Here is a 121,896-nt window from a genome sequence, read left to right as displayed (position 1 = left end):
GCGAAAAACTATAATAATACTGAAATTAAATACAGGATCAATATTAATATGGGTTCTTTCTGTTTGTCCTTTATATCAGGGATCCAAAAGGATAAGACAATGGTCGATAAATTGATGTATATTGCTAATGATAATACACAAAATTATCCCTTTCGTTGGTTAAGATTTATGGTTGAAATGTGCCATCTATATGCCTAAAGTTTTTAAGTCAACGAATAAGAAAATGTAAAAACAGTTAAATGTTCCCTCCCTTCTTGCCTTCATATAGTCAAAATTGGCTTCTCATGAGAAATATTTTTTACACAGTTGAGAAAAAGCTTTTATATTGTTAGCATAAATTGAAAATAAAAAGGTAAAATCTATTTCCAATAAAGCTTTGAAACTGATAAATCCGCTGGATTAGAACCGGGTCTAGCATCGTATTGCAAACAATTTTCTACAAATATTAAAATAAAACCATTAACTAATACCTGTTTTGTTAGCCCTGCCCTTCGGCCTCCCGAAGCTAATGAAACTGGTTTTAAACTTATACATATTTTTTAATTTTAATATCCACAGAAAGCTGACGTGGCGATATTGATCTGTTCATTAAGATCTCGCTCAATAGACGTTAAATCCACATTACTGATTAACAAAATTAACCCTTCTGTATAATTAAAGTATTAGTTGAAAAGTTTTTACACTACACTGTTAAAAATAAAAAAAAATTTAGCATCAGGTAATACTATATATTCATTTCATAACTGTATAGCATCATCCCATACGTTCTAGCAAAAAAACCTCATTACGATATAAGGAAGATTCCAATACTGTATTGAGTATTACTTAGTGTTCTATGGAGTAATATGTATTACTAAATAAAGAATGTGCATTTTATAGTATCATCTAATACTCTCTATGGAATAAAATTCAATACGCTAGAAGGAAGTTTTAATACTCTGATTTGTAACTTTTGTTACTCTGTAGGGTAAGAATTGATACTAAAAACCTAATATCTCTGTATAGTAATAGTTATTACGGTATATAGTACTACATGGTGTTATATATTCATTTTGTTAATACAGCACACTTACGGGTACAGGTCTAATACAGCCCCAGCGTATCAATTGATACTAAATGAAAAAATTATTTTTTACAGTGTACTATTTGAAACCAACTTATCAATATTTAATTAAAGTAGAAATAATTTCTATGCCAACGAATAATAAAAAAAAACTTTGTGTACCAGTGTGATTTTCAGTCCACCTTTTTTTGTATAAGTCATGGCCAAGATGATTGAAATGTTGGAGGAGTGGCAAGAAAACTTGAGTAGACGTCAGACTCAAATACAGGCAAGACATCAAGTTATAGTATAGCTATGCTACTTTATTTAAAATACTAGCCGCTGCGCTCTAGCATCTAGGGGCTCTATATTCGGAGGGCACAAAAATAGCCTAAAACCATACCCAGACTTATTTGAAACAAATTAAATAGCCTAAAACCCTCGCAGAGCCTATAAGAGGCTTCACTGTAAAGAAGAACCATATCGGTTCAGTGGTTAGCGAGATAATTCGCTAAAGACAAAAAAAAAACCTATTACTTTATATTATAGGATATAGATTATAGTTGACTAGTAGCCTCTAGGGTCACTTAAGGGTTTGGGAGTAGGGTTTTAGTTTTAGAAGTAAAAGGTAAAACAAAATCTTTGTAGGGGACGATTTTTTTTCTTCATTTTTTTATCAGGGGGTGGTTGTCTTTGATTGGTTGAGATATCCTTTATATAAATATAAAACTTTCCTTTATCTAAGAAGCTTTACTGTAAAAGATCCATTTCTGATCACGTGATCAGAGTTAAGAAATTTTGTTGTTGTAGACAGACAGACACACATATCCTGTAACTTTTATATTAGAAAGTATTAATACTAAAATCATTGCAAAAACTACCAACTTTTATTTTCAATTTATTTTATATATAATGGGATGGGGATTTAGTGCTTTATAGCCACTTGGAGAGAAAGAATTTAATAGTTATTTCTCGCATTGTATTATAAACGGCTTTCCGCGGATATAGAATGTACAAATAAAAGATTAAAACTAGTTTTTTAGCCCCGAGGTGCCGAAAACACTGGCTAAAAAACTTGTTTTAATCTTTTGATTGTACATTTTTATATTCGTAGAAAGCTGGATATAATACGTTTCTAGACATAGTTTTTTCGTATGGATGAGAACCGGTTCCTATCCACCGGATTTGAATGAATACGAGAAAGAATGTTATCTTGTCTTTTTAGGCGTATAACCAGATGAGCAACTTGAGTGGACAGCAACTACAAGGGCCTCAGAATGGCCAACAACTTCAGCAGCCTCCAGTTCCTTTCAACTGGACTCATAGGTCAGATATATCACAGGGATCTAAAGGGATAAGACAACGGCTGATAATTTGATGTTCATCCCAAATGATGCTACACAAAATTACCCCTTGTGTAGATTACAATTAGTGTTTGAAACGTTTGAACACTAAAATTGATAAAGCAACTAATCAAAATTTTTAAAAAGTCCTTAAAGCTGTTAAGCCAACGAATAAGAAAACCTTATGATAAAACTTTAGGGACAAGTGTAATAAACAGCCCCCTCTTTTGATTTACCATTAGAGTAGAGGAGCAGAGGGTCCATTCGCCCGTTGGGTATTTGGTTACGCGACAGAAAACCAGTCCTTTGATTTCACGACCTTTGTGTGGACGTCCTAACTGTGAATGGTTGGGATTGTCTATAAACAAACTGTGAAGGATTAGGAGAACCATATTGGTTTAGCGTTTATTAAACAGACAAACACTAACACAAAACACATAGTCATTCTGTTACTTTTATGTAAAGATTTATATGGAAAAATCTTGAATAGTACAAAAAAAACCTATGATTTAAAACTAAGAGTATATTGAAATACCTTTTCATAAACAAAGCTTTTCTACAATCTGGGTCGATCCGCACGTCTGCAACAGATAGTTCTTATCGTTAATTTTAGGCATACTAGAAATATCCTTTTAATTTTAAACTAGACATTAAGGTTCTTGTAACAGTATGATAGAATCATGAAGGCGTAGCAATTCCCTAATCAATAGCACATGATATATGGCCTTTTAAAGAACAATATTTCTTATGATACAATTCATAAACGCGTTGTTTATTTATATTGTAGATTTTTATAGATGTTGTCATTCTTGTTATCGTTTCTACCTATTCTTACAGAACAGTCATAAAGTATCTTTATCTCCTAGTATATGAATATAAAATATACGTGGATATTATGACAGGGGAAATTTTTTTTCTTTCAATTTTGGTTACTAACATGTACATAATTTATTGGTCAGTTCTTTCATCCAGTAAGAGGGGAGGGGATGAATGATGCTTTATTTTAGTCAGCTATGAGTTTCACTTTATTAGAGAAAATGAAAATCTGTAGTAAAATCCAAGTAATAATATATCCATTCTCCTAGTGCATTTTTAATGTCAGAAAATACTCTTACCATATAAATCTCGCAGAAATAGATATGATATATCTAGAAGGCCCAACTGCTTTTTTTGCCTTTCAATTAATACAAGCGACGAATTATTTTAAAGATATAATTTCTAGAAAATTATTTTTATCCTAAGGAATACAACTTATTATAGGTTTTTTTCATGTGCTTCACACTATACTAGGAAACAAATCTTTGCACGATATAATTTACCAAAGAAAAGCGTTATCTTATTTTAAAGCCAAGTTGTTCTTCAAATGTTATGCTATTGGCTGATTATGTCTCTATATTATCTATATGTGAATGGCATACCTATAAAGACGTACTATGTCACTTTTTGTGCTATTTCACCAAACACTTTTAATCTCTTTCCGTTAAAGTAAGACACTAGAGTGAAAAGAGGTTAAATAACTGTATGTTTCCAACCCGGGTCTTTGAATATCAGCCAGTATCAGGAATATTAACACAGCAAAATAAACAGCTAAAAAAGCAGACAGATAGTCAGACAGACAGACAGGAAAATCTTGCATATATTCAGACCAACATACATACTTATAAACAAGAAAAAACATATTTTGTTAACTAATCTAAGAATAAATCAGCTATCTATCTTAAATAGCAACCAAGATATATTAGATTTATAATTTATAAACAGTAAAACATACATATAGACGGACAAGAATAATATATAAGAGTTAATTGAACAGAATCAAACTTTAAAAATGAGGGAAAAGTTTAAAAAGGAGATTTTGCTTATTTTAAACATTTTCATTAGTTTTCCATGAAATCACGAATCTAATTAATTGGACTTTTAAAGAACTGTTTTAGTATCTAGTTTTAGGTCGAAAAAAGTCTGTTTTAAAAGCATTTTTGACAGAATTATGGCCAAATATATAATTAAACAAGTAAAAAACTAACAGACTTTACAGTATTGGATTTCTTTGAGTTTTTCATGTTCTGTTTTACGACAATTGAATACCCGCTTTATATCTCACTTTGTCAATTAGTTCATTTTATGATTTTTTGGTGCTTCGCTTCTTATGATGTGTTCTTCCTTTTTCGCCCAATATATAATTACGTCTGTTTCTTTGTAAACAATAATGAGGTGATGACGAGTTTCATTGGTTCAAAAGGTTCATTGCATTATGATGCCACTTTTGAAATTATTTTCCCAAGATTATGATTTATGTTTCTTTTCCTCTTTGTCCCACATCCTTTTATGAAGAATTTTGTGTCAAAAGTATGTTGTGTTATCTTTGAACCGAGACTAGCGCTAGCGATGTCTTTTTTGCCACAATTTTCACCATTTTTTTAGAAAACCGACTGGCGCTAGTTGTTGAGTAAACTTTGACATAAGATGATTTGAATATCATATCTTTGGCCTTTTATGTTTAATTTAAAATATGCAGAAGAGCTAAAGACCTGCACATTGATGAGAAATTGTTGAAACCGCCGTGCTACCGTTATCGTTTTTTTTTAGAATCCTGGCGCTAGTTGGCCAGTAGAGATGAGGATAAAATTGTGTACATATATTTCTAGGCCACTGAAGTAACTTTTTAGGTCAGCAGAAGATTTAAATTTGAAAAAGTGTATTTTTAGTTACACGTCTAGTGGTGGTAACCTTGCTCAAAATACATAGTTATAAATCTTCCAAGGACCTATGAGAAGCTACCCTGTATAGGATAGCCATATAGACAAACATCCTTTTACTTTATTATTAGGATGTGCCTAGCGCAATATTGATTCTCTATATAGAGTTCAATGCAATTCTTTTGCAACCAAGCTTAATTTATTATTTAATGTTTGTATTTTATTGTCGAAGGAATCACCAACATTAGTATTGCGTAATAAATTATTTTATAGTCTTAAATATAATGTAACAGGGATAATATTATGTACAACAGGTGCTAAGCTGTTTAAAATGATTGGCAAAATATAAACTAACCTATGTTAGCCTCAGAACACTTCATCAACTGATAATAAATAGGTGGTTAAGAATTTCGTGGATTTTGCAAAAAGTGTTGAAATATTTTTACAAATTTTTATATTGTTTTTAAAGTTTTAATAACATTTTTATAATTTTTTGGTTAGGTTAGGTTAGGTTATAGGCTAGGGGGTCGAGCGCCCACGGCTAGGCAGGCCAGGGGGCCGAGCGCTGCGGCCATGACCTTTATTAACAGTGAAGGCTACTTTCCTTAGGAGACTACTTTGTTCTGAAGCTACTTTGTCCTAAAGCTACTTTGTCCTGAAGCTACTTTGTTCGAAGCTACTTTGTCTGAAGCTACTTTGTCCGAAGCTACTTTGTCCAAGATCCCTTTTTTGTAGAGGGTTAAAAAAAAGAAAAATCAATTGACTATATTTAATTTAGGGGTCTAAAGGGTTAAGACAATGGACACTTAATGGACAATCAATTTGATGTACATCAACAATGATGATACACAAAATTATCTCTTATGTAGATTAAAGTTAGTGATTAAAATGTTTGAACATTCAACTCAATTAACCAACAAATCAAAAGCCCCTAATGTTGTTAAGCCAACGAATAAGAAAGCGTTAATATAAAACTTTGGGTATTAGTGTAAAAAGCAGCCCATTTTCCCCCCTCTCCATCTGTTACCTTCGAGAGAGTTATATGTATAAAAATCAACTATAAAATTATTAGCCTTACAAAAAAAACAAAATTTATAAATTTTTTGGGTATATTTTGATAGAAAATAGTTTTGTACAGTTTATTTAAGAATACAAGTGATCTTTGACTTTGATTTGTCTAGAGGATTGAACATTTAAACATTTATATAAAACGTTGACAGGTTATCCTTGTTGAAAATTTGGGTACTAGTATAATAAACAGCCCATTTTCCCACCTCTCTCTGTTACCTTCAGAGAGTATTACATGCACGGTATCTCAAAAATTTTTTTTTTCCAGTTTTGGGAATCAGCAAGAAGTAGCATGAAAAAAATAATCAAAGGTCAATATGCCCTGTAAAAATGTACATAACTTTTACTTAAGGTGTTTTTCGATACCTTTAAAAATGTGGCTGTAAAATGCATGATCTGTGATAAAAATTAGATTCAGTTAACTTATTTATGATGCAACATATTGTTCGAAATGTACAATATTGAAGTAACAAAAGTTTGAATCAATGTCCCTATTTGAGATTTTTTACATATTTTCTTTTTTTTGGATTCATGGAGTTTGTTTTTGTTCTTTAGAATTTTGTTTTTTTTCTATTTCTCTATGGCAAAGTGATTTTATTTAAAAATCTCTTTTAATACTGTGCACATTGATAAATCAAACAAGATACTTTTTATTTCATTCCAATATCTTAAAAAATAAGCAAGTTATGTTATTTTTAAAAAGTCATTAAAAGTGCTTTAACTTATGTTATATGAGGTTAATTTGTCACAGCTGTCAATCAAAAGAGATTACGAGAATAAAAGGGGAGGGGGGAGGAGTAGCGAATATGAGAACCATTAATACTATCATCTTTGAATCATAAATCATAATTAAAGCAAAAATAAAATTAGCTATTTATTCTTTTAAAAAAGCATTATTAAATAATGTGTTAAATGTAATTATTAGAATATTTCATTGTGCATGCTACAATTTTGTTTTTCAAGTAAAATAAGATTTTAGTTGAATGTTATAGCCCTAAATTCAAGAAGAATAAAGCAACACATATGTACATTTTAAATTCTTTAAGCTCTTAAAAGAGCTGTTGTTTTAAGAAACATTGAAAAGCACCTTTTATAATATTCGTCCATATTATATAGAATAAGAATACATAATTATTTTTTTCATAATAATACTGGTTGTTTCCCAAAACCTAAAAGCTCAGTTTTTTTGAGACAACTTGTATATGAAAATCAACTATACAATTATTAGGGTTACAAAAGAACAAAATTGTGCAATTGTTTTTGCATTTTTTGGTGGGAAATAGCTTTGTACAGTTTTATAAGAATACAAACAAGTGATCTTTGACTCTAATTTGTCTGGGGGGTTGAACATTTGAACATTTATATAAGACGTTGACATTTTACCTGGTTGAAATGTTTGAGCACTCAACTTAATGAAGCAACCAAATCAAAATTCACCAAGATTCTCAATGTTGCTAAGAAAACGTTGTTATAAAACATTGAGGACTGGTGTAATAAACAGCCCATTTTCCCCTCTCTCTTTATCTCTGTTACCTTCGAAAGAGTTATATTTAAAAATCAACTATAAAATTATTAGGATTGCAAAAGAACAAAATTGTACAATTTTCAAGCATGTTTTGGTGAGAAATATCTTTGTACAGTTTTTAGGAATACAAGTGATCTTTTACTCAGGATACGGGCGTGCAAAATATTTTGTCTAGAGGCATTTGAACATTTATAAAAGACGTTTGCATGTTTTCCTGGTTGAAACGTTTGAACACTCAACTTAATAAAGCAACCAAATCAAAATTCACCAAGGTCCCCATAGTTGCTAAGCTAACGAATAAGAAAACATTGTTATAAAACATTGGGGACTGGTGAAATAAACAGCCCATTTTCCCCTCTCTCTCTCTCTGTTACCTTCGATTATTATTAGGATTGCAAAAGAACAAATTGTACAATTTCTTTTAGTTTTTTTGGTGAGAATAGCTTTGTACAGTTTGTAAGAAAACAAGTGATCTTTTACTCAGGATACGGGCGTGCAAAATATTTTGTCTAGAGGCATTTGAACATTTATATAAGACGTTGACAGGTTTTCTTGGTTGAAATGTTTGAACTCTCAACTTAAGGAAGCAAGCAAATCAAAACTCACTAAAGTCCCCAAAGTTTGTAAGCCAACGAATAAGACAGCGTTAATATAAAACATTGGGAACTGGTGTAATAAACAGCCCATTTTCCCCCTCTCTCTCTGTTACCTTCGAAAAAGTTATATAAAATTCAACAATAAAATTATTAGGATTGCAAATGAACAAATTGTACAATTTCTTTTAGCTTTTTTGGTGAGAAATAGCTTTGTACAGTTTATAAGATTACAAGTGATAAAAGACGTTGACAGGTTTTCCTGGTTGAAACGATGTTATAAAACATTGGGGACTAGTGTAATAAACAGACCATTGTCCACTCTCTATCTGATCTTCAACAGAAACTCCCAAATGATGGCTACATACATAGAACAAAATGAATTACAGAGTAGCCTCGCTGCAAATAATTAACCCTTTCTTCTTAATTGGCAATTTTAGGCAATTTGTATATTTTTCCTGGCAAAAGTAATTGTGGTTGTAACCCATTTCCAAATTACTATAGAAACATCAATAAGTAGCCCCCTCAGCATCTATACAATTTCTTGAAGTAGTATTGCTTGTCAGGGAGGGAGGAGACATTGGGCTGTGTAATGCATTAGTTCCCAAAGTTTTGAATAACGTTTTCTTATTTGTTGGTTCAACAACTTTGAATTTTGATTGCTTGAGTGTCAAAACATTTCAACCAATAATTGTAATCTAATTCTACAGAAGAGGGAATATTGTTTATCATTGTTTGGGATTTGCATCAATTTATTGGCCATTGTCTTATCCCTTTAGATCCCTGATTAAATGTAATAGTAATATCAGGGATAAAGGTACACGACAATGAACTTGGAATACACAATTATCTCTTTCTCTCTGAGTACTATGTGTAGTAGGCCAATATCAATATGGTTTCATATATTGCTTTGTTGTGTATGCCCATTCAAAATAGTAAATACAATTTTTAAGAATTGCAAATTTTCATAAAATAGGAGAAATTAGAAATATATCAAAAAGGTTATTTAGGTTTTTCACATCATTGGCATTCTTTAATCAATTGGCTGATTTTAAAACATTTATTGTTTGTTAAAAAATTGGTCATATTATGTGGACACTGAATAGTGTATTCAATAATATATTCTCGTAAATACTCTCACGTGAATACGCATGGCTTGGAATTAAGGTGTTGCCTTCGGTCTGTCAATGTTTGAAGCTACAAAAATAGCTAATATTATTATACTTCAAGTTTTAAGTTTACTATATTAATAAACTAGTTAGTGTTACCTAGCTCCTAGGGGCCTAATATTCAAAGGGGGTATAAAAGGCAGAAAAATGGCCCTAAACCATCCTAAGATAAAAAGATAAAGATAAAATAACCAAAAAACATTCTGGGACCTATGTTGGGCTTACCTAAAATGGAGAACTCAATCGGTTTGGTAGCTACAGACAAAACCAACCTTACTAATTTACATCTACTAATACTAGGATATTTATAAATAGAAAAACAACTTTTCTAATCTTATTCATAGTTTAACCAGTCTAATAGATAATTAGTTTCAGCTATCTATAATACAAAGTAGCTTGATGTCTGTCTGTATGTCTGTCCGCTATTTATGTCAGCTATTTAAAAAAATGAAAATTTCCCCTCTCCTCAAAAAAAAATTTTCTGGGGAAACTACTTTACAAAAAATTAGCAGCACCAGAATTTTTTTCTTTTATTTCTTTTTGAATTACCTCTTGGGGCAAAGCCCCTAGAGGCTAGGGGCGAAGCCGTTAGTGATAATAAAAATAACAATTGAAAAATATATATCTTACCATTTTGAATATTTTATAGAGACTAAGTAGAAAGTAAAAAAAATAATACAAATTCTTTCCACCCCTAAGGATTTTTACAAGTTATTTCCTAAAAGGCCGGGGGATTTGCATATTGTTAGAACAAGGATGACAACATCCATAAAAACGAAGCACTGAAACGGTAGGACAAACGGACATTAACACTTGTATAGTGTTAGAACTGAATAATCAGAATATAGATGTATAAGAGTCGAAGCTAAATTAAAAATTTGTTGAAAAACAGCTTGATACAGTATAATGTTTATGGACATACTTACATTTTAGAACTTGATTATAGAGTTGTTTCGCTTATAACATTGAGTTTTGTTGTTCCAGGAATCAGTATATCAAAAATCAGATCAATCGGATAATTAGATTACATAAAATTTGTTGTTGAAATAGTAAAAAAAATCAACATGTTTAAAATGGACGTATAGCAGTTTTCAATAGCATTACTTTAATTTTTTTTATAAAATTAATAATAATATGCTATTTTTAAACTCTAAAAAATTTGGGAAACGTTATTAAGTAGAGCACCACTAACTAATACACATGATGATCTTGCGATTATTTGGGGGGGGGGGGAGATGGAGGGGGTCAGTTTGCGTAGTAATTTAACGCATTCGCCAGCGATTAGTAGCGAATTATTGAATCAAGCTCCTTGACTGAGACGTCTTAGACGGTGCAATTGAACTACAAATTACAGTAGCCTTTATAGAAAAAAACCATGACTACAGTAAAGTGACACTTTAAAAGGGCAAAAGTAAAATTCCCTAAAAATTGAGGTCGTATTGGACATTCGTACAATTAAACATTTATAATAGCTGATGGGTAAAGGGGTTGAAGGGAGAAACCATTCTGTGAGTGCTCTGCAAGTTTCATTTTATTAGAGAACATGAAAATCTGGTGTAATATCCATTAGTAGAATATACATAGCAATATTTTTTTTTCTGGCGAACTTTGTCCAAATCAAATGTATACTTCTTATACATTGGAATAGCAGAGGCGAGATGTTGACGTTTTTTTCAGGGATTTATAGGGATATAAGAATAATCTATTTTATTCCAGATTGAGATACGAGATGTATGAATAGGTGTAGATAAATTGATTAAAATTATTCCTCATTATTCCGTCTAATCCTTGGGACATTACAAACCTATTAAACAAAACTAAGCTTGAAATTTTCGGGGGAGGTACAGGGATCTAAAGAATAAGACAAAGGCCGATAAATTGATGTACATCCCAAATGATGATACACTAAATTACCCCTTATGTAGTTTAGTGGTTGAAACGTTTAAACAACTCAACTAAATGAACCAACCAATTAAAATAAAAAAGTCAAAAAGTCCCCAAGATTATTAAGCCAACAAATAAAAAAACCTGTTATTATAAGACTTTGGGGATTAGTGTAATAAACAGACCAATGTCCCCTCCCCCCCTGTGGGAAGCAGGTTAAAGATAACAATGTACACATTAACTTTTTTTCATGGAAACTTATAAAAGTTGTTTCTTTGGCTTTTTTCTTGTTCACCATATAGGTGGTAGCATTCTAATTTTACTGTGATACCTTAATATAAAATAACCCTAGGAATGCAATGTAAGAAAGGCCTATATAGAATATACTATGAAAGATGTTTTTATGGCAAAGTAAATTCTCGTCACTTGTTAGTCTTACGCGAGCCTTGATACGCGATATCAAGTTTTCAAAAATCATTTTTGTAATTCTTAATTTTTTTAGTGACAGATAAAATATAGACAATAATAGACATGTTCCGAGAGTACGCAATGGTTAGCTCTTTCCGTTAATTTAAGCATGTTAGAATTGTCCAATCGATTTCAAACTCTGCAGTATTATTCCTGAAATAGTTATGTACAATTTAGGAAGCGTTGCAACTCTATAATCGTTACCAGAAAGTCCGCACCTCCATTTATAACATGATGATTTTTAACTTCTTTGACAGCAACCTTTTGTATGATATGATTATTCTATTCATTTGTTTTTTTTATGATTTATAATTCCCAGGACAACAGGGTCTAATATTATAAACAAACATCACTATAATCTAAACCTAAAAAGGAAAGTATATCCTTATACAGTATCCTGTATTTAAGCAATTTTGCAACAAATTTATGTCTAATCTTGTTTAGTCTAACAAATTAAAGTTATGTTTATTAAGATATGACACTCTACAAGTGTTATTATTCGTTATTAATTTCTTTTAATTTAAAGCTTCGCTTATTTGGATGTTGTTATCCTTGTTTAATACAGCAAATAGCTCTATTCGTTGATTCATGCATCATAGAAGCGTCCCATTAGTTTCAAACTTGAAAGATTTATTTGTAATTTCAGACACAATTTATATAGGTTAACAACTCTATAATCATTACCGATATACTTCACTTGATTGTTTGAAAAATAATTTTTTAAAATGATTTGTCTCAAAGGAATTAGCGAAACAACTATATACTTTATTAAAATGAAATAAGATGATGATTAAAGTCCCTCAACAGATTATGACGTCATACGATAAAATAACCAATGAGAGGCCAGCATAAGTTTTACCCATGGTCAATTACAGTGTGTACTGGCCTCTCATTAGCTATTCTATTGTATTACGTAATAATCTGTGGAGGGACTTCAATCATCTTTATGAAATAACATACTTGCGTTGCCACTCCATATTTGTTATTGTTCGATTGTCTGAGATTGTCATAATAGCAAATTGTCTCCATGAAATATTTATAACATGCAAAGCGTATTATATAAAGTTTTGCTTTCCTTACACTTTGTAAATATCCAAAGAAACAATTATCCGTCTATATTCTTCCAGGGATCTAAAGGGATAAGACAATGGTAAAAAAAATTGTTGTACATCCCCAATTTGTAGATTTTAATTAAGGGTTAAAAAAACGCCTTGACACTTAAAGTAAATGAACCAACCAATCAAAAATAAATAAAAGTTCTCAAAGTTAACAAGCCAACGAATAAAAAAACCTAATTTTAAATTTTTTGGGACTAGTTTAATAAACAGCCCAGTGGCCTCTCTCTGATTTTCTTCTCTAAACTTAAGTTTACATTACGTATTGCATCCAGGCCTTTTAAAAAAACATATTTCAATGCTTATATTACGTTAGGTTATCTTAAGTAAAGGTTAGGAGAGGTTTAGGGCCCTGAAGGATAAGAACCCCCGTATAGATTAGAAAAGAGTTCTAAAAAAACATAAAATAAGGGTTATGGGTGCTACTGTTCAGTGTTCAAGAAAAGAAATCACATTTAAAAATCTATCATTTATTTTGTGTTAGAACATTGCAGCATCATTACATTACAGTATCATTGTAAAGATAGAACAAAATTAATTTTATTTCGTCATACAATACAAATTACCAATGATAGGCCAATACACAGACTAAATTACTAATGGTAGGACAGTATACATTTTTAATTGACCAATGGTAGGCCAGTATGACGTCATTTTTTTATAGGCAATAAAAAAAGATTAATTGCATTGATGAATAAATATAAAACATTACCATGTCTGATTGATGTCTATATTTTATACTCTAGCGGCTACGCCCCTAGAGGCCTCTAGGGGCACTTGAGGAGGGGAGAGTCGAATTTGATCACCCAATTTCTTATTTTATATTTTAAAAGAAAAATTTAAAAAAGAATTTTTTTGGGGGGGGGATGCCCCCACCCCCAATTTTTAACTTTAGATAAAAAAAATTTTAAAATTTTTTTTTTGGGGGGGAAGGGTTTTCATTTTGGGGGGGGGGGGTTGGGGGTGTCCCACCCTCCAAGAAAATAGTTATAAACCTTCCCGGGACCTATGAGAAGCTACCCTGTTAAGGAGAACCCGATCGGTTCAGCGGTTAGCGAGATCCTTCGGTACAAACAAACACAGAGGCACACAAACATCCTGTTTCTTTATTATGAGGATTTAAATATATACTTGTATAAGAATCTGTAGAAAAACAATAATGACAAATCATACAAACGAACATTAACAAATTTAGAATAACAATAAAGCTTATGCCTAATATTCCTAGGAATTAATATAAAAAAGTCAAGTGGATATAATAATTATATCTTATTTTGGCTCAATACCAGCTGAGAGTATCCACGTGGATATTCAGCTACTATTGGGGTCATTTTTGAATACTCAGCTACCATTGGGAAAATGTGTGGATATTCAACTACCATTGGGGGAAAAAAATTAAAACAATTATTTTGGTTAGCTTTTTTTTGTTAATTTATACATGTTGATGTTAATATTGTCCTATCGATCTAATACAAAAGGTACAGTTTAGGAAGCGTAGCAACTCTATAATAGAAAGTTTGATTTTCAAAATCAATTAGACGTTTTGGCAATGATTATAAAGTTTTAAATCTATAGTACAATTTAAACATAACTTATTTTAAAAAATTATGTTTTTCCTAACCAGATAATTAACTTAATTTTGCAATACCTCAATTTCATCTGTCTAGCCCCTACTGCGGGCCTAACCCTGCAGGGCTATCCAATACTAAATACAACAGAACCTAATTAAATCATGTTTAACTAAAATAGTCATAATTAAGGAACGAAAGACAACCCCTCCCGACCCACACTAGAGGTTTTATTTTTAAATGTGTAAAATATGCCACAACCACTTATTAAATGTATTTTAGTAATCTAAAATAAGGACTTAAAGGAATTTTAGATATACTTAATATACTTAGCTTAAAATGACCTGTTTCTTATCTGATTTTTCACATGTCATTGGTTTTTAGTTTTTAAAAATATACGATATTAGAAAATCAACAAAAAGATTTATTTTAGAAGCACAATACATATAAAGGGGAAATGTCCATAATCCATAAAAAAAAACTATTACAGATTGGGGATTTTTATTGAATTTTTATTTGTTGGCTCATTAAGTTGAGTGTTCAAATATTTCAACAACTAATTGTAATTTACAAAAGAGGTAATTTTGTGTATCTTTATTGTGGATATATATCAATTTATCGGTCATTGTCTTATCCCTTTAATCCCTGCAAAAAACACAAAACAAAAATTAGTTTTTTTCTTTAAATTGTGGTGTTTTCCCCTTAGATCGCACTTGGACCACAAATGCTTTCGATGCTTTTATGAATGTTAGGTTAGGTTTAATCTGTACACACTTTTAACCAATGTCATAGCCCGGATTTTCTTCCATTGTTAACCTGCTGATTTAGAGAATATGTATCTAGATTATTTATAATCTCAATTAATCGTTGAAAGTTAATTTGTCCGTAAATTATAAACATGAAGATATTTTTTTGCCAAATTGCCAGTTTATAAACTTTAATTTTAAAAATTTTAGAAGGACAAGGCAAAAAGATTATAGTTATCACTTGATTTTTTTATGCTCCAATTCCCTAAAGTTTAAAAATTATATTTTTCATAATAAATATGTAAATTGTTAATCATGTGTTTCTTTTAAATTAAAATGTCAATTTTTTTTTTATTGCATTATTTTTTTGTTTCAGTTTAAACACAAATCAACCTCAGTTTGATTTTGGATTTATAATGGACAGTATCACTGAGTCATTTCAGGTAGGATGTTTTCAGTATGGCTTCGAAACCGATTAATATCCGTCGAATTAGAAGCGGTTCTCTGCCATACTGAATAATCATGTATAGCATTATAATGCAGATATTTTTTTCAGAAATATTAAAATATAAATCAGATTTGTTAGCCTGGGCCTTCTGAACCTCGGGTATAACAAAACTGGACTAATCTTATAATTTAGTGATGTGCAAAACACATCATACCCATTTAATAAGTAAAGCTTAATCAATATTTAAATGTAAATAAATTAGCCTAAAACGATCTCCCCCCCCCCCCCAATGTGTAGAATTTTTAAAACTGAGATCTCAATTGGTTCAGTAGTTATGGAAATCTTAAGCTTCAGACAGATAAAACTTACCACTTTATAAAATGGGACTAGTGGCTTCGCCCTTAGCCTCTAGGGGCTTTGCCCAAAGAGGCAATATAAAAAAGTACTACTGAAGCTGCCAACACTAATTTCAAATAATTAAAAAAAAATGGGGGGGGGGCATTTTTTTTTTGAGATTAGGGGTGTCCCACCCCCCAAGAAAATATCTTAAAACCACCACAGGACCAGTAGATATATTCCCTGAAGAGTAGAATCCAATCGGTTCAGTGGTTACCGAGATCTTAAGCTTCAGGCGGACGGACGGACAGGCATCAAGGTACTTTTGTATTATAGATTAAATAATTGATCACAATGAAAGAAATGACAACATTAGCTTTAATATGAGGAGATCTTACTAAAAGAATATAAAAGAACTATTCTAATATGACGTCATTTTTCAAAGAAACTATAAAGAGCTTCTCAAAACAGTATTTCTCGTAAAATCCCTATTATTTAGATCGGTGTGAAGCTGGGAGTAGAGACCTTGAAAGAGGTGATACAGAATGTGCGGGCGACACCACCCCTCCCCGCTACCAGGTTGGACGGTCAAGTGTGTGTGGTGACAGGAGCCACCAGTGGCATTGGCTACGAGACAGCTAAAGAATTCGCACGCCGTGGAGCCAAGGTATTTTCTGATATAAAAGCGAAGTTTTTCATTAATTAGACATGTTAAAGTTGTCCTATAGATTTCAACCTTTGCATGATTATTCCTATAACATTTTGTTATGATTTAGAAAGTGTAGCTACTCTATAATAGAAACCAGAAGGTCAGTACGTCCATGCAAAATATACTAAATTTTTGGCAACCACCCACTCATTTCTAATTTTAGTTTTCAAAAAAATTCTATTTATTTAGGTTATCCTTGGATGTCGAGATAAACTTCGTGGAGATAAGATTGCCAAAGAATTAGGAAAGGAAGGAGGAGAAGTAAGTTTATTTTTAGTAGCGAAGCATCAGGGATCTAAAGGGATAAGACAATGGACGAAAAATTGATGAAAAATCTCCTGTAATGATACACAAAATTAACCTTGTGGATAACAATTATTGGCTGTAATAGTTGGTCACTCAGCATAATGAATTAACCAATCGAAAGTTGTTATGCCAACGAATAAGAAAACGATATTAAAAACTTTGAGGAATAGTGTAATAAACAGCATTTTGTCCACTTCCTTCCTGAGCGGAGCTACTCCACAACTTATATGAGCTTAATTTCATACATTGCACCTATGCAAATCCAAGAGATTTGACATTACTAGATGGAGACTTCAACGTTGCATAAAAAGAGCTCGTAGAAAAAATGCTTTTCGATCTTGTGTCTATTTAAAGATATAGCTAGGATTTATTTATCTTTTCTTATAGCATAAATGGGTCATGGAAAGAAAACGAAGTTGCGGGTTTCGTCGCATTTTCATAGTAGCTTTTGAAAGATTATTTTATGTTAGGTTAGATAAGTTTTAATGATTGCTTTCGTCCAATATTTAAAAAAAATGTTAGTATTGCTTTTGTGCTTTTTTTCTCAACTAGTGGCTACGCCCCTAGAGGCCTCTAGGGACACTTAAGGAGGGGAGAGTCAAATTTGACAACCCAATGTATTATTTTCGATTTTAAAAGAAAAAATGAAGGAAAAAAATTTGGGGGGGTGCCCCCCCACCCCAATTTTAATTCAAGTTAAAAATAATTGTAAAAAAAAATTGGGGGCGGGGATTTTTTTTTAGGGGCCATTTCTCATGGGAGGGTGGTGGTATCCTCCCCCAAAAATAGTTATAAACCTTCCCGGGACCTATGATAAGCTACCCTGTTAAGGAGAACCCGATCGGTTCAGCGGTTTGCGAGATCCTTCGATACACACAGACACACAGACAAACATCCTGTTACTTTAGTATAAGGACTAGTGTTTCTTTTTTCGACGTGAAAGGTATTAAGGAAAAGTAATCATCTCAAACATTTGATCAAAAAATAAAATAGCCTAAAACTATAACGGGATCTATATGAACCGTTACAAAAGAACTCAATCAATTCAGAAGTTATTGAAATCGTAAGCTTCAGACAAAAAAAACTTCATACTTCATAGTTAGTATTTTTAATAGGATAATGGCATCGCCCCCAACTTATTTAGGTGTTTCGACCTTTGACTTTAAAAACATCCACCATATTCAATATTTGTTAAAATACTTTCCTCAAAGCTTATAGCCATCACAGAACCGTTAACTATTTTTCCTGAAAAGCCCAACATTACAAGTTTTGCTGCTTAGTTTTTTTTTAACAAAGCAACATCTTTATCAGTTTCAGAAAAACATATAAAAGCATGAACAGACATGTGTTTATTCACGTGTCTATAGAACACTCTTCTATATTCTGATTAGAAATATGTAAAAAAAAAATATTTATGGACTTTTTTTCTTTATTTGCTTAAAAAAACAATTAGGCATTTGAGTAATTTTCAAGGTGGGGTGTATACCCCCCCCCAAAAAAAAAAAAAAATCTCATTGTTTTGGGACGTATATTTATTTTGCTTCGCTCACGCATGATATCCAGATTGCTTGAAACCCCTCTCTCTCACTGGAAAATATAGAAAAAGGGGGGACGGGGGGTAAAGGTTTGGACGCCTCTTATTCACCCTACCCCCCTCAGTAAAACTCATGTGCATTAAAACCAAAGACTCTCCCTTTCACACATGTAACTTCACATGACTACTGGTGAGCAGGGATCTAAAGGGATAAGACAATGGCAGACTAATTAATGTACAACCCCAATGATATTGCACAAAATTACCCCTTCTGTAGATTAAAATAGGTTGTTGAAACGTTTGAACACTGAACTTAATGAATCAAACAGCCCAATGTCCCCTTCCTCCTTGAGTTTCTACAGAATCTAAAGCAGTCTAAACAGTATAAATTGCAAAATTATCTTTTTTCTAAGAACTGTGTCAGTTTACTGATTCGATTACTGAGGGACATTGGGCTATTTGTTACACTAGTACCCAAGGTTTAAAAATAATGTTGTCTCATTTGTTGGCTTAACAACGTTTGGACTTTTATTTTATTTTAAGTCCCCAAAGTTGTTAAGTGAACGAATAAGGACTCTCCCTTTCACACATGTAACTTCACATGACTGTTGGTCAGCAGGGATCTAAAGGGATAAGACAACGGCTGACAGATTTATGTACATTCCCAAGTATGATACACAAAATTACTCCTTCTGAAGATTACAATTAAAGGTTGAAACGTTTGGACACTCAACTTTATGAACCAACCAATCAGTAAATAAAGTCCCCAAAGTTGTTAAGCCAACGAATAAGAAAACATTATCATAAAACTTTAGGGACTAGTGTAATAAACAGCCCATTGTCCATAAAATTAAAACCCTTGACTTTCCCTTTCACACATGTAACTTCACATGACTATTGGTCAGACACACTGAGTATATGTCTTGAATAATGTATGAATGATATACGTGGATATATTGGCAGGGGAATATTTGTCCGATTGTCGTTAATTTGAATTGGTAACTTTTTGTTAAATTCGTTCATCAAGTAGGCGGAGAGGGGATATGGTAAAGGGGATGGAGGTAGTAAAGCCAGCTGCGAGCATCCCTTCATCAATGTACATGAAAATCTGGTGTAACATCCAAGTAATAATATATCGATTACTTGAACATACATACAAAATTCAGGTTTCAATTCTTAGAAAACATTTAAGCAACACATACTATATCTTTATCTACGATTTTTGGCGACCTGTATAAAGGAAAAAAAATATAGGTGTACGTTTTTGTTCTTTTATAATTTAACTTAATTCATAGCTTGAATTTTATTATTGCTTTTACTTTAAAATTATTTCAAAATTTCTAGTTTTCAGTGGCTTTATAATACAAAAAATATTTTATGTCAATTCCACTTAAATTAATGTATTAACAATTAACAAACGTCTATTAAAATTAACTATTCTTTGAATAGTTGCAAACAACCCTGTCCGGGTAATAATGTTCTTTTTGATTTTAAAGGCGCAAAGCTTTGTGACATGTGTCTTATTATTATTTGCTACGTACTATATGATTTTGCTTTATAAATATTTCATTAAAAATGATGAAAAATAATTTTGGTGGTATCATTTCAATGATATCTCCAAATACGTCATGTCACGTGTTTTTACATAGGCAGAGTGGTAAAAATGAAATAGGCAAGCATCTCTCTTTTTGTACAGTACATAACATAAAGTAGCACCAGGATATTTTTGACAATTTATAAGTCTATTTTAAAACCTCCAGGTGTTTTTAAAGGGTGGAAATCTCTACGCCCTCTCTACCTATAATTGGTTTATGAAACGAGTGGCTTTGTAGCTTCTAAGGGAGTCCTTCTAAGGTTTGTGGGTGTAAACCTCCATTGTCAATGGAAACACAGACAAATTCTGTTACTTTCATATAAGGATAAAAGAATAAATGGCTTTTTTTACTCTGAATTAATTCTAGTTTATTTTAAGATATTATTGAGCATTGAGAAATATATTTTCAGCTTAGTTAAATTTTGTAAAGAAAAGCTGTCCAATGTAACAAGCAAATCAACAATGGTTGTATCCAGGGAGTAAGGGAGGGGACATTGGATCGAATATTCAATTTTTAGGGGTCTCAGACTTTGGGGACTGGCTTAAAGGGAATTTGCAAGAATTTAGCAGTTTCTGACTGAGTTTGGGGACTTGCGCATAGAATGCCGCTACTTGTTATGTATGTTTTGAATATTGCAGACGGGGAGAAGGGATAAGGGAAGTGGGGGGAAGGGAAATAAACACTCGTTGTGTTAGTTTGGAATGTAGCAGACGGGGAGAAGGGAGAAGGGAGGTTGGGGCAAGGGAAAAGGGAAAAGGGAAATAAACAGAATAAAAAGGGGCAGTCATATTCTTGCTAGCAGCTGGCCGGGTCCAATAATCTTTTAATATAAAAATCACACCAAAAAACCTCAATATATTTCATCAAAAACAAGTTGTGATTTCACTTTACATGATGCTATGGAAATCTATTATTCAATTAACAATCCCTTTATAATTTCCTACAAATTTATTGGATTAAACTGGATTTTATGCCCTTTCTTTGATAACTCTTATATTGAATTAATTGCCCATTGTCCCCTCCCTTTCTCCCTGGTTGTATCTAAAAATGTATAACTTTATTGATGCATCAAATTTGAAACACCAATGATGATAAATGAAAATGATTTACTTTTCATACTAGTTTTTTTATTGCATCGTATTACAGTAAGTTTTCAACAGATAGAAAAATAATATACGATTAGTTACAGTGTTAGTGGCCCCAAGATACATTTTTCGTTGACATTTTCTTTGACATACCTGATTTTTCAGTATGGCTTAGAAGAACCTAGTAAAAGTGTCTGACTCAGATTATGACGTCAAAAAAAATAACCAATGAGATACCAGTATACACTGTAATTGACCAATGGTAAAATTTATAGTGGCCTCTCATTGGTTAATTTTTTTGAAGTCATAATCTGAGTCAGAAACTTTTACTAGGTTTGGCTTAGAACCTGTTTTAATTCAGCAGTTATTGATCGGTTTCAAAGACATAGCTTATTTTTATTTAGATTGTATGCATGAAGCTCGACTTGGCCTCATTCAAATCCGTGGAAGATTTTTGCAGAAAGATCCTGCAAGAAGAAAGTAGTATTGATATTCTGGTTAATAATGCAGGTATCTACACTAAATTTCCAGGGATATAAAGGGATAGGACAATGACGATAAATTCAAATCCGTGGAGGATTTCTGCAGAAAGATCCTGCAAGAAGAAAGTAGTATTGATATTCTGGTTAATAATGCAGGTATTAACACTTAATCTACCAGTGATGTACAGGAATAAGACAATGACAATCAATTGATTTAAATCCTCAAATCAGTGGAGGATTTCTGCAGAAAAATCCTGCAAGAAGAAAGTAGTATTGATATTCTGGTTAATAATGCAGGTATCTATATTAATTTTTTTTTTTAGGGGCTTCGCCCTAAGTTGTGTAGAGGTTTTCCCATCCCCATTATTAGTTTTTGATGATATACCCAGGATAACCATTTTGTAATTCGAAATTTTAAAAAAAATTGGAGGAGGTCACTTTTTTCACAGGGTATTTGTCAAGGTTTTTTCTTTTGTTGATGGGTTTGGGGATGACCCCCAGGAAAATAGCTTAAAACCACCACAGGACCAATAGCTATATTATGTGAAGAGAATTTATTCAGCAATTACTTTTTGCTCACAAAAAAAGAAAAAAATGTTACAAGGCTTAAAGTTAAAAACAAATGAGCCCAAGCAGTCCTTATTCAAAGGGAAAGCTTCTTAAAATTGAAAATCTTTATGTCTGTCGGTTGCTGACTGTTTGTTCGTCTGTCAGTCTGTAAGAAGCTTAAGATCTCAGTAACCAATGAACCGATTCGGTTCTACTCTACAAGAAATATACCTACTGGCCCTGTAGAGGTTTTAAGCTATACTCTTAAGTAATTCTACTAACCCAGTAACCAAATTTGAAATAGCCTTTATGAAGGGGGGATATCACAAAAAGCTCTTGGCGAATTTACATCCATGTTTAGTTTTTCGCAATACGATTTCAAATTATGAAAATGCTTATTTTTGCATAACTATAGAGGTTGTGTAACTTTTCTACTACAACAAGTTAAGAAATACAACAGCTTTTAACGTTAACAAGAACTATTTTTCCCCTATACGCAGCACGGCAATGAGAATTTGAATCCAGGTATCTAAAGGGATATGAAAATGGCCGATTAATTAATGTACATTCCCAATGATGCTACACTAAATTTTTTTTTCTTCTGTAGATTACAATTAGTGGTTGAAACGTGTAGATACTTGACTCAATATACCAACCAATTATAATAAATAAAAGTCTATTTTATTGGTTGACTTATCAACTCTGTGGATTTTCATCGAATTTTGATTGGTTGAAGAAGTTGAGAGTTCATACTTTTCAACCAACAATTTTAATCTACATTTAATGCTGCGTTAATCAGATTGTTTTTAACATGTGACATGTGAGGTTATGCCTTTAGTATATTCCCATTAATTTTGTGTACAAAAATAATGATAATTTATTTCAAAACTTGTTGATTTCAGGAATAAGGTATAACCAACAAGCAAAATAAATCTAAAATAATATTTTGGGGGCAAATGGAGAGGTCGTCAATTTTACGATGTGTTGCCCCCCAACGACAGCTGAAAAACACGTATAGGTTTCGTGATTTTCTTCCGAATTAATTTCGTTATTGGTATGAGCTGTGTTGATTTATTAAAATAAAAAGGTACAAGCCAGGTATCTAAAGAGATAAGACAATGAACAGTAAATATATGTACATCTACAATGATGATACACAAAATTATCGCTTTTTAAAATTAAAATTAGTGGTTGAAGTGTTTGAATTATCCAGTCGGAACTTGATAAAACTCCTTAAAGTTGTTAAACTAACGAATAAGAAAACGTTATTATAAAACTTTGGGGACTAGTCAAATGTCCCTTCCCTCCCTTGGTACAAGCTAATTCATAAAAATTTATTTATGCAAACTTACTTATATTATAAAATGCTATGCTTAATATGAGAAATGTTAGTTCATTAAATTTATATATAATATTTTTTCCTGAAATATACTATCTACAATGGCATAATTTAACTCTAATTTAGCTTTATTAAACTAGTATTCAAAATGTTAACGTAATGTAATTGTCCCATTTTCCCTACCTTTGAAATGTTGATTCTTATGATGATTACTGATTAGGCATAATGTAATAAGCAAAGCACCTCTAATGGTCAAATGGTATATTTCTTTTGAAGACAGACTTACAAACAAATATCCCACCAATTTTAATCTCAATAATTTATACTTTGTTTTTCTTAATAATATTTTTAATAGGCTTTTCTCTTAAAGGAATCATGCTTTTAAAGCATGTTCAATTTATCAATGTATGATATTTTTAAAAAGCAAAGCTTTTCTATAATTAGGGTCGGTCCGTCCGTACGTCCGTCCGTCCGTAACGAATAGCTTTTTTCGCTAATTTAGGCATGTTAGAATTGTCCTATTAATTTCAAACTTTGCATGGTGATTCCTGTAGAAGTTAGGTACGATTATGAAAGCGTAGCAACTCTATAATCATTACCAGAATGTCCGTACGTCCATTTTAAACATGTTGATTTTTTTACAACAAATTTTTATGTGATCTAATAATCCGATTGATCTGATTTTTGGTATACTGATTCCTGGGACAACAAAGTACAATATTATGAGCGAAGCAACTCTATAAACAAGTCATAAAAATGTAAGTATGTTCATAAACATTATTCTGTATCAAGCAGTTTTTTAACAATTTTACTTACAATTTTTTTTCGACATTTAAACATTTATATTCTGATTATTCAGTTCTGACACTATACAAGTGTTAGTGTCCGTTTGTCCTACCGTTTCAGTGCTTCGCTTTTATGGATGTTGTCATCCTTGTTATCTTACAGCAATGATTAAGTCTAAATTTAGACTTTAGAATTTAGAGTTATCAATAATTAACTAAATTATCAACTAATTCATTTCTATAGAATTTATACTTTCAAAAATTAGGTCAAACGAACTTTAGACATAAACATTGCTCGTCAAGTGCCAATTTAATATAGATGGTTTAGATATTATGGATTTTTAAAAGCGAAGCTTTTCTATAATTAGGGTCGGTCCGTCAGTACGTCCGTCTGTACGTCTGAGATAGATAGCTTTTATCGTTATTTTAGGCAGGTTAGAATTGTCCTATCGATTTCAAACTTTGCATGGTGATTCCTGTTGTAGTTAGGTATGTTTTAGAAAGCGTAGCAACTCTATAATCATTACCAGAATGTCCGTATGTCCATTTGAAACATGTAAATTTTTTAGTTTTTTAACAACAAATTTTTATGTGATCTAATTATCCGAATGTTTTGATTTTTGGAATACTGATTCATGAAACAACAAAGTACAATATCATAAGCAAAGCAACTCTATAATCAAGTCCTAAAAATGTAAGTATGTCCATAAACATTATCCTTATCAAGCAGTTTTTCAACAAATTTACTCACTTGCTTTGACTCTTATTCATTTATATTCTGATTATTCAGTAATGACACTATACAAGTGTTAATGTCCGTTTGTCAGAGCTTTTATGGATGTTGTCATCCTTGTTTTCAATGGCTACAGTTGAAGTAATTTCTGGCTGTAAAAGTCGACAGCACTAGAATGTTTGTCCTAAATTATTCATCAGCCTCAATATTTTGCGTCTAAATTATAAAATTAGCAAACTATAAGCAATTGTCTTTCTAGGTGCTCTCCCGAAAAGTATGTGTTGAGTATTGAGCCCCCCCCCCCTTTTATTTAAAAATATAGTTAATTGGAGGGGGGTGGGGAGCAGTATTTCTTACTAACCCCTGTGGGAGCTCAAACCTTGCAAAGTTCAAGGGGTGCGTAAGTGCTCAACTAGGCACGTTAATTAATAGCTGTTGGTTGGTTGGTTAGCCTCCAGAGGACGGTCACATGTATCTGCTAACGCACATGTATTAGCTTCATATATTTCATTGCAAATTTAATCAGGCCATGTAGAACCCTCGTCAAGTTTAAGAAAATCTGCTGCCAATCTTGGCTTTCTCCAAAGTGATAAAACATCTAAATTAGTCGGGTTGTCTGGGCAGTTAAACAGGTGTTTTGTGTCATGTGGTGAAATTTTACAGCTAGGGCATTTGTCATCAATATTTTCGTCAATTTTGTGTAAATAACTGTTTAGTCTGCGGCTGAAGCCAGATCTTAATTGAGAGAGTTGAGATCTGACATGTTTTGAAAGAGTTTGTTCTTCTTTATTAATGTCCGGTGGTTTAATTCCAAGGACTCTGTTAGGAGGAAGATTTTCAAGAGCACTTTTTACTTCAGATGTGTGTATGGCCTTGATTTTAGTCTTCCTGTTTTCTGCATTAATGGGAAGGTATTTTTTAATGCATTTTCTGTATTTCTGTATTGTTGGTTTCAGGTGATTTCTAGCTGGCAGTGGTCTGTGAATGTTTTTGAAACCTGGATGGTCAGGTTGATGGCAGGTCAGTAGATATTGTTTACATTTCATCAGGCAGTGTTCTTTAACTGGTAGAATCTTAGTTTCTTGATGAATGTGTTGTTCAGACGCCATTTTAAGATTGCCAGTGATGAGTTTCAGAGCTTGATTCTGGGATCTAGGTAGCTTTTTCCAGCTGTTTTCTGATATAACAGGACTCCATATAGGACAAGCATACTCTAACACGCTTCTGACAATGGCCTTGTAGGTCATTGTCATGGTCTCCTTGTCCTGGCCCCAGTCGGAGCCACAGAGTGACTTCATGATGTTTATTTTTGTGTTGGCAGAGTTAGTGGAGTTTTGTATATGGGTGGAAAAAGTGTACATAGTATCATGTGTGACACCTAAGAGTTTGGGGTGATGTTCCAGAGGGACAAGTATGTCGTTAATCATGACTTGTGGATGGATTTTGAACTCTTTGGTATCAGGAGTGAAAAGTGTCACTCTAGATTTTTCAGGTGATACTAATAGCTCTCGCTCATTAAGAAATTCAGTGACTCTGGGAACATAGTTGTTGATTGATTTGGTAAGAGCACCTATGTCCAAGCCAGTAGCATAGATAGAGATATCATCGGCATACTGTATTATTTGAACATCATTTGGAGGTTTAGGCAGGTTCCGGAGATAGAAATTAAATAAAATAGGTGATGTTACAGCACCTTGGGGTACTCCAGCGGAACTTTTTCTCTGCTTTATGGACATGTTCAGGTTCTGGAAGTCTGTTAAACCTGTTTTCAGTGATGTTAAGAAACTTGTCCCAATCAGCCTTTTTAAAGTTGATATATTTTCTGAAATCACTTTTTGTTGTCTGGATGTTGGTATTTACAGTGATGATGATTGGTAAGTGATCAGAGCTGAGAGCAGTTTTGGTTTCCCATTCAATGTGAGGTAGTAAAGATGTTGAGGCAAGTGATATATCTGGAGAAGTAGGTTGACCATTAGTAGGAATTCGAGTTGGTAGATCTTCATTAAGAACTCCAAAATTAGAGTCTCCAATATCATCAGCAATTTTATCTCCATTGATTGTAAAGTTAGGTATGTCTGGGGGTGTTGAGTTGTTGTTCAGTTTTGTTTCTTGCAATGCTATAACCTTTATTTGATGTTGATTTACGAATGAGATTAGTTCCTGTGTTTTAGTTTTGATTCCATTGCAGTTCCATTGTAGTATTTTAAGTTTGTAGTCTATGTTGTAGTGTTGATTGGATGATGATGTTTGTTGAGGTTGTTGAGGTTGTTGGGGTTGGTGAGGTTGATGGGGTTGATGAGGTTGAGAGGATGAAGTTGGAGGTGGTGGGTAAGATAAAGGATCATTAAAGCAGGATCTACAAACATAGGTCAATTTGTCATAGTCTTTGGTTGATTTTAAATTGCTGCAGTTGTTCAGTTTGCGAAAATGTACCCATTCAGTACATCTGCTACATTCTACAGCTTTAGCATTAGTCTTTAGCTTGACGTGGCACACAGGACAGATGTAGATTTTTCCAGGGCCAGGGTTGGGTTCTATTCCGGCCTTGAGTAGAAGGATTTGGACCAGTCCTGCCGGCATTGGCTGGTCAGCTAAGATAAAAATTCATAAGCTGATACATGTGTCCTCTGTGAGGAGTAGGTTGGAAGACTTTGCTGAAGATCTGATGGTGTTGACCTCCAGGTAGTTGCACTTCTGACAAGCTCTTCCGCGACAACCCTTAATTAATGGCTCAAATTAATTGGTGTTTTTTTTAAGTTTTTGTTAAATTACATATCAATTTAATCCTCAATTTTGAAATATTGTAATTTATGAAATATAGAAAGTACACAGATTTATGTTTCTCTTATCGGATAAACCTTTAAAAGGATCATTAAGTTTTATAATCTTAAAATGGATATCAACTAAACCATTTTTAAATGGATTAGCTATCAAAATATCATCAATTTTAATTTACAGATTGCCTTATATATAAGGATATGATTTCTTTCTGTAACGAGTACGACGTCTGTTTGACAGTAGAACAAGGATGATAACATCCATAAAAAAGAAGCTATACAATGGTAGGACAAACGTACATTAACATAGGCAGAATATAAATGTATAAGTCGAAACAAAACAGTAAGTAATTTTATTGCAAAACTGTATAAATACAGGATAATTTAATTTTTACGACTTGGTTTTCAAGATGCTTCGAATATAACATTGTACCTTGTTGTATTAGGAATCATAATTCCAAAAATCAGATGAATAGGATTAATTATGTCACATAAAAATTGTTGTCAAAAAGGTTCAAAAACAATATGGACTATACAGATATTCTTGTAATGATTATAGAGTACCTGACCATTTTAAGAATTTTCATGCAAAGTTTGAAATCGATAGGAAAATTCGAACATGTCTAACTCAACGAAAAGAGACGTACAGAAGGACCGACCCTAATAAAAAAAACCTTCACTTTTTAAAAGGAAAGATATTTATAACCAAATATTGATCGAACTTTAGAAGCAGTATTTTTGTACTTTTCAAACTCATTATCGGTCTTGAAGGTACCGGTCACCATAAATATTATATTTTTATCAGAGATAATTTACTTTCTTCATATGGCGGATTTAGACTATTCTTCTAAGAGTTATAGCACCCTATTTGACTCGCCACAAAAGTACAGGGTTTTGATATTTTACTTAGAGAGAATGTTATTAAAATTTATAAAAAACGACTTTTTTTATTTCCATCCTATCTGATATGGATGAAAAACTAAATTTTACAAAAAAAAAATTTTTGTTCATGCTTATTCAAAGTTAATAAGGTTAAGTGAGTTTCATTATTACCAGGCTTCTAAAGGGATAAGACAATGGCCTATAAATCTATATACATCCCCAATGATGACCAACAAAATTATCACTTTTGTAGAATTTAATCTGTGGTTGATTCGTTTGGACACTCATATTAATGAACCAACCAATTAAAATACAAGAAGTGTCCCCAAAGTAGTTAAGCCAACTAATAAGATAACTTTATTATAGAACTTTAGGGACTAGTGTAATAAACAGCCCAATGTCCCCTCCCTCCCTTACAGAATAGACAAATTAACCCCTGAACCCCTCCCCCCTCATTCCAATTATAAGTTTGAGGCTAGAGGCAAAGGTAATATCCATTTAAACTCATAATTGTGTATTTAAAGACTATTTATATAAGTATATGTATGATAGAACTGTACTCAAAAATTGTAAAAATTGTTTAACATGGCCCAAGTTTCATAAAAGTCATAAAATGTGTACAGTATAAAAGACGAAAAAGGATGAAAACATCCATGTAATGAAAGTTTAAGAAAGCATAAGACATATGAACGCTTTAACATTTATAGAGTAAGAATAGTTATTTCTCGCATCGTATTATAAACGGCTTTCCGCGGATATAGAATGTACTATTATAAGATTAAAGTTTTTTTAGCCCCGAGGTGCCGAAGGCACCGGCTAAAAAAAAATGGTTTTAATCTTATGATTGTACATTTATATTCGTAGAAAGCTGGATATAATACGATGCTAGACATGGTTTTTTCGTATGGATGAGAACCGGTTCCTATCCGCCGGATTCGAATGAATACGAGAATAATTTTTATGAAACATAATATAGCAAATAATTCTTAAAAGTATCATTACTGTGCGTCTGTCTGTACCAAAGAATCTCGTTAACCACTTAACTGATATGGTTCTCCTTTACAATGTAGTTTCTCAAAACTCCAAGGAAGGTGTGTAACTTTTTTGGGGGAGGGTAGACACACCCTTCTAAGATAAAAATTCCTAAAAATGTTACAATTCCCATTATTTTCTTCACTTTTTCCTTTTTTTAAATTGAAATTAAAGTGATTATTACGCTTTCATATTACACCCAACTAGTTTAGGAAGTATTAAATTGATAGAACAATTTTAACATACTTTAATTAACTACAAGACCTTCCCATTACGTAAATTGGAACAAAAAGTCGGACTGATTGACTCTAAGTGTAATAAAGTCTCGATTGTAAAAAAGAAACTTTTTGTTTGTTTTAATTGCCGTAAAAGTGAATAACCTTGGTATTTAGAATAGAAGTCAGGGATCTAAAGCGATAAGACAATGGGCGATAAATTGATGTATATCTTCAATGATGACATATAAACTTACCCCTTCTGTAGATTGAAATTAGTGGTTGAAACGTTTGAACACTCAACTTAGTAAATAACAAATAAAAATTCACCAAATGTCTCCAAAGTTGTTAAGCCAACGAATAAGAAAACGTTATTAAAACTTTGGGGACTCGTGTAATAAAAAGCCCAATCCTCTTACTTTATTTTTAAGTGCTTAACCTTAGTCATAACATTAATATTTTGTTGGAAAATACATATTTTTTATATTTATTTGTGTATCCTTAACACAGACTAAATTATCTATGGTAGGCCAGTATACAATTGACCAATGGTAGCCCCGTATGATCGACGACATTTTTATAGGCAATATAAAAACTTGTGTTTGTATTCAGGTGTTTTCTGTGTTGATAAAGAAATGACAGAGGATGGATATGAGAGACAAATGCAGGTAAAATTATCCAGGGATCTAAAGTGATAACACAATAGCCGATAAAGTAATGTACACCCCCAATAATAATGTAAAATAATTCCTTCTGTATACTAAAATTAGTAGTTGAAACTTCTTGCACTCAAACTAAATAAACCAACCAATCAAAATTCAATAAAATTCCCAAAAAAACTAATAAGAAAACGTAATTTTAAGACTTTGCGGACTTGTATAACAAACAGCCCATTGTCCTTTCTCTCTCTCTGGTTAAAAAAATCGTAAGCCAGATGATATGACAATAGAATAATCCATAATTAATTGCGATACTTTTCTTTGGGCTCGTTTAAGTCTTACTAATAGTACACCCATTAAGATATTAAATAGCTAGTGAAAGAAACAAATATGAAAGAAGTACATATAGAACTTACAAAACATTCATGGTACATTTGAAATACCAAAATGATAATTTTTTTTCTTCTCTAGATTAATGGTAAATTGATTATAAACCATTTTAAAGTTTGAATGTTTTCGTATAATGCTGATTTTTTAATATTGTTAACATTGTTTGAGGGGATAAATCAACCCCCCCCCCCCCCCCAACCGGAACCCCTACCCGGTAGTAAAAGATAAGAACCTTTATAGACTCAGTTTGAACCTTTCCTAAAGTGAGAATTTCAGTCTAACTTCTTTATAATAACTCAATTTCGCATTTTTAAATTTATGATAGATTTTAGATATATTCAGACTTATTTCAATGTGTTTTATAGATTTTATTTTTTTTTTTAATTTTAGGTTAACCATTTGAGTCATTTTCTGTTAACAAGATTATTACTTGAAAGAATAAAGGTAAAAATCATATATTAATTTCTTTTGAAAAGTAACATGATATGTGACTGTCTGTAACGAAGGATTTCGCCAACCGATGACCCGATATGTTTTTTTTTTCTACAGTGTAGCTTCTCATAGATCCTTTGAAGGTTTATAACTATTTGGGCAAGGGTACCGCCAATTTTATAATTTTTTATTCAGAAGTCGTCTTTAAATTCATTTAATAAGTATCTATTCACTACACCAAAAAAAAAAGATGACTGATTTGAGCATCCCTCCCCACTTGATTTTGAAATATATTGAAAATATAGTTATAGTTTTTATGCTTAACTTTTCGGTACCATAGCCTTGCCGGGCTACACAGTACTCAATATATCCCAACTTAACTTGATACAATATACAAACTAACAAACCCCCCCCCCCTTTACTTTCAATTTCCAATAAAGCACCATAAAATGTTTAATGATTGTTTCTTGTTTTAGAGCCAAGATGGTGGTAGAATAATCAACATTTCTAGCGTCGCTCATTGGTAAGTTTTTTATTTCTTTATTTTATGTATTTGATTATTGAAATAATTTCAATTCTTATATAAGAGTAATTGAACGTCTATAGGGTCTATATGTCTTTTATAAAGGATCTCGCTAACCGCTAGTTCTCCTTTACAATTTTGCTGTGGTTCAAACTAGGAGTGTCTTTTATATTCCATCAATAATTTTAATCTATAAAAGAGACAATTTTGTTCGTCATAAACTAGTTATACATGAAATTATTCCCCATTGTCTTATCCCTTAATTAGAATTAATAAAATTATTTTATCGTAGGATGTCTATAGGAGTACCGAGAGATGTAAATTGGGAAATGGTCAGGTAAATAAATTTATAATTATAGTCACGCAACCTTAAAAATATATTTCAAATTCCAATATAATCACGCAACCTTGTAAATAAAAAAAATTCTTATGCAAAAACAATGCAAAACAATTAAGGGAAGGAGGGGACAGAAAGGATAATTTTGTTATCATCATTGGGTATTTGTATCAATTTATCGTCCATTGTTTAATCCATGAAGATTCCTGTATTATCTTTTTCCGTCAACTTAATTAAAATCGTTCTATTCATATGAATATAAAACTATACTTTTTTTCTCTGACAAATCTATATTAAATTCTTTATTTAAACCAAAATTAATAAATAATATTTTTAGATATAATGGTTTCTTGGCCTATTGTAACAGCAAACTGGCAAATGTTCTTTTCTCCAATGAACTAGAAAGAAGATTAAGAGGTAAAATTAATTTTTAGTACGAAGCTTTTCTATAATTGGGGTCTAATAGATCTTATTGTCGTTAATTTAAGCATGTTAGATTTGTCCTATCTTTTTCAAACTTGGAATGGTAATTCCTGTAGTAGGTGAGTATGATTTAGAAAACATACAAACCCCATAATCGTTATCAGAATATCCTTAAGTCTATTTAAAACATGTTGATTTTAACACTTTTTATGTGATATATTCATCCTATTAATATGGCTTTTGGCAAAGCATCTCTATAATCAAGTCCTAAAATGTAATATACAATAACCTTTATTTAAGCAGTTTTGTAACAAATTTACTTACAATTTTGTTGAGACTTTTACATTTTACTTCTGAGACCCTACAAGTGTTAATGTTCGATGGTCTTACCGTTTCAGGTCTACGCTTTTAAGGATGTAATTATTCTTGTTTATTTGAATCTAGTCTCTACATACAGGTTGATCTAAGTAAACTAGTTCAGAATTGTAGATTTTATATTTATTCTCAGGATGTGATTTAATATTATTTAGGTACCGGAGTATCAGTATATAGTGTGCACCCTGGAGCAGTTAGTACAAATCTATCTATATATCTATCTATATAATTATCTATCTATATATCTAGGTACCGGAGTATCAGTGTATAGTGTGCACCCAGAAGCAGTGAGTACAAATCTATCTATCTATCTATCTATCTAATTATCTATCTATATATCTAGGTACCGGAGTATCAGTGTATAGTGTGCACCCTGGAGCAGTGAGTATGAATGTATCTATCTATCTAATTATCTATCTATATATCTAGGTACCGGAGTATCAGTGTATAGTGTGCACCCTGGAGCAGTGAGTACAAATCTATCTATCTATCTATCTATCTATATATCTAGGTACCGGAGTATCAGTATATAGTGTGCACCCTGGAGCAGTGAGTACAAATCTATCTATCTAATTATCTATCTATATATCTAGGTACCGGAGTATCAGTATATAGTGTGCACCCTGGAGCAGTGAGTACGAATATATCTATCTATCTATCTAGGTACCGGAGTACCAGTGTATAGTGTGCACCCCGGAGCAGTGAGTATGAATCTATCTATCTTTCTAGGTACCGGAGTATCAGTGTATCGTGTGCACCCTGGAGAAGTGAGTACAAATCTATCTATCTATATATCTATCTATCTATCTAGGTACCGGAGTATCAGTGTATAGTGTGCACCCTGGAGCAGTGAGTATGAATCTATCTATCTATCTAGGTACCGGAGTATCAGTATATAGTGTGCACCCTGGAGCAGTGAGTACGAATCTCGGCAAGGATATAGAGAAGTATGTGCCAGAACAAGTGCACGGGGCTCTGTCGGTTGCTTTCAATTGGGTGGCTAAGGTAAATCATTAATTGTTTGAAATTTAAATTTTTCAATAAAAAGTAATTTAGTCTGTTATCATATAATTCTTGTGATGTAATTCAGGGAGGGTGGGGACATTGGGCTATTTATTACACAAAGTACCCAAAGTATTATAATAACATTTTCTTGTTCGTTAGCTTAATTTTATTAAATTTTGATTGGTTGGTGTATAAAGGCAAGTTTCCAAATGTTTAAACCACTAATTGTAACTCATAGTAGTGCTAATTTTGTGTTATATCATTGGGGATAGGGATGTACATTAATTTATCAGTCATTGTCTTATCCTCTTTGATCCCTGGATGTAATTTAAAATCCACATTCAAATGTTGAAATTTAATGCTAACAATCTAAGTTCCTCTCCTTAAAGTTTATTTAGATAGTCCTTTTTTATGCTTTTATATAAAACTAAAATTAATACAATTTAAATCATCTTAGGTTATGTTAAGTAGGGTAAGACAATGTATATTTTAGTTTCCGAAGGTTTAAGTCTTCTTGCAAAATAGCATTTTTAATCAATTTTACTAATAATATATAATTTCCTAATATAAAGACGACATTCCAAATGTTTAGACACAAGACGAAGAAGCAAAGACGACCTTGTTCTAAATTCCTAATAAAAAGACGACATTTTAAATGTTTAGACACCAGACGAAGGAGCGAAGACGACCTTGTTCTGTGCTCTTGCACCAAACCTCCCTTCTGGTTACTATGATGTAAGTATATTTAGAAGTGTTGTGTAGCTATTCTATTGAGTTATTTTTCATTGATTTTGTCTGTCAGTTGGTATATAAGATTAATTTTATGTTTATCATTTTGATCATTATTAATAAAGAAAAATTATATAAGGTGAAATTAGATGTTAGGTTAGCCAAATGACTAACGTTTATGATGAAGTTGTTTATCAATAATTTGATTATTAGTAAATGCTCAGTTTTCTTAGAATTTTGCACTGAAATATTCAGAGATCTGTCTTTAAAAGCAGATGAGAAAATAAAAAAAATCGTAAACAAAGTCTATCTTAACCAAAGTGTAATGAATAGACGATCAGACAAAGTTAGTTATATCCTAGATTTTAATTGACCGAGGAAATCTTCAAACGAAATCTAAGACCACTGTCTTAAATAGAAGCCGAGAAAATCTCAGTTTTTATTAATATTTTTGTTTAGGAAATGCGGGAGGGATGGATGAGCCCGCTGGGAAATATTAAAGATTTAACCATCAACTATCTATCCATCTATCTATCTATCTATTGTTTAGGAAATGCGGGAGGGATGGATAAGCCCACTGGGAAATACATCAACTATCTATCCATCTATCTATCTATCTATTGTTTAGGAAATGCGGGAAGGATGGATAAGCCCACTGGGAAATACATCAACTATCTATCCATCTATCTATCTATTGTTTAGGAAATGTGGGAAGGATGGATAAGCCCACTGGGAAATACATCAACTATCTATCCATCTATCTATCTATTGTTTAGGAAATGTGGGAAGGATGGATAAGCCCACTGGGAAATACATCAACTATCTATCCATCTATCTATCTATTGTTTAGGAAATGCGGGAGGGATGGATGAGCCCGCTAGGAAATAACAAAGATTTAACCATCAACCTCTGGCAACTTTCTGAAGAACTTACTGGAGTCAGATTCAATCAAACTTATTAAATATCTACCAGTTTAAAACATTAAAGCAAATATCCTATCATATAAAGTAGAAAGGTTTTATTATCTACTGAACCGATTGGGGTTTCCATTTAATCACTAGGTGGTTTTAGGCTATTCCTACTTTCTTACTCCTATGAATACAGATATCCTAGATGCTAGGAGCACAGCCGTTAGTATGATACAAAGTATTTGGAGGTATCTATCTTTCTACAGCAAATAATCTATGCAAAATAAGAAAAGTTCTTTCAGAAATGTCTTGTTCTAGTTAATTGGTTTAAGACAAAAAAAATTGTAAAAAGTGTAAAGTCAAACCTTTAATTATTTATTTCCGTATCTGCGGTCAACTGTCTCTAATAAAAGCTAGAAATAAAAATAATTTCTTAAACAATATATTGGACTTTTTTTATTATTTTCATTTCAATGTTTTGTAAAATATAGTTTTCATATTCAATAGATCAATTGAAAGCTTTAAAACAATTTCTACTTCATCTTTATGAACAGTGTATTTTTATTTCATATATTATTTTATTTTTACCATTATATTTGTATAATTGTATTATAAATTTGTTACTTTTATATAATAATGTATATTTTATCTAAATATTTTATTGTATTTCTAATTTTTAATATATTTTATTATAAAGTTTTTGTATAAGTTAGGTTTTTGATTAGGAATTAGATTTACCAAAACCAAAATTTGAACCAAAACTTTAGGATTTATAATGAAAATTGTGGGCGATTTTTAAAAATAAACCAGCTATTTAAGGAAAGTTAATGTTAAAACAGCAAATTTCAATACATTTATTTGGCACTATAAATTAAGAAAATAAACTAATACATAAATAGAAATTTTAAATTTACTTACATTGTTATAACATTATGATTATGGCAGAAGCAGCTCATAGTGCCTACAAAAAATGACGCCATACAATACAAATGACCAATGATAGGCAAGTATACATTGCAATTGACCAATATGGTAAAATGTATACTGGCCTATCATTAGTCATTTGCATTGTATGACGTCATTTTTTTATAGGCACTATAAGCTGCTTCTTATGGCATACTATTCCAATATGGCCATAACAAGGACAATTATATCCGTAAATAGCGCAGTAATAAGAAATTTTGATAAAATATTATTTGTAGAATTTGTGAAACTTTTAGTAGAAATACAGCATAATTCATAAAAAAGTATGTATTAAGGTTTATAGCCCATATTTCTTGACATTTCTCCAAAAGCAGAATATGCCCTTGTTCTCTATAAATTTCCACACAAGAAAATATAAAATTTATACTTTTCATACATTAACAACAAAGATTTTTAGAGCTAAAGTTTTGAAAAATGAACTGGGCAAAAAGTTAACAATACAAATTGAAGATATATTAAGAACACAGTAATAGTGTCTGACTGATTATGACGTAACAAAAAAAATTAGCCAATGAGAGGCCACTATAAATTTTACATTTGGTCAATAACGGCCTCTCGTTGGCTAATTTTTTTGGTTACGTCATAATCAGTCAGACACTATTACTGTGTTCATATATTAATATCATATGGTTTAAGATTTTAAAAATGGCTTTACAAATATGAAAGTCAAAATCAGAGCTCGGCAGCCGCGACTAAGCCTTAATTTTTAAACTATTTCAATTGGTCAATTTACAAAATAAATAGATTACAAATTGACGAATGAATGCATAAACTGTTACAGAAAAGCTGCGCTACTTAAAAATAATATTAGAGAAATAATTTTACATAGCTTTAATGCCATTTAGCTCAAATAATAAAAAAAGGTTTCTGGAATATAAAATAAACGTTTATATCAAATTTAATGAATATCTCATTCCAATGGTGTTTTCAAAAACCATGGATGAAAAATCTAGATCATGACAAATTAAAAGATAAAAGAGGCAAAAAAAAATAGGATTCGGAGCCATACATGAATTGAATAGTTATTAATTGTATCGTATTACAGACAGATTTCTGTGGTTAGTAAAAAAATGTTTATAATATTACACGATACATGGTTTTTCAGGATGGCTTAGATTCCAGAATTTATTCAAAACTAGCGGATACTAATCGAAAATAATAAAACTTCAATAATTGATTTTTTTACACGAAACTTGAAAACCAACAATTTAATTTATTTTTTTTAAATTTACTTTTTGAATAAATAATAAGTCAAACTACAATTGAAAGATCGACGGTTTTAACTTAAAAAAAAATATATGATATTTGATTTTAGTTTAAGTTAAAAGTTTTTTTAATAAGCTAAAGATTCCCAAAACCTCAATTTTTAAAATGTTAATTTTTTCAATTCTCTATAATAATATACATTATTTGCAAATCAATTAAAAATGTATCTTATACATAAAATTTCCAATGCATAGCATCAATATAAATCATCTTTCTTCACAGTGCACATACGGGCAACCAGGGGATTTTATTCACCACCCCCAAATCAAGTTTTAATCATTCTATGAGTATTATTATATCCATATTACATCAGATTTCAAAGGAATCGTAAAATTAAGCTTTTTAAGTAAGCTTTCTAATGCCTGGAAGTTAAGAAATGCAAAAAATGTCTTACAGAAAAAGGCATACTTTTTGTGTTTCACCAACAATTTTAAAAGTATTATAAAATCTCTTAGAATTAACGTAATTAGACAAAATAACTTTTGTTGAGTCATGCATTACATGTATATTGAGAATATAAAAGAAAAAAGCACAAATTGAAGATATTAGTCCTAAATAATTCTAGTTGAAGTCAAGATTTTAGTTTATTTTTGTTTGTTTTAAAATCAACATTTAAGTAGACAGTATCAGGAAACATGTTTTCACCGGGTGCCACCGGCTAAAAAAGCGATATTTGATTACCAAAAGACATATTATAATCGCCAGTACTGGTTTCATTTACCCCCCCGCGCCCCCGTAGGGGTTTTTAGCCTATTTTCTGAAGGTGGGTGCACAAAAACTTTGTAAGAAAATGCTTTTAAAGGCGCTTTTAAAGTCAAAATTTAAGAACATAGTTGTTTTATTTCATTAAATCCCTGCTTTATTTTACCTCTAAAGTATATGGGTTTTTTCAAGTTTGATATTGCTGCGCTAATTTCTTAGATAATTCTTCCTGTCAATATTGTAAGAACCCGAAATTAGAATCTTAAAAAGGGATATATAATTACTTGCATGTTGCACCATATTTTCTCCAACTAAAATGAAATGGTCTTTCCAGCATGCTAATATAACAATATCCCCTCCCCTCATACTGGACGTAAGAACTGACCAATAAATGAGGACTAAATTAGCAACCTAAATTGACAACAAAATCTACCCAGTTATAATATCCACGTATATTATGTCTATTATTTTAGAGTGTTTAGATAAATTGGAAACACTATAAAAGCTATTCAGTATGTAATTTACTATTAAATTTAAGCATTTGCTCTTTAATTGTCCATATTCGCAATTTATCACAGTAGATTTTTTGTGCTTCGTTACTTATGAATTGTATCATCCTTATTGTTTTCCTTAGAGGTTGAGATAGATAGATAGTTGGATGATGGATAGATGGATAGATAGATAGATAGATAGATAGATAGATAGATAGATAGATAGATGGATTGATAGATGGATAAATAGGTGGATAGATAGATTGATATATAAATGAATAGATAGATGGATAGATAGATAGATGGATTTTGCAATTTACCACACTAGATAGATGGATAGATATCTGATTGTGACAGACTTTATTTATTCAGACTTTGAACTAATGATAATAATGAATATTTGTAAGTTCTATTGCACTAATTGGTGGGGAGGGGCTTAGCCTAAATCAACACCTCTTTATGTTCGAAGTTTTAATGTAACTAAATAATTGTTTCTAAGGATTATTAACATTATCAATGATCTAAAGGGATAAGACAAAGGTCAATATAATTGATGTACATTCCCAATTATAAAACACAAAATTACTGCTTGTGTAGATAAAAATTAGTAGTCAAAACATTTTAACACACAACTGTAAATCTTTGGCGACTAGTGTTATAAACAGCCAAATGTCCCAAAGGTTAAGTTAATATCCAAATAACTTGGTGTTCTTATAATTAATAGAAATTGGAATTAGCAAGTAGTGTTATGTGTCTGTCTATTGGTAATGCTTTGTTTTTAAATTATGTAATTACTTGGTCTTCATTTTAAAATCTGCAGTTTTATTTAGAAAGGGAGGGGACATTGGGCTGTTTATTACACTAGCCCCCAAAGTTTTAAAATAAAATTTTTATATTTTTTGGACTAAAAACTTTAGGAAGTTTTATTGATTTTTTATTGCTTGGTTCATTAAGTAGAGTGTTGAAATATTTTAATCACAATTGTCATCTACAGAAATCAATTTCGTAATATAATTTGATGTATCAATATTATGTAGGTATATACAATATACAATGATACATATATTAATCGGTCATTGTTTTGTTCCTTAGATCCCTGTTTGTTAATTAACCCTTAACAGTTGGGCCCCTTGTCGCACATTTATCGGTCGGGGGGAGGGGGTTCTTTTTGCAAGTCCCCTGATTGATAATGAATTTCCGACTATAAGTGGTTCAAAGTCAATTTTTGCTTACTTCGCTCTTTTATTCAACAACCTTTGTTTTTAGGTCCTTTTTTACTTAAAAATTTCAAATAGCTGTTATTTTCTTTTTTTGAAGCTACAAATACATTTTTTTCAGAAAATGTTTATCTTTATGTAAATTTTATATTATAAATTTCAAAACATAAATTTTGGCGGCCGCAGCTGTACTTGGCAGCTGCCAGCCGCCGCAGTCAGCGGGTGGCAGGAAAACGGCGGCGGATCTTTAGGAAATTTTAATACGTTATGTAGACATACAAGAAAAGCTTAAATTTAAAATTTGAAGTCTCTAAGTCAAAAATTGCGGTCACAGGAGGCTTTTAAAGATTTCTAGATACCTGGAGGATCAGGACCTTCTAGATCATACCTGGAACCTAAAATTGACTTGAATACCTATATTTTACATAAGGGTTTACTACTAGATGATATTTTAGTAAGATAAAAGGCTTTGTTTAAGTCAGAAAAAATGTTTTGCTTTTTATCTGGATGAACCTGTCAGGTTTGCTGGCATGCAGTGCCCGCCAGGCTGGAGATATTCAAAAAATTCCAACTCTCAGTTATGTGGCATAGCCATAGTTAAGAAGTCACTCATTTATAGCCCTCTATCTTTCACACACAGAAAATATGATAGAAAAAACGGAGGGGAGGAGGGGGGGGGTGAAATGACCCCCTCCCCCTAACCGTTAAGGTTTAATATACACAAACAGTAAACAAGAATCATAATTTCATTATAAATATAGATATTAGTTTATAAAAATTGATGTCAATCATGCCTACATTTATAATGGATTTTTCATCACTGAACAAACTTGTAGCTGACTAAAATAAGGATTTCCAATCCACCCCCTTTACACCATCCCCTCCCCTTCTACCGAAATGAATTCCCAGGCCCCAACATTGTAACAACCCCTAATTTGACACTTTGAACACTAAAATCGGACTACAATTGACATAGATACACTTTAAAGGGCCCAAAAAGCTAATGATACGTAGCTGCGCTGCTGAAAAATTTTCGTATTGCTCTGATAAGTTGAGAAATGCATTCCCTGACCTCAAACTTTCTAATTTGACATTTTGAACACGAAATTCAGGCTCTAAATAATTAAATCCCCTTTTTGGCTGATATGCCCCAATGTGCAGTGTATCACTTAAAAATATTATAATTTATTTTTATTCACTAAATTTGTTAGAAACAAAACCCGTTGTTGTGTTTCTTTTTTGTTGGATCAACTTGGTCAAACAAAAATGTTTGAACCAGCTGTTAGTTATTATTTCTTTATCACGGCTAGGAATCTACAAGGATAATACAATGGCCAATAAATTGATGTACATCCTAATGATGATACACAATATTAACACTTCTTTAGATTAAAGTTAGTGGTTGGAACGTTTGAACACTCAACTTAATTAACCACCAATCAAAATTCACAAAAGTCCTCAAAGTTGTTAAGCTAACGAATAAGATATATCCCTACTATAAAACTTTGGGGAACAGTGTAATAAACTGCCCATTGTTTTTTCTCTATCTCTGATCACGGGACTGCAGAGTTGCTATACCGTAACTTAGATATCAATCCGCTTGAGTGAGGTTGATAGGATTTCTGTGCCTCCAGTTTTGCCAGTTTTCTTCTGTAGTTAGATTTGCGGTCGTAGGTTCCGTAATTCCGTATGGGTCTGAAATAGAAAGTTATCATAACAGCTTTTTGTATATTTATATACTGGCGGCCTAGAGGCCTCTAGGAGAACTTTTAAAAAAGTTGGAGGGGGTTCAACAACCCACCATTTTCAATTTTTTTTTTGGGGGGGGGAGTTTATAACTCTTAGAAGGGTGGCGTTACCCTCACCAAAAATAGTTAAATGCTAAATTGTAATGCAGAACCACATCGGTTCAGCGGTTAGCGTGATCCTTCATTACAGATAGACAAACACTCAGACTGAGATCCTGTTACTTTTATATAAGAAGTTATCTGCATTTTGAAGAACTATTGACTTCGCCCCTAAGGTTATAGGATTTTTCCGTAAAACTTATTTTAACGTACAGACGGACGGTGCTAGCATACCTTAGCTATAGAGTAGCCGTGCTACGAACAAGAACTTTGTAGCAAATTGTCTTGCGTAGTTAATTCCCGGAAACCTTAGTCACCAGACAAAGGAGATAAATGTTTAGCAAATCATTTTAACCCTTACAGATTGGGCCCCAATTCCCACCTTAATAGATCGGGGGGGGGGGGTCATATTGACCCCCCCCCCTCTATCTCGGCTTCTGTTACAGATAAAGACGTAAAAATTTTTTCTGGTGGTTCATGTGTATTTTTAGAGAAAATTACTTTTTCTAGTCATAGCGGTCAGGCCGCTCCTTAGCCGCTTTTTAGCGGCCAGCTGCTAAATTTTAAAACAGCTGTAGAGCGGCCAATTTTGCAGCTAGGATGACCAAATTTTAGGACGAACTTTTATTTTTCATAACAAAAATATTACTTTTTCTGATCATCGCCGAAAAACGGCAAATAACGGAAACCGCTATTTTCGGCGGTTACGGCGGTAAAACGGCGGTTGGCAACGCCAATTAGTATTTTTATCTGTTTATTGTTGCTCAAGGATTTACCAAAAAAAATTTTAGATCTCTAGCTGTAATAGAAGCCACGATATTCATGATATATGTCTGTAGTAAAAGCCGGACAAAAATCGGTCATAAAGTCGGTCAGGAAGCGGTCAAACGGTCATAACACCACTTTTCTTATAAGGTCATTGATATCTAAGTATTCACCAAAAAAATTTTAGGTTTCTACCTTATACACAAAAGTCATAATGTAGAAATTAAGATTTATTTAGAATTTTTTAAAAATTTTGGTGCTACCCAACCGACTTTGACCGGACACCACGGCCGACACAGACCAGATATCCTAATAAAATCAACTCTTGCCGACGTATAATTACTAAACTTAAAAAGTCATGAAGTCACAGCTCTATATCTTACCTAAAAAAAAAATGACATTGAAAAAACTAGAGGGGGGGGTCAATATGACCCCCCCCCCCCCGATCTGTAAGGGTTAATCACAATCTAAAGAGTTAATACAATGAATAATAGGACACTCATGTTAATCAGGGTTCTAAAGGGATTATACAATGAACGATAAATTGATGTACCTCCCAAATGATGATACACAAAATTATTCCTTATGTAGATTAAAATTAGCGGTTAAAAAATGTTCGACCATTAATGAACCAGCCAATCGAAAAAAATAAAAGTCCCCAAAGTTATTGAGACAACAAATAAAGAAACGTCATCTTAAAACTTTGGGGACTTGTGTAATAAACAGTCCAATGTTCCCTCCCTACTTGGTGAATAAAAGGACACTCATGTTTAATAGTTTAATGTTAAACTATGAGGTCTTCCTTTATATTTATCTTCATATAAAATAGGAAGGATGATTGTTTGTCTGTGATAATGATCATTGTTTTTTTTTATAGAATACACAAATTCTCGTTTAAAACCTTTAAAACATTCTAAAATGTATATATGAAGAATCAGAGTTATTCATTAATGACGGATTTTCAATTATATGTTTACTAGTTGCTATGCCCCAAAAGGACCTTAGGGGTACTTGAAAAAGGTAGAGTTGAATAAGCTAACCTAATTTTTTTTATCTCAGTTTTTAAAAGAAAAAGTAAAAAAAATTTGTTGGTGGTAATATTTTTTCTGTGGGGTCGATTTCTCTTGTGAGGGTGGTGGTACCATCCCCGAAAAGAGTTATATACCTTCCCATGACCTATTAGAAGCTACCCTGTAAAGGAGAACCTTTTATGTGCAGCGTTTAGCGATCCTTCAGTACAGACAGGCATCCTATTGCTTTATTATAAGGATTAAGGAGCATAGTTTCTTTACAAAAATTCAGCCAAATCACGACGAATTAAAATGCAGAAAATGCATGATAAACGTTTAATAGAAATACATTACAAAATGAAATAATCCAGTTGTGACGTTGAAATGGCTAAGAATATAATAGAGCTGAAATTTTACTGCTCTTCTTAACTATTTTTAGAAAAGAAGCTTGTTGGTGAAAAAATACTTCTAAAAAATCCCATCTACCAGGGAGTGAATGACTTTGAGAAGTTTATTACAATAATTTTTAAAGTTTTTAATTTTAATATGTACATTTCTTATTGGATTAACTACTTTGGGAACTTTAATTTAATTTCGATTGGTTGGTTCATTAGGTGGAATGTCTAAATGTTTCAACCATTTAATGTAATCTACAAAGGTGACCATTTTGTGTATCATCTTTGAAGATGTACAAATATCAATCAGCCATTGTCTTATCCCTTAAGTTCCCTTATTATGTACACAACTGACACCATTTCTACAGAATAATTACAAGATGTCCAAATGCGTTACGGACGTACGAATGGACAGACAGACTTACGTTTCTTGTTAAAAAAATAAGAATTGTTATTTATCGCATCGTATTATAGACAGCTTTCTGCGGACAGTACAATGAAAATGATAAGATTAATTCCAGTAGTGTTTAACCCGAGGAGGTATTGAATTTTTTATTATTCATGTTACCATCCACGGAAAATTGTTTATAATTCGATACGATACATGCTTTTTCAGGTTCTAATCTAGCGGATATTGATCAGTTTGGAAGCCTTACGGGAAAATTAGATATCCTCTTTATTTTATCCTTATCATTTTAATGGCCCTACTGTACTACGTAAATGACAATACATAATAATCTAAAAGATTATGACCAACATAATAACATATAAACAGTTGTGTAGGAATAACATTTGAATTTAAATAGGCAGTCATTTGATTATTACAAACATAGATAACTTTTAGTTTATAGTACCGTAACTTCTTTGTAATTAGTCCTAACGTCAAACTGTTAATAAACGAGCATCAAGTTTGTTTTAATACTCATATGGGATGTATTAATATATATATATATTAGTTTTTCCATTTCATTTTTAGGTGGTTTTATTCCATTACTTATGAATAAACATATTTTACATAATTCCTTATAAAGCTCAGCTGCCTGATTTGCTGTCGCAGCTGCTGAATTACATTTAATTATTTATTTTTCAAGCAGCTTTTGTCTCTGGTATCACGATGTGCCCCCTTTTGATGTAGACCCAGCCGCTTGAACAGCCAAGTTATAAAGAAGACATTTTGTGACAAACTATAGACGCACGGCTCAGGGCACGGCTATCAAGCCCCGGCTCAAAGTGTACAAATACAATTATTAACTCTATTTCAGGGGGCCCCAAATAAACACTATTGTGTGGAGGGGGGTGATTTAGTATTTTTGAAACACAGTAAAAGTGTCGGACTGATTATGACGTAAAAAACAATTTGCCAATGAGAGGCCATTATTGACCAATGGTAAAATTTATAGTGGCCTCTCATTGGCTAATTTTTTTTTATGTCATAATCAGTCCGTCACTTTTACTGTTTTCGTGTTTTTGTGAGCCTTTACACATATACTTGCAAGTCTATTTTTCACATGATTAATATGAGAGCCAAACAAATTTACGCACCCCCCCCCCCCTTCCACACCTAGTATAGGGTTAAGTAAGTATGAAATTTCAAATTGGTAACTTATTATATTTTCTTTTGGTGACAACAGAATCAAAGAAAGAAGATCCAGGGAGAGAGAGGACATTGTGTTGCTTATTACACTGGTCCCCAAAGTTTTATAGTAACGTTTTCTTATTCGTTGGCTCAACAACTTGGGGGACTACATATTATTTTGATTGGTTAGTTCATAAAGTTGAGTGTCCAAGTAATTGTAATCTACAGGAGTGGTCCTTTTTTAATTTTCATTGGGGATGTACATCAATTAGTCGGCCATTGCCTTATCCCTTTAGATCCCTGAAGAAGATCACTATTTTTCAAATGAACAAAAAGATTCGGATTTATAAAGACAGCATGATACAAAGAATTACAGGGATAAGTCAAGTGACAAAAAATAAGATTGATTCTGTAAAGAGGTCTATACAAATAATACATAACTCGTCATATATGTATTGGATTGAGTTGAGCAAAATCTTTTCCATGGCGATTTCTTTGAGAGGGGTGAGGTACCCTCCCTCAAAATAGTGATAGACCTTCTCAACTAGCAAGAAGTTTCAATATAAAGTAAAATTAAACCCTTTATTTGAGGTTTTTTTGGTGCCTATAAAAATGACATTATACTGGCCTACCATTGGTCAATTTTAATGAATACTGGTTTGCCATTAATAATTTAGTTTATTTTTATCATCGAACATTTTTATTGTATGACGTCATCTTTTTCTAGGCACTTTATCTATCTTTTTATTCCTGAGTGTACCAAAAACAAAAAAAGACACATCTTCTTTATGTTGACAACAAAATTAGGCAATAGGTTACGACATTTATACAATTACAAGGGCGTGCAGTAGTTATTGTATTACCTCCCGGGCAATATTAGGGCTTTTTTATCCTTTTGACAAATATTTAGGGGGCATATACACTCCGTTTCGTCTTACATCCCATTAAATGATTCTTTCTCTTATCACCCTTCATTTCCCACTTCTACATTACAATTAAGGTCGGTGTAACTATTTTTTTGCGCTTTGCCCCCACTCGTCCCCCCCCCCCCCCATCCAGGATTAACACTGTGCACGTGCTTTAGCTTTTGTTACGTTTTTCACTTGCCATAATTGATATGTTAGTCCAGATTTTATGTTTTCTAATAAAGTGATAAGCGCGGCTGGCTAAAAAAATGATACCTATATAACCCCTCTTTATCCCATCCCCACTCTTTCTACTGGATGAACGAAATTGAGGTTCATATTAGCAAACTTGGGGACAAATTTTTTCCTGTTAAATTGTCCACTTGCATATATCCTATAGACAGTATTTCAATGTTCTTGATAATCAAATAAGGAAAACAGTAAAAGTGTCGAGCTATGACGTCAGAAAATTAACCAATGAAAGGCCGCTATATATTTTACCACAGTGAATACTGGCTTCTTATTGGTTAATTGTTAATTTTTTCTGACGTCATAGTTCGACACTTTTACTGTTTTCCAAATAAGGCTAACAGCATCACTGTAATACAATTATTTGAAAGAATTAATAGATTCCTAAGTCAAAAGAATGCAAGATAGTTACAGATAAGATACCCATTAAGGTCAAAAAAATCTTGACTAAAAGGGAAAGAAACTGTCGAGTAGATGAATAATCTTATTTTCCGTTTCAATTGTTTATGTTGACGCTATGATATAAATTTGACTAGATGGTTGACATAAGACATTAGACCAAACCCTACAAATCCTAGTTTATAATTTAGGGTTACCAAATATATATGTAAAACTAAGGAAATTTTAGGTTAGCCTAGGTAATTTGTCAATCTGACTACATAGATTGGCATAATGACTTCACAGTTGTAATTGACAAGGACATTTTGAATGAAATGTCAAATTAATTGTAGAGTAGGTGCTTTTTTAATATAGAAGAAAAGCTCATGAAATTTAAATAGTTTAAGAGAAGCCATGCTTCTAGAATGACATGAAATAATTACATGATCGAAGCGCATCTTTTTAGACAAATAGTTTAATCATTTTTGGTTAAGAATGTGGTTTTGTAGTGCAGGAAAGTTAAAGAAATAAAGGAATCAGTGAAATGATAATACAAATTTTAAAAAAAATTGATTTACAAATAAGCAACAATAAATTTAAAATGCTCAATCTTAAGATATATTCGAATTAGCTGTGAAGGATTTAAATTGAGCAAAGTTCAACGTCCATTAAAAACTTTGTTATATTTTTGATTTATGACAAAAAAATGTCTTTTTCCCTGGAGTAAGGGTTTAAACAAAGCAGATTTATTTTTTTTTATTGGAAGAAAATCATTGAATGAAAAAGTTAAGTTTATATTTTAATAATGAACATCATAGAAATATATCAAAGTCACTACAGACCAATTTATTATGTTATTTTTGCTATTTCGAATCCATTTTTTGCATTACAAGAACACCTATGTATTTGGGAATATTTTTTATTGGAGTAAAGCAACTCATATATATTCGATATTTTATATGCTAAGAAATACTTTTAGTACGTTATTATTTGGACTTAAAGATAATTGTTAGCTTTTCCATCAGAATAATTAGCTAGCAAAAAAGGTTAGGTTAGATTACTTACAGGATAGCCTTGTTGTGTAAGGGCATTGCAGGTATAGGCCCCGTTAGGGTTAGGCATTAAGAAAATATGTTCTTCTTATATTTAATTAAATTATCAAGTTTAATTATTATAATTTGTATTATAATCCTGCGCTCCGGTTTTAAACTAATTTCTCATCCTTGTTTTCAAAGAAATGCGCTTTAGTGAAGGACAAAAGATTTTTGAGTAAAATGTTTTGTTTAGAAAAATTGTATTGTTCCAATAGTGCATTTTTGTCCATTATCACAAATCAAGGATAAAATTGTCCTTGACAATAGAAGCAGCTTATTATGTCTATCCTGCGCTGCGCTTTCAAACTATATGTTCATCCTAGTTTTCAAAGAAATGCGCTTTCATGAAGCACAACAGATTTTTGAGTAAAATGTTTTGTTTAGGAAAAATTGTTTTATATTTTATTGTTCCGAATCCAATATGATGCATTTTTGTACATTATCACAATTCAAGGACAAAATTGTTTATGGCAAAATTTCTCAACTAATTAAAAACATTTTCTCGTATTCATTCGAATCCGGTGGATAGTAACCGGTTTTCATCCATACGAAAAAACTATGTCTAGCATCGTATTATATCCAGTTTTCTACGAATATAGGAATGTACAATCATAAGATTAAAAACAGTTATTTTAGCCGGTGCCTTCGGCACCACGGGGCCAAAAAAACTAGTTTTAATCTTATAATTGTACATTCTTTATTCGCGGAAAGCCGTTTATAATACGATACGAGAAATAACTATTCCAGTATGGCTTATTAACTGATTAATACCTGCTTGATTAGAACCGGTTCTAAGCCATATTGTGAAATTATATATAGCAACGTATTACACACAATTTTCCACGAATATGAAATTAAAGATCATAAAATTTTTAGCCCTAGGCCTATTAAAATTATAAAAACATATGGAAGTCATAATTGTACATGGTGCTGAGTTGCGCTTTTTTTAAACCGAGGCATTTCCCTTACTCTAACTAATAATAGCATGCATCTAGCATTCAGGAATAGGAACCATTTTTACCTTATTTGAACAGTAATACGAACCTATTACCTTCTTGACGACAAGCGGACACATGATTAAGAAGCGTTAAAAAGTGTCATGTGTAACGTCGTAAAAATACGTCTACATTAAGATTATAAGTTTTCCAGAATTTTAAAGTTAGGGGGAGATTTGAAATCTGCATCAAATTTTGAGGATTTTTTATAAAATTCGTTTTTTCTATAATTCTTTATCTAAAAGCGGAAATGCAATTTAAGTTAATTAATTTTGGCATCTGTGATTGGTGGATTTAAAAAATCTGCGCTCTGATTGGATGGCGTACAGTATTCAACCAATTAGAGCGCAGGTAGTTTAAAATCCACCTATCCTATTGGTCAAAATTAATTAACTTGAAATGCATTTCTGCTTTTAGATAAAGAATTATACAAAAAACGAATTTTATAAAAAAAATCTTTAAAATTTGATGCAGATTTCAAATCTCCCCCTAACATTAAAATTCCGGAAAACTTACATATCTTAGTCTACATCCTTCTCTTTTCGGGGGTGTCCTCTTCCACTTCTCCTCTTATCCCTCCTTTTTAGACGTATTTTTATTACGTCACACATGACACTTTCCGTCGGTTAATAAATATTTACCTTCTATATGGATATTTCCAGTATGGTATTGTGTCAGGAATAGGTTTTACTCGGTTATAATAATCGTCTTAGTAGAAATATTTACTTTCTCTATATCTTATTTTATCAAAGGGAAGCTTTTCTACAAATAGGGTAGGTCCGTCGATCCGTAACGATTAGATCTTTTTGTTATTTTGTCCTATTGTCCTATCGATTTCAAACATGCATGTTCATTCCTTTAACAATTAGGAACAATTTAGGAAGCGTAGCATCTCTATAATCTTTAAAAGAAAGTCCTTCTATCTATTTAAAACAGGATTTATTTTGACAAAAAATAATATTCTGCTTATTCAGCTCTGACACTCTGCACTGTTCATGTTCTTTTGTCCTATTGGTTCAGAGCTTCGCTTTCATAGATGTTTTCATCCTTGTTTATCTATTTAGTAGGAAATATGCAAATGGACTTTGTGTTAAAGTTTATGTAAGATTGCAAGGAGGATGTGAAAACCACCTTGCAAAATTACAATGTGTAAAATTTTAGTTATTTGATAAATAAAAACATTGGAAGTAGTTTAAGCACGTATATTTTTTATTTGTTGTGAAAGAAATTCTTTTAAAGTATTCCTTTTCTTTCACCCCCGATAAAAACTAAAAAAAATTAGCTAATAAAAGTTTGTAGGCAATTGATTTTTCTTCGAATGTTCTATCACTCCTAATATATATAGTGCGAACGCATTCGTCCCTAGCACCTAGGGACTATGTATTCAAAAGGGTAGTGATTGAAAATAATTATAATAGCTCAAAACATTCCCAAGTCTTACATGTAAAAACAATAAAAGCCTAAAAAAACAACCCGGGCATATGTGAAACTTTCCTAATTGGAGAACTTCATCGGATCAGTAGTTATAGAAATCTTAAGTTACAGAAATAAAAAACCTTACTACTTTATATGATTATCGGCTTTGCCCCGAGAGGTAATGTACTACGCTTGATCAACCCATTTTTTGTAATCTAGATTTAATATAAAAAGTTTTTAAAATGGGTGGAGGGTTAGTCGACCCCATTTTTAAAATTTTTGTTTCAAATAGAAAAAGAATTTTTTTGGGGGGGAGGGGGGTATTTTTCATATTTTGGGCGGGTTCGGGTGTCCCACCCTTTAAGAAAATAGCTTTGACCATCACAGGACCAGTAGGTATATTCTCTGAAGAGTAGAGCCCAATCGGTTCAGTGGTTACTGAGATCTTAAGTTTCAGACAGACAGACAGACATCGCTCTACTTTGTATTAAAGTTTATAGTATAGAGAGAGGCATTCCTGGTATTTCTCTGGAGGGAATATCAATCTTGGCACATATTGGGATCTCTATACAGAAGGGTTTGGGCAGCCCCACAGGACATACTGAAATATAAATCGATAGTTAGATAGATAGATAGATAGATAGATAGATAGATAGATAGATAGATAGATAGATAGATAGATAGATAGATAGATAGATATATAGATAGATAGATAGATAGATAGATAGATAGATAGATAGATAGATAGATAGATAGATAGATAGATAGATAGATAGATAGATAGATAGATAGATAGATAGATAGATAGACAGATATATAGATAGTTAGATAGATAGATAGATAGATAGATAGATAGATAGATAGATAGATAGATAGATAGATAGATAGATAGATAGATAGATAGATAGATAGATAGATAGATAGATAGATAGATAGATAGATAGATAGATAGATAGATAGATAGATAGATAGATAGATAGATAGATAGATAAATAGATAGATTAATAGATTCAAAAGCAAAAATTTATAAGAACATGGAATGGTCAGAATTGAATAAAAAAACTCCATACAACATTTCCGTGGCTTTTTTGTTATAATGTAAATCAATAACTATTGCAAACGCTTCAAATAAAGTTATAAACCAATACTCCTTTCTTCCCGCCACATATAGCTTTAAAAACAAGGATGACAACATCCATAAGTAGCAAAACAAAATAATAAACATGATGATATATGTACATAGTCGTTCAAGGTTGGGGTAACGGGATGTTTACCCCCCTCAAACATTAAAGCCGCTCATTTTTAACCCACTCAAAGTTTTCAGAAATAAATTAAATTACCCCCTCCGATCTTTAAAATCTCTTGTTTTACCCCCGATCAAATTAGAATGCTTGAACGTCCCTGATTATATGCGTAGAAATTGAAATATCTAATATTGCTATGATGTTTGGTAACAAAATCATCCTTGTTTTGAAGTGAATTGGAAAGCTGTAAAAAGTGTATTCATATATCATATAAACAAAAAAGTCTATGCTAAAGTTGTTTCAAAAGTCATTAGTCACAGTATAGTAACAGCACTATAAGAAAAATAAATAGTGATGTGATTGAATGATTTGAAGCCACTCTAGAAACGACTTTTTATTTCCTTATTTGCCTGCAATGTTATGCCTCGTAATTATGAATAAAAATCCGTTACAAGGGCATTCACAATAGTATAATTAGATATAGAGGACAAATTTTATAATTCTTTAAAAGATTTTTATTTAAAAATTGCATTTTCTATCCATCCTCACATTTTTTCACCTTAGCAACAGCACAAATATGTTATTTATATCCACAAAAACTAGAGCTCAGAGCAGTTATAACAGTATGCGTGTTATTTTTCTACCATCAACACAAGCCGCGCACTTCGTGTTAATATTAAAAAGGTTGCATTATTTGTACAACCTTTATAAGATGTCTTGTACGATAAGATACAATGTTATGTTGTTAGTGTGTAAATATGTTTTACAGTATATTTTAAAGATAAATTTTCTCTTTTATTCTCTAGTTTAAATTTGTTAATGTTCGTTTGTCTGACTGTCTTATTTATGAATACTTTAACAGTTATAAATCTATCTCAACCATAACATTTATAAATTAGTAACTACTGCTGCTTCATAACGAAATATATTTCAAAGAAAAAATCTTCATTATCAATCGCATCTGTAATAGAAAACAACAACATAAATAAATGAAAAAAAAGCATTAAGAATTATACAAAAATAGTCAAAATGTTAAAATATATCATAAAAAATAAAATTTTAAATTCACAGCTACTGTTTAGATCTTTACTATAACACAACCAAATAACAAATAAAGGAGAAGCGGTCAAACTGGCTGTGTAATAAGAGAGAGAAAGGGAAGGGTATATAGTTTGAAAAAAGTATTTTTTTTAAAAACAATTGCAACTGCATTTTGAATCAAGTTCTACGATTTAACAATGGTTCAAATTTTCTAATATAAAATTTTTCACGGGCTAATCTTATCCAAGGATTATTACTTTTAAGTTGCTCAAAAGGAACAAATTGTAAATGGCAAGGGTTGAGGCCATTTTGTGAAAAATGTTGTCCTACAGTTTTTACAGAATTTGGTTCAATTGAATTTTTGTGTTCTCTGAATCTATCCACTGCTTTACGTCCTGTTTGTCCAATATATTGTGGATGAGATTTACAAGTTCCATTATCTTTAGTACAAGTTATACAATATATAATATTTTCCGAATTACAAGTCAAATTAGATAAAATGGGAATAGTTTCTTTTGTTACAGAAGATACAATGTTGTTAACAAATTTAGGTGAAAATTTACATAACATACAATCATTACCACAATGTTTAAAACCTATCTTATTTCTGGAAGGTCTTTTGGGAACTAAACTTTTTGGCAACTTTGCTCTTATGAGAAATTCTCTCAAATTTTTTGGTTTTGTCCAGCACACCATCGGTGGATCTGGAAAAATCTTTTTTAATAAAGGATTTTGTGTCATGACCTTCCAGAATTTAAACAAAATATTTGAAATATGTGGCAACTGTGGATCATATTGTAAACTAAGAATTGGGCGGTTTACAATTTTTTTCTCTACTTTTTTCAAAGCAGTTGACCTATCAATTACAGAAACACGTTCAAAAGCTTTTAAAATGTAATTTGGTTTGTATCCACGGATCAAAAGTAATTCTTTTAAAGTATCTAATTGTTTTACAAAATCTAAATTATCACTGCAAATGCGTTTTAATCTAAAAGCTAATGAATAATGAATATTTTCAGTTATATGACTAGGGTGACAAGAAGATGTAAGCAAATAAGAACATTTTTTGCCAGGTTTAACAAATAAATCAGTTTTAATATAACCATTTTTATCAATTGATAACACAGTGTCTAAAAATTCTACAGATTTGGTCTCGAAATTGTAAGAAGCTTTAAATTTAAGATAAGGATGAAAATTGTTCAAATGTTCAATAAACTTTAAAAGTTGTTGCTCAGTGCCAGTCCAAAAGAAAAAAATATCATCAATATATCATTTGTAAAGGTGTGGTTTGATGCCTTTCCATGATGTTAGCATCAAACATTCTATGGCACCCATGAATAAACAGGCAAAAGTGGGTGCAACATGCGTGCCCATGGCTGTCCCAATACGTTGTAAGTAATACTTATTATTAAAAACAAGAACATTACATGTTAGCACTAGGGTTAAAAGAGTAATTAAGAAAGTGGTTGGGACACTTTTATCACTTCTTGTTTCTAAAAATTTACCAAATATATTGATTCCCTCGTCTAAGGGAATATTCGTGTACAGACTTGACACATCCAAAGTCACAGGAATAGAACCTGGAGGCTGCGGCCCTTTTAGATTCTCCTGCTCAAAGTTCCTTAGCATATCTGGTGTATCCTCCCAATATGATGGCAAGGATTTAACCAGATGGTTAGAATGAATATCCACGAAATGGCTTGCATTCTCGAAAGTAGTACCACTTGCTGACTCTACTGGCCTGAGGGGAGGTACAGTGGTACCTGGCGGCCATTTCTCAGGAGCCACATGATCTTTAATCAAGCCATACAATCTACCTGGCTGTGTCGGTATGTATTTCTTGTATTCCCCGGCAAGTTCGAACCCATTAATCCCTTTTTTCCTTACACCAGAATTCCCCAGAGAATGAGTGTGTTACGTGGCATTCCTAACTATCTCCGCGCGTGGCTTGTAAACAAACAAAAGAGACGCGCACTTTTCCTTTGATATTTCCCATGTGAGGAGCTACGTGAATGAAAATAATGTATTGCTTGAATATACATGCGCTCTGATATGTGGAAGATCTCAAATAAGCCTTCCTGCTTAGTTTGACATCATATGTGGTAAGAATTTATCTTTTAATTCTTGAAAATAAGCATAGAATGGTACAAATTTATGAAGAAATTTAAATCATTAATTTTTCAACAAATAGACCATTTAACTGCTAAGTTTTGATATACGAATATTTACTTTTATAATGTTGATTATTTTATTCTAAAATTATCAATTTCTGATGCGATTTAATATGATTCGTGCCAATTTTAAGTTTTTTCGAAAATTCATATTTTTTATTAAATTAAAATCACGCAACCTCGATGCTAAAAAATAATAACAATTAATTTTATGTAATTAATTCTTATATTTTTGTTTTAGACTTACTGTTTTCACGGTAATAAATACACATTCGTAAACTTCACTATGTTGGTCATTCGGGAGGCTTCGAGATAAGATTTCGAGAACGGCTAGGCATTGCGTTCCGAAACACTGGCTTTGGCTCCTCTGTTACAAGCCATGAAGCTATATCGTTGTCTATCCAACCCTCCTTTTTAGCTTTATTTACTTCCGATTTAAGCTTCTCATGGTCATTAAACTGGATTTGATCCGCCTGATATGCATCCAGCTCTAGAAAATACGGGTGCTCTTGACCATCAGCATCTAAGTGTTTAGCCTTAAGTAAAATCTCCATAGAATCAATATAATCCGAAGTGTTAAGAACGGAGCAGCCACCTGTCTTATCGTTCGGTTTAATTGTGATTTGGCGGGATTTCTGAAGTTGAATCAAGTCATTCATAGCACGCCTCTCTGATTCAGGCAAATTTGTATGAATTTTGTTTAAATCCGTACCTAGGACGCAAGCCAATGAACCATTTAAAAATGTGTTTAAATCTGCAGAAGGAGCGCTTTTTGGAAAACTAGTCTTAACCTTATGCCACGGCTTTTTACCTTGTGTAGGTTCTATCAAGGTTTTTTCCATGTCGTCCTCCTTGTGAAGATTTTCACGCCATCTCATAGATCTGCCTAGCTTCTGAAAACCAGCTTGAATATCTGTAGTGTTAACAGATTTCGGTGTCACTGCAAAATTGAGGCCACGGTTTAAAAGGTCAGACATTTCTTTAGTTAATTCTATATCACTGTAATTAGTAACCAAAGAGTTCAAGCTTTTATTCTGACGTTTTAACTTTTTATGAATGTTATTATCCTTGTTTTACATTTCTAAATTAAAACGGCAGTTCTTTTATATTAATAATAGACACTGGATATGTAAAAAAGAATAAACATATCCAAATTAAATAAATGGCTCTTATTTACAACATTAGCGAAATATTTTAAAGACAAAATATTTTTTTTAGGCATTTTGGCCCAGTTACGTTCTAATGGTGAGTATTGGGATTTGAAAAATTGATGGGTACAAAATCCTCTTATTATCACACACCATTACACCACTTGCACATTTCATGTTCGGAAAGTATATACTTTCAAGAAGCCAATCTTTATGAGGAAGGTATTTTTAGAAAGGGGAAACTGTGTAGAAAACTCCCATGTAAATTAGAAAATCCGCAGAAATCATTTTTAAAAGTTATTGGCAAACATGTGCAATGTTAATTTGCAAAATTAATTTTATGCCTTAAATGACATATTCTGAAATAAATCTTTTATGAAAGTTTATTATCGATGAGTTTAGGACATGCTTAAGACATAAAAAATATTTTCAGTGTTACTTTTTTTGCCCTTCATGTGAAAAAAGGCATTTCTCACATTTTATTATAGAAAATTGCATATAAACAAAATAATTTTTTTTTTCTACAGTCAACATAATAATTGGGATAAAATCTTTCATTTTAAATGTGAAAGTCAGATAAAGAATCCTTTTTAGAGCAAATATAGTGCAAAAAGTAACCAAGACGTTTTAGCAAAGTATGAATATCTAATGAAATAGATACTTTTAAATTTTGATATACATATCAGATAAAAAAATATATAAAAAAAGAGATCAAAAACTATAAAACAAGGTATATATTTTTTCACTCTGTCACTGAATAAAGAGCACTTTTAGGTTTGATTTTAACCAATGCAGCACTTAAAGTGATCGCGAAGCTAATTTTTCAAATTGCATTTTTATTTACCTTTTTTTATTTTTTAAGTAATTTTCATTGAATAATGCCTTAAAAATTCCACTAAGTTAGAAATAAATTAATTAAGGATGCCGAGATCCACTTCTCACGAAAATACCACAACAATCTGTGCACTTATAAGACTAAGGAAAAATCACCCTTTTCTTTGCTTACACATAAAAACAACGAAATTTATATTACAAAAATTTTGTTGTACTACATCTCTTTTGAAATAAATTTTCAAACTTGGTTTACAATTAAATATAAAACCTGCATTAATATCGTAAAATCAGTTACCAAATATTGATATATCTATGCAGGTACACTAACATATGAAAAATTGTTGAAATCTTCAGAAATTACATGATTTAAGATTAAAATTGGGCAAAAAGAATAAACAAATATTATTTGCTATACATATCTAGCAAAAAAATTAGCAGTCTTACTAAAGGTTTTCCACAAACAAAAGCAATCTTTTTTTTCTCCCAATTATCGGAAAAGAGTAAATTTTTTCTAAATACCTGCCTATATTTAAACCCTAGATATTCCAAATTTTGTTTTTTATTTAATTTTTTTTAAAGCCTTAAATTCATATTCCTACAATCAATATACATAAGTTTCAACTAAACATTATTTAAATGAAAAATCCATATAAAATAAACATTCAGGGCCCATTATTTTAAGTAGTTGTCTGTTTCATTCAACAGAGTTGGGGATTTAAAACGAAAACGTCGTCAATTAAATAAAATCTGGATAATATATAAGTTGATTTTAATTAATTTTTATCCAGTAATATGACTGTTTCATTCAAACAGAGTTGGGTCTTTGAAACAAAAAGGTTGTTAATCATTGAAAATCTTGATCATAGATCATGCTTTTCAAGGACGTCCAATCATTTTTAATGGGGGGGGGGGGGGGTGGGGGGGGGGGAAGAATTAAAAACTACAATTTCTGGGATGCCTACAGCACCACCAAGTTCATTTTGGGGGGAGAAATCTTTATGTCATAGAGTTAGTGACGTCTAAGCTTTTTTATTTTAACGGGGGTAAAAATTAAAAATTTTGGGGATGCCTACCCCTTTATATTCCACCCCCTAGGACGTCCCTGGTGATATTATGTAAAATCTCGACAAATTGGTTAAACAAGTTTATTAATTTATTGATTTATAATCATACAGATTTTGTTTATAAACCCAACTTATATTAGCCGTTTGCGTTGCCCTCTTTCTTTCTTCGTCCCCTCACTTACCTGTCATAGTACAAATGGTACCAACGGATTTTGTTAAGTTGAAATATAGAAACCAAACATTTTTTAATATTGTAAAAGTTGCAGTCCCTTCAGTGTATTTTAAGTTATAAGTTTGGACCAATATAGGACAATTTCAATAACTATAATAAGTAAATAATTGTATTCCCATAACTGAAAAGACATGTTATTTTATTCCCTTTTTTGTATATATTAATTGACTTGATTTCAGGATCTCAGGAACCATCTTTACGTAATTTTGTTTAACAGTATTAAAATAAAAGCCTTACATTAATTATTGTACATCCATATATAACAGATTTATTAAAAGAATAGAATTTGTATGCTCTTTATCCTATTCCATGTTTTGAAGAATAAACTTTAATACAATCAAGTTCTGTGGTGTCCGTACTCTGTCTGTGTGTATGTGTGTGTGGATAGCCTGATATCTAGTTGCCGAATGTGTACGCAGTTTCCTGAGTGTTTCCTCATCCTAGCTCAATATTTACTACTAGCTAAAAAAGCTTCAAACTTCAAAAAAAAAAATCAAAATTTTAAAAATTCAAATTTATAATGTATATTGTATAAATCGTTTACACATTCAAATTTTGATTTTTTTAAGGGAAGTTTGAAGATTTGTAGCTAGTAGTAAATATTGAGCGAGGATGAGGAAACACCCAGGAAACTGCGTACACATTCGGCAACTAGATATCAGGCTATCTGTGTGTGTGTTTAATTCAACCTGCTGTACTCAAAAAACGCCTATCTTAGAAAACACTTATAGCAAAACCTTTAATTAATTCACATTTTAAAGTTTGTTTCTTTTAAATATCTTCTATAAATTTTAATTAATTAATTAAATATAATCCAAGCAAGCATTTTACCCCAAAATAAAATAAAACCTCGATATCTGTAAAAACTTTCTCAATTGATAATAAAACTTTAAAATCCCCCAATTATGTGGGGGCCTATTCGTATTTTTAGCTCTGCAGTATGATTCCAAAAGAGAGTACAAACCCACAGACAAACATCCTGTTACTTTATTAGTAACAGGATGTTTGTGTGTCTGTATATTTGTACCAAAGGATCTCGCTAACTGCTGAACCGATCAGGTTCTCCTTAACATGGTAGATTCTTATAGGTCCTGGGAAGATTTATAACTATTTTGGGGGAGGGTACCACCACCTTCCTAAGAGAAATCACAAGAAATCAAAAAAAATTATGTTTCTTGATTTAACAAAGAGCATTCAATGAAACATAAATGTCAAACACAACATAGACATATTTTAAATATAAAAAAAAAAACATTTAAAGTGCCACCAGAGGCCTCTAGGGGCGTACCCACTAGTTAGAGATAAAAAGCTTGGACTTTATCTTAACAATTTTTAATAAATGAATGTGTCTTTATACAAAATGAATATAATTCAGTCATATTAATGATATCAAAATATATTCTTATTAATATATTGATTGCTAGATATAAAACAATGCTTTGCTTTTTAAAATGTTTTTTTAGAAAAGCATTTTCTGAGATATGCATTTTTTGAGATAGACGTTAAATAAGATGATACATTATTGATGGTCCCGAGAATAGCTTAATTTTATAGTTTCAATTATAATATTATCAATTGCCTGTATGTATCCTGTTATATTACATTTTATCATACATATACAAAGCAATTAACTGATTTCAAATGATTTTTAACGTCACATATCTAAAGCCATGTAGATATGTAGATATTCATATAAATTTTTTAATAAAGGGAAAAATGAAAATCCAGGTACCATATTCTTTACCATATATGGCTTTGTTTCTGTGACCATCGGAAGAAAATTTTTAATCTATCCGTAGATTACAATTTCAACATTTTTTGGTTAGTTTAATAGGGTATGTAACAAAAGCATTTATTTTACTATAAATTTGCAAGTAAACTTCAACTAAAAGATTGTTATTTGTCGATTTTGATAGGTTTTTAGATATGTATAATAAAACACAAAATACAACGATGTTTTCAAGGGAATAAATTCGTTTTTTTAAAGTTTGATTTATTTTTAAATGGGAAGTATTTAAGACTTAATTCTCAAAATAGTACTCTTAAAAAACATTAATCAGTGACATATATCTACTTTTTTCCAGCTTCGTGAACACTTTAAACACTCATTTTTCAAGGTAAATAAACAAAATGAATGCAATTATACAATTAAGTCAGTTTAATAATACAGTAAGCCTTTTTGTAGCAATTTTTTTTTGTTGAAATTATTCTTTATTTCTATAATAAACTGTATTAAAATCTAATGATTTGAAAATTCTTAATTAAGAACTTCATTTTTACACTGTTTAGACATATAAATTACAAAGAAAAAGATTAAATCCTTTAAGTTTGAATAATACTTTATATATTTACATAATAAAAACATTAAAATTGTTAAAGATTAAAAAAAAAGATAAAAGTAAGTAATTTTTAAAATCATTTTGTGTCGTCTTCATAAACTATTTCCCCTTTTATATTTTAGTCTGGTAGAATTCATAATTATAAATAACCTTTCTTGAGCATATATATGTTTTATTGAAATTAATTATAAGAATGTAAAACATTTTTTGATTGATTTAATATTTTCAATTCACCTAACATTTTTTTATTTTACTTTTTTTAAAACTCTTATTAATAATAAACAAAATATTAATAATAAACAATTTTGTAGTTTTAAATATGTCTGTATTTTGGTTTCTAAAAAAAGTGCCATACCAACAAACATGCATGCCTGAAAATTAGTTTCAATATTCGAATTAAACAGGAAAAAGAAACTAAGTCATCGTTATAAGTATTGTTTGTTATTTTTGGTGTAAGGTTTTTTTTAATGAAACTTTTTTGGATCTCGTGAATTCAATTTCTGCGGATTTTCTGGTTGCCTGAAATGAAATCTACGCATTTTTTTTAGCTAGATGGCATTTGTTTGGTTAAGATTGGATAAAAAAATCTTTGGTTGGTTAAATTTAATAAGTGTGCTTGCATAACAGGAAAGGGGTTGTAAATTGTCCCATCCCCCATGACACACCTACCCTAGTAATCTCAAAACGTGTAAGTAAGCAATTAACATTTTTTTTGGCTTACTTAAATGTGCCATTGTGCCATTTTTGCGGTAAATTACTGATAAGCCATAAAGAATACTAATTGCTTACTTATATAAGCATTCTACAACAATTTGGTCTTACTTGTGAGATAAAAGAGGGTGGAGTAAATAAATACTCAGTCATTTACAGTAAAAGTGGCTTATATAAGTTGAATTGAAGAAAAAGAAGGAGGAGTAATAATTAATCCCTTTCTTCCTGTAAGCAGTTTATGAAAAAAAGAGAAGATTTGGCTGATATAAGCCAAATAAGCTACAAATGTGATTGATTGCTTATAAGTAATTTATCCAAAAATTGCATGATTTGGTATATAAGCCAAATAAGCATTTATTGTGATTGATTGCTTGTAAGGAATTTATCAACAAATTGGATGATTTGGTATATAAGCCAAATAAGCATTTATTGTGATTGATTGCATATAAGTAATCTATCAAAAAATTGTATGATTTGGTATATAAGCCAAATAAGCAATAAATGTGATTGATTGCTTATAAGTAATCTATCAAAAAATTGCATGATTTGGTATATAAGCCAAATAAGCATTTATTGTGATTGATTGCTTATAAGTAATCTATCAAAAAATTGCATGATTTGGTATATAAGCCAAATAAGCATTTATTGTGATTGATTGCTTATAAGTAATCTATCAAAAAATTGCATGATTTGGTATATAAGCCAAATAAGCATTTATTGTGATTGATTACTTATAAGTAATTTGCATTTTCATTGATTGCTTTTAAGTAATATATCAAAAAATTGTATGATTTGGTATATAAGCCAAATAAGCATTTATTGTGATTGATTGCTTGTAAGTGATTTATGAAAAAATAGCATGATTTGGTATATAAGCCAAATAAGCCATAATTTTCATTGATTGCTCATAAGTAATTTATGAAAAAATAGCATGATTTGGTATATAAGCCAAATAAGCAATCATTTTCATTGATTGCTTATAAGTAATTTATGAAAAAATAGCATGTTTTGGTATATAAGCCAAATAAGCAATCATTTTTATTGATTGCTTGTAAGTAATCTATCAAAAAATTGCATGATTTGGTATTTAAGCCAAATAAACATTTATTGTGATTGATTACTTATAAGTAATTTATCAAAAAATTGCATGATTTGGTATATAAGCCAAATAAGCAATCATTTTCATTGATTGCTTGTAAGTAATTTATCAAAAAATTGTATGATTTAGTATATAAGCCAAATAAGCATTTATTGTGATTGATTGCTTATAAGATATTTATAAAGAAATTGGATGATTTGGTATATAAGCCAAATAAGAAATAAATGTAATAAATTACTTATAAGTAATTAATCAAATAAATGCTTATTTAGCTTATATACCAAATCTTGCATTTTTAAAATGAATAACCTATAAGCATTCAATCACATTTATTGCTTATTTGGCTTATATACCAAATAATGCATTTTTTTAACAAACTACTAATCAATGAAAATTATTTCTTATTTGGCTTATGTATCAAATCTTGCTATTTTTTGATAAATTTCTTATAAGCAATCAACTACAATAAATGCTTATTTGGTTATGTATCAAATCATGCAATTTCTTGATAAATTACTTATAAGTAATCAATGAAAATTATTGCTTATTTGGCTTATGTTCCAAATCATGCTATTTTTTCATATATCACTTACAAGCAATCAATCACAATAAATGCTTATTTGGCTTATATACCAAATCATGCAATTTTTTGATAAATTACTTACAAGCAATCAATCACACTTATTGCTTATTTGGCTTATATACCAAATCATGCAATTTTGTTATAAATTACTTATAAGTAATCAATGAAAATTATTGCTTATTTGGCTTATATACCAAATCATGCATTTTTTTGATAAATATCTTATAAGCTATCAATCACAATAAATGCTTATTTGGCTTATATACCAAATCATGCAATTTCTTGATAAATTACTTACAAGCAATCAATCACATTTATTGCTTATTTGGCTTATATACCAAATCATGCTATTTTTTCATAGATCACTTACAAGCAATCAATCACAATAAATACTTATTTGGCTTAACTACTTATAAGTAATCAATGAAAATTATTTATTATTTGGCTTATATACCAAATCATGCATCTTTTTGATAAATTACTTATAAGCAATCAATCACATTTATTGCTTATTTGGCTTATATACCAAATCATGCTATTTTTTTATAGATCACTTACAAGCAATCAATCACAATAAATACTTATTTGGCTTATATACCAAATCATGCTATTTTTTGATAAACTACTTGTAAGTAATTAATGAAAATTATGGCTCATTTTGCTTATATACCAAATCAAGCAATTTTTTGATTAATAACTTATAAGCAATCAATCACATTTATTGCTTATTTGGCTTATATCAGCCAAATCATTTCTTTTTTTCATAAACTGCTTACAGGGAGGAAAGAATTGACACCTTTATTTTATATAAATATGTACTACTTGACAATAATTTAGTATTTTGGAAACATAAAATTATAAATTAGAAATATTTTGGTGGATTTATGCCATTTTTAAAAAGGGTAGTGAAAAACTTCTTGTCAGTTTTCATGATTTTCCAGATTTTTTTACCCACTTTTTTTAAAGCAATAAAAAATACATTTATGTTCATCTTATAAAGATATTTTTTGGTTAAGGTACTTTTCAGATACTTGTACAAATGTCTAATTAAAGAAAAATTTTCACAAATATTTTTTGGGGGTGTAAATTGACATTTTGTGAGAAAATTTCAACAAAAATATAAAGGTTTTTAACCCCAATAGGGGCACGGTTTTTGCAATAATAATATTAATATGCAACATGTATTGTGTATAAAACAGTTTTCACTACGTGCGCCCTCCCGGCTGTTTTTGAGTAATTAAGCATTTTATTTTGCATGACTTGAACAAATTATCCCCATTAGAGGGGGAAGGAGTCATTTTATAGCCCAAAGCCATCTCTGCAATATTTTTGAGGCGGATCTTTCTTTATTTCTGCATTAGTTGCCTCTGGTTTTGCCATTATTTGCCGCCAATAGCGTGATTTTTAACTATTTTTGCCGTTCCTATGGTCTTAATGGACATTTAAGGAATAAAGAAGTCGTTAGATAAACATGACCTATAAATCTTTTATTTTAGCAATTAAATTTGCTAAATTTCATGTTTTCAAAAAAAATTTTTATTTTTAACTGATTTTGTTCCAGCAGAAATTCAATTTGGGGGATTTTTTATAATACTTGCAAAACCTAATATATGCGTGAGAGAAAGAGAGCAATATACGTTTTCTGAGAGAAAATAATATAAGTAATTATGTGTATATTCTTATACAAACTTTAAATGAACATAATTACACTTAGAAATAAGGTATTAGTACAAAATCAATAGTGTTTTGAAAATTATGTTATTGTTGTTTATATCTGTAAAAATATTTGAAAACATGCCTTACAAGTCTCCTATTTTACTTATTCTGGACCTACCTAGAAATGCCGGGGCTCAAACTGGGTGCACCTGGCGCTATATTCTTGTTCACAAACATTGTTTGCATTGAAGAAATATTTACATAGACGTTGATTTTGTTAAAATATTCCTATCCTAACTTAAGTTATGAAGGTTTATAGATTTTCTAAAAATAGGGTAGCTTCGCTCCCCCAAAACAGCCAGACGTACTTACCAAATGCAAATTAGAAGTTAACAGGAGCAAAATTTAAGTTATTTCCGAGTTAAAGCAAAAGAAATTACATCATTACTTCAAAAACAAGCCTATTTATTGAAGTTTACTTTTGTCTACTCTTAATGTCCAAGTATTTGTCATTTGATCCCACTGTGAACTTTCATTGATTGCTTATAAGTAATTTATCAAAAATAGCATGATTTGGTATATAAGCCAAATAAGCAAAATCTTTCATTGATTCCTTATATTTTAGCTGTTGCATATTCAAAGGTTTAATGTTATAATAAATGTAGGATGGCTAAATCCCCAATCACTTGATTTGAGGAATAGGAATAAAATGTAGACACAATCATACCACAATAAAAATTAAATTGAGAGTAATCAATTTGCCAGGTATTTTTACAATATTTCATTAATACAACTTTGAATATTGGAATTTAGCTGAAGATTAAGGTTGTTTAGGGACATTATGATGTCTAAAATCTACTTATTATGGGATTGATTATCTAGTAGTAGTAAATCTTTTTTTGTATCAAGTTTGTATTATTCAATTATCGCACTGATTACAACAGATTTCTGCAAATATAAATGTGCAATTATAAGATTAAAGGCATGGGCTAAATCTTAATTATAGCAAACCTGGATATTAAACAATGCCTTACATAATTATTCAGGATGGCTGAGAGCTGGTTCCAATCAACAGGATATTTGTTGGTTTCAAAGCAATACTTATGTATTAAACTAATCCTCCCCCCTTAATTCTCTTCCTCTCTCGTTCTCTCTCTCTCTCTTTCAAAACACTTCTTCCTAAAGGCAAAAGTGTTATCACCAAAATATTTATATTTTTTTGTATTAGAGATAATTATGGTACAATTCTATGTTTTCTGTGCCTAAAAAGAATGCCTTATCCAAATGATTTGTTTTTAGAAATTGTACATTTAGGCGGGTTGATTTTCCCCGTTTTTCTTTTTCACAATTTTTGTTGGCCAAACTTTAAATATGTATTTCAAAAGTTCTTTCCCTTGAAAAATCAGTTTTACTCAAACAGCATTTTTCACGCAGCTACTCTAAAATTTGGTGTTTTAGTATGAAAGCTTAAAATCATAACTTTATTGTTTATTTTAAACCACAATAATGGCAAACCTATCAAAATGCTCGTAAATTTAATCAAATGTGAATATCTAAAAAAATACTAAAAAAGAAAAATCTAAAAAGATACAATGCAACATTTTTTTCTCCAACTATATAAATTTTTAGTTTTCCTATTAAAACTTAAACTTTACTATCTATCTATTGAAGTAACTGCAATTGTGGCTCAACACATAGCACTTCTGCTTTCCACTGGGGAGGTGATAGGTTTGAATCTCAGGCCAACATAACTATAGACATTTAAAATGGTTCCTACAGCTGCTCTGTCAGGTGCAGAACATAAATAGTAAGAGCAGGGAGAATGCCTTGGCTCATAAACAGGTGCAACAAACTACCATGCACAGTTAGGAATTCTCAGACAACTGCGTGCAATTAAAGTGTTGGTTGTCTGATGGATGTTACTTAACCTAATATTCTTTAGTGTTAGAGTATCGCATCCCATAACATGTGGATGATGCTCTATTTTCTCTAAATGATCCCTCAAATTGAAGGGGAATCCCGCCCCTATGAGGTAATGGTAATGGTAATCTATATATTGAAAGTAACAATTCATATATTTGTTTCTTCTTTTTAAAAGTAACAGGATGTCTATATAAGAGTATTAGTTTGTCTGTTAATACAAAGAAACCTCTCTAACCGCTGGAGCAATATGGTTTACCCCTTCCCCATTAAAGGTTTCTAGGGGAGTAGCCGCTAGTATAAAACAAAAAACAGGGAGGGAAAGGAACCATGGGATTTTTAAAACTCTATTGTGTATCATCATTGGGGATATACAGCCCTTGTCTTATCCCTTTAGATCCGTGAACAAAATAGCATTATATGAAATGATCCAAGGGGATAAGACAATGACCAATAAATGTATGTACATAACCAATGATGGTACACAAAATTACCACTTCTGTAGATTAAAATTAGTGGTTGAAACATTTGAACACTCAACCAATCTTAATATTTTAAAAGTCCCCAAAGTTGTTAAACCAATGAATGAGAAAATGTTATTATAAAACTTTGGGGCCAGTGTAATTAACAGCCCAATGTCCCCTCCCTCCCTGACAAAATTAAATGAGCTGGATTTTTGAATTATTTTAGTGGTGAGCCAGATCTTTAAAAGATTTTTGGCTTGATGTTGCCAGATCGCTGGCGACACTCAATAAAATATTGATCTTTAAATACTTTTTTTGACTCACCCCCAAAAAACCAAAATCTCCAAATGATCAATAAACTAAACTCTGGGTACCATTAAAAAACTTTGGGTACCAGACTAAAATTTTGGGTATCAGTATAAAACTTTGGGTACCAGTATAAAACTTTGGGTACCAGTATAAAACTTTGAGTACCAGTATAAAACTTTGGGTACCAGTATAAAACTTTGGGTACTAGTATAAAACTTTGGGTAACAGTATAAAGTTTTGGTACCAGTATAAAACTTTGGGTACCAGTCTAAAACTTTAGGTACAAGAATAAAGTTTGGGTACCAGTATAAAACTTTGGGTACCAGTATAAAAATTTGGATATCAGAATAAAATTTTGGGTACCAGTATAAAACTAATTGAAAAAATATCAATTTATCAAATACGGCTCACCCTGATCTGGCTCAGTGGCTATACCAAACGAGTGTAACCAGTGCACCAGAGGTGTTCCACTTGCTGAGCCAGATTGCTAACACCATTTTGATTTCAAGATCAATATTGGGTGCACCAATCTGGATCACCTCTAGTGCACCCTGATCCGGCTCACCACTAAATGATTTAAAGATCCTGCTCTGTACTTTCCTGCAAGATTCTCGGTTGAGTCATCTGCTGTCAGGGTTATCATTGTTTTAGTCCATGAGGCCATCCTCGCTAATGTGGTTACATCCTGATGTCGCACTGAGTTGAGTACTCAAAGTAGGGAATGAGTACCTAAAGTTTTATAACCAGAGAGAGGGGACAATGGGCTAATTATCACACTGGTCTCCAAAGTTTTATAATAACGTTACCTCATTCATGGTTTAACAACTTTGGGGACTTTTGACTACCCTATTTTTATTTTAGATTGAAGAAAATTGAGAAAAAATTTGGGGTTGGTGATTTCTCTTGGAAGAGTAGTGGTACCCTCCCCCAAAATAGTTATAAACCTTACTTGGAAAAAAGCTACCCTGTAAAGAAGAATCATATTAGTTCAGAAATTAATCAGACCCTTAGGTACAAACAGACAGACAAACATCCTGTTACTTTATCTTTAGGATTTTAGTTTCTAAAAGATGAAATAATTTTGGAGGGTGGGATATTTGTTTCTTGGATTGTGAAGGTAACATCTTTTAGAATAGTTATAACATTTTCTAAACCTTTGATAATATTCATTGTAAAGGATAACCGCATTGGTTCAAATGCTCTGACACACGGTCACAGAATGACACACAGACCTCCTGATAATTTTGTTTGTTTGGCTTATATACCAAATAATATTGTTTATTGATAAATTACTAATAATCATCATTTCAAATTAATGTTTGTTTGACTTATTTACCAAATCATATTTTTTTTTATAGGTATATCATATATAGACAATCTATATAAATTATTGCTTGTTTGGTTTATAAACCAAATGATACTGTTTCTTCAATTCTTCTGAAATGAGCAACTTTTACTATAAATGTGTGAGTTTTAATATTATCTGCCCATTGTTAACTTACATGTCAGACAATATTGTTGTAGAATGCTGAAAAAAGTAAGCATTTTATTATTTACTAGTGGCTACGCACCTAGAGGCCTCTAGGGGCACTTGAGGAGGGGGAAGTCGAATTTGATAACCCAATTTCTTATTTTGGATTTTCAAAGAAAAAGTAAAAAAAATTGGGGGATGGGTGTCCCCCCGCCCCTGATTATTAAATTTAGTTCAAAAAATTCATTTTTTTTTTTTTTTTGGGGGGGGGGGGGGAGTTGGAATAATTTTTTTCTTGGGGCAATTTTTCTTTGGAGGCTGGTGGTACCCTCCCCCAAAATAGTTATAAACCTTCCCAGGACCTATGAGAAGCTACCCTGTTAATTAGAACCCGATCAGTTCAGCGGTTAGCGAGATCCTTTGGTACAAACACACATCCTGTTACTTTATTATAAGGACTAGTGGCTATGCCCCTAAAGGCCTCTAGAGACACTTGAGGTGGGGGGAGTTGAATTTTTAAAATTTTGTTTGGAGGTGGGGGCTGACGCTCCTTATTTTTAAAAGCGAAGCTTTTCTATAATTAGGGTCGGTCCGTCCGTCCGTCCGTAACGGGTAGCTTTTTTGTTAATTTAGGCATGTTAGAATTGTCCTATCAATTTCAAACAGTAGTTAGATATGATTTAGAAAGCGTAGCAACTCTATAATCATTACCAAAATGTCCGTACGTCCATTTTAAACATGTGGATTTTTTTTTCTTTTTTAACAACAAATTTTTATATGATCTAATCATCCGATTGATCTGACTTTTTGTATACTGATTCCTAGGACAACAAAGTACAATATTTTAAGCGAAGCAACTCTATAATTAAGTCCTAATAATGTAAGTATGTCCATAAACATTATTCTATATCAAGCAGTTTTTCAACAAATTTACTTACAATTTTGCATCGACTCTCATACATTTAAATTCTGATTATTCAGTTCTGACATTATAGTGTTGATGTCCGTTTGTCCTACCGTTTCAGCGCTTTGCTTTTATGGATGTTGTCATCCTTGTTATTTTTAGTTTTAAAAAAATAGATTAATTTTTTTGGGGGAATTTTTTTTCTATGGGCAATTTCTCTTAGGAGGGTAGTGTTACCCCCCCCCCCCCCCTCCAAAAAAAAAATAGTTATAAACCTTTCCAGGAACTATGAGAAGCTACCCTGTAAAGGAGAGTAAGCGAGATCCTTCAGTACAGACATCCTGTTACTTTATTATTTTAAGGGTATAGCTAATCAGAGAAGAGAAAACTAGAGGTAAATTTGTGTGATTAATAGGGGATGGTTAGTTTGATGGTTGGTTTGTGTGTGTGTGTGTGCGTGCGTGCGTGTGTGTGCGTGCGTGTGTGTGTGTTTTGTAAGTGCGCGCCGGTCAATACAATGAGTGTCGGGTCGCGTCAGTTATCCAAAGGCAACCATAGGAGAACCACGCAATTGTTATAATTATGTGCAATGTATCTTTTAGTTATATATAGAGTTATTTGATAAGTAATGAAACAATTCAGTCGAGTAAATTCTAACTGTATTTTTAACGGTGCCTCTAAATAATTTTATATTCTATTAAGTAATACTTTTAGGGATATATAAATTATTTAAAGCCGTAACGTTAAAATAAAACTACGCATTATTGAAGCCAAACTGTATTGAAAAGAAAACTGGCAGTTCTATATGATTAAGGTAAGAACATTTTAAATGAGAAGTTTATAAAGTTTTATTATTATTGCTGCTTTTTATGGATATTAAAATGAAAAAAAAATATATAAATAGAATAATTATGTTTATTTTAATATTCATAGAATTTTGTCTGTAATACAATGCTATATATTACATAAATCAGTATGGCTTAGAACCGATCCTAATCCTGCGGATATTAATCGGTTTTGAAGCTCTACTGGAAAATGTATTATAAATTTTTACAAGCGAAGCTTTTTTATAACTGGAGTCGGTCCGTGCATTCCTAAGTCCATATTGGGGGGGGGGGGTTAAGCAAGGACATCAAAGCTTCGATTTTATTAATTTTGTCATCTTTGTTTCTCTGTTGTTTATCAGGGATCTAAAGGAATAAGACAATGGCCGATAAATTGATGTACATCTCCTTAGATAATACACAAAACTACGAATTCTGTATAATTTCTATAGTGGTTGAAAACTTTGGACACTCAAATTAATAAACCAACCAATTAGAATTTAAGAATATTAAAACTTTATCTTAAAACTTTGGGGACTAGTGTAATAAACAGCCCAATGTCCCCTCCCATTCTGGATATTTCTATTTTCATTTTCTTATCTCTACCATTTTATTATTTATACCCAAAGTTTTATAACCACGCATATTTTATAAAAGATCTTTTAGGGGTTTTGATAGTTGGTTTTTAACTTGTTTTGCCCAATCTTTAATCAATTCATTAAATAATTTAATTCCACAACAGGGGTAATTTTAATGATCATTGTCTTATCCCTTAAGATCCCTGAATTATACCTTACCTTGTAAGGGCGAGATTATCTCTGAAGTATATACAAAGTTTAATAACCACGTTATCTTGTTTGTTGACCCAAAAGCTTTAGGTACTTATATTAAAGATTTATTATCGCAGGTATCTAAAGGGATTAGACAATGGCCGTTAAATTATTATACATCCATATTGATGGTAAATATAATTACCCCTTCTGTAGATTTCAATTAGGGTTGGAAACGTTTGAACACTTAAGATAATAATGAAAAATTATTGAATTTTGATTAGTTAAGTCCTCAAAGTTGTTTGTAAATAGGGAATTTTCATCAATTCATCGTCCATTGTCTTATTCTTTAAGATTCCTTGTAAAAACGAAAATTTTGTTTAAAGTAAAAACAAGAAAAATTAATCCATAAATGGGATGCTATAAAATAAAATATTTATGCTTTCACTCGAAGTACCTTGATGAGCACGGAAACCTTTAATTTTGGGTCAGGTTGTCAGGATAGGTTGTATAAGAAGAAGGGGGGTGGCATTTTACTTAAAACGTTTTTTATTTGAGGCATATCTTTGAGCAAATAAAATGAAGTTTTTTTAATAATTATTTTAAAAATATTTTTACTCTTACAATGGTACATTTTAAAATCCACGGAAAGCTGTTTAATGTTTATAATACGATACTATAAATAACTATTTTAGTGTGACTACGAATCTAAGTTTTCCCTCTTGATAGGTTATGAGTCATACTGAAACAAGGATGACAACATCCATAAGTAGCGAAGCACAAAAATTGTGGATGGGAATATGTAAAAGTAGATTTAAAGTGTATTTATTAAAATCAAGAATAGATTTATTGGGAAAACACGAAACCTTGTTTTATTTTGTATGATGAAGACGGTTAAAGTAAATTACATACTAGATGCACATAACAATGGGAAAAAATATTTTGAAACTGTTAATGCAAAAAAGTTTTAAAATTAGACCAAAAATTCCAAAGATATGGGGAAATATGTCAAACATATAAAAATAGCCCAAAACCTGCTAAAAGGCAGTTTGGCCGCCATTGTTTCTTTTCTTAAAATGCCAGAAATTTAATTTTAATATCTTTAACTGAAATTTTTTTGAAAATTGGACCATAAACACCAAAGATATGGGTAAATATGTGAAAGATATAAAAATAGCCAAAAACCTGCAAAAAGGCAGTCTGACTGTCATTGTTGTTTTCTTCAAACAACAGGAAATTTAATTTTGATATCTTTAACTGAAAAAATTTCGAAAATCGGACCATAAACACCAAAGATATGGGGAAAAATGTGAAAAATATAAAAATAGCCAAAAACCTGCAAAAAGGCAGTCTGACCGTCATTGTTGTTTTCTTCAAATGACGGGAAATTTAATTTTGATTATTTTAACTGAAAAAATTTCGAAAATCGGACCATAAACACCAAAGATATGGGGAAAATTTGGAAAATATAAAAAATAGCCTAAAACCTGCTAAAAAGCAGTCCGACCGCCATTGGTGTTTTATAGTTAATTGTGCTCCTTGATGATGGGAATGTTGTCAAAAAATTTCAGAATTCTATCTTTTATAGGAGCCGAGAAAATCACGTTTCCCCCAATTAATTAATTACGGACGGACAGACGGACGGACGGACAGACGGACAGACGGACGGACAGACGGACGGACGGACATTGTGAATTATAGAGTAGCTTCGCTACTAAAAACATGTATTATATTGTAGAAAAACATTGATTGCGCGATAACTGTTTACAATATGCACAGCACAATTACAATTATAAAAATGGGACCCCTTTTTTAGATTAAAATAATCGGTGGAAAAGTTTGGACACTGCCTTTTTGTAGACACACCATACCCAGGGATATAGGGATCATTGAGCAGTAAATTACATTTTTACCTAAGGAGGGAGAGCACACTGGACTGTATTTACACAGGTATCCAAAGCTTCATTACTATCCTTGCTCTATGGTTAGCTTAAAAACTTTGGGTACTTTTGTCTAATTTTGATTGGTTGGTTTTGAACAAGCATTGCCCAATCAATAATTTTAATCTACAACATGGGTAATTTTATTTGAAACCGATTAATATACGTGGGATTAATACCGGTTCAAAGCCATACTGGAAAAATGTTAGACAATTTTATATGAATATTAAAATGAAAATAAAAACATAATATCAATGCCAGATTTGTAAGCCCAGGACTTCAGCCCCTCAGGGTTAACAAAACTGTAATAAATCTTTTAATTTTTAAATTTACTATCCGCGGAATGCTGTCTATAATACGATGCAATAGATAACTATTATCATCATTGGGGATGTATTTCAATTAAAAATTAATTTTTTTTATCCCAATTAAAATTGGCGCTTTCACTCAGGGTACCTTGTTGAGCACTAAAACTCTGAAACCTTTAATTAATTAATACCGGTTCAAAGCCATACTGGAAAAATGTTAGACAATTTTATATGAATATTAAAATGAAAATAAAAACATAATATCAATGCCAGATTTGTAAGCCCAGGACTTCAGCCCCTCAGGGTTAACAAAACTGTAATTAATCTTTTAATTTTTAAATTTACTATCCGCGGAATGCTGTCTATAATACGATGCAATAGATAACTATTATCATCATTGGGGATGTATTTCAATTAAAAATTATTTTTTTTATCCCAATTAAAATTGGCGCTTTCACTCAGGGTACCTTGTTGAGCACTAAAACTCTGAAACCTTTAAAAAATTTAAAGAACAACTCTAACATGCCTAAATTAACGAAAAGGTATTGACAGACATACAGACATAAACAGATGGACAGTCACAGACCGACAAACTGACGGACAGACAGACGGACATATACTTTTAAGAATATTTTGAGTGTTAATTTAAATATGCATTAAATTAAATTAAAATAGGCACGTCAGAACTTTTCTATCAATTTCAAAATTTGTATGGTGATTCTTGTGGTAGATAGGTAGACTTTAGAAATCATAAGAACTCTATGATTGTTACCTGAATGACCGTAAGTCCATTCTAAACAGCAAATTTTTGTGTTATATAATTATTTGATTGATCTGATTTTTGGAATACTGATTCCTAGGACAACAAAGTACAATTTTGTAAGCGTAGCATCTATAAAAATGTAAGTATGTCCTTAAACATTATTCTGTATTTAAGCAGTTTTTCAACAAATTTACTTAAAATTTTGTTTCAACTTTTAAACATTTATATTCTGATTAATTAGTTCTGACACTCTAAAAGTGTTAATGTTCATTCATCACACCTTTTCAGAGCTTCGCTTTTATGGATGTTGTCATCCTTGTTTACCTATTTTGACCCCACCCTTTTTAATTTTTTTTTATGAGCAAATCATTTTGTTATTCAAATTTACTTTTTTAAATTAGTCAATGGGTTAATGTTCGGCTTTATTTCTTAAAACGTTTTTATGATGCATTTGTTTGAGCAAACAAGGAGGGAGATGCCATTAGACCGTAAATTATACTTGTACCCAAAGTTTTATAACCAGTTCAACTTGGTGAATTGATATAGGGTAGGGCTTTACATTATATGATTCAATATTAATATTAATTTAGTTGGAACGCTGTTGATAATACGATGCAATAAATAACTATTCCAGTATGGCATCGTATACTTTTAATTTCTGCTGGTTCTGAGCCATACTTATAAAATAATGTGTATTGTCGTTTTATAGACAACTTTCAAAAAATATTTAATTATAAAGTAAAAACATTTTACTTGTTTTGATAGCCTAAGCCTTCGGACCTTAAAGCCAACTATACTGGAATTAATCTCATAATAATTTTTTTATTTTAATATCCCTAAAAAGTTGGTATTAACACGATATGTTTTATTTTAACTGGATTAAAAGGATCATTTAGATATATACCCAGGGAAGGAGGGAACATTTTAAAAAAAAACTTTGGATAATTTTAGAGATTTGGAATTTTGAATTTTTGGTTTCTAACTAGTTGTGCCCAAACTTCAATCAATTAAATTAAAAATTTAAATCCACAATAGGGGTAGCTTTATTTATCACCATTATCTAATCCCTTAGTTGTGCCTGATTATAGGTAAAAACATTCCCCATACTCAAATTTTTTTTGTCGCGCCACTGCACTGACCTAACCCAACTTAACCTAGCTAATGTAACCTATCAAAATCTAATATAACAAGAATGACAATATTCATAAAAGCAAAGCACTAAAATGGTAGGACAAACGGACATTAACACTTGTAGAGGGTCAAAACTGGATAATCAGAAAATATATGTATAAATTTGTTGAAAAAATGCTTGATACAGGATAATGTTTATAGACATACTTACGTTTTTAGGACTTCATTATAGTTACTTCGCTTATTATATTGTACTTTATTTTACTATTGTCCCAGGAATCAATATACAAAAACCAAATCAATCGGATAATTAGATCACATAAAAATTTGTTGTTAAAAAAGTAAAAAAAATCAACATGTTTAAAATGAACGTACGGACGTTTTGGTAATGATTACAGAGTTGCTGCGCTTTCTAAATCGTACCTAACTATTACAGGAATCCCCATCCAAAGTTTGAAATCGATAGGACAATTCTCACATGCCCCAATTAACAAAAAAGCTATCCATATGGGACCATACCCAAATTTTATTATCGCAGAAATCTAAAGGGATAAGACAATGGGAGATTGATTGATGTACATCCTCAATGATGGTAAACAAAATTACCCCTTCTATAGATTACGATTAGGGGTGAACGTTTGGACACTATCCATACAACGTAGAACGATGTCTGTTTGTTTGTCTGTTTGTTTGTAACGAAGGATCTCGCTAACCGCTGAACCGATCGGGTTCTCCTTAACAGGGTAGCTTCTCATAGTTCCCGGGAAGGTTTATAACTATTTTCTTGAGGGGTGGGACACTAGGGGATTGGGGCAAAGCCACTTGTAGTTAATAAACCAACCAATCAAAATTCAATAAAAGTCCTCAAAAAATATGAACGTTATCATAAAACTTTCGGGACTAGTGTAATAAACAGCACAATTGGTCAGCTTAATAACTTATATCGAATTTTGATTGCTTGGTTCAAAAATAGCTGAGCCTGTGTCAAAACTTTTTGACCAATGATTTATTTATTTCCTTTCGTAAATGGGAAAATTGTCATCAATTTATCGTCCATTGTCTTACTCCTTAAGATTCCGGGTAAAAAATCTAGGTTGAAGTAAAAACAAGAAAAAACATACATAAATGCTTAAAAAAAACATTAACGCTTTCACTTGAAGTACCTTGTTGAGCACTGAAACTAGGCAAGGTTAGATTAGGTTGTATAAAGAGGAGGGGGGGGGGGGCTGTATTACTTTAAATGTTTTAGATAATGTGTATCTTTGAGCAAAAACAACGAAGAAGGTGCCATTGGACTGTAAATTACTGGCACCCAAAGTTTTATAACAACTTTATCTGAAGTTCTATTTTAAGATCTATTTTAAGTTACCTCTCTGTGTCCTCCTTGTAATATAATTAAGTTATCAGGAACTAGCAGAAAATGAGAGGGGACAATGGGCTGTTTATTACACTAGTCTGCAAAGTTTTAAGATTAAGTTTTATTCGCTGGCTAAACAACTTTGGGGACTTTTATTGGATTTTGAATAGGTAGGTTATTAAGTACTAGCGGCTTCGCCCCTAGCCTCTAGGGGCTTTGCCCCAAGAGGTGATTTTAAAAAATTATGTCGAAATTCGTAAAAGGACCAGGGAAATCTTCAGCAAATTTTTTTAAAAATGGGGTTCAGTGTTTACCGAGATCTTAAGGGACAGACGGACAGACAGACAGACGGGCAGACATCAAGCTACTTTGTATTATAGATAGTAGTGGTTAAACCAACCATTCAAAATTCAAGTCCCCAAAGTTGTTAAGCCAACGAAAAAGAAAACGTTATTATAAAACTTTGGGAACTAGCAGAGAGAGAGGGGGACAATGTGCTGTTTACTACACTAGTCCTAAAAGTTTTACGATAATGTTTTCTTATTCGCTGGCTTAACAACTTTGGGGACTTTTATTGGATTTTGAATGATTAGGTTGTTAAGTATGCCAGTGGTTAAACCAACCAATCAAAATTAAAATTTCAGTAAAATTCCCCAAAGTTGTTAAGCCAACGAATGAGAAAACGTTATTATAAGACTTTGGGAACTAGCAGAGAGAGAGAGAGGACATTTTGCTGTTTATTACACTTGTCCCCTAAGATTAAAATAGCGTTTTCTTGTGCGATGGCTTAACAACTTTGGGGACTACAGAAGGGGTAAATTTGTGTGTCATCATTGGGAATGTACATCAATTTATCAGTCATTGTCTATAGATCCCTATAATTTAATATAACTTCGGTATTTTGATTTATTGGTTCAAAACAAGCAGAATCTTAAATTTTTTTGGCCCTTAATTTAATTTCTCGTATTCATTTAAATCCGTTGGATAGGAATCGGTTCTCATCCATACAAAAAAAAACTATGTCTAGCATCGTATTGTATCCAGCTTTCAACATAATATATAAAAAATGTATGATCATAAGATTAAAACCAGTTTTTTTAGACAGTGCCTTCGGCACCTCGGGGATAAAAAAACTGGTTTTAATCTTATAATTGTTTAATGTTTATGCTATATCCGCGGAAAGCTGTTTATAATACTATGCGATAAATAACTATTAATTTTTTTGTATTGTAATTGGATATTTTTTATAATTTTATACTTCATTTTCTAATTCCTTAAGATTCTTGGTAAAAATGAAATTTAGTTTAAAGTAAAAACAAGAATCATGTAGAATCCATGAGAGCGATGCTATAAAAAATACTGATGTTTTTCTCAGTACATTGTTGATCTCTGAAATAATAATTTATTATAATAAGTTATTTATCGAATCATATTATAGACAGATTTCCGAGTATAGAGAAATGTTACATTAAAATTATTGTTTCAAAGTACCCAAAGTTTTTAAACCATCAAACACAACATAGTGGACCAGTGTAATTTACAGTCAAAAGTCCCCTCCCCTTATATCATTCATTAATTAATATTCAATATTTCTTTCTGTTTTAAAATTTATTAAAGCTTTGTATAAAAAAAGGAGAGAGGGGACATTGGACTGGAAATTATACTTGTCCCAAAAACAAATCTGTTGTTTGTTGTTAAAAAAACTAGTATGTTTCTTTTTAGGTTGTACAAACCAACAGTGTCTTAACCTTTCTACTAAAAAAGTGTAACCTACAAAAAAGATTTATTGTAATTAAGGTGCTTACATAAATTTAACGTCCATTGTCTTATCTCCTTAGATTCCTGGTAAGATCAAATATTTAGTCTATAATGAAAAGAGGGATAGTTCAATCCATTAAAGGGAGGGAGGGGACCATGGGTTGTTTTATACACTAGTCTCCATAGTTTTATAATAATTTTTTTCTATTCACTTGCCTAACAACTTTGGGGATTGGTTGATTCATTAAGTTGAGTGTCCAAAAGTTTCAACCACTAATTGTAATGGAAGATTTTTGTTTTATCATCGGGGATGTACATTAATTTCTCGGCCTATATGTTATCCCTTTAGATCCCTGCATTAAAGCCTGTGGTGGGCCTTCACGTCTGCATATTGTCATATTTAAAACAAATATTTTTGCAAATTAGTATAAGACCATACATATTTGAATAGAATTTTGTTTGATGAAGGTAAATATAAATGGGAAGATTAAGTAATAAACTGTGGTTCTGAATATTCTATCATTTTGACGAAGGTGATGATGCACTATCCTATCATATAAAGTAGTAGCGTTTTTTGTCTATCCCGAAGGATCTTGCTAACCACTGAACCGATATTAGTCTCCTTTACAGTGAAGCTTCTTATAGGACCTGGGAAGGTTTTAAACTATTTTTGGGGAGGGTATCTTCACCCCCCCCCAAACAAAAAATATTTTTTTACTCTTTTGAAACTCAAATTCAAAATAGGCTGAGGTTGACTTTTCCCCCTCCTACCCCTAGATGCTTCTAGGGGTGTAGCCGCTAGTTAATTATCATAAAGAAAGACAAAATAACCCTTTCCTTTGTTATATATTTCAAATACTAACATTTAAAAAATAAGCAAACAAGAATAGTCATTTCATAAGAATCGCAGCAATAAAAAGTAGACTTTCTTAATCAAGAATAATAAGATCATAGGTTGGGCAACAATAACAATTCAACCTTTTTAAATCTTTATATTTATTTAATAAGAAGCGAAACAATAACAATCTACACCTTCTTAAACAAGAATGATTAGATTATAAGAAGGGCAACAATAACAAGCATAGCTTCTTTAAGAAGAATATTAACCCTAATCAATTTTATATAGATAGCTGATTACTTTGTAGTAGCGGAGCTACTCTATAATTCGAAATGCCCGTCCTTCCGTCCGTCTGTCCGTCCGTCTGTCTATCAGTCTTTCTGTCTGTCAGAGAAAAAGTGGGAAAACATGAATTTCTCGGCTCCTATGACAGATAGAAGGCTGAAACTTTATGATGAAATTCCCATCGCTAAGGAACATAATTAACTTTCACACATCCATGGCGGTTGGACTGCTTTTTAGCAGGTTTTTGGCTATTTTTGTTGTTTTCACCAAAACTTTGGTGTTCATAATCTGATTTTTAAAATTTTTTTTGTTATAGATATCTTAATTAAATTTCCTGCTGTTTAATGAAACATCTATAAAGGTTGGACTGCCTTTTAGCCGGTTTTTGGCTATTTTTATATTTTTACAGATTTTCCCATATCTTTGGTGATTATGGTCCAATTTTCAAAATTTTTGTAGATTAGAATATCAATTAATTTTCCAGTTGTTTTAAAAAACATCCATAGTGATTGGACTGCATTTGAGCAGGTTTTTGGCTATTTTTATATTTTTACATATTTCCTAATATCTTTGGTGTTTTTGGTCCAATTTTAAGATGACAGTATCATAATAATTTTTCCAATTGTTCTGAGCATCCAGTATGTAATTTACTATGAGCATTTGTATGTCAGTCATCATACAAAATAAAAAAAGGTTTTGTGTTTATTTTCTCCAATTAATTAAATCTATTCTTGATTTTAAAGAATACTCTTTCTTTCTACTTGTAGGTATTCCCATCCACAATTTTTGTGCTTTGCTACTTATGGATATTGTCATCCTTGTTCAATTTTTTACTTGCACTTCTGTATTTCTTCTTGTAAGTCTGTATGTAAATCCCATATGTCTGGACTAGCTAAATGTCCGTATGTTCATATGTTTATCTGTATGTCCGAAAATCTGTCAGTCTGTCTGTCTGTCTATATGTCCAACCATCTTTCTGTCCATCTGACTATCTGTCTATTTGTTACTCTATCCATTTTTCTCTCGTCTATCCATCTGTCTTGAAGTCTTTCTAAATGTCCATCTGTTTGCTTATCCATCTGTCTGTCCATCTATCTATTTGTCCATCTGTCTGTCCATCTATCTATTTGTATTTGAACTGTTTTTCTGTCTGTCTGTTAGTCTTCTGTCAAGATTAATTATTTTTAAGTAGTGCAACAATAACAATTTACAACTTTGTAAACAAAGATAATTATATCAATAAGCAGCACAAAAAAAACATTGTATACTTTTTAACCAAGAATAATTATTTTATAGGTAGTACAAAATAACATTCTAAACTTTCTTTAACAAGAATGATTATTTTATAAGTAGCGCAGCAATACCAAGGTATACAATAAGTAGCACAAAATAACATTCTATAATTTCTTAAACAAGAACAATTATTTTATAAGTAGTGCAGCAATACCAAGCTATACCTTCCAATACAAGAATAATTAGAATATAAGTAGGGCAACATAACAAGCATACCTTCTTAAACAAGAATATTAACCCTAATAAATTGGGGGTTTTACTATCTGTTTTACTATCTGTTTGACAGTCTATCTAAATGTCTGTTGTTATGTTTGTCTATATTTACATATGTCTGTTTGACTGTCTGTTTATCTTTCTGTGAAAGGAAAATAAATATTTTTTTTAATGTTTAGAAAAAAAGGCATCAAGTTTTCAACTCCACCAATTTAAAATATTTTTTCAATGCTCTCATGTCATTTTGTCTGGTCTTTGGTACATCTCAAAATTTGTCTGTCTGTCTGTTTGTTTGTTAGTTTTTTCATTATGTTTATTAGGGTGGGTTCATATTGGCAATTTATCTGACACTAAAGCAGGAACTTACACTTAATTTATATAACTACAATACACCTCTGGATGAATTTGATTCATCTTAAGTCTAAAAACTGTTGGTTACCACACATTCAATTGTATAGCTATTTGTGAATTGTCATAAGCTCTAGTTTTTGTATATGTAAGAACTATTCCTGAGCTAAGTTTAGTATAGGAGCTACATGGTAAAATGTTCTACCTTGCTCAAAACTTTTTAACTTTTTTCTCACATTTTCAATGTAGCTCTTAAACTACAAATGGCTGAAAAAACTGGTATTCAAGGCACAATAATAATCAAAATGTTTTAAAGTTTTCCTCTAAAAGTTTTACCCTAAATTAAAATACTTTTCTTGAAATTTATTCAGGTTTATTAACAAACAGGCATTGGAATATTATTTGTTTCTATATTTGATGTATTTTATTAGTATTTATTGTTATTAAATGTTGATAAAAATTCTTGAATGTTTAATTGGAAATTGTTAAGAAATATTTTTATGTAATCCTATTTAGTACATTTGAATATACTTTGTTTGTCTGTAATTATTTTTCATTAGATTACTTCAGTGAAGAACATAAACTTATCACCTGAAAAAAAATAGGGGGCATTTAGAATCACTTTAAAAATAGATTGTTGTTTTTTTTAATTCAGTCTGTTGTTAGAGTGGTTTTGCTGGAACTCCTATAGACTTCATTTAGTCAGAAACATCAAATTAATTTGTATCAACTTGAATAAATTTTCATCAGAGTCTTTTGTATTATAAATAAATATATAAAATAATTTTTAAAAATGTTTGAGCAAGTTTATGTGAGGTTTTAGTAGCTCAGAAAGAAAGGTAAGTAAACATAAGATAGCTGGTGTTCAAGCAAATATTTCACAGTAAAAAGGTTGAATTAAAGAAAGCATAAAATAAATAAATGGATGATTTAAGTAAGCAATCAACCCCAAAAATGGCTTATTTAAGTAAGGATTTTGCAACCAAAATGGATGAGTTAAGTAAGTAATCAACCCCAAAAATGTCTTATTTAAGTAAGGGTTTTGCAACAAAAATGGATGATTTAAGTAAGCAATCAACCCCAAAAATGGCTTAATTAAGTAAGGATTTTGCAACAAAAATGGATGATTTAAGTAAGTACTCAACCCCAAAAATGGCTTATTTAAGTAAGGATTTTGTAGCAAAAATGGATGATTTAAGTAAGCAATCAACCCCAAAAATGGCTTATTTAAGTAAGGATTTTGCAACAAAAATGGATGATTTAAGTAAGTAATCAACCCCAAAAATGGCTTATGTAAGTAAGGGTTTTGCAACAAAAATGGATGATTTAAGTAAGCAATCAACCCCAAAAATGGCTTAATTAAGTAAGCATTTTGCAACAAAAATGGATGATTTAAGTAAGTACTCAACCCCAAAACTGGCTTATTTAAGTAAGGATTTTGTAGCAAAAATGGATGATTTAAGTAAGCAATCAACCCCAAAAATGGCTTATTTAAGTAAGGATTTTGCAACAAAAATGGATGATTTAAGTAAGTAATCAACCCCAAAAATGGCTTAATTAAGTAAGGATTTTGCAACAAAAATGGATGATTTAAGTAAGTAATCAACCCCAAAAATGGCTTATTTAAGTAAGGATTTTGTAGCAAAAATGGATAATTTAAGTAAGTAATCAACCCCAAAAATGGCTTAATTAAGTAAGGATTTTGCAATAAAAATGGATGATTTAAGTAAGCAATCAACCCCAAAATTGGCTTAATTAAGTAAGGATTTTGCAACAAAAATGGATGATTTAAGTAAGCAATCAACCCCAAAATTGGCCTAATTAAGTAAGCATTTTGCAACAAAAATGGATGATTTAAGTAAGTAATCAACCCCAAAAATGGCTTATTTAAGTAAGGGTTTTGCAGCAAAAATGGAGGATTTAAGTAAGCAATCAACCCCAAAAATGGCTTGTTTAAGTAAGGATTTTGTAGCAAAAATGGAAGATATAAGTTGGACATTAATCACAAAAATGGCTTGTTTAAGTAAGGATTTAGTAGCAAAAATGGAAGATATAAGTAAGCAATCAACTACAAATATAGCCTAAATGGCTGAGAAGGGATTAAATTTTGAGGAAAAATAATCCGGATTAAAATATTAATCTGTAAGACATTTACCTCAAAAGCGTCCGATTTTGCTGATTCTTATCAGCCACCCTTATTTTTGGGGTTTTTTGGGGGTTTATAGGGCAATAATAGTTCTTCAAGTAAGCAATTAACCTACGAAAATGGCTCGTTAGTCCGACATGTCCGATTTAAGTAAGCCACTTTTGTTGTAAAGTGCGGACTTTCCCGATGTGAGCACGTCCTACTTAAATCTGACAAAAATGCTTATATAAGCACAAAAAAAGGTAAATTGCTGAGACAGAGATTACTAGGGCTAGTTAGCAAGACACCTATCAAATAAAGAAATAATTATTTAAAGAGTAGCTGTATCAATTAAAGTTTACCTTAATGTGTAATTAAAACACATAAAACACAAAATTATAACTTTACTAGAATAATAAGTTTGCCATCCTCCATAAAAAAAACATTTAAAGAGAGAAATATTACAAGGACCAAAAAAATCTTCCCTTCATAATCATCTAGAATAGCATATGCGAGCTGAAAAACTAAAGCTAAGAACTGCTTTAGCTTTTGGGTCAATTACTCTTGAATATAGTCTAAAACTGACCTATTTCATAAAAAAGCTAGCAGAAAACTACAAAAGCCAAAAATCATGCATTGACAAGAATATCAAAAATATTTTATATATACATATATTTATATAACATAACCACTTAACACCTACCACCCCACCCACCCCCCCCCCCCCTACACTGAAATCACTCAATAAAATCCATGGTTTGAAGCTTTTTGTTTAGAAAAATCAGGTATATTTTTACATGTTCCATAAAAATTGAACAACAGATTTCCTTGGACTGTTGCTAGTAGGAAGAAAAATGTGCTTTAAATTGTCCTATCTCCTAAGTCCATGGTCCTTACTCCTCTCTTTAATGAAATGTAATGAATTTGATTACTCTAAATATTATCCATGCATGAAGGAAAATTATTTTTTAACTAGTTTTCCAGAATAATAGGATCTATAAACGAGTCCAAAAAATTAGTTACTTTGATTTTCAACTTCAATAAACATGAACTCCTCATTACCAGTGACCTAAAGGGATAAGACAATGGTCAATAAATTGATGTGTATCTCCAATGGTGATAACACTTCTGGATGTTACAATGAAACGTTTGGAAACTTAACTTGATGAACCAACAAATTAAAATTCAATAAAAGTCCCCAAAGTTGTTTAGCCAACGAATAAGAAAACGTTATTATAAGTATATATTAACAGCCTAGTTTCCCTTCTTCCTGTCTAATTACTTTAGTCTTGTAGGATAGTCAGGCAAAGGTCGTTCAATCAAAGGGTTGGGATATCTTGGGTGTTACTTTCTTTATTACCCCAGAAAAGAAGACACTTACCATTTAGTTAACTTTGAGTGTCTTTTATTGTTATTTACTCGGGAGAGGGGGGGGGGGCATTGTGCTGTTTATTAAAAGTTTTATAAGCCGAGTGTCCAAATCTTTCAACCACTAATTGTAATAAAGAATGAGTAGTGTATCATTATTGGTGGGCGTACAACAATTTATCGGCCATTGCCTTTTCCTTTTAGAACCCTATTACAAAGTAGCTGAGCTACGGACAAAGCTTATTCCTTTATCCCATAAAAATCAACAAGATCGAAATTGCAAAAAATAAATTAATTCAAAAAGAGCAACAATGGACATATAATTTGTTAATAAAATTGTAATATCGTATCTACTCTATATCTAAGATTTTTTTGTCATTATGTGCTTCAGTACATCATAGTTAAATATTTCATTTTCTGCATAATTTCTCATGATTTTAAAAGGCAATTATGCTTTTTAGTGATTAATTAACAAAACCTTTCCTTTCCTTTTTACCAAAGAAACTTAATTTTAATTTAAAAGATATATGTACCAAGATTACAGATAACTGAGCTTTTTAATATAAAACAATTCTATATTTAATTTATTTGATTAGCTTTTAATGTCATATTCAGTAATTGATTACAGGAAGGGAGGGGACTTTGGGCTGTTTATGACACTAGTCCCCAAAGTCTTATAATAACTTTTTATTATTCGTTGGCTTAACAACATTGGGGACTTTCAATGATTTTTTTCTGGTTGGTTAATTTAGTTGAACGTAAAAATGTTTTCAACCACTAATTGTACTCTACACAAGGGGTAATTTTTATGTATCATCATTGGGGATGTACACCAATTTATTGTCCATTCCCCTATCCCTGAATTGATTAACATTGCAAATATTATTGTTAAAAACATTATTAGTTTTTAATACTCTGCTACTTTTGGATATACTTTTCTTGTTAATCAAATGAATTGAGAAAATCATCGAGAGAAATAATTTTTGTGTAAAGTAGAACAATAAAAGATTAATATTGAAGTCAATTTAAAAGAAATCATTTGTTGGGAAATTTAAATTTATAAATAATTTTTAAAAAAAATTTGGCCCAGAAGAAAGTAAAAGAAATTAAACTTTTTCTTCAAAAGCATTCAATCATAACTAGAATAACAACCAACCCGACTATACTCCGACAATTATAAATAAAAAATAGCGCAGCTACTCTCTAACTAGAATATACCCATAGGTTTGTTCGTTCAATGGTCAATTACTCAAAATTTGCTAGTAGGGGGTAAGTAGGGAAATAGCCCCACCCAAAAGAAGGGGGTTTGATAAAAATCCACATATTGTTCAATAAATATTATGATTTGTAAAAATACTAGCATTGAACCATTGACAAATTTCAGGGTTTTTAACCATTAACAGTCGGGCCCCTTAATTAAAACCTTAATCAGTAGGGGGTGGGGGAGGGGGGGGGGATAGAGAACGTATTTATATAATTTTAAGGATTTTTTTTTTTGGGGGGGGGAGCATTCACCTCTTTACTACCCCCCAACCCTTTGTTTTGTTATACCGTCTAAATTACTAGTTATAAAATTGAAATTACACAAAACATAATTATTGCAAAAAATGAGCAAAAACAAGATGTATACAAGTTTTGTTTATTTGACCAATCAATCAAAATGCTCTGCCAATCAAATTGCTGTCATTAAAATCTTATTCATCTCGAACACAAAGAATTGGAATCATTAAAATCCAGGGAACTAAAATGACATTGGCTTATAAATCGATGGATATCCCTAATTATGATACACAAAATTATTTCTTCTGTAGATTACAATTAGCTGTTGAAACGTTTTGACATTCAATAAACCAACCAATCAATAAAAGTTTCAAAGTTGTTAAACCAAGGAATAAGAAAACGTAATTATAAAACTTTGGGGACTAGTGTATTAACAGCCCGTTGTCCCCTCCCTCCCTGTTAAAATCTGATTCATCTCTAACACAAAGATTTGAAAATGAAATCACAAAAAGGACACATTTAGTCGTGCAGATACTCTACAACTAATTTGTATCCCACTGTTTGTTAAAATTAGTTACAAAAGTATACTATATTACTCGACTTATGTGATTAATATGCTGCGCCTTTTCTATACGGCGCTTTAATGAAAAGAAGGTGCTTTACCCAACAAATTTTAGTTTTTAAAGTAAAAGCAGAAAGACAGATCGACGTACATACTAACATACAGAAATCCTTTTGTTTTATATTATGACATTAGAAACTTATTTATGCTGCGCTGTTTGGTACATGATTGTTTTGTTTGTGTTTTATTTCTTTCAGATCTTTATTTCCTTTGTCAACATTAACGAGAATTTGTTTTCCAACTGAACTCGGATAAAAAAAAAACCAAAGTAAAGGTTTTTTTGGTAGCGTAGCTCTTCTTTTTATGACTAATATGTCAGCATATGTCTATTACAGTAACTAAGCAGTCTCTACATGCGAAAATATCATTCAACAATCTTCAGTAGACACCCACTTACACATACAACTGTTTTAGTTACCTTTAAACACTATATTTTCTGAATATATGACAAGATTCTTATTACCACTCTGTATAACAGCTAGCTGTTCTTTGAATTGCCCAAAGAGATAAATTACAAGAACTGCCTTCAGAAAGTAGTCTATTGTTTTGCAAGATACAATAATAACCCCCCAAAGTTAATCTAAATTTAAAAAATAAATGACGATGGCTTCAAATTTTCAAATATTTTTTAAGGCCAGGGGCGTTGCCACTTGTTCATGAAAATGAACATTTATACTTATTTAATTTCATTTGATGACTCGCATCTAATGAATTGAATTGATTTTACAAGATCTAACTGCACCTAAGATCAGGGATGGTAAAGGATAGGTTTGTCATAGGTAATCCAAAATTTCTTTATCTAATTTACCTGATTTGTATAGGTTTTGATGTTTTTCTTGATATTTTAGGGGTAGATTTATTATGGGAGAGGATGTTTTAATAAAAAATAATAATTAACCAGTATCCAAATGATATTTTTAATATTTATTGATATTATGACTCAAATTATTTTTTTGTCAATTTTCCTATCCTTGCAACCCTGGCCTAACACTGACTTGTAGTAAATGCAACAAATGTGCTTAATCAGACAAAATGTGTGCGGGCTGTGATTATCTTTCTTCTTTCATTTCCAAAATGCATGCAAAAAATAAGTATATATGTGTATATTCCAGCCCAAATTGGGGAGACTCTTTTCATCTGGTAGAAAATTGCTTTTGTTCCTTTTTATGTACCACCTGATTTAAGACTCAATCAGGACAGGGTCTCTGTACTATGAGAGGAGTTATGTTTGACAGATATCAAAGATATAATCTCGCAAAAGACTCAATAAGAAAAAATTTTAACCTTAAGATAATAGTTTGAAACAATGCCTAACTATCTATAATCAGAATTATACACGTAGATTGAACATTCTTGATAGTCCAACGCAATAAGTGCAAACTAAACGTGCAAAATTTTTATTTAATGGTTTAGTTGCAGTTCAAGAAAGGCTTTCAATGATCGTGCATGGACTGTTGGAGAAGAGACTTATGTTAATCAATGGCTGTAAATAGCTAAGCTTATTTTCAAATGAAGTTGTTTATAGTGCCCGAATGAATTCATATTAGTTTAATTGACTAGTCCATTCTAATATGACATCATTAGTAATAATTTCGGCCAAAAGTTTTTAAATCTATAACTTTTTTATAGGGACAAAAATAGATTCAAGTTTCATCAGTGTCACAAACGTTATTTAGGAACCACAACAAAATTGAATACGCAAGAAAAGACAAAACATAAGAAAATGGAAAAAATGAAACAAAAAGATGCCGAAGGGGACATAAATATTGTATCTTTATGCCTCAATCAAATAAAAATATGGGTAGCAATGACAATGACAGAATACAATCTAACAGGGAGGGAAGGATAAATGAAAAATAGAGTAAAAACACCCCCCTATCCTTCCTTGATACTTCAAAGCTACAAAAGACAAAAAATTATGGATGATGAATTTGTCTAATATTAATCTATCCCCTTAAACCCTGCTAATCAAGTTTTTTTTATGTCAATTCTTCTTTTCAATGTTACAATGTAAATAAGAAATAAATGTATAAGTATAGATGTATAACCCAGACAATTATCTAACACAAGTGGTTTATTTGTCTGCTAGCAAATTATTTTCTGCTTTTTTGTACTGACTTGGTTGTGTTTATATTTTCGACGCTTTTGACTGATATTCAAAGACCCAATTAGAGTCGGAAAAGGACCTCCACCACTTGGGTAGAGTTACATATCTCTTGTATTTTAAACAAAGAAATCAGAACAAGCAATCATTTTTTGGTAGGTATAGCCAATACACACTTTTTAATGCAATTTATTTACTGGTAATGAGTAGCACCTGTTTTTGAACAAATGTATTCTCCTAACCTGACTTTTGATGTCAACCGATTGACAAATAATGCAGGGCTCGGCAGCCGCGCTTCAAAAGCGAATAAGCCTCAAATTTAAACGTGTTTAGATGCTTTAAAAATATCAAGCGGTTATTTTCTGCGGAAATGGCGCGGCCGCTAAGCCCTAAAATAATGTCTTTAGTAAGAAAAATTGAGTTTTTACAATACTGCGAATAAATAAACTTACAAATTCCACCAACATTAGTTTCAACATATCCATCCACTGTAAAGCAGAACAGCTGCGCAACTGCCAACAAATAATTAGATGTGGTCCCCAAAGTTATTAAGCCAATGTACCCAAAACTTACATATTCCACCAATATTAGTTTCAACATATCCATCCACTGTAAAGCAGAACAGCTGCGCAACTGCCAACAAATTCATCTCTGAAATAAAACCAAATAATAATTATTATATAATAGTAGCAGTGTGTATATCTGTGTATACTCAAAGATCTCGCTAACCACTGAACCGATATAGATATCCATTTACATGTACCATCTCATAGGTCAAGGGAAGGTTCAGAACAATTTTGGAAGGGGTAACGCCACCCTCACAAGAAAAATCGCCCCCAGAAAAATACCCTACAAAAATCGCTTTTTTTACTTTTCCTTTTAAAAATCTAAATCACCCCCCCCCCCCCCCCATCTTAAGAGCCTTTAGAGGCCTCTAGATGCGTAGCAGCTATTAACAAAATAAACAACAAAGATAGAAAAATTAACTATGTAATCAATAGAAGCCGTAGGCGCAACTGATTCTTGCCAATTAACCAATTATTCTAAGATCTTTGACTTATTTATTTTTCTAATTGGCTTGGCCTAATTGAAAAATGTAAAATTTTACCTAAGGTTAATTTTCAAGTTTTCTTGTGTGTTTTAATTTTCTAATCCACACAATTTTCTTTCATTCTTAATGATCTGAAAAGGATGACAGCATTCATATAGCAATGCTTTAAAAATTATAAACAGGTGGCAGTTTATCTATTAGATCTATAGCTTATATGTATAGATAACTACCTCCCTTCCTTTTTCAATAGACTTATTCGTCTGCTACCAAATTATTTTCTGCTACTTTTATTTACTGCTGTTTTAATACACCACACCATTAGTTGATTTTCAATGACCCAATTGAGAGGAGCACAATGCGATGGGGAGATACAGTTTTTTAACCCTTTCTCTCTCTAGTGTTTTACTCTTATGTGTTTATAATGTTCAAAAAATGTAGAATAAAAACAATAAAGCTAAACAAGCAAGCATGAAATTATCCGCAATTAGCGAAATAGAATAAAAATCATGGAAGGACAAACATACAAAGTTAATTATATAGTAGCTTCGCTAATGATAACACTGTTTACGTCAATCTACTAGTAAAACTGTCCAAGAAAGGGCTTGAGAACAGGGAAGGAGAGAACATTGGGCTGTTTATTACACTGGACCCCAAAGTCTTATAATAACTTATTTGTTGGCTCTAAAACCTTGGGAACTTTTATTGAATCTTGATTAGTTAGTTAATTTAGTTGAGTGTCCAAACATTTCAACCATTAATTATAATAGACATAAGGGTAATTGTGTATATCATCATTGTGGATGTACATCAATTTATTGCCCATTGTCTTATCCCTTATTTCCCTGCCAAAAAAAGAGCTTTTTCTTGTTAAAAGCGATGCTTTTCTATAATTAGGGTAGGACCGACCGTCCTCCGTCACAGTTAGCTCTCTTCGTTAATTTAAACAGGTTAGAATGGTCCTATCGATTCCAAACTTTGCATGATGATCCCTGTAGTAGTTAGGTACAATTTAGAAAGCGTAGCAACTCTATAATCAATACCAGAATGTCCGTATGTCCATTTTAAACATGTCGATTTTTAACTTTTTTGACAACAAATGTTTGTATGTTAGAATTATCCGATTCTTCTGATTTTTTTAAAACTGATTCCTATTACAACCAGGTACAAAGTTATAAGCAAAGCATCTCTATAAACAAGTCCCAAAAATGTAAGTTTGTCCTTAAACAGTATCATCTATTTATGCAGTTTTACACCAAATTTACTTACAATATTGTTTGTACTGATGCATTAATATTCTGCTAATTCTGATCTGACAATCTACAAGTTTAAATGTTCAATTGTCCTTCCATTTCAGGGCTTCGCTTTTATGGTGTTGTCATCCTTGTTAAAATGTAATTGATCATTGCATTGTGTAAAGAAAAAGCTTGTTTGACTTTTTCAACGCTCTTACAAAAACCACACGTTTAAACCGCGAGTGACGCCGTAACGTGCGTATGTGTGTATGTGTGTCTGTGTACATGTGTGTGTGTGTGTGCTTGTGTGTGCGTTTGTGTGTGAGTGTGTATTTGTTTTGTTTTACGTTGTTGGAAAAAGCGCTTAACATTTTCGTTTAGACCTAGGCTAGGTCATGGTAGGTCATTATCAAAACAAGTTCTTTAGTATTTATATATACTTTATAACATATAAGGTTGAAACAATACGCTTTACGGGGAAAAGTAAACTGGCTCAAAAATGTTATGTATATTTTGATTTAATTTAATTTTGATAGATACCTAGTAGTTTAAGAATAGATATAGGTTTAACAAGGATGACAATATTCATAAAAGCGAAGCTCTAACAGGGAAGGACAAACGAACATTAATATTTGCAGAGTTTCAGTACTTTATAAGCAGAACATTAATATCTAAGTCTAAACGAAAATGTACATATATTTGTTGCAAAATTACAGGATACAGAAAAAAGAACATACTGTCATTTTTTAATATTCGTGGAAATTTGTCTGTAATACAATGCTTTACATGATTTTTCAGTATGGCTAAGGATCGGTTATTAAAAGGTTTTAATGCAATATAAAAGTTACTTTATCCCTGTCTGTAAAATTATCTGAGAAAGGCTAAAATAACTTAACCGTTAGACGTCCTTTTTTAGAGATATCCAAAAAGCGCATTGCAATGATTCTAACTTATATGCAACTGTCTTTTCAGTAGCATAGAAACTCTATATAAAAAAAATGTTGTCAGTCCGTTAATCCGTTTATACAGTGTGTTTTTTATGAGAACTTTTTTGAAAGCAATTTTACCCCACTTATAGTTATAAGAATTTAATGATTAATGGCTTATTTTCTTCGTTTTTTAGGGCAATTAATAGAACATTAAAAAATATTACAGTTTTTGTTTAAAAAGTACAGTAAAATGTAAAATTCAAAACCTAGGTGTCAACATCTAAAAATGGTTTTAGTGCATGTTCAAATCTTCTACCTTTTGCAAGAATGGCTGCAAAACGCTTCAAAGTTGAGATCCAGAGCTAAATTGATACAGATACTATTGGGAACATGTACTAGAAGATATCAAAGTTTGCAGGTCATATCCTAATCAGGGAGGGAGTACTGGCCCCCCAAAGTTGTCACCTAAGTTTTGAATTTTAGATTTTACTGTACTTTTTAATTAAAAACTGAAATATTTGTTTAATGTTCTATTAATTACATTAAAAAACGAAGAAAATAAGCCATTAATCATTAAATTCCGATAACTATAAGTGGGGTAAAATTGCTTTCAAAAAGTTCTCATAAAAAAACACACTGTATAAGTTTCTTAACAAGTATAAAAATCGTATGTACATTTCTTATTCTTTAAATATGATCTATAATTTACAGCCGTGAGGTCTGTCAGTTTATTACACGAATGTAGAAATGTGCTTTTTTATAACTAAATGTAATTTTCTCAGCTGCTGTACGATGTAAATAGACTTCTAAACATTTTAAAAGGTTCTCCTTTCAATTGTAATTTTAAAAAGAATTTTTTTTTTTTATTTGGGGTTGGCTCATTTTTTCTAGTGGCAATTTCTCTTTGGAGTAAGTTGGTACCCTACCTCAAAATAGTTATAAACCTTATCATGATCTAAGAGTAGCTACACTGAAAAAGAGAAACATATCGGTTCAGTGGTTAGCTAGATGTTTTTTTTACACACTGTTAGACAGACAGACAGAAATCCTTTTTACTTTATTATAAGGATATACTATAAATTTATCATTACGAACAGGCTATAATTTATCACTATGTAATTCGCTCTTTATGATTGTTGTCATCCTTGTTTTTTTTTTTTAGCCAGTTTAACAGCTATACGCAATAAAAATGTCATCTGATATTTCTTTTGAAAGACTTTTCTAGTATGTCTTCAAAACTGATCAATATCCACTGGATTTAAACCAGTTCTCAGCCATACAAAAATCATGTATAGCATTGTTTTATTGCAGATACTTTTCCACGTAATAAAATAAAAATCTTAAAATCAATACCAGTTTTGTTAATTCATACTTTTTCATTATAATATCCGCGGAAAGCTGTCTATAATACGGTGTGATAAATAGCTATTCATGGTGTTTCTGAATAAAAATGTTGTATGGCGAATTCCTAAATAATGTTTATTTTGATTTAGACATATTTAGAATTAAAACACTTTACCTTTATTGAATCTAATAGTTTTTGTCATGCCTCTAAGAATGGAGGTATTTTTAGGGAAGCTTACTCTTACTCTTGTTACAAAATTAGCTAGGACCCCTATGAGCTTGGGGTGAATGCTCTTTTGTCTACATAGGACTTTTCGATGTTTTATGGGAATTCTATGTACTGAGCTATGAGCAACATTTGACCTTTTATAAAGGACTTAAGATAATTAAACCTTTTTTTCATTTTATTGACCGTGAATAACCTAATGATTATGTAGTTATAAAAATAATAAAAGTCTAAAATTAAGACTATTATAAAACTATTCGTAAGAAACAAAACTCTTTTTAGCAGTTTTCTAGATCTAAAACAGTAATTCAGACACAGAATGCTATCTTTGTATACTCTAACATTTGATTTCCATAAAGCAAAGTATAAGTAACAAGCAAAAAAAAAACAAATTATCTATGAAATGACAGATTGAGTTTCAAAACTTTAAGAAGTATTAGCATTTACAGCACAATTAAATGTCTATATGTTGGTCATAGCTTTGGTAATAGGTGCTGGTGCACTTCTAAATATCTAAATAGATATCTAAACCTTTAACATATTATTTTATATATGATCTTAAAGAGGGCGGTTTCCCTCAAAGTAAATGTTGGGGCACCATTATAGGTCTATTGCATAAGATTAGGCATATAAAACTACTACCACCCCTCCCTCCACCCTTCTTATCTTTAATTTATTTCAATTTTAAAGGGGAGGTTTCAGTGCATAATAGGCATTTGAGGGAAGGTCCCTACATACAAGTGTCCTTTTAGAAGATTGTTAAGAACAACTCAAAGAATTATAAATGATCTCCCATTAATGTTGCATTATACAGTTGCATGTTACACCTACATAAAGTCAGGGATCTTAAGGGATAAGACAATGGGCAATAAAATCATGTACATCCCCAATGATAAAAAAATACTTCCATATATTAAAATTATAGATATATAGTGGATTTCATAATGTTTGAACCAACAAATCAAAATAAAACAAAAGTACCTAAAGTTTCAGGCTTTCAGAACCAATATATTTTACAGTCCTATCCCTATAACCATGCTAAAGGCTGACCTATTGCAAGACTGGTATCTATCTATCTACTGCAAAACTTGTGTCTATCTAGTATCTACCCACTGCATATTTGCACATACTTACATAGTACGCAAAAAGGTTGAGTATTATCTACACAAATACTAATATATTGTAGCCATTTATTTTGTTTTATAAAACAGGGATCTAAAGGGATTAGACAATTTAATCAATATATTAATGTACATGTAAAATACCCCTTCTGTAGATTAAAACTAGTGGTTGAATCGTTTTAACACTTGACTTAACAAACCAACCAATCAAAATTAGGTAAAAGTCCCCAAAGGTATTACAACCAACGAATTTTTGTAAAACTTTGGGACCTAGTGTAATAAACAGACCATTGTCCCATCTGTATCTTATTGTTTCTCTTTATAAAATACACATTTTCATAAAAAAAAGTAACTATTATATTCTAAAAATATGTATATATTTATTTTAAAAAATAACATAAAAATGTATTTTGAAAATAGTAAGGACAAAAAGTGCGAAATTTACTCCTTTTATTCTATAACCCATTACTAATAAAAAATTACAACAACTTGCTGCAACTTTTTTACATCATTCCATTGTTGCATTTTTTACGCCCAACCCAACTCAACCTAGTATTGCAAATTTGACCTAAGTTTTGCCTCGGGCGGTTTTTAGCAACAACCAACCGCAAAGTACAATTATGCTGTGGTTAATAATAGAGATATAGAGGAATAGAGATAATCTATTAACACACTCTCTTAATCGGCCAATAGGATAACCGTGGAAGAACAATAAGGCCATGTTAGTGGTTTAAACAACATACATATTTTAGTACTTTTTTCGTTTTGTTCGTGTTAAAAGCACATGACAAAACATATAATAAGTTAGTTAAATTTCTTAGTCTGCAAGATTTTCTCTTTTAAGTTTTGCGAAAAATAGGGTCAGATGGACTATCTAATTTAATTACAATTTTAATTATGTGTAGTATCGGATATAGTATAAGTGGATATATTGACAGGGAAAAATTTAGTTTGCTACTATGGGTTTCAATTATTAGTCCGTTTGTTCAACCAGTAGGAGGGAAGAAGATGGGGAAAAGGGGGTTGATAACTTGATAGTGGGTATCGTTATTTTCGTTATGGGAATATCACTTTATTAGAGAACATAAAAATCTGGTGCAACATCTAAGTAATCATATGTCGATTTTAGTAGTACATATTCATATGAATAGGTGGTGGCTTTTTAAAGGTGAAGCTTTGCTAAAATTGAGGTCGGTCCGTCCGTCTGGAACAGATAGCTCTTTTGGTTATTTAGGCATGTTAAATTTATACTATCGATTTCAAACTTGGCATCGTGATTCCTGTAGTAGTTAGGTACGATTTTGAAACGTAGCAACTCTATATTCGTTTCCAGAATACTGATTTATATTACAACAAGGTACAAAGCATCTGCTACTAAATCACAGTACATTTTAAGGTGTTTTAGCAAAGTTTTCTAATTAAAGCAATTAAAAAGGAGTGTCTACAATTAACATTTTTACACAAGAATATGATGATAATTGAAATTATGTTCTTCCTCAAACAAAGATTAAAAAGATCTCAGGAATAGAAAGGAGTATTATTCAATTATTCATTAACTCGTTTTGTAGTTTTTGGACTACAGATAAGCGAAGTGGATATTAATTCTTCCTTAAAATTTGAAGGTTTTTTCTATGTATGATAATTTAATCTTGGCCCCCTAGTCTTGTTTTAATTAAAGAATAAACAAAATTGTCCTCTTTTATTGTATCATTCTTTTTCTAGCTTACACACTCTCTCTCTCTCTCTTACTGTCTTGGACTCACTTTTTCTTTTTTCTCTCTCTCCTCTCTAAATGTATTTTTTTTTCATGCACTCGCAAACTCTTTTTTCTCTCCTATTTCTTTATTTCTCTCTATATCTATTTTTCTTTATCACTCTCTCTCTCTCTCTCTCTCTTATTTTTCATCTCTCACTCTTTTACGCTCTCTCTTACTTCTCTATCTCACCCTTTCTTTTTCTCTATAACAAGTCTTCAAAATTTCTTTCTTTCTCTTTCTCTTTCTCTTTCTCTTTCTCTTTCTCTTTCTCTTTCTCTCTCTCTCTCTCTCTCTCTCTCTCTCTCTCTCTCTCTCTCTCTCTCTCTCTCTCTCTCTCTCTCTTTCTCATCTACTCTCTCAATTTCTAAAATTCTTAAAATAAAAGATGAAATATATCATTCTTTATCCGTTTACACTATATTTCTGTATAAATAAAAGACATGATATGAAAATAAAACGCCCATAGAATTAACTGTTACTTAAAAAACAAGGACAACTATATCCTACATAAACGAAGCAGAGATTGGGAGAGAGAGAGATAGAATATAAGAAAGACAGAAAAAGAAAGAGAGAGTAAGATGACTAAAGTTGATAGAAAGAGAAATAAATAGACAAAGAAAGAGATACAATTAAAGAAAGACAGAAAAAGAAAAAGAGACAAAGATAAATAGAGTTGCAAGAAAGAGACAGCGAAAGAGAAAGAGAAAAAAAAGAGAAATAGAAAGAGAGAAAAAAAGAGAAAGAAAAAGAGATATAGAAAGGAAAGACAGAAGAAGAAAGAGATAGAAAGAGAAAGACAAAAAAGTTAAAATAGTCAGGTTAAACTAGCTTAAAGTGTAAGTAATGAAGAGCTAACCTAATAAAGAGTTATAGACAAACAAACAGAATGACAGACTGACAATTGACAAGAGAGGTTTTGCTCAAAATAATTTCAAAAGCATCTTGAATTTATTTTTCAGTCATGTTGTACATTAATTTGTTGTATTGTAATTGTACAATTAAAAAAGTGTACACCATTTGAAAGTATATAGATACGTTTATTTTGATCTGTCTGTCTGTCAGGCTGTCGCTCATTATTAATGAACAAGGAAAGGTTTTTAGAAAATTAGCGTAGCAACAATATTAGATTATCTTAAGTAATCATTTTTTTGTCTGTAGATTAAGATTTCTATCCTGAATGGTTTAAGGCTATATTTTTTTAGATTAAACAATTAGGATGATTTTGGGCTATTGTTATGCTATTTCCTACCCCTTTCAATACAGAACCCCTTGATGCTGGGGGCGAAGATGCTTGTAATATTGATAGTAAATAATGTTAAAATTGGTTAATAAAAACATATGGACATGTCCTCATTGGAGAATTTTTTTTCAGTATGGCTTCAAAATCAATAAATATCCGCTGGATTAGAAACGGTTCTCAGCATGTATGTAAAGCATTGTATTATAGATAGCTTTCCGCGGATATTAAAAAAAATCTCTTAATAATTATACCAGTTTTATCAGCATCGTTTTTTTTCTTATATTATTAATTTTAACATCTGCAGAAAACTGTCTTCAATAAGATAATTAGAAAATAAAATATTTTTTGCTTTAAGATCCTTTTTCTTTCTTATCATAATAACAAGAGACACTAATTATATTTTGAATTCGTAATTAGAGGTCCATTAAAATTAGGAATAGAGACAAGTATTATTATAAACAACCATAAGAGCATGGCATTAAAAATTCTTAAGACATCCAAAGATAAATCTTCATATTAACGTTGTATTTAGTTTTCAGTCACTTTGTCTGTAAGTCCGTGACGCTTTGGAGGAATTGCAATATTTTTGGCTCCTTTTTTTCGATAGACTATTAATTTTATTATCCTTCTTTTTCAACCTGCTCTTTTATAGACTTTCAATTGGGTCTTTGAAAAAAAACAAATAGCGTCGGGAATATTAACACAGCCTAGTCGCTACAAAAGAGTAAAAATCAATTTGCTAGCAGACGAAAAAGGTTCTTAACAGGGGGATCAAGGTAGTTGTCTGTTTATAGATCTAAACTATAAATCTATTGTTTTTATCCTTGTGTACTTAAATTTTCAGTTTTTTATAGGTAATTTTTGTTTTATTATGCTAAATATTCTTTCTTGAAATAAAATGAAAAGAATGCATAATAATTCATATTTATTTGACAAAAATTATACACTTAATTTATTTACTAAGAATTGTTCTTTTAAAAGAGAAGCTTTTGTACATCGAGTATGCGTTCGTACGTCTTTAAGTCATAGTTTCGTAAACCTAATTATGTTTGAATAGTCCTATCAATTCCAAACCGTGCTCTGGGATTCATTTAATGAAAGTCTTTACGGTTACATGAAACAAATGTAATAAAAAAAGAATTATCCTACATTTTTTATATTTAAAATTGTAATTCCTGAGAAGAAAAAGCTCAATGTTAAAAAATGACTTTTTTAAATTACGTTAATGTCAAACAACAATTTAATGTATTATTTTTCTTATGATTTTAATTCAGTTTTATTCAATTCCAAAAGAAATCCTTTTAAATTTATTTCAGTTAATATTTGTAAGCACTTTTTGCTGATTTGTTGAGCATTATTTTTATGGATATTGACATCCTTTTTAGGAGTGGCACTTTGGCACTAATTTGAATGTACATTTTAGGTAAGCTAGAAACTTTATTTGACAAAAATATGTTCATAAAAAACCAAAATTCTTATAAAGAGCAAATTTAAAACCTCAAATATCAAAATCCAAAAGATTTAGCTTTAAATCAAGGTGTTCTACAGGTCCAAGGGTGGTTTTGTGTTATTTTTCGAGAGATAAGGATGTCATCTGAAACTATTGTAAACAAATGAAGCTCTTATATGGAAGCTTTAACCTAGTTTTGTAATGGTTAAATTGAATTACTTATTATACTCTCTATTTATAGTTAGCTACAAACTGGCTAAAATAAAATCCTTTTCTAAAATAAATGCCAGTGGCCTGTTTGCTTCCAAATGATTATGAAAAAATTACAATCAATTTTTAAGTTTTATTTGCTTTATTTAGTTTATCTTAAGATGGTAAAAGAACAACGTTTTTTTATCCATATTGTACGCACATAAACGATTAAGATTTATTGCTTTGTTGTAATATTTGGTATTATTTGATAGAAAAATTAGTATCTTCATTCTACAATACAAGCCCCTTTAGAAAATAAAGACTCAAAACGAAACATCATATTATAAACTAGAAGTATGCCAGACTCAAAACGAAAATTATCAAATCCTGTAAATTAAAGTAATAGGATGCATGTCTACTTCTTTAAAACGTTATTTAAAGAACAATACACTAACAAAATTATACTTAATCGTCCTTTGAATCATTGTGTAAAAAATGTTATCAATAGTTTAATTTATAGTTATTTAAAAATTTTTAGTTAGAATAGGTGAAAAAGTATCTAAACAAAACGTCTTTTCTGGTATCAATTATAAAATTGTTATATTTTAAGTTTATACCTTATTGTTTTAGGAATCATCTTGTAGGGTTTACTTCGACAATACAAGAGGCATCAATTTATGGTTTAAAATATCCATAAAGAAGGCTTGGATGAACTTACGAAGTCGCCCGAAACTTTGCTTTAGAACTTCTTATTTAAGATACAGAAAATAAGAATATTAACAAGAGTTACAACATCCATAAGTAGAGAAACTCTTAATTGTAAAAGCAAGAACAATAAAACAAAGATAAGCATGTTGAAACATAACATACAAACGGACAAGTACCGATGATCATGTTTTCTAACTGACAGACGGATATTTAAAATTCTAGAGTTGCTTCGCTACTAAAAATTTAAATCAAATTAAAAAGAAATTTGATTTTAATTATGATAACAAATAGGCAAACAATTTACAATAATTTCGATGACAGAGATTTAAATTCAGAACATATAAATTTGAAAATATATATTTAAAAAATAGTAAAAACATATTTTAGACGAAATGAATTTATTTTTTATGTTTGATGTAAAATTTCAACTACAATTATATTTGACTTAAGGAAAAGTAAATATGCACAATAGTTTTTCTTATGATAAATTTATCTATCTACTTAAAATGTAGAAATAATTAGAAACAAAATTGCAACTAAAATATACTAAAAATCATTTAGATAGAAAACTAAATTTGTATAATCATTAAAAATGATACTTATTTAATAGGGAATTTCTAAAATATGTTTTTAAAACTAATTTTACTATAAAATTTACTGATTCTCAACTATTAAATTTATATTTTCTTAATACAATTATTTAGAAAACTCTCCACGCCTTAGAAATCTTGATGAATTAATAATATTTCACTCTTGAATGGTTACACCCAGGGAGGTTTATAACACTAGTCCCCAAAGTTTTATTAGAACATTTTCTTATTTGTTGGCTTAACAACTTTGGGGACTCTTATTGCATTTGATATAATGGTTTATTAAGTTGAGTGTAAAAATTTTTTAGCAACTAATTGTAATCTATTGAAAGGATAGTTTTTGTATCATCATTGGGGATGTACATCAATTTATCGGCCAATGTCTTTTTCCTTTACATCCCTGAATTACGCCAAAAGAAAATTAGAAAACTGGCGTATTGTTGTTGTATGTACGCATTGTTGCACTATTGTACGCAACACGCACAACTGAGAAAATATGCAATTTCACAAAATGTTCATTGAAAGTTGCCAAAAGTTTTTATTTTCATGTTTTACATTTTGAAGTTTAACGCATGGTAGAGAAACATCGTAATTTAAAAAGTTTCAAAAAAATTATATATCATAGATTAAGTATTATCAGAATGTGTACACTAAAATATATAAAACGGGTGAGCTTTTTAGTAAAGCGATATATAGGTCCAGCGCAGGTTTAAGGCTATTCATGGGGAAAGGTCACGTCCAATCCATAAGATAATTTACTCACATCCCTTTTTTTTCATTTTAAGACGGAAGGAAAGAAAGAATTCTGCCAATGGCAAATAGTAAACTTTCAACATGGAGGGGGAGGGGGGGGGGAGATTTGACCCTCTGTAGTACTTCTTAGAGCAAAGACCTTAGAATCTAGGGGCAAAGTAACCATAGTTTAAATAAAAATTAAATTATTTTAGTTATTTATTCAATATTAATGTATTTTTATTTTTGCATTATTGTACGAAAACCTGCTTTCTATAAGAAACTTTCTTTTTATGTAAAACCACAATTTTGTTTTTCTTAGGCAACACAAAAAAAATATTTTTCCTGGTATAAAATTCTGAATTAATATGTTAAAATTAAAAAATTTACATGAATTTCTAATTTAGATTTGGAAAAATGTGTATCTTAAATTTTATGTATAAAACTTACAAATAGTTTTATAACAAGGATGACATCTTACATAAAAGCGAAGCTCAATAATTCTGATAGTCTGAGAAATGAGTAATATAAATTATTGGGTGAAATTGCTATCAATCAAATTTCAATTAGTAATCCTAAAGATAAAATAATTCCTTATTGCCAAAGACTTACCATTTCAAAATCTAATTTAATTTTCATATAAAAAATCTTTAATAAATTGTATCAATATTTTGAACCTAAGCCTTATCGTCACGGGAGTAAACATGTATGTATGGTTTTAAATTTATAAAACGATTAATTTCTAGCATGCCTAAATTACGGTAATGTACGTTACATACGAACTCGATTTACATGTGTGGAAATATAATAATAAGTACTGTAGAAAATTCTAGTTATACTCCTTATGTTAAAATATAAGTGCACCTTTCCCCGTACAGGCATGCCTTACTACTAAATAGGTTAACAAATTAGTTATAAGATAGGTACACATAACTTTTATTTCTAATTTAGGCATGATATAATTGACCTCTCTCAAATTTGACGATTTAGAAAGCGTAGGAACTTTGTAATATTACCAGCGGCTAAGCCCCCTAGAGGCCTCTAGGGGCAATTGAGGAGAGGAGAATCGAATTTTATAACCCAATTAATTATTTTAGATTTTAAAATGTTTTATTTTATAAATGTAAAAAAAAAATTTTGGAGGGTAATTTTTTTTCTAGGGGATATTCCACTTGGGAGGGTGGTGGTACCTTCCCCCAAAATAGTTATAAACCTTTCCGGGACCTATGAGAAGCTACCCTGTTAAAGAGAACCCGATCGGTTCAGCGGTTAGCGAGATCCTTCAGTACAAACACAGAGACTCACAAACACACAGACAAACAAAGATCCTGTTACTTTAGTATAAGGACTAGCGGCTACGCCCCTAGTGGACTCTAGTGGTACATTAATTGTTTTTTTTTTGTTCAAGTTCCTCTCTACGATACCTACCAATGCAATGTTTCGTTCAAGTCTCTCAAATATTTAAAAAAAAACACATTTGATTTTCATGATTTCTCTTGGGAGGGTGGTGGTACCCTCCCCCAAAATAGTTATAAACCTTCCCGGGACCTATGAGAAGCTACCCTGTTAAGGAGAACCCGATCAGTTCTGCGGTTAGCGAGATTCCTCGGTACAAACACACAGACACACAAACAGATAGACATCCTGTTACTTTAGTATAAGGACTAACAATTGATTGCTACCTAGTTCAAAGTTCAAAGATTTTAATTTATGCATTTTTACAAAAAAAAACTGTAAAATATTGTTTAGACTTTAAATTTATACTCTACTTATTAAGTTTTGACACCCTATATGTGCTAATATTCTTTTGCGCTATTGTCTGAATTTGAAACTTCGCTTTTATGGAAGCTGTCATCCTTGGTACATTATATGTTCAAATGTTGTAGAATTATTATTACTAAAAGCCAATATTGATTTTGTATCCTTTTCCTATACAAATATGATCTAGAACAACCAATTGTATGTTTATTGTTTCCAAATATACAAATTTGTTTGGACTTTTAAATTTATATTCTGCTTATTAAGATCTGACACTTTAAAAGTGTTTATATTCGTTTGTACTACCATCTAATTTGAAACCATCGCATTTATAAGTGTTTCATCCTTGTTAAATTATATTTTGCAATATTGTAGTAGTATTATTACCAACTGGCAATATTGATTTTGTATCCTTTTACTACTATACAAATATGATCTAGAACAACCAATTATTTGTTTATTGCTTTCACATGAAATAGAGTGCAAACAGTTGTGACTAATCTCTCATAATGTCCTAAAATCTGCACTGTGGAGTGTTTGGTCAAGCTCTTTACGAGATATTAAGGGACATACAGTCAGACACACCTAATATTACACCACAGTATGTCGAAAAGTTTAAATTAATACATGATTATTTAAAAAATGCTTATATACATTTAACCTTTTTTTGATGAAGGTTACAGAAGAGTAAATTGCATTTATAATACAAAGTAGCACAATGTTCTTAATTGTGCTGTGCTTTTCTATTAATATTTATACTAGTCCTGAAGAGGGGGACATCTACCCCCTCTAGGCCATGGGCAAAGATGCTAGTTACAAATTAAACATTTTTTTTTGGGGGGGGGGATTTGATTAGGGACATTTTATTAAATAGATGCCACTGTAGAGGTATATTACTAAAAAAAATTGTTAATTTTAAAAAGATAAAATATGCACAGATGAAAAAAAACCTCATTAATCACTATCAAAACATAAAGAAAAATAAACGCGCAAAAAAACCTAGGAGTGTCATAACCAAAAAAATTCAAATTGTCACTTTTAAAAGAATTAAATAAACATTCACGCATATATTGTAGTTGTAATTGTTACCACCGACTTACTAAAGAAGCTCTCTACGGCTTACATTACTTCAAAAGTTAAAGGAACGCAATACGGAGAAAAGGGGGAGAGAGAGGGGGGGGGCTGTGACGCAAACTTTTGCGTACACGGTGCGTAAATACGCTGACAGCGCGATGGAAAAATTTTAGAAAGCGACACGCACCGCACTTTTTAAAAAATCTGCTCATCTTTGTCAAGTTTTGTTGATTCAAATTTTAATTGGTACATTTTTTAAAGCGAAGCTTTTACATAATTAGGTTCTGTACGTCAAAACATCAGTAATAGCCTTCTGTTTTTTTAATTCGCAATGGAATAGTTGTTTATTTCATAATTTCTATAAATCCAGTGTATCAAAGCTACTCTGTAAAATGTCATTAAGTTCATTTTTTTGCAGTATTTTCAGTCTTGAACAACTTTATGATTAATTTAGAGGGGATTAAATACTTAATTTACTTTGTTAAGATAACAAAGTATACCTTCCTAGAAAGCTACTCTTTAAATATAACTTCTGAATTGGTTTATCCCTAGTCTCTAGGGGATTCACATATATGTAGAGGTTTCATCCCCTTAAATTAGTTTTGCTTCGTAAAAAGAAAAATAATAATATCTTCTTTTTGGTGGAGGGGGCAACTATCATTCCCTCACTAAATAGTTTTAAAACGTCAATTGACTAATATAAAACTTCACTAGAAATTAAGAAACAACCATTCCTGCCGTTTACGAGATCTTAGTAAATTTACATTCTGATTTATTTATGAATATTCAAATCCTTGTCTTTATTCAATTGGATGATCTATTTTTTTAAACGCAAAATAAACGAATCGGTTATTGATTGCATGATGATTTTGGTTATTTTTTGTTGTTTTTGTATCTTTGTAGTTTTCTTTTTCTTTTTAGGAAATTGAAATTTAATTTGTCTACCATAAAAAATATTGGTTTTGCTTCGTAGCCTCATAAACTTTACAAATAAAAACAAGGATGACAACATCCATAAAAGCGAAGCTCTGAAACGGTAGGACAAACGAACATTAACATTTGTATAATGTCATAAATGAACTAGAAATTTAAATGTATACGTTTAGAAAAAAATTTAAGTAAATTTGTTGCAAAATTGCTTCAATAAAGGATTCTGTTTAAGGACATACCTACAATTTAATGATTATTAAAGAGATGTTTGGCTTATAGCATTGTACTTTGGTGTTCTAGTTATAAGTATTCAAAAAATGAGATGAATTATAATTTTTTTTATCAAAAAAGTTAAAAGTCAATATGTTTTAAATGAACGTACGGACATTATATCAACAATTATAGAGTTGCTATGCTTAACAAACATTATATTACAGGAATCATCATACAAAATTTTAAATCAATAGGACAATTATAATATGTTTAAATTGACGATAAGTGCTATCCGAATTAAACGGAAGAACCGACCCTAATCAAAGAAACCTTCGCTTAAAATATATAACATGAGCTTTAATCCTTATACTAAAGTAACAGGATGTCTGTTTGTCTGTGTGTTTGTGTGTTTGCGTGTTTGTGTGTTTGTGTGTCTGTGTGTCTGTACCGAAGGATCTCGCTAACCGCTGAACCGATCGGGTTCTCCTTAACAGGGTAGCTTCACATAGGTCCCGTGAAGGTTTATAACTATTTTCTTGGGGGGTGGGACACCCCCAACCCCCCCAAAAAAATTAAAAATCCCCCCCCCCAAAAAAAAAATTTTTTACATTTTTTTTACTAAAGTTAAAAATGAGGGGGGGGGGGCACCCCCCCCCCCCCCCCAAAAAAAAATAATTATTTCGCCCCCCCAAAAATTCTTTTTTTTTAAATTCTTCTTTTAAAATCTAAAATAAGAAATTGGGTTATTAAATTCGACTCTCTCCTCCTCAAGTGACCCTAGAGGCCTCTAGGGGCGTAGCCGCTAGTTATATCTAAAGTAATAGATTTCTTATTTTTTAGCTTGAAAGCCGCATGTTGTTAGAATAGATTCCATGTGGATTGTGGATGCGGCTGTATGATTCAAAATCAAGTCTAGATGGGTTACAGATGCAGAGTGTTTATTTAGCAGCTGCAATTTCAGCTGCGGCTTTCTTTAAAAGGACGAGTAAACTAAATGCTGTTGCTATGGATGCCGAACCTTGTTAATATTGAACTTTTCTATATTACATTAGTTTTGGAAGATCTCTAATTTCTTTACTCTAAGGAAGGAAATTATTTGGCTTTGGTATTATTAAGCTATTGAGCGAGTTTTTAATTTGACCAAATTTGACCTTTAGAGGCAAAAAGCACAAATCAAAGATTTGTCCCCTATTTGTCAGTACTTCTAGGTTTCCATTTATTCATGACACGATCACAAAAGAAACAAGGATTTCAACAGCCACAAAAGCGACCTCTGAAACGGTAGCGAAAAAGAACAAGAACAAATGAATTAATAAGATAATAATATCACATAAAATTTTTTTGTCAAAATGTTTTAAATGGATGTATGGACATTCTTGTAAAGATAATGCTACATTTCCTAAATCGCACCTTACTATTGTAGGAATCATCATGCAAAGCTTGAAATCGATAGGACAATTCTAATATGTCTAAATTAACGAAAAATGCTGGGTGATAGGACCGAGCCTAATTATAGAATAGCTTCGTTTTTAAACAACCTTTCAACATTTCTTAATCTGCATATTAATATTAACTAGTTTTTACTCTCCTTCGGACACTGAACTCTCATAAAATGTCTATGAAAGTTAGAAAGGGACACTTCAGCTTTAATTTAAAGGGGACTTTCCCACAAATGGTCTATCGAGCACTTGAAATAAATTAAATATAAGTTTTTCAAACTTTGCATTGTGATTCCTGTAGTAGTTAGGTACGCTTTAGACAGCGTAGCAACTCTATAATCATTACCAGAATGTCCCTACGTCCATTTTAAACATGTTGATTTTAATACTTTCTTAACAACAAATTTTTATATGATCTAATTATCCAATTGATCTGATTTTTGGTATATTATAGATTCCTGGGACAACAAAGTACAATATTACAAGCGAAGCAACTCTATAATCAAGTCCTAAAAATGTAAGTATGTCCATAAACATTATCCTGTATCAAGCGGTTTTTCAACAAATTTACTTGGCTTGGACTCTTATACATTTAAATTCTGATTATTCAGTTCTGACACTATACAAGTGTTAATGTCCGTTTGTCCTACCGTTGCAGTGCTTCGCTTTTATGGATGTTGTCATCCTTGTTTTTTAAAGTAAAAATATAAAAAGGGGTTACACCCCTATAGTCGAAGGGACAGAAAGGGGCTAGTAAATTAGCTATAAACTACCAAATCTTAAATAATAATAGCCTAAAACCTACACAGGACCTATATGAAATTTACCTAAAAGAGGAAAGTAAATTTTGGTTAAGTATTTATTGAGATCTGAAGATTCAGACAAAAAAACTTACTACTTTATATGATAGGATATGGGAGCGTTCCTTTAATATTTATTCATGCGACCCATACTAAAAGAATTAGATGTTATCTTTAAAGTAAATACAGGGTTCTTAAAGATAAAACGATGGACGATAAATTTATGTACATCCACATTCCACAATGATGGCAATCAAAATTACCACTAATTCAGATTATTGGTTGAAAAGTTTAGACATTACTTAGTTTAACCCAACCAATAAAGATTCAACAGTACCCAAAGTTTCAGATCCAGTGGCGTGCACATCGATACACTTAGGGTGTGTGAAACCATTAGGGGCTGAAAAAATGGGAAGGGAGTCATCACAATTTCGATTTTAGGAGGGGTGTTGACACTCCTCTACAACCTCTACGCACGCAATTGTTTAATCTGAGCCAACGAATAAGATAAAATAAGAATAAATTTGGGTACAAGTATAATTTATAGTCCAATGTCCCCTCCCTCCCTCCCTGCGTAAATGTTGATATAAACATCTTTAATCTCTCTAAACCCTCATGGAGGAAGGGAAGATTGGGCTGTTAATATACTAGTCCCCAAAGTTTTATAATAACCTTTTCTTATTCGTTGGCTTAAGAACTGTGGGGACTTTTATTCAACTTTGATTTGTTAGTTCATTAAGTTACATGTCAAACCGTTTCAACCACTAATTTTAATCTACAGAGGAGATAATTTTGTGTATCATCATTGGGAATGTATATCAATTTATCGGTCATTGTCTTATCCCTTTAGATCCCTGCTAAACCCAAGAGTACAAAGAAAATTACTTTGAGTATTATGTTCTTAATGTTATTAAAGAATGGAAGCTTTTTCTGTCTATTGAAAGCAATCAAAGTATTGTTAACAATTTTTCTCTTTTTCAGGGATCTTTACGGATAACATAATGGACGATAAATTGATTAACATTACAAAACGTAGCGCATCCGCTCGTCGTCGGGATGGTGATAGGTTCGAATCTCGGTCCGACACCGCGTCATAACTAAAGACGTTAAAAATGGTTCCTACTGCTGCTATGTCAGGTGCGCGACATAAATAGTTAGAGTAGGGGGAATGCCTTGGCCCAAAACAGGCGCAACTCACTACCATGCACAGTTAGGACTTCTCAGACAAAGGTCGTGCAATCAAAGGGTTGGTTGTCTGATGGGCAAATGGACGCTTTACACCGCAATCATAGAGCTTAGGGCTGACAACCCTATCCCATATCCATAAAAAGCCACATTGTTACAGAAACACTGACAAATTGTCAGCGGCCTATGCTCCCCCCTGTGGAGTGAAAAGGGCTTGTTACTGTTTTTTTACAATAAGGAAAATTATCTCTTCGGTTAATATTATCTGAACCCTACTAATTTGCCAAGGGAAAAATGGTTCTTTAATTCTCAATACGATTTAAGAATGATTAATTAAGATTAAGTTAGGTTAAATAAGGGTTAAGATAACCAGACAAATTAGAAACAAGGGTCCAGGACTCTGACAAACAAATAATTAAAAGTGATATTTTCCCCACAACCTACTATCCCCCCCTCTCCCATTCTTACACACTTCCCTTTAGTTATAGCAAAAAAAAACAAGTCTTACGCCAAATTACGTCACAAGAATATCCAAAATTTCAGCAATTTCATATGGAATAGTTTTGCTGAATCACGGCCCCTGGACAAACATACAATTGTGTTACAGAATTGGAATATATCTTACCCCCTACACATAGGCGTCCAAGGGGGGGGGGTAATGGGCCATTTGGCACCCCCAAAATTTTTTGAACAATACCCCCCCCAAAAAAAAATTACCCCTACCTTGGGGGTGCCGTAGGCACCCCCAACGATTTTGGGGGGGGTATTTACCCCCCCAAACCATTTTGGGGGGGGGGGGTAATTACCCCCCCCAAAATAAATGTTCTTTAAAAAAATTTTTTTGGGGGAGGTATTTACCCCCCCCAAATTGAATGTTCTTGAAAAAAAAATTTTACTGAAAATTTTTTTTGGGGGGGGGATCTATGATGTAATTGTAAAGCACTGAAGATTCCATAAAATAGATACCTAACTAAATTAAATATTTCATTAAATAATGAAAAAGAATTTCTATAGGCGATTTCTTTTGGGAGGATGTCAGGGTGTCTCAAAACTAGTTATAAAACTTACCAGGACCTATAAGACGCTTCACTTTAAAGTATAATCATATTGGTTCATTGGTTAGTGAGTTAATTATTGTATTTTTATGTTCTAAAGAATGAGATACTACTATATATTTGAATAGTAGTGGCGCCCTTAGCATCTAAGAACTCGTGTTTTCTAAAGGGTAAAAAGGGAGGAGAAAAATAGCCTAAAACCACTCAAAGGATTGACCTATAATAGTGTGGAACCATCATGGGATCTATGTGAAGCTTTCCTAAAAAGGAGAACTCAGTATTAAAAGTAATGAAATCTGAAGCTATAGTCAAATAAACCTTACTTACTACTTTATGTTATAGGATAGTACTTATTAACTTAATAGATTAGGTAGGTGCTTTTTTTACATAATTAAATTACCCCCCCCAAAAATTTTACCCCCGGGGTAAATTAGTTTGGAGGGGGTAATTACCCCCCCCAACAGATTTGGGGGGAGTATTTACCCCCCCCCAACAGACTTTAGGGGGGGTAATTACCCCCCACCAATCAAATTTTACCCCCGGGGTAAAAATTTTGGGGGGGGTAAAAAAAATTTCGGCGCGCTTCGCGCGCCATTTTACCCCCCCCAAACACGAATTACCCCCCCCCAAAAAAAAAGCTTGGACGCCCCTGCCCCTACAAATACGTATACACTACAATAACACAAAAAACTTCAAGCTTTTACTTTGCAATCCGCTTTTCTTATAAAAGGTTCCGTGATTTTTTTGATATTTCCAACACAAACATATTAATATTTTTAGTCGCGTAACTAATTTCTAATTTGTGGTTGTCCGTAAATCTGTGTGCCTCTCTGTTAATAAGAAAAAAGTCCTTTAGCTAAACCATTGTTATCAACATTATTTTTCTTAAATACTTTAATAGTTATTTATATTGTATTTATTGTAATATAGATAGCTTTCCACGGATATTTAAATGAAAATGATTCGATTAAAACCAGTGTTGTTGGCCCCAAGGGGTGGAAGGCCTGGGTTTATGATTTTTAGTTTAATATTCTATACAAATGTGTGTAATACGATGCTTTACACGTTTTTTTCTTTCTGTAGGGCTAAGAACCGCTTCTAATCTAGTGGATATAAACCGGGTTTGAAGCTACATTGGAAAATTGGAAAAAAAAAAAAAATTTGTATCTAAACTATTAGGTGTAAAAATCAAGTATTTCTCTCTTTGTATGGATGGATATAGACATACAGACGGACGGGCATTCATTTTGTCTTTAGAATTATAAATGTTTAAATTTTTCTCAAATATTGAAGACGACATACAAAGTGAAATAGCCAAACTTTATAATTAAAGCAAAATATTGTACATTTCCGCAAAGAACTGAGGCCCCTCTCCTTACTTGAAAACATTTAAAACAATAAATGCTCTGTAATTGTTAATAATTGTTGGTCAACTTTCTTAAAGTTTGCTTTTATGGTTGTTATCATTCATGTTAAATAAATCAGTTGTAGGTTGCAACAGTGGCTTAAAATAGCTTCAAAAGTTCAATTTGTTGATACGGATGTAAAACATGGCAAAATATCACTTTTGTAAACTGATTTTGTTAATTTTTTACTGTTGTCAAAAGGTATCAGTTTTGAAAACTTTTTGTAACTTTCATTACACCATTTTCTACTTTTTTTCTAGCGAAGTTACTCTATGATTAGAAATGTTAGTCTATCTATATGTATGTTTTGATTTTCTTTGCTTCTTTTAACCCTTACAGATCGGGCCCCAATTCCCACCTTAATAGATTGGGGGGGGGGGGGGGCTCAAAGAGCCCTCCTCCTATATCTCTGCTCCTGGTACAGATAAAGACGTAAATTTTTTTTCTGGTGGTTCATGTGTATTTTTAGAGAAAATTACTTTTTTCTAGTCATAGCAGTCAGACCGCTCCTTAGCCGCTTTTTAGCGGCCAGCCGCTAAATTTTAAAACAGCTGTTTTCTGATCATCGCCGAAAAACGGCAAATAACGGAAACCGCCATTTTCGGCGGTTACCGCGGTAAAACGGCGGTTAGCGGCACAAATTAATATTTCTATCTGTTTATTATTGCTCAAGGATTTACCAAAAAAAATATAGATCTCTAGCTGTAATAGAAGCCACGATATTCATGTTATATGTCTGTAGTAAAAGCCGGACAAAAATCGGTCATAAAGTCGGTCAGGGAGTGGTCAAACGGCCATAACACCACTTTTCTCAGAAGGTCATTGACATCTAAGTATTCACCAAAAAAATTTTAGGTTTCTACCTTATACACAAAAGTCATAATGTAGAAATTAAGATTTATTTAGAATTTTTTCTAATTTGTTTTGCTACCCAACCGACTTTGACCGGACACCACGACCGACACAGACCAGATGTCCTAATAAAATCAACTCTTGCCGACGTATAATTACTAAACTTAAAAAGTCATGAAGTCACAGCTCTCCATCTTACCTACAAAAAAATGAGATTGAAAAAACTAGAGCCCCCTCCACCCCCCCCCCCCCGATCTGTAAGGGTTAAAGAAACATTTGCTTATTGGGTTGGGTGCTAGATCAATTACTAGATTTTCAAGATATAAAAAAAGGTTTTGTGTATTTCTATGTTAATTCTTATGGCATTGCTCTATATTTCATTTTTCTGAATGTCCATCCATAATTTTTTAGCTTCGCTAATTATGGATGTTTTCATCCTTGTTTAATTATTTCAATGATCAACATTTTTATGGTTTTTCCATTGGGTATATAAAGCATTTCGCATTATGACTTTTTGGGGAAGCTATGGTAGACGGTAAAAATACCTTTTTTGGGGCCCGTCTGGTTTGCATATTTGTAATTTACCATCCCGCTTTCATAGCAACACAAATAGGCCCACTAGTGTTTACTAACTATTTTAGGTCAGAGCAGGAAGGAATGGAGTGGATATTGGGTTGTTTATTACACATGTCCCCAAAGTTTTATAGTGACGTTTTCTTGGCTTGACATCTTTAGGGATTTTTATTGAATTTGAAAAGACAAGCATCACAATTACAAACTACAGATGTATAATTATATGTTATACTTATATTTAAATAGAAATAAGAATGATATTATTCATAAAAGTGCGGCTCTAAAATAATCCGGTAGGACAAACGAACATTAAAACTTAAATTCAGGTTTCTATTTAAAACCATACTTACACTTTTAGGCAAAGATAGAAATCGACAGGACAATTTTATTCTAACATTACTAATTTAAAGATAAGACCTATCCGTTGCGGACGTGATGATGGACATATGGACGGACAAACTCTGATTATTGAAAAGCTAATCTTTAAGAAAACGCACTTGTAAAGCGGTTTAATCTGCTTTCTAGCCCAAGGCTAGTATTGTCTAATATGAAAAAGGTCACAATAAAAGTAACCCAATATTAATTTTTTTTAGTACATTTAAAACCAAAAGGAAGTTTTTAAAATGCATAGCTTTTCTGTGATTTAGACATGTTAGAATTGTCATAATGATTTTAAACATTGCATGATGATTCCCTAAGTTAATCCTAAAAAAATGTTATTTTACAGTATCCTGTATGCAGTTGTGCAACAAATTTATGCACAATTTTAAGACTGACAAATCAATGTTCTGCTTATTAAGTTCTGGCACTCTACAAGTCTTAATTTTTGTTTGTGCTTCGCTTTTATTGATTTTACATACCTTGTTAATGGATGATTTCTAAGTATACTTAAAGAGCTAGACTGCATGAATATTAAACAGTGAATTTTTGGTGTGCAAAGTTGAATGTGTTGCAAAATGGTCAGTCTAATGGTAATGGATATATTATTACTTGGATGTTACACTAGGTTTGCATTTTCTCTAATAAAGTGTAATTCTGAACGGGCTAGAATAACCGTACACCCCATCCAGCCTCTTTACCCCATCCTCTCCACTCCTATTGGATATAAGAACTGACCAATAAATGAGTTCCATGTTAGCAACCTAAATTAACGACATTTTTTCCCCTGACATAATATCCACGTATTTTCTATATTCTATATCCATTCTTATATTTAACTCCAAAAGTATACATACAAAGTAAATAAAAACCTAGAAGTATTTCTATAAATATGTAGTGTAGCAATAACTAGCTAAAAAATCAAAATGAATGCTGAATTTCATTAGATGTATAGTGTATGAATTTTTAGCAGTACTATTACTCTATAAATGTTGTCTACGTATGTTTTTCTGTCCTTCGGGATAAAATTTCTAATTTAGTTGTCTAATTTATTAAATGCAAAGCTTAAATTCTAAATATAGAAAATGCGTAGATAAAAGGTTTGTATTGACTTGAATGGTTGAATGTCGGACATAATAACACCCGGAAAAGCATAACTTTAAAAACACCATATTATTAGAATTTTACTACTTTTGCAAATATACTCTTTGATATATGGTATTCCAAAAGCCATGGAAGGAAAGGATAGTGTACAGCGATCTAAAGGGATAATACAATTGGCAATAAATTGATGTACATCCCCAATTATTATACACAAAATTACCCCATCTATAGATTACATTTAGTGGTTGAACCGTATGAACAATCAATTCACAAAAGTCCCTAAAGTTGTTAAGCCATCAAATATGGAAACATTATCATAAAATTTTGGGACTAGTGTAATAAACTGCTGTTTGTTTCCTCTCTCTCTCTGGTTAGTATAATTAATCTACATACGTTCTTCAATTCCTCTAAATATTTATCAAATGTAAATCCCTAAAATTATCATCCATTATCCTATTCCTGAGTCTATAAACAAAAAGCGCATAAACTATGTGCATGAAGCTTTAGAAGACTGCCAGTAAAGATCTGGCGCGCGCACTAGTGAAACTAAAAATTTTGCGCATTTAAAATTCATAATTTGTTTATGTTTTTTGCTAAGCTATTAAATATATGAATTATGACTATTTGAGCCTTGTAAATTCAAGAATCAAACCACCGTGTAAGTAAATTTGTTTAATTTTAACAAGATAGTTTTAAAAGCGAAGCTTTTTAAAGTAATGGTGTAAACTTTTAAAACAAAATGCTTAAAATATATGGTTATTTGATGGCATTTTTAATCTTAATTTGAAATGTCCATTATTTGCAATGATATCCAAGCCAATATCTCAAAGTTAGATGGGATAAAAGAAAAGTAAAATATTATACATTAAGAATTTGAAAAGAATAATTGATAGATGGAATATATCCACTCTATTCTACAATTTGGAAATGTGAATAAGTTACTAAATATCATATTTTTAAAAGCGATGCTTTTCTATAATTAGGGTCGGTCCGTTTGTCCGTCCGAAATAGATAGCTTTTATTCATTAATTGTTTTATTCTTCATTTTGTTTATTAGATGTTATCCTTTAATATGACTATTTGCAATTTATTTACATGTTAGCAACTAAAAATTTAATTTCAAAATACATTTGTTGAAGGCTGGTTGCGTAATTAAAAAGTGTAAACTGTCGGACTTTTTTTAAAATTATTATTATGCAAAACAATAAAATATTTTTTCAAGCGAAGCTTTTCTATAATTATAGTAGGTCCGTCTGTAATGGTTAGTATTTTCGTTCATTCAGACATGTCAGAATTGTCTTATTGATTTCAAACTTTGCATGCTGATTCCTTTAGTAGTTAGGTACGATTTAGAAAGCGTAGCAACTCTATAATCATTACAAGAATGTCCGTTCGTCCATTTTAAACATGTTGATTTTTTTTTTACTTTTTTAACAACAAATTTTTATATAATCTAATCATCAGATTGATCTGATTTATGGTATGTTGATTCCTGGGAAAATAAAGTATAATGTTATAAGCGAAGGAACTCTATAATCAAGTCCTAAACCTGTATAAAGTATGTCCATAAACATTATCCTGTATCAAGCAGTTTTTCAACAAATTTACTTACAATTTTGCTTCGACTCTTATACATTTATATTCTGATTATTCAGTTCTGACACTAAGTGTTAATGTCCGTTTGTTCTACCGTTTCAGTGCTTCGCTTTTATGGATGTTGTCATCCTTGTTTTTAAAATTGTTATTATGCAAAACAATAAAATATTTTTTTTAAGCGAAGCTTTTCTATAATTATAGTAGGTCCGTCCGTAATGGTAATTTAGATATGTTAGAATTGTCCTATTTATTTCAAACTTTGCATGGTGATTACCAAAGTTTGTGTACGATTTTAGAAACTTTGCAACTCTATAATTATCCTATTCATATGATTTTTGTAATAATGATTCCTATTACAACAAGGTGCAATATTATAAATGAGGCATCTAAATAATCAAATCCTAAAAATGAATGTATGTCTTCAACTGTATCCTATATTTACGCAATTTACAAACAAATTTGTGTACAATTTTGTTACAAATTAATGTTCTGCTATTAATGTTTTGACATTCTACAAGAGTTCCTGGTCGTTTGTCCTACCTTCTTATTTTAGAGCTTTCTCTTTTGTGTATGTTGCCATCCTTGTTTTAATGAAAAGTGTATCCCATTCCTTTGAGATCTGTTGGAAACCACGTAATACTTGAGACGTTAAAAAGTTACCTTGTGCTACTAAAGGTTGTTGAAAAAAGAACAATCGCTCACATTTTTAACCGTCTTATTAAGTATTTGAAATTTTGGAAACTCCATATTTTTAAGTTTTAATGATGCATGTTAAGAACCTTCTATAAACACTTTAACCAGATTTCTAATCCAATCTTTGCCAATTTGGCATCAAAAAGTCAGACCCATAAAACATTGAGATATGACGGATCTGTCTAGTTTTAGTTTTTGATATTTGACGCTGGTTAGAATTTGCATTTCTTGACCATTATTTATTCTGTCTAGGCCCATAGAAGGTGTGACTTCTCTTTCACATTGTGACATAACTGTATAGTATTAATTTTTACAAAATATACAATAGCATAAATTTTAGAAATTGATATATTATTACTTGGATGTTGCACCAGATTTCCATGTACTCTGATGAAGAAATATTTGCAGCTGGCTAAAATAACGATAACCCTTCATGACCCCATCCCTCCCCTTCTAATGGATGAACAAACTGGCCAACAAATGAGGTCCATATTAGTTGACTAAATTGAGGACAAACTTTCCCTTGTCAATTTATCCATTCATGTATGTCCTATATTTGAGAGAAGATTTTTATTGGAGTTAAAAAGCAAAGCATAATTGGCAATTTATAATATGCAATACTGAAATTTGATAATATGATATATTTGCGGAAGTGAATGTTAGCCACTATAGAAATAATAGTTCACCATAGTAATTGCTTTAAGATATATTGGCTCTCAAAAAATAGCATAAACTAACATTTGTAAACATCAATATTACTTTTACAAAGGTAAAAAAATTTGTGCCGATTTACAAGAACATTTCAAGCACAAATAACACTCATATTGTCTTTAATTGATTTTAGTTTAAAAGTGGTGTAAAACTTTCTTGGTGCGCTTCCGCACCACCCTAGCAAGTCCTTGCGAACACCACTTTATAAAAAAGTGACAGATTTTTAAAATGCCATTTGAAGATGGTGATGTAACTTTTTTGCTATTTTTCAATAATTCACTATGTCTGTCAGTCCATAACGGTAAATAACCTAATTTTTTGGTTATTCATTCATTCATTCTTTTGTATCATCCTTTCTCCCATGTGTGGGGGGGGGGATGGGTAAATATTCTTTTTTTTGCAAGTTGCCTTTTAGCTGAAGGGATGGGGATGAAGAGATGGGGTATATAATAAATGGGGGATTTAGATGGGGGATATGGATGGGGTAAGGGATTAGGGGAAGGGATGGGGAAAGGTGGGGGGGAGGAATGGGGGTATGGATGTGTATGAATGGATAGGAATTAGAAGGTCCTTAATCAAGTAATCCCACCCCGTAAAAACGCCTTTATTTAAAATAGGTAATAATCAAATTCCCCCCCCCCCTAAAAAAAAGTGCCCCTAGGGGGGGGGGGGGGGGGCAAAATCTAGGTGTGTAGCCGCTAGTATCCCTATAATCGATTAACAGAGTCTGTTTGCGTTAGTCTGTCTGAACCAAAGGATCTCGATAAACGACGAACTGATATGTTTCTCCTTTACAATGCAGTTTTTTCATAGATTCTGGGTATGTATAAAACGATATTTGGGGATGATGCCAATACCCTACCTAGAAAAATTACCAATAGAAAAAATAACTCCTCCTACCCCTTAAAAATACAATAAGGTGTTCAAGGCTGATATACAGGGTGCGGCACATAAATCCGGACTTTTTTTAAACGGCCATAGCGTCAAAACCATTTGACCAATCAGGACGTTTGACCACACTATATAAAGCTTAGGTAATGACCTTTCAGCACAAAAAAATCTTTGGACGAAGATGGACTTGTATTCCGAGCTGGCCGCGCATATGTTCAACAAGGCAGATTCGAAATGCGCTGGTGGTTTAATCTTGATTCTCGACTAGGGCCCACTAAATCTGACCTCAGCCCATCTGTAGGTGATATAAGCATATGAAACTTGCTGGAGATACTGTTAGATACATAAGTAAGACACTAGAGAAGACTAGAGCTCTTTATCTGAAATGGCTTGGCTGTAGTACTCCAGCAAAGCGAAACGTGGCAGATTTTAAGATGACAAAAACGTCAAAAATCGTTAAAAATTGTGAATATTTCTCGGTTCTCGCTTTTAGGGACCCATATGGAACTTTAAAACTCATTTTAGACTATGAATTGCGCTGACAACCCTACTTGAATCGTTATGCCATTTCCATAAGGTAAAAACATTGTTATATATCAACTGTGGTCCAAATAAGAGCCTCCATGTCTAAGGGTAGCTGAAAAGTTGGGTTAACCCATTAGTGCCGAACCGGGTTTTAAAGCCCGGTTCCAGAAAATTACAAAAATAACCGGTTACCAGCTTAATAATTGCATCATTCTCAGTATGAATCCCCCCTCTACTACCCTGGCTTTCAATTCCCCCTGGAGCAGGCAGTTATGCTTACTTCCGTTTGCCGGTATAGCTCAACAAAATTTGAAAATCATGAAAATTTTGGTGAATTCAAAATACCCCTTCTAACTTTTTTGTTTTTATAGTAAAGTCGCTAATTTTTTTCGTGAAATCTAAATTTTATTGACAAGTACATCTATTTGGGAATTCGTTTTATTCAAATTATTATTTTTTATATGATTTTTTTATCATTTTTTTATGCCCTATTATGACCCGGTTCGGCATGGCCATAAATGCCCGACAGTTTTAAAACCCTGCTCGGTTTTGGTTTTATTACCTGGTTTTAACTTTTCAACCATTAAATATTTTTTTATGATTTATTATTTTTGAACCACCATAATCAGTATACCCTAGTAATCTCTATATGTGTCACCCAATATTTTTATGCTCTTTTTCTGATATGTATCACCCAAATTTTATATGTTCTTTTTTTGTAGTGTGTGTGTTTTAAAACTTCGAGAAACGTTTTTTTTTAACCGAAAAAAGTGGTACCTATAGCCAAAACACTAAATGTGATATAAATTGTTTCGTATATTACTTGTAGCTCGATTACATGAGGTTATGTAGTTTTCAATTACGGATCATATCGTAGTATTAGAAACTGTTCATCTCACTTGGGGTGTTCAAAAATTACATTTTTCATTTTTTTGTCGAAAAAACCGGGTTTTAATACTGAGGGAAACCGCCCAAAATGGGTCATAATGCCCGGTGGGCATTTATGGCCATGCCGAACCTGGTTTTTTTTGCAACTTTCCTGTGCACGCCACTAGAGCAAAACAAAAAAATATGTTTTCCGTTTTTACCATTATAAAGCTTCCCTGAGATTTTCAGCTCGATCGGCCCATAAAAGTGGCGCTCGGCACTAATGGGTAATTTGGATCCTGCGGTTACTCACTTTCCTAAGGAAATGTGGCCTCCCAGCAGCCTGATCTTAATTAATGGACTTTTGAGCCTAAAGCTACTTTGAAGCTTGCACCAATAGAAGTGCTCAAATCACAAAGACCTCCCTCATTGCCACTTTCAAGGAGAACTTCGCCAGCTTGGACAGGTACATTTTGACCTGGGCCTGCCAGCGGTTGAGGAGGCGGGTAGAGTCGGTGGATGGGACTGGCGGCCATTTTTTTAAATAATCTAATAGTCAAATATCTCAGTCATATCGTTAGTTTCAAAAACTAATTTACGGCTTCAAAATATTAAAATTGGTGCCAAATATTGCTAAATTCCCTAATTTTCATACTGGGGGTTAAACGTGTGAAAGAAAGGGGTTAAATAGGTATTTGATAAATATTGAAATAGCTATACATTTTCATACGGCCAGGATATCGTTGTAAATCACTAATTATCCCTTTCAAAAACTTAGCTAGACCGTTTAATTTTATTGGGCAATTTGAGTTTTTTAAAAAATAGTGGATTTCTCAAATAAAATAGCCTGTTCATATGATCACGGAACCTTCGCATATTTCTAGCAAAAGTTTTTTTTTGTTGGCTTTTGTCTGAAGCTTAACATTAATAAATACATAAATTTTTAAAAGCAAAAAAGAAAGATAAATATACGAATTAAACTATAAGAAGCTACCCTGTAAAGGTCAGCTAGATCAAAACAGACGCACACACGCACATTCAACATTTAAAATTTCTGCCGTGTTGTTATTTTTGTTTTTTTGGTCAGTAGCTTAAGATTAAGAAATATCTGAACTAGTATCCTATTAGTATTATATAGGTTATTTTTTTCTAAATACTTACTCTTCTTATATTTATTTAAGTCTCGTTGTAAAAGATCCCTCCCCTAATATATGATATGATATGTCATCGGTCAACTTTTGCTAAAAGAGGTGGGGGGGGGGGGGGAGTATAGGTCAAGTGAAAGTTAAATCCTAAAGGGTATTTATATTTCCATCCAAAGTTGCAAGTCAAATATGAATATGAAAGGGGGGGGGGGGTTAAAATGTATATTGTCCTTGTTCACGTGACTAAGTTGACCCTTTTATCAATATACCTTGTATATTGGGGAATATTAACAAGGA

General features: G+C 31.6%; 2 protein-coding genes and 1 long non-coding RNA gene across 3 annotated transcripts in view; 2 read left to right on the top strand and 1 right to left on the bottom strand.

Moving 5' to 3' along the window:
- The first annotated feature begins 308 nt into the window (after positions 1 to 308).
- LOC145323925 (retinol dehydrogenase 12-like) lies at positions 309 to 36,495 on the top strand. Its single transcript, XM_080166528.1, has 15 exons — positions 309 to 352; positions 1,261 to 1,331; positions 2,268 to 2,368; positions 15,594 to 15,660; positions 16,501 to 16,668; positions 16,900 to 16,971; positions 21,635 to 21,740; positions 30,637 to 30,692; positions 31,464 to 31,517; positions 31,982 to 32,028; positions 32,321 to 32,365; positions 32,703 to 32,782; positions 34,041 to 34,168; positions 34,832 to 34,903; positions 35,748 to 36,495. The coding sequence occupies exons 2-15, from the start codon at positions 1,263 to 1,265 to the stop codon at positions 35,856 to 35,858; spliced, it is 1,176 nt and encodes a 391-aa protein (XP_080022654.1). The 5' UTR covers positions 309 to 352; positions 1,261 to 1,262; the 3' UTR covers positions 35,859 to 36,495.
- A 5,134-nt stretch (positions 36,496 to 41,629) lies between these two features.
- On the bottom strand, positions 41,630 to 91,016 carry LOC145323921 (uncharacterized). The gene is made up of 5 exons (XM_080166525.1): positions 90,941 to 91,016; positions 90,406 to 90,483; positions 51,615 to 51,696; positions 50,321 to 50,389; positions 41,630 to 42,160 (listed from the first exon to the last, which is right to left on the bottom strand). Exons 2-5 carry the CDS (start codon positions 90,479 to 90,481, stop codon positions 42,019 to 42,021), a joined length of 369 nt encoding a protein of 122 aa, XP_080022651.1. The 5' UTR covers positions 90,482 to 90,483; positions 90,941 to 91,016; the 3' UTR covers positions 41,630 to 42,018.
- A 24,669-nt stretch (positions 91,017 to 115,685) lies between these two features.
- Positions 115,686 to 121,896, top strand: part of LOC145323924 (uncharacterized) — a 131,260-nt gene continuing 125,049 nt past the window's right edge. Inside the window, exon 1 of the long non-coding RNA XR_013881139.1 lies at positions 115,686 to 115,829. This is a non-coding gene — a long non-coding RNA (uncharacterized LOC145323924). The remainder of the gene's footprint in view (positions 115,830 to 121,896) is intronic.

Source organism: Acartia tonsa, chromosome 7, assembly GCF_053477335.1.
Source record: "Acartia tonsa isolate MP-2025a chromosome 7, ASM5347733v1, whole genome shotgun sequence".
Classification (NCBI taxonomy): domain Eukaryota; kingdom Metazoa; phylum Arthropoda; class Copepoda; order Calanoida; family Acartiidae; genus Acartia; species Acartia tonsa.
This window is presented reverse-complemented; position numbering and strand designations above follow the sequence as displayed.

What these genes read in the sequence shown, in the direction of transcription:
- LOC145323921 (XM_080166525.1), bottom strand. Translation starts at nt 90,481, where the DNA reads ATGAATTTGTTGGCAGTTGCGCAGCTGTTCTGCTTTACAGTGGATGGA. An exon ending in AACTAATATTGGTGGAATAT is followed by an intron (nt 51,697 to 90,405) that starts GTAAGTTTTGGG and finishes TTTATATTTCAG; the next exon opens with TATGTCCTGTGGGGCTGCCC. An exon ending in TGGAAATATCCATATAGAAG is followed by an intron (nt 42,161 to 50,320) that starts GTAAATATTTAT and finishes TTTCTATTTCAG; the next exon opens with ACCCATACGGAATTACGGAA.
- LOC145323925 (XM_080166528.1), top strand. Translation starts at nt 1,263, where the DNA reads ATGGCCAAGATGATTGAAATGTTGGAGGAGTGGCAAGAAAACTTGAGT. An exon ending in TAGGAAAGGAAGGAGGAGAA is followed by an intron (nt 16,972 to 21,634) that starts GTAAGTTTATTT and finishes ATTTTTATTTAG; the next exon opens with ATTGTATGCATGAAGCTCGA. An exon ending in TCCCTTCTGGTTACTATGAT is followed by an intron (nt 34,904 to 35,747) that starts GTAAGTATATTT and finishes TCTATTGTTTAG; the next exon opens with GAAATGCGGGAGGGATGGAT.